This window comes from Acinonyx jubatus, chromosome B2 (genome assembly GCF_027475565.1).
Source record: "Acinonyx jubatus isolate Ajub_Pintada_27869175 chromosome B2, VMU_Ajub_asm_v1.0, whole genome shotgun sequence".
Lineage (NCBI taxonomy): Eukaryota > Metazoa > Chordata > Mammalia > Carnivora > Felidae > Acinonyx > Acinonyx jubatus.
This window is the reverse complement of record NC_069385.1, coordinates 120,860,454-121,004,632: the sequence shown is the minus strand read 5'-3', so window position 1 is coordinate 121,004,632 and position 144,179 is coordinate 120,860,454. Positions and strand designations below refer to the sequence as shown.

Genomic DNA, 144,179 nt, shown 5'->3' with positions numbered 1-144,179 from the left:
GCACTTTGAAATGCCCTGGGCTTACATTTGTCAACAGAATACTGAAAGGCAAATTTTGAGGGACCCTGTGGCCTAATATTTCCTGCAGTGACAAGGATATAGTTTGACATCCAAGTGAAAAGTAGAAAACAATGACTCTGAGACATTGTCCCTGAAAGGACAATAGGGAGAACTTTGCTGGAAAAGAGCAGCAGGACGGAGAAGGATAAAGAGAAGGCCAAATTTCTTTCTTAGAAGAGAAAGTGATAGAGCAAACCAGGAAGCGACTAACACAGTCTCCTGGCAGGATTGTTGCCATTAAAAGTAAGAACAATGTGTGGGCTAGGATCAAAGGAAACCTCCTGCACTGTTCCTTCAGAAAGACAAAGAAAGTTTCTGGCATTGGCTTTTTCCCCTCTGTGGTTTGATGCCAGTAACGTCTCATAGTTAGCAAGTTTTGGCTTGTGACTTACCTTCAGGTATTTGGAAAGTGGCTCTGGTGAACTAGTCCTTGAATGGGCTATATCCTGCACATAGCAGTTCCTGAAGAAAACTGTCAAAGGGTGAATTGTCTGATCTTCAGAATAAAGGCATCTGTAGCAGCCAGTGATTGCAGTTCTGCTGTCGAATTGAAGTTTGGGGGTGATGGTGGGGTGGCCCATAGTCGAACAAAAAAGATTTCTTGAAGACATCTTTGGTGTTAAAAAGATGATTTTACTAAATCACGGGATTAGACTCACGTGCAGGAAGAACTGCACCGGGGTCCTGATGGGTAACTCATTATTATATACATCATGTTGGGATGGGTCAGGGATAGAGTAATTCTGTCTCTCAGGAATTTTGGAAGCAAGGTTATCAGGGCTAGTTTTTGCTAGGAAATGTCATTTATTACCATTTCATAAAAGTCCTGCCACCCAATAGAGGTATAATGGTGGGGGTCATAACTTGGAGAATGATTGCTGGCATATATCTTGGAGCAGTTGAAATAGAAGTTGGCTCACATGTTCCCAGAGGTTGGGGTAATGTCAAGCTAACGTTCTCTTTTGCCTCTTGCAAAGTGTCATCATTGAGACAGCTGAGCTCCCACAGGGACGTCACTCTGTCCATTTCAGGGACTTGTCAGTGGGCTACAGGCAATTAAAGTTTAATTTTCCCTCTGGCTGGGTTTCCCACATTACCATGACAAGCATTTAAGCCTCTTTTCTTTGTTCTTGGGTAGTCAAGAGTGTCCACGGAATAACACTCAGATCCTACCCGGGATGGGGGGCATGCTAGCTTGTGCTTCAACCCTCAGCCTGCCTCATGCTCTGTCCTCATAGCCACCTTGAACAATGTCAACCCTTAAATCCTAAGGGCGATGAAGATGGAAGTTCTCATCTTCTGTAACTTCTTTCTGCTGACGGGGGGGTAGAGTTGTCCCTACCTGTGTGGGTCAATATCAGTGTGTTGAGGAACAAAGGGAGGAGTTAGAAAAGTGGGAGGCAGCTGAATCCAAGGTGGGTTTTCTTGAGTAGTAAGGCTCATCTGTGGGTTTCGAGCAACTGTCGTGACGGAGTCTTGGCACCAGGCAGAAAGGCATTGGAGAAAACAGCAAAACATATTAGAATAACAAGAGAGAAACCGCCAAGAAAAATCCGTTGGTAGTTGACAAAATTGCTCTAGTCCAGGAGTTTAGCCAATCACTAAAGGAGAGAGAGCAATTGTCTAATGAGCCAATTTAAGTATTCATGTCAGAATTCCAGAAATATTTTTGTGGTCGTCTGGAATGGATACACAGCATTTTGTAGAGCAAATTATAACCACAGTGTTTCCCAGTGCTGTCTGTGAGGTTTTTTGATGTCAGGCTTGAAGCATCCTCAGGAGTGGGAGCAAGCAGCAGGAATCAGATTGGTCTTTCCAGTTTGTAACTCAAATGTCTGTGTTGATCCTCTGAATGGCCCATTGTAAGAAGGAAGTGTTAGTATAAAATGGGAAAGGAAAGTGAAAAGGAAAAGTATAACCATGCTAAGAGAAGTTTGGGGTCTTGCACAGGTTCCGGGGAATAAAAAGGCACAATAATTTGCTCATTGACTTCCTGTAAAGGAAGGGTACAATTTTACTTGGATACAGAAGCCCATGAAGAATGCCCCTCTAACATTCAGCAGTCGGAGTACATAATATGACCTTGTAGGGGCCCTCTCGTTTTGGAGTTAAATATGTTGCATGAGAGTTTCCATCCATTGAATAAACCAGGTATTTGGGGTTTATATGGGGTGGGTTTCCAGTAACTGACAGGTCAGGTTTAGTGAGGACATTGTTCGCTTACTCAGAGATTTAGGAATTAACCAAAACTCAAGGGTATAATAGAGCACTATCGTCTTTATTGATAAGTCTACAGTGAGAAAAGTCCTTGCTTACAGTTTGGGGGTATCCATCCCATTTTCCAGTTGTTTAAATAATTTTGGGTCCTTTTGCTATCCCCACAGGATAACCTCTGCTATTGTGCATGAATGTCTCAAGTTTACCTAGGTTTTCTAGTTTAGGCAAACACCTAAAGACAACTTGGGTTTCTTATCCATACATCTGCATTACTTTGCTCTCTAAATACCTTCATATCCAGAGATAAGCAAATCAAGAGCAATTCATTCGTAAAACAAGTCCAGTCTTACCATTATTGGCCTGAATATTTACATAACCCCAGCAAGAATAGTCATTGATCATAAGGGTCTTTTAAAGTTTGCTTTGCTGGAACCCTTGATAGGAATCTCCAGATTGAACTTTTGTAGCCTCTCCAGGCCAGAAGCCAAGTACTTCCCGTTAGACGGGCCTACAATACTTGTGGAATTGGGCCAATTCCTATTCATGAGGTACCCAAGATATCCTGAGGTTCCTGCACCTGCCAGGAAGTGACATTCTTTACTCACCTGGTGAGGCTGATGGGAGTTCTGTAAACAAGTATCCGGCCATTTCCAAAGGGCTTTATTGGGTCGATGTTTCCATAAAGTCAACCTCAGTTCCTTAAAGCTGTACAGTCATTTTTTAGTCTATGCATGTCTCTCAAATAGGAGATTCCAGTCAAAGCCTTAGGAATATAACCAGTGTTACCAATGGTGTCCTGTTACAAGGATAAGACTCTTACTGCACTTATGCAAATAAGTGTAATGACCAGGAAAGAAAGGATACTCACTGAGAGTTTTTGCATTTCAGAGGGTTTAGGTAAAGAGAAAAGTGCAAAGCTTCAGTTTACAAGTGAATACTTGACATCCCTGCATATCATAGTGAAGAGAACGTTTCCTTCATCTGGAAGAGCAAACATTAGAGAAAGAAATATTTCCAAGAGTCACAAAACTATCATTTTCCTCAATTCATTTAGTCCCATGTTCTTAAGTTTGAATGCAGATTTTTGGTTGTCAAAATTTTAGCCATTTCATGATGAATCTGAAAGATTACAAACACCTGTATTTGTCCTAAAAGTCTTTTTTTGTGTGTAAATCTCCAAGAAGGTGAAATATGTTTTGTAAGAGAAGAACTATGATAAAACCTCACAAATGGACAGTGTTAAAGACCAGATGAAAGTTCATAGTGATGCAATTGACAAGGGAATGCAGTGATTTCTGTGGCACACAATTTGATACAAAGAATATCAAGGCAGGACCTCTTAGCAGAAGAAATAAAACTTGAGGAATTGCATACAGCTTTGAACAGTACATGTAACCAAGCAATAGAACCTAAGGTTTACCATTGTTTGAAAATGCTTCTCCAAGTAACTTAGCAAACCACATCAAAAGGCCTCATTGGTCAAAAAGACCTCGTTTACAATCAAACTCTTGGAAAATTTTGTTCAGACCTTAGAAAGTGATAGAGCACATTCTAAAAAGGATTATAGATCCTTACAAATCTTAAACTTTACACTAACCAAGATGGCAATAGACTCAGGCAAATGTGTAGCATGAGTTAGTTTTTAACACAACCAACTCCTGTACCCTTGAGAAATTTTAACTTTGAGTAAAGACTTGATCAAGACAAAACCTAAAACTGGTTTTCCTGGCAGCCAAAAGAGAAACAACATAAAAGAAATGAAAACTTTGTTTCCATTTTCTTATCAAGAACAGGTCAACAATCCAAGAAACCTTTCTCTTTCCAAAAGAGAGAAAAGCAGAATTTGATCTTATACCAGTGTGGTTTTAAAATCCATCCAAAGCAACCTTAGTCCATCCTTACCACACATAAAATTCCTTCCCAAACATTTCTCCTTACGAACATTCTACAACTTTTCCTTACCTTCAGGTTTTGTCCCAAGCCATTTCTGTCCAAACAACCCATCTGATTTAGCACAAAATTTCTTTTACCCTCAATGAAAAACATATTCCCATGGTTTATATCGTTTTTACAGTCCTCCTAGTTTCCTGCATACAGCGTTGCTTTCCTTATTTGCATCAGTCTCAAGTACAATTAGCAGAATTTTAACTGCTAGAAACCTTAGTCTCCGATGAAAAACTTAGCAAACAGTTGAGAAGTGTTTACGCTTTCTATAGAGGACACAGTGATGAATCAGTTAAGCACAAGGCATGTTCTACAACAGACCCAAATAGACTTAGTTTCTTTGCAATAACAAGTTAAAAACAAAGCCTATGTTCAGTAATCATAGCTTTGCACTGCATTCCATTTGGAAAAGACCTAGACGTCCCATGATTGTCATCTCATTTGTCACCCAAATTTAAAAAAAAAATCGTTAAAATTTCAGGTTACCAAAGACTTTGAGAGCTATCTTAACAATTGCCCATGAACGCTTTGAGACAGTTGACATTAACTGTTATTTCAAGATATCGTTTTGCTAACAAATTGCAACCGAGATAAAGTGAGCTTATTTGACCTTTAGTAAACCTTTGTAGAATAAAACTTTCATATTTAATGCTGATAACTCTAAAGACAGGCTTGTCTTAATTAAAACACCAAACATAAATTAGTTTAAACACAAAATTGTTTCACTTACGTCCACTTAAAGGACAATCCATTTGTTCCTTATTATCCTTTTTCACCTGGGACGCCAGTGGGTCCCAGGAATCTGAAGTGGCTGGTCCAAGAGGGTGCTTTTTGCTCCTTGAAATTTAGGGTGGGAAGAGCCATTGGTACCTGAGGCACTGAGGATGGTATAGTAACCAGTTATGTAGGCCGCACCCAAGGCGGTCCGGAAACAGGAAGAGGGTCAAGGGAAGACAGAAAGGGGGAGCTTCCAGCAGAAGCAAAGAAGGAATATTTCCCGGTTCTAACTTTGTCACCGGGGACAGAGCAGACACCATGTCTTTCGTTCTACCTCAGAGGAATTAGGCAGTTCATGTCAGGCCAGAGAAACCAGGGAATTTCCAGGAAATTACTGGACGTTCAGCCGCTGCTTGGGAATATTTCTTAAAGTCCCCGTCCTGAGGTACAATAAGCACAGTTGACTCCAATTATAGCCCTTAACCCGGGAAAGGAATGAGGGAGAGGCATCTAATAGGCAGACATCTAATAGGCAAAGACATCAAATAGGCAGAGGAACAGAGAGTCAGCGTCTCTTTTTCAGGGATGGCCTTGGTTTCCTTCAGTGACTGAGTTGTATCAAGAGGCCTGTTTAGACATTTATCATCCACTATATCAGGAAGGAGCTTACTGGCCTGGTAACTGATCAAACACATTCTTGCAAGAGGCCCCTAGGTCTGGGTAGCCGTGAAAGCCTGGATCTAGGGTAACCTCCATTTTCCCTGTTTGTTAAGGCCATGCAGCGTTACAGGATAAGTCCTTTCTACATTTTTGCAATCCAAATTGTTATCAATGTGTTAAAAGGACATCCCAACGGAGAATCCTTGGGGACCGAGAGGAGTTCCCATGTTCCACCTAGAGAGGAATGGAGAGAGAGAGAAAGAGAAGCTCCATTACCCCTAGAATCCATCCTGACACCCCAGCAGTGTCCCATGCACAGGCTATGTCAGAGGTTCCTGAAGTGTCAAAGCGACCTGAGGTGTCCCTCAAACAAAATCGCTTCCCTGTTGCCTTCTAGACTACAGAAGGTTGCCTGGTGTATGGACCTGAGGCTGCCTTGCCAAGAAGGCAGAGAATAAACTCATTTTTTATTCATGGAAAACACTAGAAAAGTTTGAGAAGGGGATATTACCTTATTTTAAGTAGTAGTTAGTAGAAGACATTGACAGAAAACAATAAAGACAGAAATCTATCATGATCTAAGAGACATTCCAACCCACATGGTCTTATAGCCAACTTCCCTAGGAAACAGTTCCCATTTGGCTTTTCATTCAATTGGGTCCTGGTTTCTGCCAGTTCTCAGTGGAGTTCTCGAGGCCAGAAGCAGCTAGACCAGAGATGTGGAGGGGATCACATTAGACCAATGAGGTGGAAAACTCACACAGCAGCCTTAAGATTGGCAGCTGTGCTAGTCATTTAGGTGGTTGTCGCCTGCCCGAGAGAGACAACTTTATATAAGGAAAAGCATAAAGAGAGGTTATCAAGTTTCTGCATCTTACTACCATTCTGGCCAAAGTCCTAACCTCCAACCAAAATTCAGGCTTTCTCCTGGTAGAGTAGCCACAGACCAGAGGATTGCAGCCTGAACATTCCACGGGAGAGTGTTCCAATATGACTATACTTTTCTAAAAACCCCTGAAATGAGAGTAAAGGAGGAAAGAGAAAGCATACTCGCCAAATTGCACCGAAACTGTCTAGGTGGCAAGCTTTGAAGCCCCACATTCGGACTCCAAAATGACAGTTTTGGAGTGATGGTGAGGAGGTCCAGAGCCAACGACCAAGAAAGAATTCTTGAAGACATCTTTGGTGCAAAAAGGTGATTTTATTAAAGCATGCAAGAGCTGCACCAGGTTCCTGATGGGTACATCATCATTATATACCCTCAGGTTGGCAGGAGGTCAGGGATAGAGTAAGTCTCTAAGGAATTTTAGAAACAAGGTTTTCAGCACCTTGAAGGGCTAGCTTTTGCTAGGGAAACACGATTTTAACACCTTTTAATAAAAGTTCAGTCTTGAGACCCTTTGGGTGTATATCAGTGGCCATAAGCTTGGAAAATGACTGCCAGCATATATCTTGGGGGCAGTTGAAAGAAAGGAAGTTGAATTTCAGGGTCCTCAAGGTTGGGGTAATGTTAAGCTGAAGTTCTCTTTTGCGCCCAGCAAAATGCCATCTTCCAGGCAACTGAGCTCTTAGAAAGAAGTCACTGAGGTTTTCAAGGACTTGTCACTGGGCTACAGGCAGTAAGGGAAATTCATTTTTCATTTGCTTTAGCTTACCACATTACCACAGCAAAGACAAGCCCCTTTCCTTTGTTCTTGGGTAGCCAGGAGTGTCCAAGGGATATCAGGTCCCCCTTGGGTGGCAGGGGGTGGTAGCTTGCGCTTTACCCCTCAACCTGCTCCCTCATCATAACTATTACCATGCCAACTCCAGCCTTTGAATGACCAAATCGTCACTGACAGATCAATGGATCCCTTTGTAGATCAGAAACTGATTGCTTTCAGGTAGCCTGGGAACAGAGTGGGAGCTCTCTGCCAATCCCTGCTTTTCCACTGAGTTATTGACGGGCCCAATGTGCTCGGTGGGAACCAAGATAGAATTAGAACAGGAGGAGATAGGGCTCCTGGGTTATTCAGTGGGTTAAGCGGCTGACTCTTGATTTTGGCACAGGTCATGATATCAGGGTCATCAATTGAAGCCCTGCATCTGGCTTTGCACTCACAGAGTGAAGCCTGCTTTGGATCCTCTGTCTCCCTCTTTCTGCCCCTACCCCACTCAATATCTTAGTAAATTATGAGAAAAAGGCAACATTCTCAACAGCCCAATCTCCAGAAATCTATCTACTCAGTGTTTTGGCACCCCAACATCACCATCCTGTCCACAGTAATGTGGGAACAAAGGCAAGAAGGAAATGGCGGATCAAATAGAATTTCCTGGGGTGCCTGGGGGGCTCACTCAGTTAAGATTCCGACTTTGTTCCAGGTCATGACCTCACCATTCCTGAGTTTCATCCCCATGTCAGGTTCTGTGCTGACAGCTCAGAGCCTGGGGCCTGCTACAGATTCTGTCTCCCTCTTTCTCTTTCTTTCTCTCTCTCTCTCCCCCCCACTCATTCTCTCCTCTGTCTCTCTCTCTGTGTCTCCAAAAATAAACACTTAAAAAATTATATTTGCATTTCCTTGTAACCTGCAGAAAATTGACAATTATTTGAGGCTGGCGGAGGCAAAAGTTTCTGCAGAAACTCCCTACTGTCTTAATGTTAATGCTTTGCTGGAGGGGAAATCAACCTTAATTTGACAATAGCTATGCTTCCAGTGATCTGGGAGTCTACATATGAGAGTCTCTTTGGAAAACTTCCTTTGGACCTTACCTTCCCCAAGCCCATATTATATAACCAGTCACTCTTCACAAGCTCAGTGCAGGCAGCTTTTCCTGTCCACAGGTCCTGTCCCACTGCTTTATAATGAAATCACCTTTTTTGTACCAAGAAGTCATCAAGATTCTTTCCTGCCATCAGCTCTGAACCCCACAAACCCCACCATCATCCCCCAAAGCTTTATGATGCTAAACCCGAGAGCCCTGTTTGTACATCCTTACCTTGGATAGGTCAAAGAGTCTTTTGGCCCTCACCTTTTTTCCCCACTTTCCTTCAATGGATAGACAGTGGTATTTAGGTGATGGTGGTTTTGGCTCTCAGCTAACACGTAAATGTGTGGAACGGGGCTCTGGTCTTATACACTTTGATCTTTTTCTTGGCTGACCAGCCAAAGGGATTGCAATGTGCATTGGTAAAACATCAGCTGCTAGGAATGTAGGCATTTCAGGCGGCAAGGGGAAGGTCTCAGCAGGGTGACCATTGTCATGTCAACCAGAGACTGACAAGCACCATCTTCTCAGGAAGAAGTTAATGTTTCCTCATTGATATCAGAAACTGATTTGTCCAGGCTGGCCCTTAAAGGAATTGGGGGCTCGCTGTCAATTGCTGGGAGACTGCTGTCTAGGTGACAGACAGCTGCATTGCCCCTGACTCCTTCCTGCTGATATATTTACTTGGCCCAGGAAGTAAGGCAGGCTGCTTTCAACACTGCTCTTTGTCCATAGGCAAACCTCTTGTGCTGAACGCTTTCTAGTGCCCTCAGGCTCCTGTTTCCAGGTGCTAATGTAAGTTTGGCAGGGAAGCCCATGAGCCACCCTTTGTCCAAGCTATCTACACAATCAAGGAACTTGCTATAAAAAACTTGAGAATTAAAATCGGAGTTTCCAGACTCCTGCACCCAAAGCCCCACAGGGAACAATAAACCCAAAGAAACACACTGAGAGCCAAAGCTGTTCACCTCAGATAAAAATGGGATGAAGCTGAGACTTGTGACAGCACCATTTTCTTGGCAAACTTGGTGCCCTGAGAGTAAAAAGGGAACACCTGTGGCGATGGGATGAAACGAAACACCAGCTGCAAGGACACAGCATCCTGACACTGATAGGGCAGGAAGTCTTCTAGCTCTCACCTTCTACTTCCAACCAATGGGCAGAGGCACTCGTGATATATAGGAATTTTGGCTTCTGCGTGCTGCCTGACAGCCATGTCTATGGAATAGATATCTTGTACCAAAGTCCTTGAAAGGATCCTCTGCAAAGACCATCTAGGGAGGAGTAATGCTCATGCTCAAATTTTGATCTCAGAATGCAGGAACTTCACAGGGGCAATTGGGATCAAAGTAACCAAAAAATCAGGCCAACAGAAGCCTGCCAAGCTCGAAAGTTTCAATGTGTCCTGAGGAATCACCATGTGTTAGCTGGTTGTGAATGCTGGGCACTCTCGAGTAACAGCCAAATGGTTCCTGACTCTGACCTCTGATCTCCATCTCCCCTTGTACAGATGGGAGGATGGCCTTTCCCATGCTTTTTGCCTTCTGTTGCCAAGTCTCACAGGCAATCCCATGGAGAACCCATTGCCCATATTCTCCTGGATTTAGGGGAATTTAGCAGGACTCCATAATTAAAGAAATACTTTCAGGCTGGGACTCTCAATCCCTCTCAGGAAAACCCGGTTAGAAAGAGATCAAGGGAGTCAGAAGGGATGCACTTGGGTCCCAATTCTTTGCCTCAGATAAAAATAATTGAGTAAAGCTGTGAATGAAGTGACTGGCAAGATGCCCCCAGAGAAGCCATGTATCCTTTGACTTCAGAAAACCGGTGCTTGGAGAGAAATGGAGACTATTTTAGCTACACACGGGAGCCTTCATGTAGCAGAGGAAACCTTAGATTTGATCTGAAACAATGTAGACGGTCTTTGGGTTCTTGCCAGCCTTGTAGCTTTTCCTGCCAGCAGGTAAAACCAGTTGAGATTTGGAGGTCAGAGCCTCAATACGGACTGATGCCCAAATCTGTGGGACTGGGTTCTGATTTGGTTTAGTTTTTTTGAGTCGTTTCTTTCTACCTTCACTTGGCAAAACGACTAAGGATGCAGGATCCCTTAAAGCATCAGAATGCAGGATGTTCAGGACTATGCCCCCTCAGTCTATTGCAGGGGCAGAGAGCACAAACAAGACTTGAATGCCCCAACTTTTTAGTAGGGCAACATGGTTTCCTTGGTTATCAACAATTAGTTGAAAACCTTCATGTATGCTCACTGGGAGTTAATCTGCCCTATCTGCAATGAGAAAGAATGAAATCGTGCCATTTGCAGCAACGTGGATGGAACTGGAAAGTATTCTGATGATTGACATAAGGCACTCATAGAAGGACAGATATGTTTTCACTCATATGTGATTCTTGAGAGGCTTAACAGAAGACCATGGGGGAAGGGAAGAGTAAAGACAAGTTACAGAGATGGAGGAGGGAAAACCATAAATGACACTTAAATGCAGAGAACAAACTGAGGGGAGATGGGGAGATGGGAGAGAGGGAAAATGGGTGATGTGCATTGAGGAAGGCACTTGGAATGAGCTCTGGGTGTTGTATGTAAACCAAGTTGACAATAAATTATATTTTAAAATAATAATTAGCCTTGTCTGTGTGACTTTTTTAAATTTTATTTCTGACTGTGTTCCTGAAGGCCACATCTCCATCAGCTTTTGCCACAGAGGTGAGGCCAAAAATCTCCCAATATCACTTACCCCTACACACAAGCACTCCTTTTGTGTTTAAACCATTCAAGTCCCCAGTGTCTCCTCTTCCCAAGGAGGATCTGGCAGACAACCCAAGGGCACAACTGTTCCTCAAGCTATTCCAAATTTATGGGAACTTGGCAAGATTCCACCAATAAATTTGAAAATAAAGACTGCCAGACTCTGGCATGGAGTGTCTCCCCATGAACACGAGTAGGATAAGTGTAAGGGAATGGAAAAAGACCCACTGAGGTCTAAAGTTCTTCATCTCAGATGACAACAGAATGAAGAGATGTTAGATAATGTTACTAGCACAATTCCCTGGGTAAGTTTGGTGTCCAAGGAGTAAAAAAGACCTATGGCCTGAAGAGAAATGGAACAGCCACTAGCTAAGCTATTCCAAGGAGTCCTATGGGCAAGGGCGTGGATCCCAATGTCAATAAGGTCAAGAATGTGTCAAGCTATCACAAGGTGTCAAGCCCTTCCCATCTGTGGACAGAGGCAGTTGTGCCTCACAAAGTAGGCTCTTGTTCCTCACATGTCTGCAGATTCGGGACATGCTATTTTAGTCTTTGAGTAATTTTGTGCCCTCACCATGGACTCATATTGTCAAGGCTATCCCAGATTACTGGCAATTGATCACAACTCCATGATTAACACCAGAAAATGCTCCCAGACGATTGCTGTGAATGACCCCTAATAAAATCCTTACTAATGAAAGATCAAGGGAATCTGAAGGGATGCACTGAAGCTCAAATATCTTCATCTTACAAGAAAATGGTTACAGCTTCAAATGAAGTCATTAGCACTTTTTCCCGGGCAAAGTTGGTGTCATCACCAACATCAGCGGGCCAGGTCTAAGGGGAACATCCATTAGCTACACTTAGGAGCCTTGTGTGCTAAAGTGCTATCAGTATTTTCCATTCCTTTCCTTCAGGAGAGAGCAGTGATGATTTAGGGGACTTCTCTGGCTCCTGGCTGACACCCATGTCCGTGGAAATGGGCTCTGGTCTTTTGTTTATGGAGTTTATTTTTTCTATCCTCAACTTTTCAAGGTACGGACTTTGGACAAACTGTTAGTATCTCGGAATGTAGGAAGCGCGGGCATTCCATGAAGGTGGTAGAGACCAGGAATCGACTATCGGTGCTAATACAGTCCTGCCAAGCACTGAATTCTCAGTAACAGAAAGACAAACTTTCTTCCCTAACATCAAAAACAAATTGCTATGTGGCAGCACATCACCGGAGTAGGAGCTCCCCTAGAGCTTCTTGTCACTGAGGATAGACCTTTCACTCCTGACTCTGCTGATATTCTTTTCTTGCCCCTGAAGAGAGGTGAGCTCTTTCCAGCACCATCTGCATTGAAGTGCATTTGGGTTTTGTAATCTCAACTCTAACATTTCACCTGGTTGCTTTGCAGCATACCTGTCTTAGGATTGCATTAAACACACAGAAACTCATCACTCTGGTTTTTTTTTTAATGTTTTTTTCAACGTTTTTTATTTTTGGGACACAGAGAGACAGAGTATGAACGGGGGAGGGGCAGAGAGAGAGGGAGACACAGAATCGGAAACAAGCTCCAGGCCCTGAGCCATGAGCCCAGAGCCTGATGCGGGGCTCGAACTCACGGACCGCAAGATCGTGACCTGGCTGAAGTCGGATGCTTAACCGACTGCGCCACCCAGGCGCCCCTCATCACTATGTTTTTATGGCTTCAGCTGCATAGGCATTATAATAACATGTGACTAAAGTGGGAAGCCTTCCAGAGGCTGATTCGTAATTCTGTATGATCTCCAAACAAGAAAGTGACATCTGACATAATTACAAAAAGATTTAAATTCACTTGAAAGACAGTCTATTTTTGATTCTTGCATTTTGTCAATTGTATTCTCACCTAGAAATGAGGAGTTTGAATATTTTGAAACACTCTGATTAGAAAATTTCAGAAAGAAATAATGAAACTTCAGGATAACAATTTCTGCTTCCATGTTTTTTTCATTTATTCTAAATATCTCAGAGACAACCATTTGATTTAATTCGATTACTGCTGAACTAAAAGCATAAAGACAAAATAAAAGGAAGCATTCTTGGAATAAGCGAGTTGGTCACAATAAATCAGGCTTTTTTTTTCATTTTCTTCTTTTTCTTGTTTTTCTTTTAAGTGCTCTTTGGAATATGTTCCAAATGATGTCTCCAGCTGTAATTTAATTTTTTCAAGATTGTTTTGGTTATTTGGGGCCTTTTGTCATTCCAAAGAAATTTTATGATCATTTATTTGTTCCGTGTAAGATGCCGGTAGTAATTTATAGGGATTGCATTAAATGTGCAGTTTGCTATGTGTAGTATAAAGATTTCAACAATTTTTGTACTTCCAGACTAAGAGCATGGAATATTTTCCCATTTCTTGGTGTCCTCTTCCATTTCCTTAAGTTTTCAGAGTACAAATCGTATACATCTTTGGTTAGGTTGATTTCTAAGTATCTTACAAAGTATCATTGGTGCAATTGTCAATGGGATAGATTCATTGATTTCTTTTTCTGTCTGGGTGGGGGATGAGCTATGGGGGAATGGGCATGAAGTAGGGCATTTCTTATGACGAGCACTGGGTATTGTCTGTAAGTGAGGAATCACTGAATTCTAATCTTAAACCAACATTTCACTGTATGTTAACTAATGAGAATTTAAATAAAACTTTGGGAAAAAATTAGGAAAAACATGAGCAGATGATTTGCTCTTGCTCCTTTTACACCTCCATTTTGGGGCTTCCGTCCTTATTCAGACATTTTATCTTGGAGAAATTTGCTTACACAAATGAAAAATTTTGTTTTAGTGCTTCATAAACTTCAAAGTCAGAAATATACCAAAATAGGATGTTTGTGGATAAAATGTTTTTCAGGGAAAAATAAAACATTTCAGCTACTTGATGAATTTAAAACACTATAACTCAATGTACAGATTCTATTGTATCTGAAGTTATTCTATAATTAAATGAAAGTTTTAGGACCAATTAATTTTTACGTAAATCTTGACACTCTATCCGCAGCATAATGCGTGAAGCATAGATTCTGCTTTTTAAAATTTTTAGAATGGAAAGCATTTACTGAGTTCTTAGAGCAGGGATATCAAGATATATGATCTCCCATAGTGGGCAATCCACAGTTATACAGTAACCACGTCCAGGTTTCATGTATATGAAAAAGAAATACATCTGTATCCTGTTTCTTAAACATCTACTACAGGAGCCCAAATCTAACAGCAAACAAAGCAAGAACTTTACCCTTGTATCACTGTGTGGTTTTGGAAAGGATTTATGTCCTTCTGAAGGACAGGACTCTGTATGCCTAGCAGCAGAAGCAGGTGTGGATATAGAGTTTCTGCCTGGTTGATATCTATGCCCTCTCTACTGGGAACAGTAGGTGGTGGGTGGGGTGGTTGTTTAAGACCTACTTCTTGAGCAGAGTCTTTGCTGCATTACAGTGCCTAAGGCAAAGGAGCACACCCATGTACTGCTGGGTTAGTGATGTCCTGCGTACCTAGTGGTGGACACAGACCTGATTTATCTTCACTGGCTCCACACATTTGCCTGTGTTATGCAGGCATTTATGCTTTTCTAAAGTAAACCAGAATACTTTGTATACAGGTGTGGCTGAGCACTCCCCACCTGACACCCCATCCAGCGTTGATGGAGCCTGAATCACATCCTCTGGAGAACTGGCCTTCACAGTTCTGCATCTAAGCTCTCACTGTACAATGGAATGACTAATCTTATTAAGAGACTGGGACTGGCCCAAATCACAGGAGGTGGGAAGAGTCCAGAGTGGAAGGCTGGGCTCTGCCATTTTATGCAATGGCTCAAACCCCTCCCATCATGTTTGCTTTCAAAATGGGAAATTCTAATATTCTAGGACGAATCATGCCAGCACTTGCTGTCCATTTGGGGTCATAGTGTTATCCAAATCCTCACATGTGTACTGGCACACAAATTCTGAAAGAATAATTCAGGAATAAGTGCACACTGGGGAAGTGACAAGACTGAAAGAAGAAAGCGGTTAGAGAGAGCTCTGCCATGGGGCAGCAAGCATCCATTTTCATAGCTGTATGAAAAACCCCAAAGATGGGCAAGCATTTCTTGTAATTTCTAGGTTTCTGCTGGGCCCAGGGCCATTCTTGGCCCAGTTTCCAGCGAAAAAACTATGGTCCTGCAGCCCAACTCTGTGGGCACTAGGAATTATGATGAGGCAACTCCCTTTAGTTTAGACAATAGCTACAGAAAAAAAGTCTTCAGTGTTCTCCCTTATAGTGTTGTATTCCCAGTGGGTTTCTCCAGAGTTCCAAAGAATCGTAAAAAGTCAATTTGTCTTGTTTCTCCATCAATGACTCACTTTGTTGTGAGATACTGGAGAAGTTCTTGATAGTAGCTGGAGACTTTTGGAGCCTAGAGCAGCTTGGGGATTTGGGGTGGTGAGGACTTGCGATAGGGAAAGACATGGCAGAACACTGGACACTGAGTCTAGAGTGCAAATCCAGTACAAGTCCTTGTTGGGCCCTCGGGCTCTTCATTTGGAAACAGGGGGTCATTTTCCTGGATGACAGGAGGATACCTCTTGAGTCAAGAGTATACATTGGCGATGGACAAAGGGGAATGGCAGAAGCTGGAGATCCCTTGCACAGCCCTGGAGCCTGTAGGTCCTGAGTTTTAACCAGGGACCTTAAAGGGCCACTGCCTTCATGTCAGCCACACAAAGTGCTGATATTGTTTGGTGGTGTTCATGCCTGTGGCTCCAGTGCTAGCGCTGGGCACCAGGGAACAGGCAGGCTCTTGGGTCAGTGGTGCCCACTGAGATTTGCTGGAGGAATGGAACAAGGTAAAGGTGATGCAGAGGTCACTCTGGATTTCCCCTGCCTCAGATACAACAGGAATCTCCCATTACCAGCAGTTATCTTCACAGAGAAAGCCAATCAAAATCTAGATGGAAGAATCCACAGTCCTTCTATTTCTTCATTCAGTAACTGCTCCAAGCACTCACCTTATGCTAGGGGATCTGCTGGGCCTAAGTGCAAGGCTTCCAATGACAGAGTGGTCCCTGTCTGCCAGGTCTTCACAGTCTGCTGGGGATATGAACAAAGGTATTATAGACTAGACTTGTGAAAACAAAACAGGGAACAAGAACTGTAATAAAAGAACAAAGGTACTGTAAGCTCAGGCTGTGGAGTCACTGGAGGCTTGAAGTCTGAAGTGAACAAGCTTGGAGAATGTGCCTAGTCCTGAAGGATGCATATAGAGCTCAAAGATATTAACAGGAACCCAGGCTGAGAAGCACTAAGTACTAATAAAGAGGAGATATTTAATTGGGTGTTATCATTACTTATGCAGGACATAAACCAGGCCTAGGAGATAGAGATACTATAATTATTTTCTAGTGGTTTGATCTGTAAAGTGGAGGTAGCAAAAAGTACATAGGGGAAGGGACTCCAGTAGTGGTCTTTGCAATTTGGTCATTGTGCAGGGAGGCCCAAGTGATGTTAATATGTCAATTTGCATACATTTCACTGTGGCTAATTCTTAGAGTGAAGAAGAAAAAGCCTAGCTTCCAAAGATTAACAAGTCTTTCCCATTTCCTTTTATGTCAGAAATTGGAGGGCCAGACAAGCTTCCATCTTTCCAGAAAATATTCTCCTTACTAGACTAGTCAAAGGATATGGTCTTATCTGAATATTTTGTTTCATGATGTCCTCTAGGACCCCTGTCCATAATAGTCCAATTACCCCAAGTGAAGATTATGCCCAGTCTCTCCATAACAGGTTGTCCAAGAAATATTATTCCAGGGATGGTCTGAAAAATAGTTGAGACTAGAGCAAGCTATAACATTAAGATGGTGAGATATGCTTGTTTTTTTGAGGTATATCAAAGATTGTGCCTGACACAAAGTTAACATTGGCCTTCTAGAGGTTTTGGTCTGTACTTGCAAACACCCGTTGATTTTTAGTTGGAGACAAGCAGCTAAGTTGCTAATTTTAGTAACACACATAGGAGGTGTTGGAGGAAGCCACCGTTGAGGTCTTGGCGTATAAAGCTAATGCTCTTCCATTTAGAAGGGAGGGTTAAGATTGGCTCCTTCCATGAACTCTGTGTATTGCGAATAGAACTATCCCGAGCTACAGTGTTAGGATATCAAATAGAGGTGGGTTAAGAAGATGAGCCCAATATGAGTGTTGAGTTTGACCTGGACAAATGAGGGCAAGAAGAATCAGGGCTATACATATTGAATTTTTGCTCCTGACAGAAATCATGACCATCAGATGTGAATTACAGGTATCTGCAATATCATTTTGTTGAAAGAGGATGCCGACCTGGTTAGACAGGCATTTAAGGCTTCCCCATATTATATTATGGGCAAGGACTTGCATTTGTGGAGTAGCTTCAGGATGAGTCCATGAAGTGGTTCCTTTCATCGTGAAAAGGTGGGGCAATGGCCACTCCCTCAGAGTCATTCTCTGGAAGTCTTGCTTCTTGGAAAATATCCTGGGGGTCTCCACCATGCCATGCTAAGTCTTCACCGAGAGGGAATTCACAGATATCCAGAATCTGAAAGAACACAAGCATATCCTCGACCCCAGGTGAGGTTTAGTGGGCCCAGTCTGTGTGGGTCCCCCTTCAGGGATTTTGCATAGCACCTGAGGGTGAGAGGGTTTATCTTATTTTGAACAATGTCACTGAGCCACAGTTAGCTATTGAGAATTAAGATTTGAAATGTTAAGAGTAATCCTAGCACAATCAAGAAGAAGCTGAAGTTCTGAAAAGGGCATGTTGTCTTGTTTTACCCTTTTGTTAAAATTATATGTGGGGAATCTTACGAATCCCCTGGACTTACACCAATGGGTTAACAAGGTATAAAGAAATACAAAGCCATACAGTGCTCACCTGAGTTTGGGTAAACTAGACTGGCACGCTAAGAATAAGGGGAGGCAAAGGCACCCCAACAACAGGGAGGTGCAAGGGCTCCCCAGGATAGAGAGGGAACGCAAAGGTACCCCAAAATAGAAAGGGAGTGTAGTACTTTCAGAATAGAGAGGGAGGGGCAAAGTCTCAAAATAGGAACGGGTGCAAAGGCCCCCAATACATAGGTATATGTTGGAAAAAAGATTAAGCATGCAAGGCAAAAATGCCCTCCAATTTGGTACTATAGCAGACCACTGTACTATATGGACCACTGCACTGCAGGCAAAGAAGCCCAGAGAGGAGATGGTTAACAAACGAAAAGGTGATTTTTTTAACCCAGAGGTTATTTCCCCTGTGTCATCCCCTAGGCTAGCTAAGATAACAGAGGTGCTGCTTCAATGTCTGCTGTAAACAACTTTTTTCCCGACTGGCACCCGGATTTTGTTATGCAATAACCCAAACCTTTAACCCCAAATATCTTCAAGACCCCTTAACTCACCTCCACAAGTTAATGTTCAGATTCATTGTGCACATCCATCGCCATGTTTGTAAGCTTTCGGATCCTAATAAAAATGGGGCAGAGACCCTTATTTGGTGCTCTTGTCTTTTCCCAGACATTAACCATCTCTCTCTTTAATCCTGTTCTTGTTCTTTTTTTGGCCAAAAGAAAACTTTAGATTTAGAGTCTATAACAATTATATTTATTTATATATAATAAATTTTTTATTATAAAAAATAAAGCCAATAAATGAATATATAAATATGTTTATTCGTAAACAAAATATAAGCTTATTTAGGTATTCATTTATTGACTTTACTTATTTATTACCTTTAACAAAAATGTATTTTATTTTTATATCTTTTTTACATATCTCTTACTTTTTAATATACAAAGCTACTTATTTCCATTAACCTTAATTATATTTAGCAGAATTTTAACTCTTAGAAACCTAGTCTCCAGTGAAAACTAGTAACCAATTGTGGCTTGTCTGTTATATCAGTATATTTATTAGGTGGTAGACTTATGAATCAATTAAGTATAGAGCAAGTTTTTTAATGGATTGAAATAGTTTTAGTGTTTCTTTGGGTGATATTTGGCATAAGTAGTCAGAAGCATCAACCCATGTTTAGTAAGCAATGCTTCAGGATTCCATTTGATTTGTAAGTGGCCTAAATATCCAATAAACTTAATTCATCATTTAAGCAAAATATTCTATTTTACCAAAGACACTTAAAGCTATTTTAACAATTACCTATGAAAGCTATGAGATAAAGTTAACCATTACTTCAATTCATCCTCTGCCAATAAATTGGAACAGAGATGACATGAGCTTATTTAACTTTAGTAAACCATAATAGAATAAAGTTTTATAATTTAAAAGACATGCTTATCTTAATAATATTTTATCTGTGTCCCTTCGAAAGTTTACCATTGTCAATTTCTTCCCATGGAACCAGTGAGGAAATCTGAAGTATAAGTATTTTTTGTTTTTTGACAATGTGGGGAGGAGGAGCTAACAGTACTGGAGGCATTGATTGAAGAGCCAGATGGGCCACACCCCAGGTGGTGAAGAAACAGGAGGAAGAGGAAGGGAAGGCAGAAAAGGTGAAGCGGGGTCAAGAGGTCTGAAGTCAGACAGAGGCAGAGAGGGCAGAGAAATGAGTTCACATGGTCCTAAAGCCTGTCAACTCAGATAGATGAGCAGATACCGCTTTTTTGTTTTGTTTTGTATTATTTTGTTTGGTTTGGTTTGGTTTTCCACTAGTGGAATTTGGCAGTCCATGTCAAGCCAGAGAAGACAGGGAAGTTCCCCAAAACAGGGTTTTGGCAGCTGCTTGGGAATATTCCTTAAAATCTCCATCACAATGTAGACTAGCCAGACATAATTGGCTCTAATAATCATAGTTCTTAATTCAGGAAATGAATGAGGGAGAAGCCCCACATAGAGTAACCGGAGTATATAGGGAGAAACAGTGAGAACGAGTTAGAGTCCCCTATATTAGGAATGCCTTCTGTAAAATACACCACACTATTTCAGTGCATTGTTTTACTGACAATGATTGGAAGTTGGGCTTGCTGTGTTGGTTGGGAATACTGCCTTGTAGTGGACAGTTGCTCCAAAGACACCAGAATAGCATCGTCAAAGTTCTGCATAGCACCAGGGACACAAGCAGCATGAAACTCTTGGGCACAGACAGCATACTGGGTTGGGGTCAAAATGATGTTTATAACAGAGCCCTAGTCCCAGGTATACATGGAATAAGTACCACAAATATTACTTTTAATGTCCATTGTAAAAGGCCTGTGAAATGATTTTTGCAATTATTTTACTATTGGAAAGAGCAGGTCTTCATGGATGTATTATGCATTCTGCCTGACAATTGGAAACAGCTGGAATTTACCTGCCTTATGGGCTTTCTTAATGTACTTTTGCATTGCACTGACTTTCATCAGAACCTGTCAGTGATGCTTTTAGAGACTCCATATCTTCCCATCCTTTTGAGAGATGGAGAGTATTTTCTGGCTGTAAAGGTACCAAAGGCACAGGCTGACTAAAAAGTCCCAGGTTTTTCCTCTATTTTGGGTAATTTTACTTCTTTATATACATTGAACTCAAGGGAAAGGGCAGTATGAACAATGGACCAAGTGAGTCGCCCCTCAGGGGGAAGGTTAGCCCCCTCAGAATATCCAGCTTTAAATGTTTTCCCTACTTGTTCCCAAATCAAGACTACAAGTTCCTTGTTTTGGGAACCAAGGGCAGTGTTGCTGGGTAATCATTAATAATCTAAGGAGTTCTTTCTGATTGAGGCAACCATTGGCCACCTTTTACAACGACTGTAAAGTATGAATATATTGTTCCTCTTTTGGGGATAGGGAGTCTCCCATAATGGATGTCTTAAGAGTACCACAGTAGAGAATCCTAAGAGAGTTTTGTTTTATCCCTTATATTTTCCCTTTGCTTGTTTGTTTCTTCAATTCCACATATGAGTGAAATAATTGGATGGTATTTATCTTTTTCTGACTGACTTATTTCACTTAGCATCCATACTATCTAGTTCCAACCATGTTCTTGCAAAAGGAAAAGTTTCATTTATTCTTTTGGCTGATACACACATAAACACACACCTATACATATATACACACCCATATATATCCATATATATTCATATATGTATATATCCTTATATATGAATATATTTCCATATATCTATAAATTTATATCCATATATTTATATATCCATATATACCCATATATCTGTTCATATATAAGCTCATATATTTACATATTCATATCTATCCATATATCCATCCATATATGTATCCATATATCTATCTACCTATATATGATATATATCTATATATACATATCCATATATATCTATATACATATTGATATATGTATATCCATATGTGAATATATCCATATACATATATCCATATATATGTATTCATATATATTCATCTATATGTATGTATTCATTTATTTTTGTATATATCAATCTAAATATTTATATCCACATATATATCCATAAATATCAATATATCATTACCCATATGTATATATACATCTATAGGACACGGATGAAGAGAGTTTGATGTTAAGTGAAATAGGTCAATCAGAAGAAGAAAATACCATCCAAAAATTTTACTCATATGTGGAATTGAAGTCACAGGCAAGTGGAAAAAATAATAGAGAGGGAAAAGACAATGAAGAAACAGACTCTTGGAAGAGCCAAGATGGCAGAATAGCATGAAAGTTTTTTGTGTCTCGTGTCCATGAAATACAGCCAGACCAACACAAAACTATCCTGCACACCTAGAAAATTGATCTGAGGATTAACACAACAATCTGCACAACCTGAACCACAGAATTCAGCAGGTACTCAGGGTGGAGAAGTGAACTAGGGGAGAGAGAAGTCGCAGAGGGCAGAGAGCTGCTTTTGTGTGTGGAGAGAGTATGGAGACGGGGGTGGGGGAAGAATACGGGAAAAGTATCCCGCACCCCAAAAAAAAGCAGCTGGAGAGAAAGTGGAAAAACTAGAAAGAGCAACAGGGAATTAACTAAAAAGGGAGAAAGGAGAAAGGGGAAGCTTTAAATTCCATTAAGACTATAAACAGGGGAGTGCAGAGTCTGAAACTGCATCTCGATGCCTGGTAGTGCTCTGGTGGGAAGGACAAATCCCCAGGGGCAGAGTGGAGTCCGGGGTCTTCAGAGAGAGGTGGCTCCACTGCTGGGAAGACACCTGGTACAGGCTGTGTGGGTCCCCCAAAGGCAAGGCCCGAGTGACCCGGGAGAACAACCACGTTTGCTGGTGCTGGAACAAGGTGACTGGGAATGAAGCCTGGTGCCAGATGTGTGTTATGACTTTCCATAATCCCTGAAACGCTGCTGCAACATGATCTCATGAACTTTTTCTGGGACGAGTTGGCACCCAGCTGCAGTCTCTGGGCATCAGCGGCAGAACGGTCCCAGAAACATTCCCGGGTATGGCCAACACCCAGCCATTGTTCAGTGAGACCCTCCTGCAGAGAGACAGTACAGATCAAAGCCACAGTCCCTCAGAAGTAAGGGTTCGGGAAAAATAGCCATGTCTGAGATAAAACTCAGAGGGAGGTGCAGCTGGGCTGGGTAATGGACTGTGTAATGTGGGGAGTGGATGGAAGCTGAAGACAAAGGATGGGTGTGCAATTGCTGATCAGGGAGAAGAGAGTTACGATACTAGAGAATGGGTAGGTGGGTGAAACAATTTCACCGTGCATGCACATACACACCTACAAGCGCCACAACAATCCACCCCAGGAAGCTAAGCAGTGCCACCTGGTGGAGAACGGGGCTGTTATACTGAGCCCCACCCAACTAGGCCAACCTAGCTCTTCAGGAATACAAGTCTCACCACCTGCTTAGTTAATGGACTGTAAACCACTTTATAGTTTGACTTCTAGGGGAAAATGAAGTAATTTCAGTCATATTTCAGTCTGTTCACCAGTCCAATTCAATTTTTTTCTTTTTTCTCTTTTTTGTTTTCATTTTCTTGAATGTAGGAAGAGAAAAATTCATTTTTATTTTCAATTTTTATTAAAAATATTTTTCTTTATTTCTACTAGATTTTTTACTTTTCTCTAAATTTTTTCAAATTCTATTTTACTTCCATCATTTCATTTTAGTCTACTTCAGTGTATTCATTTTTTCAAATTTTCAAATGATTTCCTTTTTTCTCCTTTTCCCTTTTTCTTTAATCTATTAAGCCCCTTTCAACACCCAGACAAAAACACACCTAGAATCTAGCATCATTTATTCCATTTTAGTGTGTGTGTGTGTTTTAATGTTTAACGTTTAATATTTTTTAATTTTTTTAACTTTAATTTTTTTAACTCAATAATTCTTTTTCTCCCTTCAAAATGACGAAATGAAGGAATTGACCCCAAAAGAAAGAGCATGAAGAAAGAAAAGCCAAGGACTTAACACAGATACAAACAAGATGTCTGAACCAGAATTTAGAATCATGATAATATGATTATGAGCTGGAATTGAAAATAGATTTGAATCCTTTTCTGCAGAGATAAAAGAAGTAAACGCTAGTCAGGATGAAATAAAAAATGTTATAATTGTGTTGCAATTTCGAATGATTGCCATGGCAGCAAGGATGGATGAAGCAGAACAGAGAATCAGGAATATAGAGGACAAACTTATAGAGAACAATAGAACACAAAAAAAGAGGGAAACTAAGGCAAGAGAGCATGATTGAAGAATTAGAGAAATCAGTGACTCATTAAAAAGGAACAATATCAGAATCATAGGGATCCCAGAAGAGGAAGAGAGAGAAATAGGGGTAGAAGGGTTATGTGAGCAAACCATAGTGGAACACTTTCCTAACCTGGGGAAAGACACGGGCATCAAAATCCAGGAAGCATACAGGACTCCGATCAGATTCAACAAAAACAAGGCATATCAACAAGGCATATCATAGTCAAATTCACAAAATACTCAGGCAAGGAAAGAATCATGAAAGCAGCAAGGGAAAAAATCTTTAACCTACAAAGGAAGACAGATCAGGTTTGCAGCAGACCTATCCACAGAAACTTGGCAGGCCAGAAAGGAATGGCAGGATATATTCAGTGTGCTGAATCAGAAAAACATGCAGCCAAGAATTCTTTATCCAGCAAGGCTATCATTTGAAAAAAGATTAAGTTTCCCAGACAAACAAAAATTAAAGGAGTTTCTGACCACTAATACAGCCCTGCAAGAAATTTTAAGTGGGACTCTCTGAGGGGAGAAAAGATGAATGTATATATACCAAAAGCAATGAAAGATTAGAAAGGACCAGAGAACATCACCAGAAACTCCAACTCTACAAGCATCAAAATGGCAATAAATTCCTATCTTTCAGTACTCACTCTAAACGTCAGTGGACTCAATGCTCCAGTCAAAAGGCATAGGGTAACACAATGGAGACCAAGAAGACCTAAAAATTGTAAACATTTGTGCACCAAATGTGGGCGCACCCACATATATAAATCATTTAATCACAAACATAAATTCATGGATAGTAATACATAAGAGTAGGAGATTTCAATACCCCAATGAACAGATCATCTATTCAAAAATCAACACCCCACTCAATGGACAGATCATCTGTTCAAAAATCAACAAGGAAACAATGGCTTTGAATGATACACAAGACCAGATGGGCTTAACAGATATATTAAGAACATTTCATCCTAAAGCAGCAGAATACACATTCTGTGCACATAGAAAGTTCTCCACAGTAGATCACATACTGGGACACAATCAGCCCTAAGTACAAAAAGATTGAGATCACACTGCATATTTTCAGACCACAACACTATGAAACTTGAAATCAACCACAAGAAAAAATTTGGAAAGGTAACAAATACTTGGAGACTGAAGAACATCCTACTAAGGAATGAATGAGCTAACCAAGCAAAGAGGAAATTAAAAAGTATATGGAAGTCAAGGAAAATGATAACATAACAGCCCAAAACCTCTGGGACACAGCAAATGCGGTCCTAAGAGAAAAGTTTACAGCAATCCAGGCCTTCCTAAAGAAGGAATATCTCAGATACACAACTAAACTTACGCCTTAAGGAGCAGGAAAAAGAACAGCAAATACAACTCAAAACCAGCAGACGACAGGAAATAAAGATTAGAGCAAAAATTAATCCTATCAAAACTAAAAAAAAAAGAACAGATCAATGAAACCAGATGGTGATTCTTTGAAAGAATTAACAAAATTGATTAACCACTAGCCAGTTTGATCAAGAAGAAAAAGGAAAGGACCCGAATAAATAAAATCAAGAATGAAAGACGAGAGATCACAACCAACACTGCAGAAGTACAAACAATAAGAGAATACTATCAGAAAATATATGCCAATAAAATGCGTAATCTGGAAGAAATGGACAAATTCCTAGAAACCTATTCACTACCAAAACTGAAACAGGAAGAAATAAAAAATTTGAAAAGGCCCATAACCAGTAAAGAAATTGAATTAGTAATCAAAAATCTCCCAAAAAACGAATCCAGGGCCCGATGGTTTTCCAGGGAATTCTACCAAACATTTAAGGAAGAGTTAACACCTACTCTCTTGAAGCACTTCCAAAAAATCGAAATGGAAGGAAAACTTCCAAACTATTTCTAAGAAGCCAGCATTACTTTGATTCCAAAAACAGAAACTCCACTAAAAAGAACGATAGACCAATTTCCCTGACGAACATAGATGCAAAAAATCCTCAACAAGATATTAACCAACTGGATCCAACAATACATAAAAAAAAAATTATTCATCACGACCATGTGGGATTTATAGCTGGGATGCAGTGCTGGGTCAATAACTGCAAAAAAAATGTGACTCAAAACATCAATAAAAAGAAAGGACAAGGATGAAATGATCCTCTCAATAGATGCAGAGAAAGCATTTGACAAAATACAGCATCCTTTCTTGATAAAAACGCTAAAGAAAGTAGGGATAGAAGGATCATACCTCAAGATCATAAAAGCCACATAAGACCCAACACTATCATCCTCAGTGGGGAAAAACAGAGCTTTTCCCCTAGGATCAGGAACAAGACTTAGATGTCCACTCTCACCACTGTTATTCAACACAGTATTGGAAGTCTTAGCCACAGCATTAAGACAACACAAAGAAATAAAAGGCATCCAATTCAGCCAGGAGGTCAAACTTTCACTCTGCAAATGACATGGTACTCCATATGGAAAACCCAAAAGATTCCACCAAAAAACTGCCAGAAGTGATTCACGAATTCAACAAAGTTGCACGATACAAAATAAATGCACAGAAATCGGTTGCATTCTTATTCACCAACAATGAAACAACAGAAAGAGAAATCAAGGAATCGATCCCATTTAAAATTGCACCAAAAAACATAAAATACCTAGGAATAAGTCTAACCAAAGAGGTAAAAATCTATACATAAAAAACTATAAAAAGCTTAAGAAAGAAACAGAAGCCACAAAACAGGAAAAGATTCTATGCTCCTGTATAGGAAAAGTAAATATTGTTAAATCTCAATACTATCCAAAGCAAACTACATATTCAATGCAATCCCTATCAAAATAACACCTCTGTGAGGAATATTCCTCACAGAGCTAGAACAAATAATCCTAAAATTTTTATGGAACCAGAAAAGACCCCGAATAGCCAAAGCAATCTTGAAAAAGAAAACCAAAGCAGGAGGCATCACAATCCCGCACTTCAAGCTATACTGCAAAGCTGTAATCATCAAGACAGTATGGTACTGGCACAAGAACAGACAGATCAATGGAACAGGATAGAGAACTCAGAAATGGACGCACAAATGTATGGTAAACTGATCTTTGACAAAGCAGGAGAGAATATCCAATGGAATAAAGATAATCTCTTCAGCAAGTGCTGCTGGGAAAACTGGATAGCAACATGCAGAAGATGAACCTATACCACTTTCTTACACCATACACAAAAAAAAGCTCAAAATGGGTGAAAGACCTCAATGTAAGACAGTAAGCCATCAAATTCCTCAAGGAGACAGCAAAAAGTTCTTTGATCTTGGCTTCAGCAACTTCTTAGTCAAAACCTCTCTGGAGGTAAGTGATACAAAAGCAAAAGTGAACTACTCAGACCTCATCAAAATAAAACTTTTCTGCACAGGAAGGAATAATCACTAAAATTAAAAGGCCAGGGACAGAATAGGAGCAGACATTTGCAAACAACATATCAGATAAAGGTTAGTATCCAAAATCTATATAGAACTTATCAAACTCAACACCCAAAAAACAATCCAGTGAAGAAATGGGCAAAAGACACGAATAGACACTTCTCCAAAAAAGACTTCCAGATGGCCAACCGACACATGAAAAATGTTCAACATCATCAGGGAAATGCAAATCAAAACCATAACACAATACCACCTTACACCTGTCAGAATGGCTAAGATTAACAACTCAGATGTAGATGTTGGCGAAGATGTGGAGAAAGAGGATCTCTTTTTCATTGTTGGTGGGAATGCAAGCTGGTGCAGCCACTCTGCAAAACAGTATGGAGGTTCCTCAGAAAATTAAAAATAGAACCACCCTACGACCCAGCAATTACACTATGAGGTATTTATCCAAGGAATAGAGGTATGCTGTTTCGAAGGGATACAGGCACCCCAAGGTTTATAGCAGCACTAGCAACAGTAGCCAAAGTATGGAAAGTGCCCAAATATCCATCGATGGATGAATGGATAAAGAAGATGTGGTATATATAATGGAGTATTGCTTGGCAATCAAAAAGAATGAAATTTTGCCATTTGCAACTACATGGATGGAACTAGAGGTATCATGCTAAGTGAAATTAGTCGCAGGACAAATATCATATGACTTCACTCATATGAGGACTTTAAGACACAGAACAATGAACACAAGGGAAGGGAAGCAAAAAATAATATGAAAATAGGGAGGGGGACAAAGAGGAGACTTTTAAATAGACTTTTAAGAACAGAGGGTTAGTGGAAGGTTTAGGAGAGGGGATGAGCTAAATGGGTAAGCGCCATTAAAGAATCTACTCCTGATATCATTTTCGCACTATATGCTAATTAATTTGGATGTAAATTTAAAAAAGAAAAAAAGAAAAAGAAACAGACTCTTAAGATTAGAGACAATTGGATAGTACCAGAGAGGTAGTTTATGGTGGGGGGGAGGCTTTGTGATGTCGATGATGGGATTTAAGAAGTTTATTAGTCATAATGAGCACAGGGTATCTCTTTCTACTCTCCTCCCTCATTTGCTGTATGTCTCTTCTCTACTGATGGAAATGGGGTATCAAACACTTAAGTTAGTGGCTACCAAATGAGACCAATGTCTCATTTGTACCAAATGAGATACAAGTTTCCAGGTCAAAAGTTTGAAATAGCTTCTAAATTCAAACTGAATTCTGACATTGCCCATATGAGAGTGAGCTTGGGAGGAAAATATCACCCTGTTGAGTGTCCTCTGAGACCACAGCCCCAGCTTCATAGAGACCTTGAGACAGTGTCACACAGCTATACTGTGCCTGTATTGCTCTCCCACAAAACTTGTGACTTAGTAAAAATATTTGTAGTTTTAAGAGTCAAAGTATTTGAATAATGCTGTCAGAGAGAATTGAATAAGTAACAGTTTCCTAGGTCCCAGCATCTGGTCTATGCTATGGGTCCTCCCTGTCTCTCCTCTCCCAGGAACCCACAGCCCCATGTTCCATCTTTGTAATATTTCTAATGGGCAAACTCAATTCTGTTTCCTAGTCTCTGAATCAAAAGTATCTTCTCCCCTGGTCGTGCTGGCCCCAGCAAATGTCACCTGAGTTAGGCCTCTCATACACTTCAGAGACTCCCCAACCTGTCCTCACAGCACACTCATTCTTTTCACTATTACAGTTCTTGCCTTTTCTTCATATGTCTTGTCTTTCATAACATTTTCCATCTCCCCTCCAGACTAAGACGTCCCAAGCTGGGACCACTTTGTCATTGTAAAACTTACACCTAGGCCCACGAGATCCCCTAGCACAATGTGAGTGCTTGGAGCAGTTACTGAATGAAGAAATAGAAGGATTTTGGAGCCCTTTGTCTAGATTTTGATTGTCTTACTCTGTGGAGTTAACTTCTAGTAATGGGAAATTTCTGTTGTATCTGAGGTAGGGGAAATCCAGAATGACCTTTGAATGACCTTTCCCTTGTTCCATTCCTCCAGCAAATCTCAGTGGGCACCACAGATACAGGAGGCTGCCTGTTCCCTGGTGTCCACTGCTAGCATTGGAGCCACAGGCATGAAGACCCCCAAACAAAATTAGTACCTTTGTGTGGCTGACATGAAGGTAGCGGCCCTTTAAGGTCCCAGGGTAAACCTCCATGGTTGGAGGCTCCATGGTTGTGCAAGGGATCTCAGGCCTCTGCCATGCCACAATGTCCATCCTTCGTGTATATTCTTGACTCATGAGGCATCCTCATGTCAGCCAGGACAATGAGCCCCCTTTTTCCAAATGAAGACCCTGGGGTCTGTACTGGACTGATATTGTACTGCAATTCAAATCTCAGTGTACAGTACTCTGACATGTCCTTCCCTATCCCAAGTCCTCACCAACCCAAGTCTCCAAGCCTCCCTTGACTCTCAAAGACTTCCAGCAAGTAAAAAGCATTTCTCTAGTAAATCAGGACACAGTGAGTTATTGATAGAGATCCAAGGCCTTTGACCCTTTATGATTATAAGAAATGCTGGAGAAACAAAACACCCTACAGGAGAACACTGAAGACTTTTCTTCTGTGCTTTCTCAATTAAGGGGAATTAGCTCATCATAATTCCAGGTGCCCACAGAGTTGGACTGCAGTACCCTAGTCCTTTCCTCTTGAAGCTAGGCCAAGAATGGCCCTGAGTAGAGCAAAACCTATGAAAATTAGGAAATCCTTGCTCATCTTTGGTTCTTTGAGCATGCAGCTACGAAAATGGATGCTGTTGCCCCATGGCAGAGCACTCTTTAACTTCTTCTGGTTCTCTTGTCACGTCCCCAGCGAACACACCATCAGTATGTGTGTGTGCCAGAGCACATGTGTGGATTTGGATAGTAAAATGACTCCAAATGGAGTGAAAGTGATCACGATTCCTTCCAGAAGAGTAGAGTCTCTCATTTCTAAAGCACACATGATTGGAAGACTTTTAGCTATGGCTTAAAAAGGCAGAGCCCATTCTTGTCCTCTGGACTCTTTCCACCTTATATGATCTGGACCAGTCCTAGTCTCTTGATCATTTCAGTCACCCCACTGTACCATGAGAGCTTGGGTATCTAACCAAAACAGCCAGTTTTCCAGAAGATGTGATGTCAGGCTCCATTAACATTGATAGGGTGTCAGGTCAGTAGTGTTCAGCCACACGTGTATAGTAAGTATACTGGTTTACTTTAGACAGGCCTAAAATTCTGCATAAAACAGGCCAGTGTTTGGAGCCAATGAGGAAAAATCAGACCTTTGTCCACCATCAGGTATGCAGACATCACTGTCTCAGTGCATGAGTGTGCTCCCTGCCTTATGAGGCATGGTAACGCAGGGGGCCTCTGCTCAAGAAGTAGGTGTTCAGCAACCACCCCTCCCCCGCTACCACCTACTATTCCCAGTAGAGAAGGCATGGATATCAATGGGGCAGGAGCACTATATCTCAGAATCAGTCTACTTCCACACCTGCCTCTGCTGCTACACATACAGAGATCTGTCCTTCAGAAACACAAAGATCCTTTCCAAAGACACACAGTGTTCCAATGGTAAAGTTCTGCTTTGGTTAAGGGTAAGATTTCGGCACCTGTAGTAGATGTCAAAGTAACAGTGGCAAAAACAATATACATGTGTTTTTTCTTCATATAAATGAACCCCAGATGTGGTGAGTCTAGACCTGATTATAGATTGCTCACCATGGGAGATCACATATTATTGATCTCCCTGCTCTAACATTTCAGTATAGTATTTCCTTTCCTTAAATTTAAAAAAAGCAGACTCTATGCTTAATGTATTATGGTATGGCTAGAACATCAAGTAATTTACATAAAAATTATTTGGACCTGAAAAAGTTTCATTAATTATAAAATAAGTTCAAATAAACTAGAACTGGAACACTGAGCCCTACTCAAACTGATCAAGTAATCAAAATGTTTTATTTTCCCTGAGAAACACTTTATCCACAAGAATCCAATGTTCGTATATTTATGATTTCAATGTTTCTTAAGCACAACACAAAAACAAAATTGCTTGTGTGTGTGAGCTAAGTTCTCCAAAATAAAATTTCTGAGTCAAGATAGGGTCAAAATGGAGGTGTAAAAATAGCAGGACCAAATTGCCCATTATTTTCCTAGTTTTTTCCCCCAAATATTTAATTTTCATTAGTTAACATACAGTGCAATACTGGTTTCCGGATTTGAATTCAGTGATTCCTCACCAACACCCAAGGTTCCTCATAATAAGTGCCTTCCTCAATACTTGTCACACATCTAGCCCGTCCCCCACCCACCCAGAAAAAGAAATCTGTGAATTGATCTCACTGACAATTGCTCCAAAGAGGCTTTGTAAGATACTTAGAAATCAACCTAACCAAAATGTATCAGATGTGTATTCTGAAAACTTATGAAGGAAATGGAGGGGACACAAAGAAATGGGAAAACATTGCATGCTTTTGCTTTGGAAGTACAGACATGGTTAAATTGTCTATACTGTCCCAAGAAATTACACATTTAAGGCAATCCCTATCATAATACCACCAGCATCTTTCACACAGGTAGAACAATCCTAAAATTTCTATGGAATCACAAAAGACCCTGAAGCGCCAAAGTAATCCTGAAAAAGAAAAAGAAATATAGATGTATCATTGTTGAACCTATTCCAAAGAACACTTAAGAAAAGAAAAAGAAAAAGAACTTTCTAATGGTTTATTGTGACCATCTCACTTATTCCAAGAATAAGCTTTCAAGCTTTTTATTTTGTCTTGATGCTTATACTTCAGCAGTAATATCATAAAATCAGATGATTGACACTTGAATATGTAGAAGAAATGAAGAAAAATGAGAGCAGAATGTGTTATCATGAAGTTTCAATGTTTCTTTATGACATGTCCTAGTCAGAAATGTTTCAAAATATTCAAACTCCTTATTGCTACAAGAACGTTAGAATTTGATAAAGTCCAGAAGCCACAATGACAGACTGCCTTTCAAGTGGATTTATCTATTTCTATATTTGTGTCAGGTATCAGTTCCCTGTTTGTAGATCACACAGAATTACTCAAAGCTCAACCTCTGGAAAGCTTCCCACTTTAGTCAAATATGTTATAATGTGTTTATGTAGTCAAAGACATAAAAACAGAGTGAAGTGTCCCTTTGTGTTTAATGCAATCCAAAGACAGGTATCATGCTGAAAAGAAACTAGGTTTTATGTTGAATGGATTAGAGAATATAAAAGCCAAATTCACTTCAATACAGGTGGTGTTGGAAAGAGCCCGCCTCACTTCAGGAGCAAGAAGAGACTGATACCAGGGGTCCGAGTCAAGAACAATTGTTCCATCCTCGGACGGTGACAAGAAACGCTGGGCAAGCTCCCACTCTGGTGGTGTGCTACCACACAGCAACTCGTTTTTGATGTTGGGGAAGAAAGGTGGTTCTGTTACTGAGAACTCAGTGCGTGGCAGGATTGTGTTGGCCCAGATGTTTACTCCCTGCTCTCTACCAACCTCCTGGAATGCCTGAACATCATTCTGAGATACGGTTTGTGCATGCAATTCACGTACATTGAAGATGTAAGGATAGAGAAAATAAAGTCAATAACTAAAAGACCAGAGCTCATTTCCACAGACTTGGGTGGAGCCAGGAGCCAGACAAGAACCACCAAATCACCATTGTTCTATGCCTGAAGGAAAGGAATGGAAAATCGTGACAACTCTTTTGCACACAGGGCTCCAAAATGTAACTAACGGATGGTCTCCTTAGATCTGGCCCATTCCTGTTGGTGATGACACCAATGTTGCCTAGATAAAAGTGTTTAGTGACTTCATGTGAAGCTTTATACCATTTTCATGTGAAATGAATATATTTGGCCCTCAGTGCATTCCTTCAGATTCCCTTCCTCTTTCATTAATAAGGCTTTCATTAGGGGAATCACAAAAATCTGGAAACATTTTCTGAATTTCATCATGTAGTTGTGACTAGTCATGTGGGATAGCCTGGGCAATAGGAACCCATGGAACTCTTCTGCAAGATCTACCTTTGCAAAAAGAGGCAAAGAGCACTTAAAACTGTTCAGAAGAAGAGGTTTGCATGTGCACAAGGGTAGATGATGTCGGGAAGGATCTGATCTCCTTTCTGGAGCAAAGTTCTATGGTCAAATTCAGGAGCTACAAGGCTGTCACTCAGAGAGCACCCAGTAATTCCTGGTAAGCCTGCACTCACACTGTGTGTCATCATATAGTAATTTCTGGTTAAAGTAAAGGTTGACCCCCTTCCAGTAAAAACTCTGGCAGGATTCTGTTGGCATGGGACAATTGCCCTGCTCTCTGTCCACAACTTTCAGGAAAGCCTAAGCTCCCTACCTCCTGAGACACTCAGGGTTCATGCATGTAAAGTCCTTTCACCAAGCAGGTTAGGGCACAGAAATACTCATGGACTAAAATATTCGACTTGCAGTAGGAAGATCCTACCTTGTGAGTCACAGCTATGTCAGTCCACAGATAAGAAGGGCTTGAAACCTGGTGAGAGCTTGACACATTCCTGACTTTACTGAAGTTGGGGTGCATGATTTTGCCCACAGAAGTCTCTGGTATAGCTGGTGGATGTTCCACTTCTCTTCAGGCCACAGTCTTTATTACTCTTTAGACTGCAAACTTGCCTAGGAAATTGTGCTAACATTATAGCTTCATTCTGTTCTCTTCAGAGATGAAAACCTTAGCACTCAGTGTATCCTTTTCAATTGCCTTACACTTAACCGTTTGTCACTGTGAGACATTCAGTGCCAGAATCTGGCAGCCTTTTGCTCAATTGTACAATTTGCACAATTGTAATTGTGGAGTCAGGCCAAGTTCCCATATGTCTGGAATCACTTGAGGAACAGTTACCCCTGGGGTGTCTGCCAGATCTACCTTGGGAACAGGAGGTGTTGGGGACTTGAATGTGTCAAGCACAAGAGGATTTCTTGTGGGTAGGGGCAGGTGATATTCGAATTCAGTCAGCCTCACTTCTATGGCCAAAGCTGATGAAGATGTGGCCTTTAGGACCACAGTCAGAAGTAAAAAAAAAAAAAAAAAACAAAAAAAACCACACTGATAGGGCTGATTAACTGTGAGTGAGCATACATCAAGGTTGTTTTCTGCACCCACAAAAACTGCCTGTTATCAAAAGAACAATGTTGCCTTCCAAAACAATTGGGGCATTGAAATCTTATGTTTGTGCAGTGACTATTACTGTGCTCTGTGCCCCTGCCATATTCTGCCTGAAGACCCTTACTTCTGAGCCTCTACATGTTTCCCCATGCTCAGTCCGTTTCCATAGCAGTTCAATGTGAAACAAACTATTCAAAACCTGAAAAATCAGAAGCCAGTCCCACAGACTTGAGCACCAGCCATTATGGAGACTCTACCCTCTGAATCATACAGGTTTTACCCGCTGGTAGTGTAAGGTTAAATTGTAGTGTAGGGCTAACGCTTAGCTTGAAAAATAACAGCTTTGTGTTGACACTAAATGTTAAGAGATAACAGCCTTGCTGTCATCTTGTAAATTAGGCCTCATTCTCTTTTAAATTAGGCTTCACCAATTAAGGAAACAAAATTTCAAAGAAAAGAGCATCAGAGGCAGGGTCAAGGAGATCCACTGGTTGCAACTTAGAGGCAGAAAATCTAAAATAAACATCTCATTAGGCAACTGTTTCTAACTCATCTGGCAACTGTTTCTAACTCCATCTGTGAACTGTTCTGTTCCGAGGTGATGATAAAACGATGTGATCGGCTATAAAAACTCTGTACCCCGGCTGTTCGAGGCCGCACTCTTATCAAGAGTGTTGGTCCCGATCTTTCGGCCTTACCTCTCATTGCAATAAACTTTTTTGTGACGGTCACTGGTGCCCATAGCATTCTGTTTCAGGAGTCGTGTGGATGCAACAGTAGGAAAATCTGCAAAGCTGGCAAGTGCCCCAAGCCCTCCTACACCGTTTGAGGCAATTGTATGGTTTTTATACTCCTTTAGGATTCCCAGCTGTAGCTGAAATATGTTCCATTTCTCTATAGCCCACAGTTTTTCCAATGTCATAGGACACCAAGCTTTCCTGGGGATTTGTGTGAGTCATTTATTCACAGCTTTATTCCATTATCATCTGAGACAAAGAGTTTGGACCCAAGTGCATCCCTTCTGCCTCCCTTGATCTTCTAAACAGGTTTTCCTGTCAGGTGTTGAGATTCTGAGCCTGGAACTATTTCTCTCCAATTTTAATTGTGGAGTCCTGCTAAGTTCCCCTAAACCCAGGAGAAAGTGGGCAATGGGTTCTCCATGGGCTACCTGTGAGACCTATCTTGACAACAGAAGGTAAAAAGCTTGGGAAAGGGGCAAATGTTATTGGGAGGGAGCCATCCTCCCTTCTGTAAAAGGGGAGATGGAGATCAGAGGTCAGAGTCAGGGACCATGTGGCTGTTACTCAGAGAGTGCCCAGCATTCACAAACAGCTAACACATTGCGAACACTAAGCACATATTGCCCTCCTTTACGGAGACCTCTGTGCTTGGCAGGCTTCTGTTGGCCTGAGCCCCCTCTCTGGGGGCTACTCTGATCCCACTTACCCCTGTGAAGTTTCTGCATTCTGAGAAGGTAAAATTGAGCATGAGCATTGTTCTTCCCCAGATGGTCAGGGCAGAGAGTCCCTTAAAGGACTCTGGGACCAGAACCCAAATACACAGACATAGCTGCCAGCCAGCACAGAGAAGCCAACATTCACATAGATCACGAATGCCTCTGCCCACTGAATAGAAAAATCAGGCAAGAGCCAAAAGCCTTCCTGCCCCTAAGTTCAGGCAGGATGCAGTGTTCTTGTGGCTGGTGTTTCCTTTTATCCCAGGACCAAACAGATGTTTCCTTATTCTCAGGACACCAGTTGCTTAGGAAATGGTGTTCATGTAACAGACCCCAGCTTTATTCCATTTTCATCTGAGGTGAAAAACTTTGGTCCTAGTGTGTTTCTTTGGATTTCTATTATTATTAATATTGTTTTGTTATTAATAATGTGAAGAATGACTGGTTATATGCTACGGGCTTGGAGAAGGTAAAGTCAAATGGCAAGTGGCAAGCACTTTCATATGCTGAAGACTCACAGATTAGTGGAGGCCTAGCTACTGTCAAGTGAAGGTTGTTTTTCTTTCTAGCAAAACATTATCATTAAGACAGTAAGCATTTCTGGAGAAGGATTTTACTCTGAGAGCCTCAAATATTTGTCAATAGGCTGCAAGTGACAAGGATATCATATTTTAATTTTTTTAATGTTTATTTTTTGAGAGAGAAGGGGAGACATACAGAGAGAGAGTGAGAGATTATGCACCGGGAGAGGGGCAGAGAGAGAGGGAGACACAGATTCTGAGACAGATTCCAGGATCTGAGCTGTCAGCACAGAGCCCCACATGGGGCTGGAACTCAGGAACTGTGAGATTATGAACTGAGCCAAACTCGAAGGCTTAAGGGACTCAGGAATTTCAGTTTTATCTGCCATTTCCTTCTTGGCTTTGTTCCTCACATCACTGTAGAGGACAGGGTGATGTTGGGGCTCCAGGAAACAGAATCGATAGGTTTCTGGAGATAAGACCCTGCCTTTTTCTTGTAATTTACTAAGATACTTGTAAACTGATGGAGGCTCTGTTTACCAATTTATTTTCTGTCCTTTCTTTTGTCCTTGGGCATCCAGGAGAGCCTGGGGGCACATATCCCTCCTGGGGGTGGAAGAAGGTAATGCTAGCTTGTATTTGGCCCTCAGCTTGCCTTCTGCTTCCTCGTCAAGCAGACAGATGTTTTCCATTTACCCAGCCCACGTGTGTTTGTTCCTGCAGAAAGCAGCTTGCCAGGAGACTGCTATTCTCTTTATTCCCAGAATTATCCCATTCTCATCTGATGAAGATCTTTGCCTTTCTATGTATCTATTCCCATTCCCTTGCTCTTTTTTTTTTAATAAGTCGCCACTGTGGGGAACTCAAGGCCAGACCTAAGAGCAATGTCCCCTCATTTTAATTGGGGAGCTTGGCTTGACTCTGTCTTGGGCAAAAATCCCTTTGGGACTTGCCTTTTAGAAGTATTTTGACAAGAAAAAGATAAAGGTCACTTGAAGGTTGCCAGTCAAAATGGTGCTAGGCAAAGCCAGAGAATTGGGAGGAAACATCCTTACTTGTGGGGAGAAGAGCAACAGAGCTAGTCACTTTCTTCTCAATTTTATCCCATCTTCTGCTTAAATGAAGACCTTTGACCCATCATGAATCCATTCTGATCCCCTACCTGTTTTTCTAAGGAGGTCTTGAGTCACATTGAGATAGGATAGGGCTTACACTCACACAGCAAATGGCCAGGAATTGGTAGCCAGCTCTCTCTCCATTCCTATGCTTGCCTAGAGCAGTTTCTGATATCCCCAAAGAAAGATTAACTACCTGTTACTGTGATTGTGGGGCTTGGCAATGATGGGAGTAGGCAGTGATGGTTACCCAGTTTGCCTCCCTCCCATGGCTGCTTGAGATGACTTTACATGGAAAGGCAAATGGTTCCTGAATGGGCATTTAGTTTCCAGAACTAGCCCATGTATTGTCTATTCAAGGAATACTTCCACAGAGCCTGATTCAAAACACATAAGTGTCAAAAAGATTACACCAGAACCACAGGTGACCATTTCCACTGTAGGTCAGGGTAAGAAATCCACTCAGTGTCCGAAGCTTCTCATCCCTTCCTGAAGTCCCAAATGAAGAATTTTTGCAAAACTGGTTGCCAGCATAGCCATTGGAGGTTTCCTTTGCTGCAGCCAAGATGTGATTCTGATACCCAAGACTGCCAGCTTGCCAAAAGATTGTGCTGGTGACTTCATTCTCAGATTTATCCCATTCTCATTTTATTAGAACTTTGGCACTCCTTTTATCTAATTCCATCATTTTGCCCTTTTTCAAACTAGGTATTCCCTGTGAAACATTCCTAGCCAATGTCCAAGAGAGATCACCTCAGCTTTTAACTGGACAGCCTTGTTAAGCACATCTTAGTTATAGGTTGAACGAGGCCCCCGAGACTTGCTTTTCATAACTATGTTGACAATGAGAGGCCTAAGGCAATTTAAGGTGCCCAGAACAGAATTTCTGCCCATTGGCCAAGTCCAGAGGAGCTGGAGCTGGATGGGAACTGGTCTCCCTTGTGACCCTGCGATGTTTGGCCACAGGGCCCTGACAAGTTGGTGTCAAAACCATGCAGGTATTCAGAGGCTTAGGGCATTGGAACGGCCCAGGTTAGAACGTTTGCACTTAGGCTGGGCCACAGGACTGGGAAGGGAGCTGGTCTCCTTTCTTGGCTGACGGGACATGAAGTTACAGGGCCCCTTTTCATATAGATCCCATTCCCATTGGAAATATTGAACTTTGGCTTTCCTCATGGACACTGCCTTCCCATGGCTCTATGTCTATGTCCCCATTTAGACTTAGAAGCCATGGAGATGTCACTCAAACCATGCCCAGAGATGGATTTTCACCCAAGCCTGTTTATTTTGGAGGTGGGCCCCTAGAAGACAGTCCAGCCACTGCTAATGGCAGCACTTGCAGTTAGATACAGATTTACCTTCAATCTGGGGCACAGAGGGACCAGCGGGACAAGCATCGGGGGTGGAGGTTTGTCACCACTAGAAGGTGGTTTCTGGGTCAGGTGCCAAGGCATGAACAGCCCTATGCATCAGGCAGTGCCATAGCAGGCTCAATGGCCCAGCAAAGCCACTCTGTGGTCAAGGTGTGGCAACCATGGCACTGGCCTGTGCAGTGCTGTCTTCCTTCAGCATACTCAACAGTATCAACAGTGACAGTTCTCCCTGGCAGAACTAAGTCAACAGCCCCAAGAACATGGCAGAAGGAAAGGACTGGCAGATAGGGTAGAACCCATTAGAGCAGTACCTCATGTTTGCCTCCCTACCAGTTCACTTCTCCCAGCCCACGTTTGGAGAATGAAAATGCTCTTATATATGTACCCTCACATGAAATGGGTATGCATGATGTGATGTTTTGAAGAAAGCCAGGAATAACCTATAATGAGGATGTAGTGAGTCAAGATGCTAATCAGTGTGCAATATGCCTGGAAGTAATGCAGTGGGAGGTACTAAGCAGAGTTGCCTTGTCTAGTCATATATCATTAAGGTTGCACTGGTTTAAATAAATAGATCTTGCCCTGAGTGTTATTCAGAGACTATAACAACTTCCATTTTGCACTTATTCCTGACTTTTCAAGATGGTTGAAAACACAAAAGGGAATCTGGTGGGGAAGAGCCAAGATGGTGGAAGATCATGGAAGTGTTTTTTGGTATCTTGCATCCATGAAATACAGCTAGATCAATAAATACTAAAGCATCCTGCACACATAGAAAATTTATTTGAGGGTTAACATAAAAATCTGCACAACCTAAACCACATAACTCACAGAAAGAGAAAACATTTAATTTTATTTTCAATTTTTATTAAAAATGTTCTTTAATTTTTAATTTTTTACTCTATTTTTTACTTTTTTGTAAATTTTTCAAATTCTATTTTACTTCCATCATTTCATTTTATTCTATTTCATTGTATTCATATTCTTCAAATTTTCAAGTTTTCCTTTCTTTTCCTCCCTTCTTTCTCTAATCTAACTCCTTTCAACAACCATATCAAAACACACCTAGGATCTAACATCATTCCTTTGATTTTGTGTGTGTGTGTGTGTTGGTTTTAATTTTTTAATTTTAATATGTTACCTTATTAATTCCTTTCCTTCAAAATGAAAAAACAAAGGAATTAAGCCCAAAAGAAAGAACAGGAAGAAATTACAGCCAGGGACTTAACACAGATACAAGCAAGATGTCTAAACCAGAATTTAGAACCACAATAACATGAATTCTAGCTGGGGTAGAAAATAGATTAGAATCCCTTTCTGGGTAGATAAAAAAAAGTAAAAGCTATTCAGGATAACATAAAAAATGCTATAACTGAGCTGCAATCTTGTATGGATGCCATGGTGGCAAGGATGGATGAAGAACAATCAGTGATATAAAGGACAAACTTATGGAGAACAATGAAGCACCAAAAAAAGGGAAACTAAGGCAAAAGAGCATGAATTAAGAATTAGAGAATTCAGTGACTCATTAAAAAGGAACACCAGAATCATAGGGGTCCTAGAAGAGGAAGAGAGAGAAAAAGGGGTAGAAGGGTTATGTGAGCAAATCATAGTGGAAAACTTTCCTAACCTGGGGAAAGACACAGACATCAAAACCCAGGAAGCAGAGGATTCCCATAAGATTCAACAAAAACCGACCATCAGCAAGGCATATCATAGTCAAATTCACAAAATACTCAGACAAGGAGAGAATCATGAAAGCAGCAAGGGAAAAAAAGTCCTTAACCTACAAAGGAAGACAGATCAGGTTTGCAGCAGACCTATCCACAGAAACCTGGCAGGCCAGAAAGGAGTGGCAGGATATATTCAGTGTGCTGAATCAGAAAAATATGCAGCCAAGAATTCAAAATAGAAGGAGAGATTAAAAGTTTCTCAGACAAAAATTAAAGAAGTTCATGACCACTAAACCAGCCCTACAAGAAACTTTAAGGGGGACTCTCTGCGGGGAGAAAAGATTTTTTAAAAAGACCAAAAGTAACAAAGATTGGACCAGAGAACACCACCAGAAACTCCAACTCTACAAGCAACATAATGGCAATAAACTCATATCTTTCAGTACTCTCTCTAAACATCAATGGACTAAATTCTCCAATCAAAAGATATAGGGTAACAGAATGGCTAAGAAAATAAGTTCCACCAATATGCTATTTACAAGAGACCCACTTTAGACCTAAAGACACCTTCAGATTGGAAGTAAGGAGATGGAGAACCATCTATCATGCTAATGGTTGACAAAAGAAAGCTGTAGTAGCCATTCTTATATCAGACATTCTAGACTTTAACATAAAGATTGTAACAAAGATGTAGAAGGGCATTATATCATAATTAAGGGGTCTACCCACCAAGAAGACCTAAGGTTTGTAAACATTTATGCTCCAAATGTGGAGGAACCCTAATACATAAATCACAAACATAAAGAAACTCATTAATATCATAATAGTCGGGGACTTCCAACACCCCACTTACAACAATGGACAGATCATATAAAGAGAAAATCAACAAGAAAACAATGGCTTTGAATGACACACTGGACCAGATGGACTTAACATATATTAAGAACATTTCATTCTAAAGCAGCAGAATACACATTCTTTTCCAGTGCACATGTAATGTTCTCCAGAATACATCACATACTGGGACACAAATCATCTCTCAACAAGTACAAAAAGATTGAGATCATACTGTGCATATTTTCAGACCACAACGCTATGAAACTCAAAATCAGCCACAAGAAAAAATTTGGAAAAGTAACAAATACTTGGAGACCAGAGAACAACCCACTAAAGAATGAATAGGCTAACCAAGCAGTTAAAGAGGAAATTAAAAAGTATATGGAAGTCGATGAAAATGATAACACCACAACCCAAAACCTCTGGGATGCAGGAAAGGTGGTCATAAGAGGAAAGTATATAGAAAACCAGGCCTTCCCAAAGAAGGAAGAAAGATCTCAGATACACAACCTAACCTTAAAGCTGGAAAAAGATCAGCAAATAAAACCCAAAAACAGCAGGAGACAGGAAATAATAAAGATTAGAGCAGAAATCAATGCTATTGAAACCCAAAAAACACAAAAAAACAACAAACAGCAACAACAAAAAACAATAGAAAAGTTCAATGAAACCAGAAGCTGGTTCTTTGAAAGAATTAACAAAATTGATAAACCACTAGCCACTTTGATGAAAAATGAAAAGGAAAGGACCCAAATAAATAAAATCAAGAATGAAAGAGGAGAGATCAAAACCAACACAGCAGAAATAAAAACAATAATAGATTATGAGCAATTCTATGCCAATAAAATGGGCAATCTGGAGGAAATGGACAAATTCCTAGAAACATATACACTATCAAAATCGAAACAGGGAGAAATAGAAAATTTGAACAGACATAACAAGTAAAGGAATCGAATTAATAAAAATCTCCCAAAAAACTAGAGTCCAGGGCCAGAATGGATATGGGGCCCATAAATTGTTCAGGATTATTCAGCATAGAACTTGGAATATCACCATGTCATTTCCAAAGAAGGGTTGGAGCTGCACAAGGGGGAAAATGAGGCCAAACCTAAGCTTGTCCCACACCCTAAGCCGGCCCTTGAACCCAAAGACTAAGCTTGACCCGCACCCTCCCATGCACTCAGCCCTCTAGGGAAACCATAGCACTGCTGGGAGTTCAATGCCTGGAGGCTCGTGGAACCTAACTGTAACCCCAGTCAGGGCTTTGGCCCTAAGGGGGCCCACCATGGACATCTGGGGGGAAAAAAAGGAAGATTTGGGCCAATGACCAATGGAGAATATCTCAGCCTGGAAGCCAGAATTTGCCATGACCTTTCCATGGCCAGGATGGAGCTGTAGGAGGGGATTCTGAGACCTTCCTTAAACCTGACCCACACAATCTTTTGGTTCCTGTTTTTAAACCCTAAACCTGACCCGCAACCAACTGTGGGCCCTCCATTCAGCCATCCAGGGAATCTCACCACTGTTGGTTGTGCCCAAGGTACTTCATGGGAGCCAACCCTAACCCTAGCTATGACTCTGCTTCTAAGAGGGATCACCTCCTAGGTCTGAAAAAAAGAACAGACTTGTGACTCATGATGGGTGCTGAAATATTAAGCAAGGTACACTGAATTTGACCACGGGATTTTTGGGGCCTGAATGGGGCCTCAAAGGGGATCCAGTGCCCAAACCTAAGTCTGGAACACAAAATTGGCTGTCCAGTGCACCCAATCCCTATGACTTTCCTGCACTCTAACAGGTGCACTCAACTGATTCTCAGTGGACTGTTGTTGGTTCTGACTCTGAAATTTCCTGAGCCCTAACCCTGACCCTAGCCAAGGCTTTTTCCCGATGGGGGACCAATTCACAGGTCTGAGAAAAGAAAACAGACTTAGTGCCCATAACCAGGGCAAGATTATTCAGCATGGAACTTGTAAAATCACCATGCCATTTCCAAAACAGGGATGGAGCTTCCCAAGGGGGATCCTGAGGTCAAAGCTAAACTTGGCACACACTCTAGGCCAGCCCTTGAACCCAAAGGCAAGCCTGACTCACACCCTACCATGCAACCTCAACTCAGCCTCCCCCTTCCAGAGAGAACCCTGCCTTGCTGGGGTTTCAGCCCCTGGAGCTTCCTGGGACCTAACAAGAACCCTAGCCAGGGCTCTGGCCCTAAGGGGGCCCACCACAGACGTCTGCAAAAAGAACAGATTTGGGTTCAATGACCAATGGGAAATATCTCAGCATGGAAGCCAGACATTTTGCCATGGCATTTCTGGGACCAGGCTGCAGGAGGGGACCCTGAGACCTTGCTTAACTCTAGCCCATACAATCTTCTGTTGCCTGATTCAAACACTAAACCTGACCCACACCTGACCAAGTGCCCTAAACTCAGATGTCCAGGCAGATCACAGCACTGTTGGTGGTTGTGTTCCTGGTACTTCCTGGGAACCAGCCCTAACTCCTGCCAAGGCTTTGCTTCCTAGGGGTCCCACCTCCTAGGCCTGAGAAAAGAACAGATTGGGGATGATGAAGGGCACTGAAATATTCAGCAAGGAACCCTGCAGTTGACCACAGGATTTCGAGGGCCTGAATGGCACTTCAAAGGAGATCCAGGGCCAAAACATCCCTGGAACTCTCAATTGGACATCCACTGCATCCTAATTCTATGCTTGTCCCACACCCTAACAGGAACCCTCAACTCAGCACCCCAAAGTAAATCACTGGATGGTGTCAGTTCCACCCCTTACACCTCCCAGTACCTAATGTTAACCCTAGCCATGGCCTTTTCCTATGGGGACCCAATTCCTAGATCTGAGAACAGAACGGATTTGGGATCCATACCAGTGTAGGATTATTCATCATGGAACTTGAATATTTAATGCCATTTCCAAAGCAGGGATGGAGCTGCCCAAGGGGGACATTGTAGCTAAACCTAAGCTTGGCCCACACACTTTGCCAGTCCTTGAACACAAAGACTAAGCCTGACCCTCACAGTACAATGCACCCTAAACTCAGCCTTCCGGGGAGACCACTACACTGCTTGGGGTTCAACCTGTCACCTCATGGGACCTGACCCTAATCCTAGTCAGGGCTTTGGCCCTAAGGGGACCCACCATGGAAGTCTGAGAAAAGAACGGATTTGGGCCCAATGACCAACATGGGAATATCTTAGCATGGAAACCAGTATTTCACCATGACATTTCCACACCAGGAATGGAGATGAAGGAGGGGATCCTGAGACCTTGCCTAACCCTGGCCCACAGAATTGTCTGCCTCCTGAATCCAAACCCTAAGCCTGAACACCACCAGACTGTGTGCCCTCAACTGAGCTGTCCAGGCAGATCATGGCACTTTTGGTAATTCTGCCCCTAGCAATTCCAGGCAGCCAACCTTAACCTTAGCCATGGCTCTGCTTCTGAGGGGGCCCACCTCCTAGGTCTGACAAAAGAACAGTCTTGGGGCACAGGATGGGTGCTGAAATATTTGGCAAGGAACCCTGCAGTTGACCAGATTTCCTGCCTGAATGGAGCTTCAGAGGGGGATATGTGGCCTAAACCTAAGCCTGTAACCCACAATTGGCCATCCACTGCATGTAAACCCTATGCCTTCCTCACACCTTAATGGCTCTTAACTCAGCCCTCCAGGGAGGTCACTGGACTGGTGTCAGTTCTGCCCTTGAAACATGTCTGGACCTAACCGTAACCCTAGCCAAGTCTTTCTCCCTTTGGGGACTCAATTCTTAGGTCTGAGATCAGAACAGATTTGGGGCCCTATACAAACACAGGATGTGTGAAGGTGCCCAGGGAGAATGCTCATGGGTAGGCTGAGCCAGAGGTTGGGGGTGGATTCTGCCTCCTGTATGGGACAAGGGGAAGGGAAGATCAATGTCTCCTTCCTTGATATCCCCCTTGTCCATTTGAATGAACAGTTTTGACTCACCTTGTAGTCATCCTCTCCACTTGCTACTTTCCTAACTTGGTCTTAGTTCACACACAGAGACCCTGTGTTTGTCTCCTATACCAACCAAGGTCCCTGCTGTGGAGGCGAGTTCCCAAGCCTTTCTTGAGCCAATGCAAAGCACTCAGAGTCTGATATCCCAGAAGACAGCTAGCCCCACAGGGCCTGAGCTGGACAGACTATGGTGTCATGAGAATGGGGAGACACATGGGAGACACATGGACCCTGACCACTAACGGATGGAGCTACCCTCATTTGGAAGAATAGTCTGTGCATGTCCAGCATGCTCCATAACCTAATCAGCTCACAAAAAGTCTTTTGAATAAATAGTGCACCTAGGCCTCATTCCTACTCCTTGATCACCACATGGAAGCCCATTCTTCATATTTCAGACCCACCGATGCCACTCATGATGGATATGATGGGCAGAAGCACACCAGAAGCCAAAGGTCGTCTATTTCTTAAGGGGGAATGTGGGCCTCTTGCTCACAGGGTTCCAAAGGTCATCTTTGGAGCACTCTTGTAGCCAAAGTCCCCAAAAGGCTCTTGTGATTTCTGAGCAAGCAGGCTTTACAAATACAGTGTGCTTGTCAGATTCTTCTAAACATGATCTAGTTCTCATCCTTCATGAAGAACTCTGGCCATCAATGTATCCAATTTCATGGCATTGCTTTATTATTCATCAAGGTTTGTCTCAGGCTCCAACAAATTCATTCTTTCCAAGTACTATCTTCAACCTGCAGATGTCCAATGTGACTAGCCCTTGTGACTTTGGGACAGATGGAGCCAAAGGGGCCCTGGGCCTTTTGGTTTCAGGACTACATGGAAATCCAGAGCCTTAATGCATCAGAAATGGTCCAGTAAAGAACTTTTTTTGTGGACCCTGCGGGGATCTTAGCAGGGAGCCGGCCTCCTTTTGGGCCTAGGGGAAATGAAGATAAACATTTTCATTCCACATGGATTGCATTCCCATTGGATGGAAATATTGAACACACTTTGGTCCTGGCTGCAGCCATTCCCTCTCCTTTACTGTGTTTCTGCCTCTTTATTCACCGTTAGGAGCCATGGAGCTGGCATTCACTCAGCAGGCATCCAGGGATGGGTGTTGGGTTCCCACTCAAGCCCATGCTCAGTAACAACCATGAGCATTGGCTATCCCAAAGGAGCATAGCCTTCCTATCCCTGAGCTTGTGGCTTGACTGTTTGTAGCAAGGGGTTGGGAAGGGAGTCAGCTCATATCCTTCCTCTGCCTGATTGAGCCACCTTCCTTCTGAAAAGCAGACAGTTCATACAGGAACACTGCTCTAGAAGCTGGTCAGCATAGAAAGAGTCTTTTACAGGTGGAATTCACCAATGTCCCTCTCCACACTTTGGAGCCACATCTGGGGGCACATCCTAGCTACAACACTGTCACTGCTCACTCCATTCAATCATGAGAAAATCAAGAAAAGTAGACAAAGTTCCTGGGCTCTCTAGGTCCTTCTGAAGGAAGAAGGCAGGCCTGTTTCTCACAGGGTTCCCAGATGGAGGATCTAGAGGGCGATTTTGCCTAAGCTCTCTGGTGTTTCTTCTTCTTCACACAGGCAGCCAGTTACCAGAAGCTGGTGCTGGGCACTCTCTTCTCCATAGAATTCCTCTTCCAAGCTCTGAAGAGCTCTGGCCCTCCTTGTACACCTTGACACATCTTTGCTCTCCTGTACAAATAAGTTTTTTCCCACAACCCATTCAGAGTCAGTGTCTCAAGGGTCCTATCCTGTGCCTGACACCTGAGAGTCTCGACTAGTCCTTGTGACTGGGGGAAGATTTTGCCACAGGGCTCCTTCTTCATTAATTCACTGGGTTTCAGAAGTATACAGCCATTCAGGGATCCAGGACATTTGAAGGGCCCAGAAGAGGATGTTTGGTGTGTAGGCTGGGCCAGAGATTTGGGCAGGGAGCTGGCCTCCTTCTGGGCCCAGGGCAAATGAAGCAAGACATTTTCTTTCAAAGTGGATCTTTATTCCCAGTGAAGTGTTGAGCTTTGGCCTTTCCGGCACCAATTTCCTTCCCCTTGCTGTGTTTCTATTTATTTTTTCCCCTTAGGAGCTAAGGAGCCATCACTCACTCAACTGGCACCCCCGTGTAGGCTGAAAACTCCCCCTTTGCTCCTGTACTCAGTGATAGCTATCAGGTTCTGCCCTACCAAAGGAAAGAAGGCCTTTAGCCCCTGGATACTTGGTGCTTGGCCTGCTGTGCTGTGGACGGTGAAGGGGAGACAGCTTGCCTCACTGACCTGGATGATTGAGTTGCCTTCATTCTGAAAGCAGACAGTTTGCATATGATCTGTACAAACAAGGAGGGGGTCAGCACTGGAAGAGCCCTTGCTAGGAATTAGAGAACCACGTCCTTATTGCAGATTCCTGAGCAAGAGCCATCAGATCCCAGTAGCTCCAGCTCTAACATTGCTGCCTCCCTCAACTGATGGGAAAAGTGGCAGATAGACCAAGACAGAAATCACTGGCTTCCAAAGGAAGAATGCAGGCTTCTTGCCAACAGGGCTCCCAGTTGTAGTCCTTCAGAGAGTTCCGTTGGCCTAAGCCCACAGGCCTTTCTTATTCCAGATACAACCTGGGAGATAGGAGACTGTGCTGGGTACTTCATTCTCAACTCCCTCCAAATCTCATATGTGATGAAGAACTCTGGCAGTGTTTGTCTCCACTGCCACCCGTTACCCCTTTTGATGAAGAGGGTTTTCCTGGAAACTATTCAGAGACAGGGTCTCAGAGTAATCTCCTCCTGTTTCAGCTTGGGTGTTTGGTGGTGTTCCAGTGATGGTGATAGAGGTGTTGCATTGAGCCCTTCTCAATTTGGTTTCAGAATGATATGGCCCTTCACAAACCAGGGTGTGTGAGGGTGCCCAGGGAGAGGTACTGTTCTAATGGGTTCCACCCTATCTGCCACTTTCCTTAGGGCTGTTGCTGACCTAGTTCTGCCAGCCAGAATTGTTACTGTTGCTACTGTTGAGTGTACTGAAGGAGGACAGCACTGCACAGGCCAATGCCAAGGTTGCCACACCATGAGGCAAAGTGGCTTTGCTGGGCTACTGAGGCCGTTATGGCACTTCATAATGCACAGGGCTTTTCATGCCTTGGCAATGACCCAGAACCTCCTTGTGTTGGTGACCCCCAGTGCCTGTGGTCCCGCTGGTCCCTCTGTGCCCAAGATGGAAGATAAATCCATGTCTAACTGTAATTGCTGCCATTAGCAGTGGCTAGGCTGACTTGCTTGGGACCCACCTCCAACATGCACAGGCTTGGGTGAAAATCTATCCCTGGGCATGGGTTGAGTGAGTGACAGTGCCATGGCTTCTAAGACTAAATAGACATAAAGTCATGGGAAGGGAGTGTCCATAAGGAAGGCCAAAGTTCAATATTTCCAGTCGGAATGGGATCAATCTGGAAAGGGCACCTGTATCTTCATGTCCTCTCAGCCAAGAAAGGAGGCCAGCTCCCTTCCCAGTCCTCTGCCCCAGGCTAAATGCAAAGTTCTAACCTGGGCCATTCCAATGCCCTGGACCTCTGAATGCCTGCATGGTTTTGACACCAACTTGCCAGGGGCCCTGTGGCCAAACCTGTCCCACAGTCATAAGGCTGTGATTAGGATCCCCAGCTGAATGCCAAGGATATTCTTCTAAGAGACTATATGAGATGGGCCCCAGAGAGGACCTAGTGTGAAAATAGAGCAAAGGGGTGAAAATAGATTCAAGGAGGGCCAGACTTCTACACTAAGAATGAGAATGGGATGATGTGGAAAATAAAGTGACTAGTGTCATCTCCTAGCAAGCTGGCTGTCTCAGAAATAAGCAAGACATGTGGGCTTTGGTGAAGGGAGCCTCTTACAGGCTACACCCGGTTGCCCTGTCAGTAAGGGGTCTGAATTCTTCCTTCAAAAAAAGAGGGAAAGCCCTGGATTTAGGTCTGTTTCTTGCTTCTTCCCATTAGTAGACAGGGGAAGGCCTGCGGCTCCCAGGTGATGGTCTAGTGGTTAGAACCCAACCTGGGTGCAGTATTTCTTCAAAGTCCCTTTGTGCACTGACCAGGGCCTGGAACAGAGTCCACCTGCATGAAACATCCATTTTGCATGATGGAGGCACCTCTGTCAGCCAGGGGAGGGAGGCCAGTGGACTACTCATCCCTGCAAAGACTCTAGCTAAGTGCCAAGCCCCCAGGGACAGAGGGGCCTACCTTCCTCTGTAATACCAGACACTGAGGGCAGTCAGTTGGCTCAGGAACTGACTGGGATCTCCACACCAATGTTTGGACTCAAGCTGTGTACCTGACACAGCCCCATGGATCCTGGAATGTTCTAGTTTAAACTTTAAACAGAGTGTATTCTTCTGAGGCTCTTGCTCTAAATGGCTCCCGGGTAGTACCTAGTTTGAAAAAAAGAACAATAAAATGCAAATAGGTACCCAGAGGACCAAAGTTCTTCATTACAGAAGAGAATGGGCTTAAAGTTAGAATTAAGTGCCTACCCCTATCTCCTGGCTATCTGGCTGCCTGGAGTATGAAACACCTGAGGGCTGGTGGAAAAGGAAACCTCCACTGGCTACACCTGAGAGTAAAATTCTGCAGGAGATCTGTGTCCTTCAGAAACAGAGGGAAAACAGGATTTGGTGGGTTTTCCTGTCCTTACCATTAGGAAATAGATGCAGCATTGACTCAGAGCCAAGGGGTTCCTGCTCCCAGCTGATCAAGTGTGTGGAACCTGGACCTGATGCAGTAGTTCTTGAAAGAACCCTTTCTGTGTAGACCAGGTCCTGAAGCATAGTGTGCCTATGGCTGACACAGAATTAAAGCATGTTTACCCTTCACTGCCCTTACCAGAGCTGCCCTAGCACCAAGCACTTGGACAAGAAAGCCCTCCCTCCTTCGAGATGAAGTCACTGTTTCCTCTCACAGAGCACAGGACCAGAGTGGGAGTTTAGCAACAATCTTTGGGCTTTGCTTGTGTGAAGTGAGTGAAAGCCCAATCATCACTGAATGTGACCCAAGACTTGGAAAATAGCAAATTGGTGGGAATGGTTATAAGGGAGGCTAAGGATCTACATTATGGATGGGAATGAGATAATGCTGGGCACACATATCTACCTCATTTCTCCTTGCTGATATGTAATGCCAGTCCCTCCCCAACCGTCTGGGACTTCCTCCAGATATCCATACATAACCTGCTTTGCAACTTCATATGCCCTAGGCCTCTCATTGTGCACAGAGTTCTGATAGGAAGTTATAAGGGTTCCTGTTGCCAATCTATGACAGAGTCCCCAGGACTCAGCCAGAGCCCCCAGTTTGAAGAGGAGGATATTGCTCTGAGACACTCACTCTGAAGGGACTCCAGTGAGATCGTCATTTGAAAAAAAAAAAAAAAAAGAGCAAAAGAATGGAAATAGAGGGCCAAAGTGCTTCATTACAAAGGAGAGCAGGATGAAGCTAAGAAGGACAGCCTAGTCCAATCTCCTGAGAATTTAACTGCTTGCCATAGTAAGAAACACCTGTGGGCAGGGGCAAAGGGAAATATCCATTGCCTACACCTGGGTGCTCAGTTAGCATAAGACCTGCTCTCATCTGTAAGAAAGAGAAGGAAGACTCCTGACCTGGGCTTCTTTGTATGCCCTACCCCTCAGGGCATAGAAAGGGCAGTGATTCAGTGATAGCTGGTTAGTGGTCCCATTGGTGCTTTAGGTAATGTAACCAAGTCATGGTGCAGTATTCCTTGTAAGGGATTTTTTGGGCTGAATTGTCCTGCAGAATACTATGCATGCCTAATCCATCTGCCTTAGAAGAATAAAACATTTCAATTAGCCAGGGGAGGGAGGCAAGCTGGCTACCCATTACAGAGATTACCAGGGAAGTCAAACAATAGGCGCTCATGGACAGGAGGGTCATTCTTTGGGTTGAAGTAACCAATTGCTCTCACATATAGCACAGGACCAGTATGGTAGTTCATCACAAATGCTGGATGTTGGCTGCATGACTGATAGACCATTTCCTCCTGGTTGTGACCCATGACCTAGTTATGAAAACGGAAAATGATTGGCAAGGGCTAGAAGGAAGGCCAAAGTTCTATATTACAGAGGAAATTAGGATGAATCTGGGAATGAAATGTCTAACATAGTTTCTCCTTCAACCAGAAGGAAGGCCAGCTCCCTCCCAAACCCTGGTATTGCTAACACACAGACACTCTGCTGGGCACCTTCAAGGGCCCTATGCCTCCCATTGGCAACATACTTCTGAAAGGCAAATAATGAGGGGTCCCTTATCCCAACCTATGTCAGAGACATAAGAACTTGACCAGATTCCCGACTTAAAGGAAAGGATATTCCTCTGAGACACTGGCTCTGAATGTCACCCAGGGTGAAACTACTTTGCAAAAAGAAAACAGGTGTTCATTGAACTAGAAATGAGGAAAGCCAAAGTGCTTCATTATAGATGAGAATGGGACAAAGATTAGAATGAAGTTTCTAGGATGACAATTTCCTGGTAAGGTCCTATCTAAGGAGTGAGAAAACCCTGTGGCCAGAGACAAACAAAACCTCTAAAGGAAACCTCCTGAAATCCAAGTCTGCAAGAGGTCTGCATATTTCCTTCTAAAAGAGAGGGGAAACTTCTGGCCTGGGCTCTTTTTCCTGCCCTTCCCCTCAGGGGATAGAGGCAGCAGGGATTTAGGGGTAGTGGGTCCATGCTCCAGGCTGCTGCTCAAGTGTTTGGAACTTGGTTCCTGTGGCCCATTAGGTCTTGAATGGCCACTTTCTGCCCAGTCTAGGTCCTGGAACATACCTTGCATGTGTGGATTATGTGCTCTTCAGACCGTTAGGCCAAGCAATAAGTGCTCTCTGACAGCAGGGCAATCTTTTCTGTGGGTTGTCAGAAACTAACTACTCTTGGTTAGCACAGAAGCCAAGTGAGAACACACCACCAATCCCTGGGAGCTCACTGTGTGATTGACAGCATCACTGCCCCACCCAGCCTGCAAACCAAGTCCTAGTTGGCAAATGGCAATGGGATGGGAATGGCTCTATGGAAAGCCCACATTTCATTTTATTTTGTTTTATTTTTTTAAAATTTTTAAATGTTTATTTTTGAGAGAAAGAGTGAGACAAAATGTGAGTTGGGGAGGCCAGAGAGAGGGAGACACAGAATTGGAAACAGGCTCCAGGCTCTGAGCTGTCAGCACAGAGCCCAACGTGAGGCTCAAACCCACAGACAGCGAGATCGTGACCTGAGCTGAAGTCGGATGCCGAAAACTGAGGCACCCAGATTCCCCTAGACATTTTATTTTCTTTTATATTTTTAATTTTATTTTTTATTAAAAAAATTTTTTTAACGTTTATTTATTTTTGAGACAGAGAGAGACAGAGCATGAACAGGGGAGGGGCAGAGAGAGAGGGAGACACAGAATCCGAAGCAGGCTCCAGGCTCGGAGCTGTCAGCACAGAGCCCAACACGGGGCTCTAACTCACGGACCACAAGATCATGACCTGAGCCGAAGTTGGACGTTTAACCAACTGAGCCACCAAGGCACCATTTTTTATTTTTTAAAATTCACATCCAAAATAGTGAAACAATGATTTCAGGAGTAGACTCTTTAATGCCCTTTACCCATTTAGCCCATCCCCCCTCCCACGACCCTTCCAGCAACCTTCAGTGTTTTCCCCATATTTATGAGTGTCTTCTGTTTTGTCGCCCTCCCTGTTTTTATATTATTTTTGTTTCCCTTCCCTTACGTTCATCTGTTTTGTCTCTTAAAATACTCATATGAGTAAAGTCATGTGATTTTTGTCTTTCTCTGACTAATTTCACTTAGCATAAAGCCTCCAGTTCCATCCATGTAGTTGCAAATGGCAAGATTTCATTCTTTTTGATTGCTGAGTAATACTCCATTGTATATATATACCACATCTTTATCCATTCATCCATCGATGGACATTTGGGCTCTTTCCATACTTTGGCTACTGTTGATAGTGCTGCTATAAACATGGGGTGCATGTTTCCCTTCGAAACAGCACACCTGTATCCCATGGAAAAATGCCTATCACTGAAATTGATGGGTTGTAGGGTAGTTCTATTTTTAGTTTTTTGAGGAACCTCCATACTGTTTTCCAGAGTGGCCACACTAGCTTGCATTCCCACCAACAATGCAAAAGAGATCCTCTTTCTCTACACCCTCGCCAACATCTGTTGTCTGAGTTGTTAATCTTAGCCATTCTGACAGGTGTAAGGTGGTATTGCGTTATGGTTTTGATTTGCATTTCCCTGATGATGAGTGATGTTGAGCATTTTTTCATGTGTCGGTTGGCCATCTGGAAGTCTTTTTTGGAGAAGTGTCTATTCATGTCTTTCACCCATTTCTTCACTGGATTGTTTTTTGGGTGTTGAGTTTGACATGTTCTTTATAGATTTTGGATATTAACCCTTTATCTGATATATCATTTGCAAATATCTTCTCTCATTATGTCAGTTGCCTTTTAGTTTTGCTGATTGTTTCCTTTGCTGTGCAGAAGCTTTTTATTTTGATGAGGTCCCAGTAGTTCATTTTTGCTTTTGTTTCCCTTGCCTCTGGAGATGTGTTTTGAGTAAGAAGTTGCTGTGGCCAAGATCAGAGAGGTTTTTGCCTGCTTTCTCCTTAAGGATTTTGATGGCTTCCTGTCTTACATTGAGGTCTTTCATCCATTTTGAGTTTATTTTTGTGTGTGGTGTAAGAAAATGGTCCAGAATCATTCTTCTGCATGTCGCTGTCCAGTTTTCCCAGCACCACTTGAAGAGACTGTCTTTATTCCATTGGATATTCTTTCCTGCTTTGTCAAAGATTAGTTGGCCATACATTTGTGGGTCCATTTCTGGGTTCTCTATTCTGTCCCATTGATCTGAGTGTCTGTTCTTGTGCTAGTACCATATTGTCTTGATGATTACAGCTTTGTAGTATAGCTTGAAGTCTGGGATTGTGATGCCTCCTGCTTTGGTTTTCTTTTTCAAGATTGCTTTGGCTTATTCGGGGTCTTTTCTGGTTCCATACAAATTTTAGGATTATTTGTTCTAGCTCTGTGAAGAATGCTGGTGTTACTTTGATAGGGATTGCATTGAATATGTAGATTGCTTTGAGTAGTATCGACATTTTAACAATATTTGTTCTTCCTATCCAGGAGCATGGAATCTTTTTCCATTTTTTGTGTCTTCTTCAATTTCTTTCATAAGCTTTCTATAGTTTTCAGTGTATAGATTTTTTTTTTACCTCTTTGGTTAGATTTATTCCTAAGTATTTTATGGTTTGTGGTGCAACTGTAAATGGGATAGATTCCTTGATTTCTCTTTCTGTTGCTTCATTGTTGGTGAATAGGAATGCAACCGATTTATGCTTTGATTTTATATCCTGCAACTTTGTTGAATTCATGAATCAGTTCTAGCAGTTTTTTGGTGGAATCTTTTGGGTTTTCCATATAGAGTATCGTGTCATCTGCAAAGAGTGAAAGTTTGAACTCCTTCTGGCCTATTTGCATGCCTTTTATTTCTTTGTGTTGTCTGCAGAGGCAAAGACTTCCAATACTATGTTGAATAACAGTGGTGAGAGTGGACATCCTTGTCTTGTTCCTGACCTTAGGGGGAAAGCTGTCAGTTTTTCCCCATTGAGGATGGAGCATTGGGTTGTTCATATATGGCTTTTATGATCTCGAGGTATGATCTTTCTATCCCTACTTTCTTGAGGGTTTTTATCAAGAAAGCATGCTATATTTTGTCAAATGCTTTCTCTGCATCTATTGAGAGGATCTTATTGTTCTTGTCCTTTATTGATGTGATGAATCACGTTAATTGCTTTGTGGATATGGAACTAGCCCTGCATTCCAGGTATAAATCCCACTTGGTGGTGGTGAATAATTTTTTAATGTATTGTTGGATCTGATTGGATCTGTTGAGGATTTTTGTATCCATGTTCATCAGGGAAATTGGTCTATAGTTCTCCTTTATAATGGGGTCTCTGGTTTTGGAATCAAGGTAATGCTGGCTTCATAGAGTTTGGAAGTTTTCCTTCCATTTCTATTTTTTGGAACAGTTTCAAGAGAATGTGTTAACTCTTCCTTAAATGTTTGGTAGAATTCCCCTGGAAAGGCATCTGGCCCTGGACTCTTGTTTTTTGGCAGATTTTTTACTAATTCAGTTTCCTTACTAGTTATGGGTCCTTTCAAATTTTCTTCCAGATTACCCATGTTATTGGCATATAATTGCTCATAATAGTCTCTTATTATTGTTTTTATTTCTGTTGTATTGGTTGTGATCTCTCCTCTTTCATTCTTGATTTTATTTATTTGGGTCCTTTCCTTTTTCTTCTTGATCAAACTGGCTAGTGGTTTATCAATTTTGTTAATTCTTTCAAAGAACCAGCATCTGGTTTCATTGATCTGTTCTACTGTATTTTTTTTTAGTTTTGATAGCATTAATTTCTGCTCTAGTCTTTATTATTTCCTGTCTTCTGCTGGTTTTGGGTTGTATTTGCTGTTCTTTTTCCCACTCCTTAAGGCGTAAGGTTAGGTTGTGTATCTGAGATCTTTCTTCCTTCTTTAGGAAGGCCTGGATTGCTATATACTTTCCTCTTATGACCGCATTTGCTGCATCCCAGAGGTTTGGGGTTGCAGTGTTATTTTCATTGACTTCCATATACTTTTTAATTTCCTCTTTAACTGCTTGGTTAGCCCATTCATTCTTTAGTAGGATGTTCTTCAGTCTCCAAGTATCTGTTACCTTTCCAAATTTTTTCTTGTGGTTGATTTCAAGTTTCATAGTGTTGTGGTCTGAAAATATGTACAGTATGATCTCGATCTTTTTGTACTTAAGGCTGATTTGTGTCCCAGTATATGGTCTCTTCTGGAGAACGTTCCATGTGCACTGGAGAAGAATGTATATTCTGCTGCTTTAGGATGAAATGTTCTTAATATATCTGTTAAGTCCATCTGGTCCAATGTATCATTCAAAACCATTGTTTCCTTATTGATTTTTTGATTAGGTGATCTGTCCATTGCTGTGAGTGGGGTGTTGAAATCTCCTACTATTATGCTATTACTATCAATGTGTTTCTTTACTTTTGTGATTAATTGATTTATATATGTGGGTGCTTCCACATTTGACACATAAATGTTTACAATTGTTAGCTCTTCTTGGTGGATAGACCCCTTGATGATGACATAATGCCCTTCTGCTTCTCTTGATACAGCCTTTGTTTTAAAGTCTAAATTGTCTGATATAAATATGGCTACTCCAACTTTCTTTTGTTGACCATTAGCATGATAGATGGTTCTCTATCCCCTTATTTTCAATCTGAAGGTGTCTTTAGATCTAAAGTGGGTCTCTTGTAAACAACCTATAGATGGATCTTGTTTTTCTATCCATTCTGTTACCCTATGTCTTTTGATTGGAGCATTGAGTCCATTGACGTTTAGAGTGAGTACTGAAAGATATGAATTTATTGCCATTATGATACTTGTAGGGTTGGAGTTTCTGGTGGTGTTCTCTGGTCCTTTCTAATCTTTTGTTGCTTTTGGTATTTATTTATTTATTTATTTACATATTTTTTTCATCTTTTCTCCTCTCAGAAAGTTCCCCTTAAAATTTCTTGCAGGGCTGGTTTAGTGGTCACTAACTCCTTTAATTTTTGTTTGTCTGGGAAACTTTTTATCTCTCCCTCTGTTTTGAATGACAGCCTTGCTGGATAAAAAATTCTTGGCTGCATATTTTTCTGATGCAGCACATTGAATATATCCTGCCACTCCTTTCTGGCCTGCCAAGTTTCTGTGGATAGATCCGCTACAAACCTGATCTGTCTTCCCTTGTAGGCTCGGGACTATTTTCCCTTGCTGCTTTCATGATTTTTCCTTGCCTGAGTATTTTGTGAATGTGACTATGATATGCCTTGTTGATGGTCGGTTTTTGTTGAATCTAATAGGGTTCCTCTGTGTTTCCTGGATTTTGATGTCTGTGTCTTTCCCCAGGTTAGGGAAGTTTTCTGCTATGACTTGCTCACATAACCTTTCTACCCCTATTTCTCTCTCTTCCTCTTCTGGGACCCCTATGATTCTGATGTTCCTTTTTAATGAGTCACTGATTTCTCTAATTCTTAAATCATGCTCTTTTGCCTTAGTTTCCCTCTTTTTTTCTGCTTCATTATTCTCTCTACGTTTGTCCTCTATATCACTGATTCTCTGTTGTGCCTCGTCCATCCTTGCCACTGCTCCATCCATCCGTGATTGCAGCTCAGTTATAGCATTTTTAATTTCATTCTGGCTATTTTTTTACTTCTTTTATCTCTGCAGAAAAGGATTCTAATCTATTTTTGACTCCAGCTAGTATTCTTGTCATGAGTCTAAATTCTGGTTCAGACATCTTGCTTGTATCTGTGTTGGTTAAATCCCTGGCTGTTGTTTCTTCATGCTCTTTGTTTTGGGGAGAATTTCTTTCATGGCTTCTTGCTTCTCAAGTTCAGCTCTCCACACCATGTACCTGCTGAATTCTGTGGCTCAGATTGTGCAGATTGTTGTGTTAATCCTCCAATCAGTTTTCTAGGTGTGTAGGATGGTTTAGTGTTGTTCTGGCTGTATTTCACAGACATGAGACACACAAAAAGCTTCCATGCTTTTCCAGCCAACATTTCATTTTAGATGAGAATGGAAAGAGAGTAAGAGTGAAATGTCTCAGTCCATTTGTCCTTTCCCAGAAGTGAGGCCAGCTGTCTCCCAACACCTTTGGCCCTACCAACACACAAATATTCTGTGCTGGGTACTTTCACTGGCCTATATCTAATGTTGTCAATATGGATCTGGAAGGCAAGTTGCAGGGCTCCTGTGGCCCAACCTATTCTGTTGTCACAAGAACTCATCCAGAATCCCCAATTAAAAATGAGAAGGAATTGCTCTGAACCATGAGCCCTGATTGGCCCATGGCAGATTCTAGTGTTAAAAAGAGTAAAAGGGGGCTTCTTGGTGGATTGAGTGTCTGACTCTTAGTTTGGGTTCAGGTCATGATCTTTCAGTTCATGAGTTCGAGTCCAATGTTGGGCTTTGTGCTGATAGCTCAGAGCCTGGAGCCTGCTTCGGATTTTGTGTCTCCCTCTCTCTCATCCCTTCCCCTGCTCACACCCTGTCTCTCTTCCTCTCTCAAAATTAAATAAATATTTTTTAAAATAAATAAATAAAATAAAGAAGAGTTAACACTGATTCTTTTGTAGCTGTTCCAAAAAATAGAAATGGAAGGAAAACTTCCAAACTCATTCTACAAGGCCAGCGTTACCTTGATTCCAAAACCAAAAACGTCACTGAAAAGAACTACAGACCGATTTTCCTGATGAACATGGATACAAAAGCTCTCAACAAGATACTAGGAAACCATATCCAACAATACATTAAAAGAATTATTTATCACAACCAAGTGGAATTTATACCTGGGATGCAGGGCTTGTTCAATATCCACAAATAAATTAATGTGATACATCACATTAATAAAAGAAAGGATTAGAACCACATGATCCTCACAATAGATACAGAAAAAACATTTGACAAAATAAAGCATCCTTTCTTGATAAAAACCCTCAAGAAAGTAGGGATAGAACGAGCATACTTCAAGATCATAAAAGCCATATATGAAAGACCCACCACTAATATCATCCTCAGTGTGGAAAAACTGAGAGCTTTCCCCCTAAGGTCAGAAACATGAAAATGATATCCACTCTCACCACTGTTATTCAACATAGTGTTGGAAGTCCTAGCTTCAGCAATCAGACAGCACAAAGGAATAAAAGGCATCCAAATCGGCAAGGAGAAAGTTAAACTTTCACTCTTTGCAAATGACATGATACCCTGTATGGAAAACCCAAAAGACTCTACCAAAAAGTGCTAGAACTGATACATGAATTCAGCAACATCACAAGATATAAAATCAATGTACAGAAATTGGTTGCATTTCTATACACCAATAGCGAAGCAGCAGAAAGAGAAATCAAGGAATCAATTCCATTTACAATTGTGCCACAAGCCATAAAATACCTAGGAATACACCTAACCAAAGAAGTGAAAAATACGCTGAAAACTATAGAAAGTTTGTAAAAGAAATTGAAGAAGACACAAAGAAATGGAAAAACATTTCATGCTCATGGATTGGAAAAACAAATACTGTTAAAATGTCAACACTATGCAAAGCAATCTACATATTCAATGCAGTCACTATCAAAATAATATAAGAATTCTTCACAGAGCTAGAACAAACAATCCTAAATTTGTATGGAACTACAAATGACCCCGAATAGCCAAAGTAAGGTTGAAAAAGAAAACCAAAGCTGGAGGCATCACAATCCCGATCTTTAACCTGTATCACAAAGTTGTAGTTATCAAGTCAGTATGGTTCTGGGCACAAAAACAGACATATTGATCAATGAAACAGAATAGCGAACCCAGAAGTGGACCCACAAACATATGGCCAACTAAATTTGACTAATCAGGAAAGAATATCCAATGCATAAAAGACAGTCTTCAGGAAATGTTGTTGGGAAAACTGGACAGCAAGGTGCAGAAAAATGAAACTGGGCCACTGTCTTACACTATACACAAAAATAAACTCAGAATGGATTATAGATCTAAATGTGAGACAGGAACCCATCAAAATCCTGGAGGAGAAAACAGGAAAAAACCTCTTTGACCTCGGCCACAGCAACTTCTTACTTGAAATGTCTCCAGAGGCATAGGAAATAAAAGCAAAAATGAACTATTGGGACCTCATCGAGAGAAAAAGCTTCTGCACGGTGAAGGAAACAATCAGCAAAACTAAAAGGCCACCAAAAGAATGGGAGAAGATATTTGCAAATGACATATCAGATAAAGGGTTAGTATCCAAAATCTATAAAGAACTTATCAAACTCAACACATACACACACACACACACACACACACACACACACACACACACAAATAATCAGTGAAGAAATGGGCAAAAGACATGAGTAGATACTTCTCCAAAGAAGACATCCAGATGGTTCACAGACACATGAAAAAAACGCTCAATATCACTCATCAGGGAAATGCAAATCAAAACCCCAATGACACACACCTGTCAGAATGGCTAACATTAACAAATCAAGCAGCAACAGATGTTGGCAAGGATGCAGAGAAAGAGGATCTCTTTTGCACTGCTGGTGGGAATGCAAACTGGTGCAGACACTCTGGAAAACAGTATGGAGATTCCTCAAACAATTAAAAATAGAACTACCCGCGGGGCACCTGGGTGGCTCAGTCGGTTGAGAGCCCGACTTTGGCTCAGGTCACGATCTCATGGTTCGTGGGTTCAAGCCCCACATTGGGCTCTGTGCTGACAGCTCAGAGCCTGGAGCCTGCTTCCAATTCTGTGTCTCCCTCTCTCTCTGCCGCTCCCCTGCTCATGCTCTGTCTCTCTCTCTATCTCAAAAATAAATAAACATTAAAAAAACAGAACTACCCTGCGACCCAACAATTTCACTATTTGGGATTTATCCAAAGGATACAAGTGTGCTGATTCAAAGGGGCACATGCACCCCAATTTTTATAGCAACACTATCAACAATAGCCAAAGTATAGAAAGAGCCCAAATTTCCATCGACTGATGAATGGATAAAGATGTGGCATATATATACAATCGAATATTATTCAGCCATCAAAAAGAATGAAATCTTGCCATTTGCAACAACGTGGATAGAACTAGAATGTATTATGCTAAGTGAAATAAGCCAGTCAGAGAAAGACAAATGTGTGATTTCACTCATATGTGGAATTTAAGATACAAAACAGATGAACATAAGGAAAGGAAACAAAAATAAGATAATAACAGATAGGGAGGAAAGCCTAAAATTATCAAGAGAACCTGAAGACATTATCATAAGAAACTCTTAAATACAGAGAACAAACTGAGGGCTTGTTCTGGCAGAATGTTGGGTGGAGGGATGAGCTAAATGGGCAAGGGACATTAAGGAGGACCTTGTTGAGATGAGCACTGGGTGTTATATGTAAGTGATGAATCATTAAATTCTATACCTGAAATCATTATTACACTATATGTTAACTAACTTGGATTTAAATTAAATAAATAAATAAATAAATTATGTATGTTTATCAAACTCAACACCCAAAAACAAATAATCAAGTTAAGAAATGGGCAGAAAACATGAATAGACATTTACCAAAGAAGATGAAAAGATTCTCATCATCACTAATCATCAGTGAAATACAAATCAAAACTACAGGTATGGAAATTAAGGAGTGCATTTATTATGAGCACCACGTGTTGTATGGAAGTACTGAATCATTATATTGTACACCTGAAACTAATATTACACTGTACGTTAATTAACTCGAATTTAAATTTAAAAATTTTAGAAAGAAAAGAATTGAACTGCTTAACACACTAGTCACATTTCAAGAACTCAATAGCCACATACAGCTTGTGGCAACCATATTGGACAGCACAGATTAAAAAATTCCTTCATTATACAATGTTTTATTCTATAGTACTCTTCTTCAAGATTTGTGTGCCTCAAGTCGGGTACATAAGACCCATGTGAAATGAAAAGTCCACTGTTTTTACTCTTATTGACTACATCAGATTTCTTTCTGGGATATGAATACATATTAATGTCATGTAAAAAAAACCAAAGTTAGGTTATGTATGAGTTTGACACCTTCAGGCACAAATTGTTCCCAGTCACAAAGGAGAACCACCAGTCCCTCTATATCCCTTCCCAGACTGGGAACACTGATATCACATTTCCAGGGGTGGGGGGGGGTGAGTTCTCCTTTAGATAAGCCCAGGGGCTAAGCTTTAAGCTCAGTTTTGGTATGCATGGAGTCTAGCTCAAGTAAATGGATTCTGTTAAGTGAAGAGGAGGCAAAGACAGGGACCAGCTGGGAGACTCTCCTTAGATGGTTCAGAACAGCAGTTCTCAAAAGTGTGGTCCGTGGAACCTTTGAAGTCAGTGACACCCTTTCATGGCATCCATTATGTTAAAACTATTCTCATAACATTACTTATATTATTTGCTTTTTCACTATGTTGACATTTTCACTGAGCCAAAATTTAGCAAGAAAGGAGGTTATAAGTCCAAATTGCAATAGTGCTTATTCTTTGCCCCCACTTCCTTATATTTGGAAAATAATTTTTTAAACTACACTCACTTTGAAGCATTATAGCTAGGGCACCTGGCTTAGTCATTTGAGCATCTGACTCTTGATTTCAGCTCAGGTCATAAACCCAGGTGGTGGTATTGAGCTCGGTGACAGGCTCCACGCTGGGCATGGAGACTGCTTAAGACTCTCTCTCTCTCTCTCTCTCTCTCTCTCTCACCCCCCTCCCTCTGTCCCTCACTCCAACTTGCACTCTCTCTCTAAAATAAATAAGCATTCTAGCTGAAGCATTAAAAATTATCTTTACTAAATTATCTTCAAATCCACATTTTAAAAATATATTAAAACATGGGATATACCCATAAATCATTTCTGTTACATTCCTAAATACCGTTTCTCAAGGAATGTCATGTGTATGAACCAAAATAGCCTCTTTTTGTATGGAATGCCATTTTTACTTGAAGTAATGAATGCCACAGAAACTTGGATTATTTAGACTTGTGTAGGTGGAAGTTTCTTAAAAATGAACATGAGCCTGTCCCTTCAAAAAAATTAACTGACAGATGACAACTGACAGTTACTTGTTGCCTTGATAAAATGTCAGCTCTCTAGACAAAACCAGAATTTTGGAAAACTGTGTACCACCAATAAGGTGAACAGTTTCCCAGTACTGACAAACTTTTCTGTTGGGACCTATGGCAATATTAAGACCAATGTGATTTTTTTTATAATTTGACTCCAGTGTAATCAATACTGGAAGATCTATATAATTTAGTGAAACAAAGCCTTTCTTTTTTAATTTTTTTTAATGTTTATTTATTTTTGAGACAGAGAGAGACAGAGCATGAATGGGGGAGGGTCAGAGAGAGAGGGAGACACAGAATCGGAAGCAGGCTCCAGGTTCTGAGCCATCAGCCCAGAGAGCCTGACGCGGGGCTCGAACTCACGAACCGCGAGATCATGACCTGAGCTGAAGTCGGACGCTCAACCGACTGAGCCACCCAGGCGCCCCACAAAGCCTTTCTTTAAAAATCATGAATTAGGAGAGCCTGGGTGGTTCAGTCAGTTAAGCCTCTGGCTCAGGTCATGATCTCGAGAGTTGGAACCCCACATTGGGCACATCTGCCATCAGCACAAAGACCACTTCGGGTCCTGTCTCCCTCTCTCTGCTCCTCTGCTTCTCTCTCTCTCTCTCTCTCAAAAACAAACATTTAAAAAATAAGTAAATAAAATAAAAACATTTACATTGAAATAATAAAATAAATAAAAATCATGAATTACTACAAGATCCAGACAATGTGCAAGATAAGCCTATAGATTTGAATGTAACAGAATAAGAAATACTCACGGATACTGTTTCAGATTCCACTCTGCAAATAACCTTTGAGAAAGTATGACTTGTGTACTTTTATTATCAAAGATGGATAACCACAGTTATCGGAAAAGGTATTAAAATACTACTCCTACATATTTGTGCAAGGCTGTATATTTCTTCGTATACTTCAACAAAAATAACAGATTAAATGCAGAAGCAAATACGAACATCCCGCAGTCTTCTAATGTGATAGACAAAAAAAAAAAAAAAAAAAAAAAAACAAAAAACTTGCAAAAATACAAAGATCCAATCTTTTCACTACCCTGTTTATTTTGAGATGTAGCTTTTTTTCATAAAAATAATTATTTACTTAACATGCAATGGCTTATTAATATCATTCAAAATGAGTTCATAAAAGTTTTTTAAAACCTGTTTTATTCCTACTATGGTAAACACTGATAGATATAACCCACATACACAAAATTATACTTACTAATTTGTAAGACAATTTGTAAGACTGTATAGATATCCTGAAAATAAAATGTCTGAGAATCACTGCCTCAGCAAGGAGACAATGTGACCAGAGCACTCCCATACTGGGGAAAAGGTGTCAGGACAAAGTCCCAAATCCCTAGGCCTGTCTCTCAGGGTCTCAGGCCCCAGGGCGGTGTCGGGGGCGGGGAAGCCCAGTGTTGGGGAGTCCCTATCCCCCCTGGTTTCACTTCTCCCTGTCACAACCTGTGTCAGGTCCTTCTGCCGGGATACTCATGATTCGGCCCCAGTTCGCTCTCCCGTTGTGTGTAGGGTTTCTAGGGAAGCCAATCAGCGACACCATGGTTCTGGGTTATAGTGTAATTACTGGAAGGGCGGCGACTTAGCTTCTCAGCAAAACATGAGATGTCAGTCTTGCGTCCCGGACCCCTCCTCCTGCTGCTGTCGGGGACCCTGGCCCTGAGACCAGGACGGATGAGTGCGGGGTCGGGAGAGAAAACGCCTCAGCGTGGGCGGAGGCAAGGGACCGCTAGACGGAAGGGCTGCTCCACCGCCTCGGACCCAGAGCTCTCACCTCCGCCTCACCCACCCCTTGGTCCCGACTCTTCTCCAACCTGCCGCCCCTCTTCCGTCCCACAAGCCCTCTCGTCCGTGCCCTCCCGGCCGCCTCCCCGTAGGACCCGGGCCCCACGCCGAGAGGAGGGTCGGGAGGGGTCTTACCCCTCCGCGCCCACAGGCTCCCACTCCCTGAGGTATTTCCACACCGCGGTGTCCCGGCCGGGCCGCGGGGAGCCTGGGTACTTGGAAGTCGGCTACATGGACGACACGCAGTTCGTGCGGTTCGACAGCGACACCCCGAGTTCGGTGATGGAGCCGCGGTTGCCGTGGGTGGACCAGGAGGGGCCGGAGTAGTGGGAGCAGCAGACGCAGAACTTCAGGACCCGCACACAAACTCTTCAAGTGAGGCTGAATGAATTGCGTGTCCACTACAGCCAGAGCAAGGCCGGTGAGCGACCTGGGCCCGGGTCCAGGTCACGACCCCCGTCCCTACGGACGCGCCAAGGTCGCCCCGAGTGTCTGGGTCCTAGTGCCACGCTGAGTCTGCGCCCCACCCCCGTCCTGCGAATAGGTAAGAGCCCCCGGGGACTGTACTCGGTTTGGTTTTCAGTTTAGGCTTTAATGATTGCAGGTCAGGGCGGGGCCAGTGTCTCACACCTTCCAAAGGATGATAGGCTGCGACGTGGGGCCTGATGGGCACTGCCTCCGCCGTTACCTTCGTGAGGCCCACGACCGCGCGGATTACATCACCCTGAACCAGGACCTGCGCTCCTGGACCATGGCACATCACCCGCTGCAAGTGGGAGGCAGCCGGTGAGGCGGAGCGCTACAGGTACTACCTGGAGGGCACGTGCATGGAGTGGTTCCTCAAGTATCTGGAGATGGGGAAGAAGACACTGCTGGAAGCAGATACAGGGACCACGAGGACTCCCTGATCTCCCATCCACTGCGGCTGGCTTTCCAGAGGAAGGGAAAATGGACTCGGTGTCAGAACAGCGCCCCTCCCACTGGTGGGAAGAGGGAGATCCGCCTCAGTGTATTCATATTCCTACTAGGGAGTGACTCCCTTAGAGGGCGATGAGGAACCCAGTCTCCTGGGTTGCAGATTGAGATCATCCCTGAAATTACCCACCAGCAGTTCCTTTGACCTGGGCAGCCCCCTTGTGAACCATGATTTTTCTCTCAAGGCCTTGTTCTCCATCTGAGAACATCTTCGGGAGTCTGACTCTGTGTTTTCTGAGTTACTGACCCTCCACTGCAGTCACAAGACCATTAGAGTGTTCCCCATTTTAGACCTGCACACTCCTACCCTGGGCGCTCTCCCTGATTCTACATAATTCCACATCCTGAAGTCTAGGCTGGTCTCTGGCTCCTGTGCCTTTTCCTTCCAAACCAATTATCCTTTCCATTGTCGGGATGGTCATATGAAAGCAACCCAAAGTGTGATTTTCTGATTCTTCTTCCTCATAACCCCCAAAAGACATATGACCCACCATCCCATGAGGTCTCCCTGAGGTGCTGGGCCCCAGGCTTCTATCCTGCGGGGATGACCCTGACTTGGCAGCATGATGGGGAGGCCCACACCCAGGACACAGAGCTTGTGGAGACCAGACCTACAGAAGATGGGACCTTCAGAAGTGGGCAGTTGTGGTGGTACCTTCTAGAGAAGAGCAGAGGTACACATGCCATGTGCAGCACAAGGGGCTGCCCAAGCCCACCACCTTGAGATGGAATAAGGAGGGTTTGGGGCAGAGCCTCTTCTCACAGAAAGTAGCTCTTCTGTAGAACATCAGCGAGGTCATGACCCAAGCCTGAAGTCTGGGCCCTTCACCTTCCTTTCCCTTCCCATGAACCGCCTCCTCAGCCCACCATCCCCATCATGGGCATTGTTGCTGGCCAGGTTCTCCTTGTGGTCACTGTAGCTGTGGCAGTTGGAGCTGTGATGTGGAGAAAGAAGCATTCAGGTAGAGAAAGGAGTTGGGAGGAATCGGAGTTTTCTTATCCCACTGGGAGGTTTCAAACCCCAGACTAAAGTTTGTCCTGCTTTGTTAATGAGATGTGTTTCCTCACTGTGTAGCCAATTACTCTTTAGACTTGTGCAAATGAAGACGTTTTTCACCTTTATATTCTGACGTTGGGGACCTGATCCCCAGCAGTTGAAGGTCAAGGGAAATTCCTTGATGTAGACAGACCTCCAGGAAGACAGTTGGTCCAGTGCTCCTATATATCCTTTTTTCATGCTTACCAATACAGCTGTGACTCTTCAGTAAGAATTTTGGAAACTTTGATTTGGTACAGGACTAGGGTATTCCTCTGGATACCATGGTCCAGTCTTCTCCCTGGTCTCTGACATGTTTTCTTCCCACAGGTGGAAAAGGAGGGTGCTAGTCACAGGCAAAGAGTATGGAGGGAGTGATCCTTGAGACCTTGGGTAGTGTAGATGGGACCCCATGGGATAGCTAATCCACCTCATAGCTCCTCCTTTAATCTCCTATGGGTTCTGACCACATCGTGTTTGTTTTATGCCAAATAGTAACAGTGCCCAGAGTTCTGGTGTGTCTCTCAGAACTCCTAAAGGTGAGACCCCGGAGGGCCTGAAATGGGGAGGGGCTGGGGCAGAGAGGACATGAGTGGGTTACGAGGATTCTTTGAGTGGGACATTATAAGCAAGTGATGGGCTGTTGAGATATAAACACTTACATGATTGACCTGAATTTGTTCATTATTTTCTTTCACAGTGTGAGCCAGCTGCCTTGTAGGGGACTGAGTGATGCAAGATTTGCTCACACTTCCACCTTTTTGACATCAAGAGCCCTGGACATTTCTATCTGCTAAAAATGTCTGAATGTGTCTGTGTTCCTATTAGCATAATGTGAAGAGGTGGGAAAATTGTCCCACTGCTATCCATCAGTGGGGGACCTCTTCCCAAACTGATCTGCTTTTCTGTTCCAGCAGAGATGGGACTGGGCATCTCTACCCCTGTCTTTAATTTTTCCCCCCTATTCTTGTCATATGGGACCGATTTCCTATTCTTGCCCACCCTGGTGCACCCTGTATAAAACTCTCTGCTAATCTGCAGAACAGACCACCATGGCCACCCACTCCTGGAAGTCCTCCTCCCTCATAGTGGTGAGCTGCCCTTATTAGCATGAGCCAGGGTACTTAAGACCATGTCCATGGTCCATGAACAGGGCAAGCAGAAAAAGGATGTTTCTCTCCTTTAAGGGCAACACGTACTTACCTCATTCTGCTTCACCATAATGCCAGAAAATAGTCACACAGACAAAAGTCACCTCATGGGAGGAAAGTGAATGAAATCTATTTTTAATCTGAGTGACCCTGTACTCCTCTGAAATTCTATCCCTATGGAATAAGGATCATTTCTGCTTTACTTAAAAATTTTTTTAAATCACAAATGACAGAATTGTCATTATCAGTATCTTAATATCAATAGCAAATCTTCAACCAGATTTGTATGCTAACAGTGGGGCAGTCTCAGAATATATTGGTAATTGAGAAATGATGCAGATGGTATATTTGGTAAAATACCACGTGCTAAAATGGAATCTCTCTCTATGTAACTGTGGAAACTGGTAACAACCGTTATGTCTAGGGAGAGAATTAGAATTATGGATGGCATGGAGGAGGAAATTTACTGCTCACTCTATATACTCTTTTATGTTACATAAAGTTTTCAAACGTTGTGCATGTATCAGTCAAATGAAATAAATTTTGAATTACCAAAGATAGTCCCACTTTTTTCAGAAATGTATTAGGCATATTAGGCAGTAGCTGTCTAGCAGTCTGGTAGGCCTCAGTGAGAGAAACATGAAGGAATTCACACTGGGGTGAATAACCTAGTAAATGCAACTAGTATAACAAGTTCTGGGGAAACAGAATCCAGACAGAAGCTTATTGCGTGCCTACTGTGGCCCAGGTGTTGTGCCACATGCTAGGGACATAAAGAAGATGTAGGTACATACCTTTGTGACCTAAATGTCTCTTGCTGATGAGCTTCTGTGGCAATACCTGACTTTCTAGGAACCCTCCTACCATGGCTTATCCCTGTGTAGGACAGAGCTGACATTTGGAAAGAGAATCTTTGCCCATTTGACCCAAAAATTAGTGGAAAGGTTTAGTTAGAGAATACTAATTTCCTAATGTAACTGACTCACCAATACAAGAGAAAATCACGAAGAAATAACCTGGATGAAGGGAAAGAAATGAACAAAATAGAATCACAAGAAGTGACTTTGTGGGATCCCATATGAGGTAGGGTAGAAGAAATAGTGGGAGACGAGGATTTCTCTGGCAGCATAACACAGGAAAGGAAAAAAAAATGGTTCAGTTTAGTGATGGTGCTTTCCTAGAGTTTAGAAGGTCTGAAAAGTGAAGGGGGAAATGATTAGAGAGGACGACCTGCCAGGTGCAACAAAGTTGAGACAGGCCTTTCCAAATCACAGTGTGAATCTTGTATCTAGGACCTTGCTTTGATAACACAGCTCAGCTCTACAGATCATCTTGTCCAACATGGAACCTGGAGTTATAATCTTGGTCAAAGATTGTGCAGTCTGGGCGCCTGGGTGGCTGAGTCAGTTGAGTGTCCGACTTCGGCTCAGGTCATGATCTCGCAGTCTGTGAGTTCGAGCCCCGCATCAGGCTCTGTGCTGACAGCTGAGAGCCTGAAGCCTGCTTCGGATTCTGTGTCTCCCTCTCTCTCTGCCCTTTCCCCGCTCATGCTCTGTCTCTCTCTGTCAAAAATAAATAAACATTAAAAAAAAAAAAAAAGGTTGTGCAACCCGTGTATGAACACATCCAGTTCAGAGACTGTGCTACCCTCCATTTCTGTCATCTGTCACCTGGAACATCCCCATACAGATGATAATAAGGCCCAATGGTCTCCACCTCCTGGTCCACATGGCCTTGTGGAATCTCCTCCCAATTTGTGTGGGCAAGACCTGGAATCATCTTCTAACCAATAAGATGTGGCAGTGGTGATGCTGGATCTAAAAATTGGATCATGACTTCCAGCTTGCCAGCTGACTCTCTACTGTCTTCTCAACTTGCAAACTTTGCTGAGGCAAGCAGCTATGTTGGAAAGACAGAAACTGAGGTCAGCATCCCGCCTACATCCAGCAAGACACTGAGGCCCCCAGCCCACCAGCCCACAAGGAATAACTCCGTTCTCCCCCTAAGGTAGCTCTTCCCTTTCTTGAAGACAGACATCCTTTCTCTTTACAACATAAACGTCAAGTTCTTTCCTCTCACTCCATTGAGGAGGCCCCAGGAGGGAGCAGTAGGCAGGGTGGGAGGAAGTGCCATGAGCAGGGGTGAGGCTAGACTTTGCCTCACCTCTCACCTTGGAGAGCAGGTATTACCAGAGAGTCACTTAGAAACAGAGAAGTTAAGGGCAGCAGGGATTGGAAGGACATGAGTGATCATGCCAGTGTCTCTCAGAGGGCTGTACTTTCAAACAGGGCTGTACTTTCGATCTGTGAATAAAACAGTGATGGAGAAACTCTGCCCTCCCATGGCTGGTCTTCCCCCCTCAGCATTGTGGACAGCACACCTCACAGCTCAGATGCAGACACCACTGATTGCCTACAGCCTAGATGTAACCCTCCATTCCTGCCACCTCCAGCAAACACACTCCATCAGCTAATGTAGAACCAACTCTCCTGTCACTTCAAACCCCATGGACTTATCAGTAGGTACAGTGAAAAACACATACTCCCGATAAGACTCAGTGCTAGAGAAGAAGCTAGCAGAACCACAGAATAAGGCTGTTAAGGTGACCCTTAATGAGCCGGATGAACAGTGTGCAGAAGCCAAAAAACAAAAAAAACAAAAACAGCACTTGGGCTCAGCAGCCTGACCATTTTGTAGAATCATGGCTCAGCCAACTGAGTCACTCAACCTCTGAGTGCCCTCGCTTTCCTTGCCTATAAAATGGGGTTGATAACTTTCCCCATCTTGTAGGGCTATTAGGAGGTTTTAAATTATTCAATTCATGACATCCCTTAAAACAGTGTGTGACACTTTTATTAAGTACAACCCAGGAAGTAAGAGTCCCACCAATTTAGCTCCTGTTTTCTTCTTCCTACTATGACAAGTACCAGTTCTCCCCATCACTCATCACCCTGAGCCCCTCTCATGTGCTGCAGATGGAAAGCTGTTCTGCCACTTCTAACCCATAGGGTGGGGATAAGGCAACCATGAAATGGCCAGGGTGGACACAAGAGTGTGAAGAATTCTCAGAGTGTGGGGGATAAACTTAGGACTCCCCTGGGCCTACACCAATGGGTTAACAAAGCACAAAGAAACACAAAGTCATAAAATGCTCACACCCAAGTTTGGGTAACCAGATTGGCACTCCAAGAATAGGGAGGCACAAAGGTGCCAAGAATAGGGAGGTGCAAATGCACCCCAAAATAGGGAGGGGGTGCTGAACCCCCCAAAATAGAGGCAAGGCCTGAAATAGAATCAGCACAAAGGTGCCCAATACATAGGAATAACAAGATTAGATATTCAGGGTGAAAGCACCCCAAGTTTAGTACTACAGCAGAAAGCTGCTTTCATAGGAAAATAGGGCCAGGGCAGGTAATTGGTGAACTGGACTTTGGACCACAGAGCTGCAGGCAAAGCAGCCCAGAGCAGAGATGGTTAACAAAAGAATAGGAGTCTTGTCAACCCTGAGGTTATTCCCCCTGTCTGTCTCATCCCCTAGGCTGGCAAAGATAAATAGGAATGGCACCTCCTGTCTGCTCTTAACAACCATCTACCCATCTGCCCGGCGCCTGGAATTTGTTTTATATTGACCCAAACCCCAAACACTGTATATCTTCAAAATCCCCTTTCCCTCCCTCACATCCACAAGTTAATGTTCCTAGTTTATTTTGTCTCTTTGTGCATGCCCATCACGTTTGCAAGCCTTCTGATCTGAATAAATACGGGGCAAGGACCCTTATTCGGGGCTCTTGTCTTTTTCCTGGACATTAGCCATCTCTCTTTTTAATTCTGTGTCTGCTCTTAAAGAGAACTTTAGACTTAGAGTCTACGACATCAGAGCAATGCTCAAACACACACAGGTACACATATACATACAAACACACGTACATGCTTGTATATGCTCACACACATCTATACAAACCTCCACACAAATACCCATACACATTTCAATGGGATTGTGAACCCACCCAAACAGACACACACACACACACACACACACACACACACACACACACACACACACACACATAACACCCTCCCTTCACATTTGCCAATTCAATTAGGGCCAGGTTCACTCCCACTTCATCTTTTTAAAATATTTAGGATCTTGAGTGAGAAGGACATGGGAATTTTCATCCCACCAGAAAGAGACCTACTTCCCAGGAACTCAGGTACTTTCTGGATCTCATCCATGTCTGCTCTGGAACCCTCCTAAATGAAGGAGCAGGAGATATGAAGTTAGATCGAAATCCTGGAATGCAGAGGCAACCACATGCATTACCCACCTGGTTTTGGGGCTTTGGGGGTCCAGCAGTCTCCAGCCTCCCACCTTCTTCTAGCTGCCCTCCCACCAGCCATGAGCCCCCCCCCACCTCCCCCCCCACACACACCAGGTTTTGCTGCACAGAAGGATGTCTCCATATTTCCTTCAGAATTAATAGGAACAGGAGTTTCCAATGTATCCTGGGGTTAGAGAGTTCTAGATCGGAATGAAGAAACCTAGACCTCTTCCCCAAAGAGTTCTTGTTGTTCTAGAGCACGCCTCTAGCAACTATACTTCCAACAATCTAAACTGCTGTTCAAACAATCCCAACGACGAGAGCACCAAGGAGAACCCAGTCAGCAGATGCTGCTTAATGAGCATGGTGGGCTGGGAAGATGGATCTGAGGAGGAAAGGAAAAGCGAGGGGTGTCTCTGTGCCCTGCCTCTGCTGAAAGCCTCTAGAAGGGCTCCTGTTACCCTGATATGTGGCTCCACTCCTAATCTCCTTCCTTACCCTATCTCATGGTGATGGGCTCAGGCAGCCCCTCATGCTGCACATGGCATGTGTATCTCTGCTCATCTCAAGAAAGCAACACAATGGCCACCACTTCTGGATGGTTCCATCCCCTTCGGCCTGGTCTCCACAAGCTCTCTGTCTTGGGTCTGGTGCTCCCGGGCACACTTCCAGGTCAGAGTGATATTTGCAGGGCAGAAGCCCAGGGCACAGAGCACCTCAGGGTGATGTTGCAGTTTGGGGGAGAGGGTGGATCACATGTATTCTGGGAGGGTAGAGAAGACAAAACAGGGAGGGCTAAGGCAAGGGCTTCTTAAAAAGCATGTACTCCAAAGACCAAGATGCCATAACTCCTCATGGTTTGGCTTCCTACCAGGGTCAGACAGGGAGTGTTCCCTATCTGGGGGTAGAAGGAGCCAACACTGGTGAGACCAGGGCCCACAACAAGGGGGTGGGAACCCATTCTGACATTTTCCCCCAAAGTAAGAGCCTTTTTCAAAGACTCTCTATCCTCTAATGAAGCCTATAACTAAATATTTCTAGATAAATATTCATAGGTACTAATCCACAAACCCAGAGCCCTGTGGTCTCCTGAGAGTACTTTCACCCAGGGTGGGCCTAAGAAGAGTGTGTGACACGGCACTGCCCAGGGGACTCAGGGTGGGGTGGCTGTCCTCGGCGCATGGGCCCCATTCTTCCCAGACTGTATATCTTATGTCCCTGTATTTGATTACTTCTCAGGCAACCCCCCCTCCCCCGCACTGGTCTGGAGACATTCTAAAATGTTTGTTCATTCTGCGTCAACGATATTAGATGCAAATCATGTTCAAAAGCTGTATGAAAGTTTAAAGTGCTAAGCACATTCTGTCAGTGCTCAAAATTCAACGAAAATCATTAGCAATACTAAAAAAAGGTTTGGGGGCACCTGGGTGGCTCAGTCGGTTAAGCATCCGACTTTGGCTCAGGTTATGATCTCATGGTTTGTGGGTTCAAATCCCACGTCAGCCTCTGTGCTGACAGCTCAGAGCCTGGAGCCTGCTTCAGATTCTGTGTCTCCTTCTGCCTCTGTCCTTCCCCCACTCACACTCTGTGTCTCTCTCCCTCTCAAAAAATAAACATTATAAATAAACAAACAAACAAGTAAATAAATAATGTTTGAAGAATGCTATAAATTAGCTTCACACAGTAAAGCCTTTGAAATAGTAAAATTCCTATAATAATATTTACAGTGTTGATAAAAGGAACAAACATTCAAAAAGAACAATCAGATGTTAGTATTATCTGGGTGCCTGGGTGACTCAATCAGGCGTCCAGCTCTTGATTTTGGTATAGGTCACGATCTCGCAGTCCTGAAATCAACCAAGTCCCACATCAGGCTCTGCGTTGGGCATGGAGCCTACTGAAGATTCTCCCTCTCCGGGGAGCCTGAGTGGCTCACTTGGTTGAGCATCCAACTCTTGATTTCAGCTCAGGTTATGATCTCACAGTTCATGGGATAGAGCTGCACATCAGGCTCCATGCGATCAGCATGGAGCCTGCTTGGGATCCTCTCTCTCCCTCTCATTTGGTCCCTAACCCCACTCAAAAAGGAATAAACTTAAAAAAATTCTTTCTCCCTCATCTTCTGCCCCTCCCCAAACTGCGTGCACACGCATGCATTCTCTCTCAAGAAAAAAAGATAGTTATTACCTACTGTGCAATTAAGCAAAGCATTTTACATGGAAACAAAGGCTTTAACACGATTGTAAGTAGTGTATATCACTGCAGTCTCTATTAATGGTTCTGACAGTTGCAAACCATATATCTACCATAGTAAGAGAAATATTTGGAAAACTTAGATATCTAAGCAATAAATCATTATCAATGAGAGGAGTTAAGATGGCAGAGTAGGGAGACCATAAGTTTGCCTCATCTCTCAAACACAGCTAGATAAATACCAAATGATTCTGAACACCCAAGAAGTTGATAAGGATTAAGATAGCAAAAATGCACAATTAGAGGTGAAAAAACTGCCACATCATGGAAGATAGGAGCTACAGAAATTTTATTTAGGGGAGAGAAAAGCTGCAAGTACTGGGATAAAGGGAGCCCTGATCATGAAGACAGGAGAGAGAGAGAGACAGAGAGAGAGAAAGTGCGAGCATGTAATTGCATAAGAAAAACTCTTCCCCAAAACCACTAAATGGGGAAATGAGACGGGCGGACAGCCACAAGTTTTTATAAACAGCTGAATGCCGTCTGAAGTTTTGGAGATCCATGCCATCACCAAGATCATGCCTGGCAGGCTTGGTGGTGCTCCCATACTCCCATGGGGAAGGAGAGGGGAGACCTGGGAGCAGACAGCGTGTTCTGAAGGTCCCCTGGGTTGCACGGGGAAGCAGTTCCCCTGTGTGGAGTGCATTTGGGAGAGGCATTTCCAGAGGCAAAAGACCTAACAGGCACCAATGAGCTGCCCCATTCATTAACATAGGAACAGGAATGCTGGCTGAGAGCAACAAGCCTTGGTGCTGACTTTCTGCTGTGCTTTACCATAAATTCTGAGCTGCTGCATGGTAACATAACCGATTTCTGGGAGAAGCCAGTGCCAGCCATAGCTCAGCAAGGCACTCCCCCACAGAATTAGTGTGGGTCCATGCTGCACAGATTTCTAAAATATGGAGTGAAACCCTGCTGTGAATCTGAGCTAAAAGACAGGAGTGGGGTGAAACACAGAAGTGGTGTGCAGTCTTGCAGGCAGACAGCTCTGACCAATGCAGGGTGAAGGCAGGGATTTGGCAGAAGCTGGGGAAATAAGAGAGGTGATTGTTTGCTCTTCTGTGAGGGCTTTCTGAAGAGTGGTGGGCACCAGCTTTCTGCTTCTGGGTCATGAGAACAGGGCAAGGACATTTTCACCCAGCCCAACAGCACTGACCTACTTCAATGAGCAAAAGACCACCACCAAGTGGACACTGAGGCCACCTGCACCCTACAGGGGCCATCTCCACTAGAGCAAGACTGCCTGAGAATCAGCATAGCAGGCCCACAACCAGACGACCAGCACAAACCATTCCCACACACCAAACAGATCATAGAGTGCTGCAAAGCTTCAGCTCTAGGGGAAATAGATCTAGCTTCTCTTCTTTTTTTGTTTTGTTTGTTTTGTCCCTTGGGAATCAGAAAAGGCAATTTTTAAATATTTTAAAATTGTGGTTTTTTTTAGACTTGCCTTTTTTTAACAAGCAGACTAAAACACACCTAGAATCTAGGTTCTTTTTTTTTTTTTTTTACCTTGACAATATGACAAGATGGAGGAATTCACCCCAATGTCAACGAAGTGGGTACAGAGGGAACATACCTCAATATAATAAATGCCATATGTGACAAACCCACATCTAACATACTGAATGGTGAAAAACTGAGAGCTTTTCACCTAAGATCAGGAACAAGGCACCTTTATTCAACAACTACTGGAAGACCTAGCCACAGCATTTAGACAAGAAAAAGAAATAAGAGGTATACAAATTGGTAAGAAAGAAGTAAAACTGTCACTATTTGCAGATGACATGATACCATATATAGAAAAACCTAACTATCAGAGTACATGAGTTCAGTAAAGTTGTAGGATATAAAATCAACATACAGAAAATGTTACATTTCCACACAATAATAATGAAGTAGCACAGGGCAGAGTAGAATGGGGACCCTGAGCTTGTCTCATCTCTGAAACACAGCTACATCAACATCAAACCATTTTGAACATCTAGGAAATTGACCTGAGGACTAATGCAACAATCTGCATAATTTGAGCAAGAGAACTTGGCAGGCACATGGTATGGAGAGGTGAACTGGGGAAAAAAGCTGTGGTGCTCCAGAGGGTAGGGAGCTGTTTTCAGAGAGAGGACAGAGAAAGAGAAAAGAGTACAGAGTGCAGTACATCAGGATCGCACAATAAAAATACTGCCCCTGAAAGTAGCTGGAGAGAAAGAGAGTGAAAACACTAACAGGGGACTGGACAAGAAACCTGTTCCTCAAAATCATTGATGGGGAGAAAGGAGAGAGTTTCAACACCTCCAGTTTCTATAAACAGTGGAGCACAGAGTCTGAAGTTTCAGAGCTCAGTGCCTGGCGGTATTCCAGCAAGGAAGCAGAGTGAAATCCCTGGGAGCAAGCAGTGAGGTCTGAGAATTCCCTGTGCCATACAGGGAGAAGAGGTTCCCCTGGTTGAGTGCATTTGGTAAAAGCAATACGGCCTCCCAGCAGGCAAAAGTCCAAACAGACCTCGGAGGGCTGCCACATTACCGGATATTGGGACAAAGATGCCAGCTAAGTGCAGCAAAACCTGTTGTGTGCCATCTGTGGGTTGTGATTTACTATGAACTGTCAGCCTCTGTTGCTGCAGGATCATGAGAACATTTTCTGGGACGAGTTGGTACCTGGCCATTGCTCAGTCAGACCTTCCCCCAGAGAATCAGTGTAGGTCCCAGCCAAATGTGGTGGTGGGGGGGGGTTCATCTCTGAAGTGTGTAGTTTTGAAACACAGGCCCATTCAAGATAAAACTCAGGAGGGAGGCACCGCCTGGCAGGCAGACAGCTTAGGCAATTACAGGGTAAAGACAAGGAGCAGATGGAAACCTGAGACAAAGAAGGGGTGCTTGATTGTGCATCTGTGAAAGCTCGAAATTCCTGAACTGGTGACTAGAGAGCAGGGCAAAGACATTTTCACCTCTAGCACACCCATACTAATTGACCCCAGGGAGCTAAGCAGCACCAAGTGGAAAACAGAACTGTTAAACCAAACCCCACCCATCTGTGCCATCCAGGCACATTCCTTAGGAGACCAACACAAATACAGACTTTTGTGTACTACAAAATTTCAGTTCTAGGGAAACTGGAGCTAGCTTCATTTGGGTTTCATTTTGTTTGCTTGTTCATTGGTTAGATTTCATTGCTTCTGTTTTTATGTTAATTTTTTTCTTTCTCTTCTTTTTCGTTCTTGGTTACAGGGAAGCAAATTTTTATATTTATTTTATTTTGTCCTATTTTATTATTTAAAAATTTTTTAATTTTTAAATTTTTTAAAACTTTTTTCTTTTCTTCTTTTCCTCTTTTCTATCAAGCTTCTCTCAACAAGCAGACTGAAACACATCTAGAATCTAGATTCTTTTACCTGATTTGGCTTTGTTTTAATATTTTAATTTCAACTCTTTACTTTATTAATTTTTTTCTTCCTCCAAAATGAATAGGAGGAATTCACCCTACAAGAAGAACATGGAGAAATGACAGCCAGGGATTTAATCAATACAAATAGAAGTATGATGTCTAAACTAAAATTTAGAACCATGATTAAATAATACTAGCTGGGAGGCACCTGAGTGACTCGGTGGTTAAGCATCTGACTTCAACTCAGGTCATGATCTCATCACAGTAGGTGGGTTCATAACCCGCATCAGGCTCTGTGCTGACAGTGCAAAGATGAGTCTGCTTCAAGTTCTGTGTCTCCCTCTCACAACCCGTCCCCCACTCAGGCTCTGTCTCTCTCTCTCAGAAATTAAAAAAAAAAAAAAAAATTAAAAGGCAGGGGGTGGGGTGAAGATGGCAGAACAGCATGTAAGGTTTTTTTTGCATCTCTCAATCCTGAAATGCAGCCATATCAACACTAAACCATCTTGCACCCCTAGAAAACTGTTTTGAGGATTAGCACAACAATCTGCACAACCTAAACCACAGAACTTGGCAGAAACATGGTGTGGAGAGGTGAACTGGGGGGAGAGAGAAGCCGGGGACGGCAAGGAGCTTTTTTGCTTGTGGAGAGAGAACAGAGACAGGGGGAATACGGGAAAGCATCCCCCTGCCTCCCCCTGCAAAGCAGCTGGAGAGAAAAGAAAAAGCACACAAGGGACTGGACAAAAAAGGGAGAAAGGAGAAAGGAGAGGGTTTAAATTCCATTAAGACTCTATAAACAGGGGCAGTGCAGAGTCTGAAAGTCTGCAGCTCAATACCTAGCAGTGCTCTGGTGGAAAGGGCAAATCCCCAGGAGCAGACAGCAAGGTCCAAGGGGTCCTCAGGCCACACGGGGAGAGGCAGTTCCCCTGCTGGGAGGATATTTGGTAGAGGCTGTGGAGGTCCCAGCCAAAGGTCCCAGCAGACCCTGGAGAACAACCATATTCATTGGTGCTGGAACAAGGACATTAAGGGAGAAGCCTGGTGCCAGATGTGTGTGGGATTCCTGAAATGCTGCTGCTACACGATCATGTGAACTTTTTCTGGGGCGGGGCACCCAACTGTGGTCTCTGAGCATCAGCAGCAGCATGGTCCTGTGAACGTTCCTGGGGGCAGGTGGGCACCTGGCCATTACTCAGTGAGACCCTCCCCCTTTGATCCATTCTGAGCCACAAAGTGAGGGGTTGGGAAACACAGCTGCATCTAGGATAAAACTCAGGAGGGAGGTGCTACCTGGCAGCGGGATGGCTTGGTCACAGATAGTGTAAAAGTGGGGAGTGGACAGAAACCAGAGACAAAGAGGGGTGCTAGACTGTCAGTCGGAAAAGCACAGATTTCTGATAGGAGAGACTGGGTAGCTGGGTGACACCATTTTCACCCCTCCTGCACATGCGCATACATGCCTACACCCTCTACAACAATCCACCCCAGTAAGCTAAGCAGCACCATCTAGAGGAGAATGGAGCCATTACACTCAACCCTGCCCAACTGGGCCAACCTCACTCTTCAGAAACACCGCAAGTCTCTCCACCTGCTTAGTTTAAGGACTATAAAGTACTTCATAGTTTGACTTCTAGGGGAAACTGATGTAATTTCAATCATATTTCAGTCTGTTTGCTGGTCCATCTATTCAATTTTTTCTTTTTCTTATTCTTGAATACAGAAGGAAAAAAATTTACTTTCATTTTCCATTTTTATTAAAAAGATTTTTAATTTTTTACTATTTTATTATTTTGTGAATTTCTTAAATACGATTTTACTTCCATAATTTCATTTTATTCTATGTGGGTGTATTCATTTTTTCAAATTTTCAAATGTTTTCTTTCTTTTTTTTCTTATTTTCCCTTTTTTCTCTAGCCTATCAAGCTACTTTCAACAACCAGACCAAAAGACACCTAAGATCTAGCAGCCTTTGATTTTTTGTGTTGTTTTAAAATTTTTAATTTTTTAAAAAAATTTTTTTTTAACATTTATTTTTTGAGACAGAGAGAGACAGAGTGTGAACAGGGGAAGGTCAGAGAAAGAGGGAGACAGAGAATCTGAAACAGGCTCCAGGCTCTGAGCTGTCAGCACAGAGCCCAACACGGGGGCTCGAACCCACGGACCGGGAGATCATGACCTGAGCCGAAGTCAGACGCTTAACCGGCTGAGCCACCCAGGCGCCCCTAAATTTTTTAATTTTAACATTTTACCTTATTAATTCCTTTTCTTCCTTCAAAATGACAAAACAAAGGAATTAAGCCCAAAAGAAAGAACAGGAAGAAATGACAGCCAGGGACTTAACACAGATACAAGCAAGATGTGTAAACCAGAATTCAGAACCACAATAATATGAATAGTAGCTGGGGTAAAAAATAGATTAGAATCCCTTTCTGTGGAGACAAAAAAAAAAAAGTAAAAGCTATTCAGGATAAAATAAAAAATGCTATAACTGAGCTGTAATCTCGAACAGATGGCATGGTGGCAAGGATGGATGAAGCAGAACAGAGAATCAGTGATATAGAGGACAAACTTATGGAGAACATTGAAGCACAAAAAAAAAGGGAAACTAAGGCAAAAGAGCATGATTTAAGAATTAGAAAATCAGTGACTCATTAAAAAGGAACAACATCAGAATCATAGGGGTCCCAGAAGAGGAAGAGAGAAAAAAAGGGGTAGAAGGTTTATGTGAGCAAATCACAGTGGAAAACTTTCCTAATCTGGGGAAAGACACAGACATCAAAACCCAGGAAGCACAGAGGACTCCCCTAAGATTCAACAAAAACTGACCACCAACAAGGCACATCATAGTCAAATTCACAAAATACTCAGGCAAGGAAAGAATCATGAAAGCAGCAAGGGGGAAAAAAAAGTCCTTAACCTACAAGGGAAGACACATCAGGCTTGCAGCAGACCTATCCACAACAAACTTGGCAGGCCAGAAAGGAGTGGCAGGATACATTCAATGTGCTGAATCAGAAAAATATGCATTAAGAATTCTTTATCCAGCAAGGCTGTCATTCAAAACAGAAGGAGAGATTAAAAGTTTCTCAGACAAACAAAAATTAAAGAAGTTCATGACCACTAAACCAGCCCTACAAGAAATTTTAAGGGGGACTCTCTGAAGGGAGAAAAGACGAAAAAAAAACCCACAAAAAACAAAAGACCAAAAGCAACAAAGACTAGAAAAGACCAGAGAACACCACCAGAAACTCCAATTCTACAGGCAACATAATGTCAATAAATTCATATATTTCAGTACTCACTCTAAACGTCAATGGACTAAGTGCTCCAATCAAAAGAGATAAGGTAACAGAATGGATAAGAAAACAAATTCCATCTATATATTGTTTACAAGAGACCCACTTTAGACCTAAAGGCACCTTCAGATTGAAAGTAAGGGGATGGAGAACCATCTATCATGCTAACGGTCGCCAAAAGAAAGCTGGAATAGCCATACATATCAACAATCTAGGTTTTAAAATAAAGACTGTAATAAGAGATGAAGGGCATTATATCATAATTAAGAGGTCTAGCACCAAGAACATATACCAAGGGTAAACATTTACGCTCCAAACGTGGAAGAACCCAAATATATGTATGGTTTTATATGGTTACTTCAACGAACAAATCAAAGCACACCTGGTTGAAGGTCCAAACAATCCACCACTACAGGCAGTGGGATAGAGCAGCCAAATATGCAACAACCATGCATGCAACATGCTCCAAAAATACTTCCTGAAGTGGCCCCTTATTAACATAGTAGCACTCGCAGGTGTAGGACACATAGCAAGCTAGAAAAACACACAAAGGAAAGAAACCTAGCCAAAAAGATGAAACGGAAGAATTCCCCCCCAAAAGAATATTCAGGAAGAAACCACAGCCAGAGATTTGCACAAAACAGATATAAACAAATTATCTGAACAAGAATTTAGAATTATAGTCATAGACTAAAAGCTGGGCTCAAAAAGAGTGTAGAAGACAGCAGAGAATCTACTGCTGTAGAGATCAGAGACCTAAGAAATAGTCACAATGAATTATGGAATGCTATAAATGAGATGCAAAATAAACTGGATACAGTGACAATGAGGATGGAAGAGGCAGAGGACAGAATAGGTGAAATCGAAGATAAAATTATGGAAAATGATGAAGCTGAAAAAAGAGGGAAAGGAAATTACTAGACCATGAGGGGACAATTAGAGAGCTAAGTGATTCAGTGAAACAAAACAATATCCTATCACAGGAGTTCCAGAAGAAGAGAGAAAGAAAGGGGCAGAAGGTTTATTTGAACAAATTATAGATGAGAACTTCCTAATCTCGGGGGTGGGGGAGGCAGGAAACAGGCATACAAGCCCAAGAGGCACAGAGAACGAACTCCCTTCAAAATCAACAAAAACAGGTCAACACCATGACATATAGTAAAACTGGCAAAATACAAAGATAAAGGGAGAATTCTGAAAGCAGCTACGAACAAACGGGCCTTAACCTACAAGGGTAGACACATAAGGGGAGTAGCAGACCTGTCCACTGAAAATTGGCAGGCCAGAAGGGAGTGGCAGGAAATCTTCAGTGTGCTGAATAGGAAAAATATGCAGCCAAGAATCCTCTATCCAGCAAGGCTGACGTTCAGAATAGGAGAGATAAAGGCTTTTCCAGATAAACAAAAACTAAAGGAGTTTATGACCACTAAACCAGCCCTGCAGAAGATCCTAAGGGGACTCTAAATGGAAAGCCACAAAGACTACAAAGGACAAGAGACATCACCATGAACACAAAACCTACAGATAACACAATGACACTGAATCCATATCTTTCAATAAACACTGAATGTACACAGACTAAATGCTGCAATCAAAAGACACAGGATATAAGAATGGATAAAAAAACAAGATCCATCTATATGCTGCCTACAAGAGACTCATTTTAGACCTGAGGAAACCTGCAGATTGAGTGAGGGGATGGAGAACCATCATCATGCTACTGGATGTCAAAAGAAAGCCAGAGTAGCCATACTTGTATCAGATAAACTGGATTTTAAAACAGACACTAACAAGAGATAAAGGGCATTATGTCATAATTAAGGGGTCTATCCATCAAGAACAGCTAACAGTTGTAAATGTTTATGCCCCCAACATGAGAGCAGCTAAATATGCAAGTCAATTATTCACAAACATAAGCAAACTTATTGATAATAATACTGCAATTGTAGGTGACTTTAATGTTCCGCTTACAACAATAAACAGATCATATAGGCAAAAAATCAATAAGGAAACAACAGCTCTGACTGACGCATTGGACCAGGTGGACTTAACAGATATATTCAGAACTTTTAATCTTAAAGCAGCAGCATACACATTCTTCTCAAGTGCACATGGAACATTCTCCAAAATAGACCACATACTGGGTCACAAAACAGCCCTCAACAAATATAAAAGGACTGAGATTATACCATGCATATTTTCAGATCACAACACTATAAAGCTTGAAATCAACCACAAGAAAAAAACTGGAAAGCCCCCAAATACATGGAGGTGAAAGAACATCCTACTAAAGAATGAATGGGCCAACCAGGAAATTAAAGAAGAAATTTTAAAATATATGGAAACAAATGAACATGAAAACATGACAGCCCAAACCCTCTGGGATGCAGCAAAGGCAGTTCTAAGAGGAAAATACACTGCACTTCAGGCCTAACTCAAGAAGCAAGAAAGGCCCCAAATACACAACCTGACCTTAGATCTAAAAGAGCTAGAAAAGGAGCAGCAAATAAAGCCCAAAGCCAGCAGAAGAAAGGAAATAATAAAGATTAGAGCAGAAATAAACAATATAGAATCCAAAAAACCAGAACAGATCAATGAGTCTAAGAGCTGGTGTTTAAAAAAATAAACAAAATTAATAAAACCCTAGTCAAACTTCTCAAAAGGAAAAGAGAGAGGACCCAAATAGATAAAATCACAAATGACAGAGGAAAGAGTACAACCAACAGAAACACAAACAATTATTAGAGATTACTATGAAAAATTATATGCCAACAAACTGGACAATCTGGAAGAAATGAGCAAATTCCTAGACACCCCCACACCACCAAAACTCAAACAGAAAGAAATAGAAAATCTGAACAGACCCAAACCAGTGAAGAAATTGAATTGGTTATCAAAAATCTCCCAACAAATAAGAGTCCTGGGTCAGATGGCTTCCCAGGGGAATTCTGGAGATATTTAAAGCAGAGTTAATTCCTACTCTGCTCAAACTGTTCCAAAAAATAGAAATGGACTCATTCTATGAAGCCAGCATTACTTTGATTCCCAAACCAGACCAAGACCCCACTAAAAAGGAGAATTACAGGCCAATATCCCTGACGAACCCGGAAGCAAAAATTCTTAACAAGATACTAGCAGATTGAATTCAACAGTACATTAAAAGAATTATTCACCATGATCATGTGAGATTCATTCCTGGGCTGCAGAGCTGGTTCAATATTGGCAAATCAATCAACATCATACATCACATTAATAGAAAAAAGGATAAGAACCATATGATCCTGTCAATAGATGCAGAAAAAGCATTTGACAAAATACAGCATCCTTTATTAATAAAAAGCCTCAAGAAAATTGGGATAGAAGAAACATAACTTAACATCATAAAAGCCATACATAAAAGTTTCACAGCTAATATCATCCTTAATGGGGTAAAACTGAGAGCTTTCCCCCTGAGATCAGGAACACAACAGGGATGTTCACTCTCACCATTGTTTTTTATCATAGTGTTGGAAGTCCTAGCCGCAGCAGTCAGATATCAAAAAGAAATAAAAGGCATCCGCATTGGCAAAGAAGAAGTCAAACTTTCACTCTTCGCAGATGACGCAATACTCTACGTGGAAAACCCAAAAGACTCCACCAAAACACTGCTAGAGCTGATACACGAATTCAGCAAAGTCGCACGATATAAAATCAATGTATAGAAATCAACTGCATTTCTATACACCAATAATGAAACAATAGAAAGAGATATCAGGGAATTGATCCCATTTACTATTGCACCAAAATCGTAAAATACCAAGATCTGTTCGCTGAAAACTATAGAAAGCTTAGTAAAGAAACAAAGACACGAAGAAATGAAAAAATATTCCATGATCATGGATCAGAAGAACAAATATTGTCAAAATGTCTCTACTACCCAAAGCAAACTACACATTCGATACAATCTCAATCAAAATAGCACCACATTCTTCACAGAGCTAGGACAAACAATCCTAAAATTTGTATGGAACCAAAAAAGACCCTGAATAGCCAAAGTAATGTTGAACAAGAAAACCAAAGCTGGAGGCATCACAATCTTGGACTTCAAGCTGTTATTACAAAGCTGTAATCATCAAGACAGTATGGTACTGGCACAAAAAACAGACACACAGATGAATGGAATAGAATGGAGAACCCAGAAATGGACGCACAAATGTATGGCCAACTAATCTTTGACAAAGCAGTAAAGAATATCCAATGGAAAAAAGACAGTCTCCTTAGTAAATGGTGCTGGGAGAACTGGACAGCGACGTGCAGAAGAATGAAACTGGACCACTTTCTTACACCATACACAAAAACAAATTCAAAATGGATTAAAGAATGTGAACTAGGAAACCATCAAAATCCTATGGGAGAAAATATGCAGCAACCTCTTAGACCTCGACCACAGCAAATTCTTACTTGAAATGTCTCCAAGGGAAGGGAAATAAAAGCAAAAATGAACTATTGGGACCTCATCAAGATAAAAAGCTTCCACACAGCAAAGAAAACAATCAATGAAACTAAACAGCCACTGACAGAATGGGAGGAGATATTTGCAAATGACATATTGGATAAAGGGTTAGTATCCAAAATCTATAAAGAACCCCATATTAGACAATTTGTAATTGTGCCCTTACAAATCAGCACTCCTGTATCCTTGGGATAAATTCTCAGTAGTGCTACTGCAGCCTTGTAGGGTAATTCTTTTAACTTTCTGAGGAACCTCCACACTGTTTTCCAGAGTGGCTGCACCAGTTTGCATTCCCACCAACAGTGCAAGAGGGTTCCAGTTTCTCCACATCCTCTCCAGCATCTATAGTCTCCTGATTTGTTCATTTTAGCCACTTTGACTGGTGTGAGGTGATATCTCAGTGTGGTTTTGATTTGTATTTCCCTGATGAGGAGTGATGTTGAGCATCTTTTCATGTGCCTGTTGGCCATCTGGATGTCTTCTTTAGAGAAGTGTCTATTCATGTTTTCTGCCCATTTCTTCACTGGATAATTTGTTTTTCGGGTGTGGAGTTTGGTGAGTTCTTTATAGATTTTGGATACTAGCCCTTGGAACTGGAGAGTGTTTGCTAAGTGAAATAAGTCACACAGAGAAAGACAGATACCATATGTTTTCACTCTTATGTGGATCCTGAGAAACTTAACAGAAGACCATGGGAGAGGGGAAGGAAAAAAAAAAGTTAGAGAGGGAGCAAGCCAAACCATAAGAGACTCTTAAAAACTGAGAATAAACTGAGGGTTGATGTGGGGGTGGGAGGGAGGGGAAAGTGGGTGATGGACATTGAGGAGGGCATCTGTTGGAATGAGCACTGGGTGTTGTATGGAAATCAATTTGACAATAAATTTCATATTAAAAAAAATGAAAACATACATCCAAATAAATAAATAAATAAATAATAAAATAAACTACTTGTTGAGGCTCTCATTCTAGACTTCTTTGGTTCTGCCTTTGCATTCAAACCTGTTTTCCAGAAATAATGCAGACACAGACAAATTGCAATTTCATCATCATGCATTTGGATGCTGCAGTTAACTCTAAATGAAATAAAGTATATGTAAATACATGAGGTGACAAGTATCTTAGAAATTAATACCAAACTACAAATAAAACTTTCATATCATAAATCTAACTTTAAACAATTCCTTTGAAGAAAATCGTCTTTATGACACTCTCATGTTATATACTATTTACAGATCAAAAATACTAAGGCTCAAACACCAAAGAAATACAATTATTAAGAGAATATTATGAAAAACTATATACCAACAAACTGGATAACCTGGAAGAAACAGATAACCTTCTAAGAACATATGAACTACCAAAACTGAAACAGGAAGAAGTAGAAAACTTGAACAGAACGACTGCCAGCAAAGAAACTGAATTAGTAATAAAAAAATCTCCCAACAAACAAAAGTCCAGGGCCAGATGGCTTCACAGATGGATTCTACCAAATGTTTAAAGAACAGTTAATACCTCAACTATTCCAAACTATTCCAAAAATTAGGGGAAAAAAGGGAAAACTTCCAAATTCGTTCTATAAGGCCAGCATTACCCTAACACCAAAAACAAAGACTCCACTAAAAAAGAACTACAGGTCATGATCCCTGATAAACATGGATTCAAAAATTCTCAATTAAATACTAGCAAACCAAATCCAGCAATACATTAAAAGAATCATTCACCATGATCAAGTGGGATTATTCCTAGGCTGCAAGGGTTCAATATTCTGAAATCAATCAACATGATGCACCATATCAATAAAAGAAAGGATAAGAACTACATGATCATTTCAACAGATGCAGGAAAAGCATGAGACAAAGTACAACATCCATTCATGATAAAAACCCTCAACAAAGTAGGGTTATAGGAAATATACCTCAACAGAATAGGAACTGCAGAAATGAACCCACAACTATAGGGTCAATTAATCTTCAACAAAGCTGGAAAGTCCATTGGGATAAAGTCTCTTTAACAAATGGTGCTGGGAAAACTGGACAGCAACATGCAAAAAATGAAACTGGACCGCTCTCTTTCACCATACACAAAAATAAATTCAAAATGGATTAAAGACCTAAATGTGAGACATGAAACCATTAAAATCCTAGAGGAGAACACAGGCAGTAACTTCCTTAACCTTGGCTGTAGCAACTTCTTACTAGACACATCTCCCGAGGCAAGAGAAGCAAAAGCAAAAATGAACCATTAGGACCTCATCAAGATAAAAAAACTTCTATACAGCAAAGGAAACAGTCAACAAAACTAAAAGGCAACCCACGGAATAGAAGACATTGCAAACAACATACCTGAAGGGTTAGTATCCAAAATATATGAAGACTTATAAAACTCAACTCAACCCCCCCCCAAAATGAATAATCCAATTAAAAAATGGGCAGAAGACATGAATAGACATTTTTCCAAGGGAGACATCCAGATGGCTAGGAGATACATGAGAAGATGCTCAACATCACTCATCATCAGGGAAACACAAATCATAACTACAAAATGGTTAAAATCAACAACACAAGAAACAACAGGTATTGGCAAGGATGTGGAGAAATGGGAACTCTCTTGCACTGTTGGTGAGAATGCAAACTGGTGCAGTCACTCTGGAAAACAATGTGGAGTTTCCTCAAAAAGTTAAAAATATAACTATTCTACGATCCAGCAACTGCACTAGTATGTATTTACCCAAAGAACACAAAAATACTAATCGAAGTTGGGGCACCTGGGTGGCTCAGTTGGTTAAGCATCCAACTGAGCTCAGGTCATGATCTCACGGTTCATGAGTTCGAGCCCCACATTGGACTCTCTGCGGTCAGCACAGAGCCTGCTTCAGATCCTCTGTCCCCTTCTTTCTCTGCCTCTCCCCTGCTCATTCTCAATCTCTCAAAACAAATAAAAACCTAAAAAAAAAAAAAAACCTCTACAACCCAGCAATTGCACTACTAGGTATTTATCCAAGGGTACAGGTATGCTGTTTTGAAGGGGCACATGCACCCCAATGTTTATAGCAGCAGCATCAACAATAGCCAAAGTATGGAAAGAGCCCAAATGTCCAGTGATGGATGAATGGATAAAGAAGATGTGATATATATATACAATGGAGTATTACTCAGCAATCAAAAAGAATGAAATCTTGCCATTTGCAACTACGTGGATGGAACTAGAGGGTATTATGCTAAGCAAAATTAGTCAGTCAGAGAAAGACAAATATCATATGACTTCACTCATATGAGGACTTTAAGACACAGAACAGATGAGCACAAGGGAAGGGAAGCAAAAATAATATAACAGGGAGGGGGACAAAACATAAGACTCTTAAATATGGAGAACAAACAGAGGGTTACTGGAGGGGTTATGGGAGGGGGGATGGGCTAAATGAGTAAGGGGCATTAAGGAATCTACTCCAGAAATCATTGTTGCACTATATGCTAACTTGGATGTAAATTAAAAAAAAAATAAATTAAAAAAAAAACATTTAAAAATAACCACTTAAAATTACTAAGCAAAGGGACATATGTACCCCAATGTTTATAGCAGCATTATCTACAATAGCCAAATTATGGAAAGAACCCAAATGTCCACCAACTGATGAATGGATAAAGATGTGTACACACACACACACTGGAATATTACTCAGCCATAAAAAAAGAATGAAATCCTGCCATCTGCAAGAACATGGATAGAGCCAGAGAGTATTATGCTAAGTGAAGTAAGTCAGTCAGAGAAAGACAGATACTGTATGATTTCACTCCTATGTGGACCTTAAGAAACAAAACAAACGAACATAGGGCAGGGGAGAGTGGGGGGAGAGACAGAGAGACAAATCAAGAAACAGACCTTAACTATAGAGAACAAACTGATGGTTACCAGTGGGGAGGCAGTTGGGGGGAAATGGGTTAAATAGGTCATAGGGATTAAGGAGTGCACTTGTAATAAGCACTGGATGATGTATGGAAGTGTCAAATCACTATGTCATACACCTGAACCTAATATTATACTGTATGTTAACTGGTATTTCAATAAAAACTTTTTTTAAAATCTAGGAAAGTAAATAAGAATTTGGAGGTCAGGATGGATATTGTAATAAAGACAACATGTCATGCGTATATTTTATATATATGTAGCAATTGAATAAAAAAGACAAAGAATCATACAGGAAAAATGGGCAAAGATTGGAAATACAAAGAAAAACCCCACTGACAAACAAATAATAACAAAAAGATACCCAAAATTACTAAGGAAGAGGATATGCAATTCAAGTAACTAAGACATTTCTTTACTGACTAGAAAAACATACAAACACAGATCATACTTATGTCTACTGGGGATGTGGAAAGGAGGCCACCACATACATTGCTGCCAGGGAAATGTAAGGAATAACACCCTTGTGAAAAAACAATACCCCAATATCCATTAAAATTAAAACCCCAGGGGCACTTGGGTGGCTCAGTTGGTTAAGTGTCTGCCTTCTGCTCAGGTCTTGATCTCTGATCTCGAGCCCCACGTCAGGCTCTGTGCTGACAGCTCAGAGCGTGGAGCCTACTTCAGATTCTGTGTCTCCCTCTCTCTCTGCCCTCCCCCGCTCATGCTCTCTCTCTCAAAAATAAACATTAAAAAAAATTTTTTTAATTAAAACAACCCCAGAAACTTTTCTCAGTAATAAATCTATTAGCACATATAAATCTATAAGGACATATCTTCAGAGAATATTTACCATAACACTGTTAGTGTAACAGCAAAAAAAAAAAAAAAAAAAAAAAAAAAAGGAAACTAAGGCAAAAAAAGGAAACTAAATAAATTCCCATCTGCCAATAAAAAGTTGAAAAATGTATGGCACCTGCAGAATAAAATCTGTTATACAATCATTCAAATCTTAAATGAAAAACATTAGCAAATTTTTTTAAATATGAAACTTTCAGCACTGGCTCCATTGTAGAGAAACAGACTATTTCATAATATGCTGGTGTGGGTATACACAGGTGCAACTTTATGGGAAGGAAACTAGAGGACTCTATTAAAATTTTATATTCCCATGCATTTGGACCTAGCAGCCCAACTTCCAGAAATGTGTCCTACTAAAACCTGGCATGATGTATGTGCAAATATATCAAATCATTATACATTGTACACCTTAAACTAATACAATGTTATATGTCTATTTATACATCTAAATAAAACAGAGGAAAACAAGATAAGATTTTCACTACAGCCTTTATTTAATAAGACTTGGAAAGAAAGTAAATGTCTACTCTTTTTTTGTTTGTTTTTAATATGAAATTTATTGTCAAATTGGTTTCCATACAACACCCAGTGCTCATCCCAAAAGGTACCCTCCTCAATACCCATCACCCACCCTCCCCCTCCCTCCCACCCCCCCATCAACCCTCAGTTTGTTCTCAGTTTTTAAGAGTCTCTTATGCTTTGGCTCTCTCCCACTCTAACCTCTTTTTTTTTTTTCTTCCCCTCCCCCATGGGTTTCTGGTAAGTTTCTCAGGATCCACATAAGAGTGAAAACATATGGTATCTGTCTTTCTCTGTATGACTTATTTCACTTAGCATAACACTCTCCAGTTCCATCCACGTTGCTACAAAAGGCTATATTTCATTCTTTCTTTTTTTAAAAAATTTTTTTAATGTTTATTTTTGAGAGAAAGACAGAGTGCAAGCAGGAGAGGAGCAGCGAGAGAGGGAGACACAGAATCCAAAGTAGGCTCCAGGCTCTGACCTGTCAGCACAGAGCCCGACACAGGGCTCAAACCCACAAAACTGTGACATCATGGCCTGAGCTGAAGTCAGACACAACTGACTGAGCCACTCAGGAACCCCCTAAATCTTTACTCTTAATAAAATGGTTGAATAAATGATACATATGATACATATACACAATGATACATATACACAATTAAGTAACAAAACAAACTTGAAAAAAATGAGATAGCTCTCTGTATCACTGAACTGGAAAGAAAAAACAGCCACTATGAAGTATAAAATGTAAACAAAACACTCTCTATTTGTTTGTGATTTTTCCATAATTTGAGAAATTGAAAAAAAAAGTGGTTGGGGAAAATCAGATGCTTTGCCTTTTCTAAGAATCTCAAATGTCTGAACAGGTGAACCCTCTCCCTCCCCAACCTACCATATCTGACCTCAACCAGTTTTCTACATGCGCTACTACTATACTCATTTCCTCTATAAAACTCAGTGGCTTCAAGATATCTTTTCTCCTTTCCAGATATAAAAACGGTATTAAAATGTATATATTTTTAATTTTAATTACCTTTTATCTCATTACTATAATTAATTTTTTCATACTCCTGTGGTAGAAATCCCTTGGTATAAATCAACATTACAAAGCAGTGTTATTCCACATCTCCTGAACTACAATCCCTTTCAATTCTGAACAAGGAATAGACACTTCTTTGACTAAAGAATGTGTTTGTATCCTACTACATTCATAAATCTCAGCCTACCAAGTTTCACAATTCATAATAACAAATGTGGGGGAAGATTGAGGCTTCCTTCATTATTATTTTGTGGATTATTACATAGACCGATGGAAATAAAATCATAGCATTGTGTTCACCCTCTTTCCCAAATCTCCCTTGAAAAATACTGGGTACACTTCATTATTGTTCTATGTCAGGGGTCAATAAACTATGGTCTGCTACCTGTCTATATGGCCTGAAAGCTAAGAATGGTTTTCACATTTTTAAATGACTGCGGGTAAAATCAAAAGAAAAGTAGGGGCACCTGGGTGGATCAGTCAGTTAAGAGTCTGATTCTTGATTTTAGCTCAGGTCATGACCTCCCAGTCATGATATCGAGCCCCATGTCAGGCTGCACGATGGGCATGAAGCCTGCTTAAGATTCTCTCTCTCCCTCTCTCTCTCTCTCTCTCTCTCTCTCTCTCTCTCTCTCTCTCTCCCTCCCTCTCTCCCTCCCTCTCCCTCCCTCTCTCCCTCTTCCCTTTCCTCACATGTGCTCCCCCGCTCCCATCAAAAAATACATACAAAAAGTGTCCATACAAAAAGTTTTACTGGAACACAGCAATGGTCATTTGTTTGGTATTGTTTAATGCTGTTTTCACACTACAAAGACAGAGGAAAGTATGAGCCTCAAGGCCAAAAGTACAGCTTATCTGGTTCTTTACAGGAAAGATTTGCCAACCCCTATGTTCTGTGTCACATTGCATGCCCTACATAATTTTATACTTTTACCTAAACATTCTCCAGCCTTTCCTTCCATATTCAGCATAAAGTCTTGTTAATTATCTATTACTCTCCAGGCAAACACATTCTTCATAGACCTTTGAAATGCACTTCCTCCTGGGAATGTCCTTAGTCTAACCACATCCCTGATCACCTACAAACAGAAAACCAGAATGGAGTGCTAGCAACACCTTAAAAGTTACAAATGAACAAATCAAAACCAAAACCAAACTTCACCACCACCAGCCACCCTCCAAGGTGAAGCTAAAGAGGCTAACTCCCCAGTTAGTGGCTTTCAAACTACCCTATCTTAGAATTGAGGCGTTGTGTAAACTAAATTTTACCACCACTAAAATTCCTAATGGTCAAACAGCAAGGAGAAAAAAAAGTAAATGTTAATTTCTCAAGTTTAATCCTCTTCAAATCATTGGCTACCAGAAAAAAAAAGGGGGGGGTGGGGGAAGTAGACCAATTATATGTAGTATGCATGACCCTAAATCCCTACCTTTGATATTTTCTGCAAGTAAATCGTCTCTGGCCCCCTGGAGTAAAAAGTTAAATCTTGCACTGTGTTTGTAGACAATATCACAACTTACATAGGAACAAGATAGGCCGTTGGGCCATTTCCTCCTATAGGGTACACCAAAATTTGCCCATCTCTTTCAGTCAGCATTCCGCATACCAAGTGTTGGGGGAGAAGAGGCGGGACAAGCTGCCTTTTCTATGAACAATGTCAGACACTCCTAGCACTAACTCCTCCCCAGCCTCATCACACCTCTACCCTGCACTAGGTCCTCCCCAGCTCCATCACCTCTATTCAGGACCTCCTCCCCAGTCTCATCATACCTCTATCAGCAGAGTCTTCCTCCAAAGTCACAGGCGTGCAAAGCTTCCAGTAACAGAAGAGGAAAGCAGGAAGGCTATAATGCAAAAGTCTGGAGTTCCCACACAAGCATCATCTGCTCTTTGGGAAGATCTCAAGTCATAGCCCGAAAAGTGAAAAGAAATGGGACTTGGCTCGCACCCACTTAACAGGTGTTTACCGCACGCTTGCTAGAGGCCGGGCAGCGAGCGAAGAGCTTAGGATAGAAAGGTGAGCAGCAGAATGGCAGCTCTCCCGGGGCTCCCACTCCACTGGGGGAGGTAAACAATGTCTTTAAAGCCCGCCTAGGAATGCGAGGAGCATTTGAAGCCCACGGCAGGGACAATTTACCTAATCCTGTAATGTTAAAAGGCTAAAACTCAACCAGTCGGAAGTGACGTGACAGCTGAAACTTGCAGGTCCGCCACGTAACTGGCCGCCGCCTCAGCTAGCCACCTTCTCCCTGGACTGGCCTGAAGAGAGGATAAGTGTAGCTCAAAGTCCGCAACCTCCCTTGCCCTGCCCCCAGCGGCTCCCAGTCCCACCCGGGACCAGCAAGCGTGGCCAGAGCCGGGGCCCGCAGCCCGAGTGGGACTGCAGCGGTCTCTGGCACCCATCGGCGCCCTGCGGGCAATGGGGCTTCAGCGCTCAACCAGGCGCATGCGCGGCCCTCTTTCTCCTGAGGATTCCTCGGGTCACCTGAACGACCGCATTTCGGCCACCTGCCCCTCCGGGTCCCTTCTCGCTCTTGATTCCTCCAGCTGTTTCTCACCTCTGACCCCCTCCTTCTCCTTCTCCGCAGGCACTGCTAGGCCTTGCGGCGGCCGCCAGCCGACACCAAGGCTTCCACTGACACGAGCCTCTCGGCGCGGCTTCCGCTTCCGGCGAGTATTGTGTGTCGCGCTGCGGGGCGGGGGCGGGGGGAGGAGGAAGGAGGGAGGCAGCGCTCCGGCGGCTCCGCGCCCCGCACTCCCGGACCTGAAGCCGGGAAGGTAGGTGCTGTCCCGCTGCCGCGCCCGGGCCCTGGGGCCTGCCCCCGCCGGCCGGCTCGGCACGCCGCGTCCCAGCGCCCCGCGACTGCGTCACCGGCCCCCCGCACGTAACCACAGCTGCCTCCGCCCGCCTCGGGCCCGGGCGGACGTTTTGCCGCCCCGGCGACGTCAGCGCGTCCGGCGTTGCTTGGCTACCCCGCCGTTCCCCCGTCCCGCTGCCGCTCGCCTCCCCGGGTGAAACTCTGACGCCGTCACCGCGGGCCTCGGCTGCGTCATAGCGGCGGGCATCCCACCTTCACGTCACACCTTCTCCTCACCTGGACACGCATTCCTCCCTCCCTGTCAACCACGACGTTTCCTCTCCCCTTCTCCAATCCCCCTACGCCAGATCTGGCGAGAGAAGATGGAGACGAGGGTGGGCATGAGTTGTGGACGACGCTCAGGAGAGGGTCGCAAGGTGGGACCCCGGACAGTGGTAGAAACAAAATGAGGACGTCCCTCAAGTTTGCCCTTCTACTGAGACACAAGGAATAGAGGGAAAGAAATTACCAACCTGGAGGCACCCGAGGCCTCACTATGGCTGTAACTCCAAGTCCTCTCTATGCATCCCTAACCTTTTCCCCATTTCTCTTTCACACCACTTCTTTGCCAGTCTAGATCCATCCTGGTCCCTAACTCTGCATACAGTTCAACTTACCTCAGGTGAGGAGACCACCTAATTTCTAGAAAAAAGGGACAGGTTCACTAGTTGGATTCTCTTCGGTAAAGAAAAATCATCTAACTCAACTTCTCTCCTAGTTGAGGAAAGAATTCAGGTCCAAATAAGGTATCAGCTCCAACTCCAAATTAAACACTTTTCATGTGTGCCAACAACAATATATACAGTAATCATTGTTAACCCTATTCACCACATGGCCACTTCTTTCTTAGCACTTAGACCTACTAAATTTCCTTTCTTCTGTTGGAAGGGAGGGTGGATAGAGAAATCCATGGTTTCATCGATAAAAGTGGTGATTTTCAAGGAAGGAGTGGGGGACCAGCTTTATAAATCTCTTTGATGCATTTCCAACATTTTGAGCCTTAACTTGAGGGAGACTTTAATTGCCTCTTTCTCTAATTCCCAGCCACTCCAGAACCTACTAGTTGGAGGCACAGTACATCCAAGGTATTAGTTATCAGTAGCTATTTCAAAACTCCAGTCACTGCTGAATATTTAGGATAGACTTGTCAGCCTTCTTTTCAAGAAGTATATACTTTCAAGAAGTATATACTCTTTAGTGTAGTTGCCACGTATTAATCACTTTTCAGCAGTCCTAAATGTCTAAGTGCACTCAAATAAATGAGATGTTGGGTGAATAATGTCATTCCAAGAAGAAGACACACTTCCCCTAGACTACTCTAATAAAGGGAAGAATAATTTCAAGTTTTCCTGAAAAGAAGAGGTTGTTACCCTTGCCTAATATTCCTTTTATTACCCTTGAAACAGAGGACAATGGCAGAGAAGCCTATGCTCCAGGGGGCTATTGTAATAAAACTCTTCTGTAACATTAAACTTTAAAATATACTTAAGAAATCTTAATACTTGGACTTTTATGGCATGTTTCGCTTTCCCAAGATCCTTTCTCACTATTGGAAAACTATATCTAGTAGGGATACAATGGTCTGCTTTTAAGATACATGTGTACTGAGCCTGGATCAGAAGAAGTGTGCTGGGCTAGAGTTGAAAGAAGCCTCTAATAAGAGAAAGCAGAGGTAAAAGACAAAAGAGATTGGTGGTTGGGTGTCAGTTTGCTGAACAGGAAAAAAAATTAGATTGATGGTTGGGAGTCACAAGGTTTGGAAATAGAGAAACAAAAGAGAAGTTGTATCTAGTGGAAGAGAAAATGTAAAATACCAAGATGGGGCTAACTGGAGTTAGGATTTATCATGGGAGTAAATGCCAGTCCAGGGACACAAAAAAATTAAACCTCCAACTAATATTTTTCTTTCTCTGCCCCCTTTTCATCCCTAAGTTAAATAATGGCAGAAACAAGTCTGTTAGAGGCTGGAGCCTCTGCAGCCTCCACAGCTGCAGCTCTGGAGAACTTACAGGTGGAGGCGAGTTGCTCTGTCTGCCTGGAGTATCTGAAGGAGCCTGTCATCATTGAGTGTGGGCACAACTTCTGCAAAGCTTGCATCACCCGCTGGTGGGAGGACCTAGAGAGGGACTTCCCTTGTCCTGTCTGTCGAAAAACATCTCGCTACCGCAGTCTCCGGCCTAATCGACAGCTAGGCAGCATGGTGGAAATTGCCAAGCAGCTCCAGGCTGTCAAGCGGAAGATCCGAGATGAGAGCCTCTGCCCCCAGCACCATGAGGCCCTCAGCCTTTTCTGCTATGAGGACCAGGAGGCTGTATGCTTGATATGTGCAATTTCCCACACCCACCGGGCCCACACCGTCGTGCCACTGGATGATGCCACACAGGAGTACAAGGTGGGGAACCACACACATGATGCCAACATGGGGCATCAGGGAGGAGCACAGAAGATGGGAGACTCCCTAGGTAAAGGATCCTAAGCTCCTAACAGCAAGACCATAACTGGTCTTTACTCTCTAGTCCCCTCAGAGCTACAAACACAGAGGGCACAGAGTACATCTAATCAGTTATCCCCAAGCATGGGGATATGTGTGGTGTTGTAATGTATTATATAAATGAATGAAACCACTTGGAGATTATCAAACTTAGGAAAAACTGAAAAGTAGTCTGGTTTCATTTTTTTTTTTTTTACATTTATTTATTTTCGAGAGACAGAGTGAGACAAAGTGAGAGTTGGGGAGAGGCAGAGAGAGAGGGAGACACAGGATGGGAAGCAGGCTCCAGGCTCTGAGCTGTCAGCACAGAGCCTGATGCGGGGCTCAAACCCACAGACCGTGAGAGCATGACCTGAGCCGAAGTTGGACACTCAACCAGCTGAGCCACCCAGGTGCCCCTAGTCTGGTTTCATTCTATCCCCCTGCTCAAAATGTTCCTTATTTTCCCATTGGTATTGGGAATAGATAACATCAGTTTACACTGATCCCCACCAGACTAAGATGTTTGCATCTTCCCAGATAATGGATAATGTGGCATCTGATTTAAGTACTGCTGGGACACAGGGTAAATGTTCAAGTAGTAGGAACTAAAGATTTTAATATGTTAGCACTGTATCAAGTATTTTGCTTAATTATGTTAATAAAATCTTGGAAGCAAGATTTAAAGTAGTCTACAGTGTAAGTAATACGGATTTATTTGCAGGTGGTTAGAGTTGGATGAGAGGACAAGTTTAAAGAAGACTATCAAAATACAGAAAGTCACTTTGACCATAATAGGCAGTCACTTGAGTAACAAAATGACAGGATTGGGGAAGGACACGGAGTTGGTGACAGCTAGACAACTGTGAGATTCAGTGAGAGGAAAGTTCTTGGTGAGCAAGGAAGATGATGGGGACAGACTGGTTGCAGGAGGAGGGACCAAAAGTTGACACCCCAAATGACAGACAAAGAAAGAAGTGGGATCAAGAGGTGGTGAGATAGACAGGAAGCAAACAAATGGTTTCAAACTAATGGGTTAACCTCTGAATGTAGGATATGCCAGCCACCCCAAAATCCCACCTCTCCCACTTCCCACCCTCAGGAAAAACTGCAGAAGTGCCTGGAGCCCCTGGAGCAGAAATTGCAGGAGATCACCCGCTGCAAGTCCTCTGAGGAGAAGAAGCCTGGAGAGCTCAAGGTAAAGGCAGGTGATTCCATTTGGGCTGCTTTGCAGGCAATTAACCATACATTATTTAATCCACTAGTTCTGATTCATTGGAAAACTGCTTTTCTCTTAAAAACAATGGTATTTTGTTAGGCTTCTTTGTCATTAAACATTGCATTAAAGTATTTGTCATGAATTAAGTATTGTAGAGAAGGATGTAAGAGGTGAAGGAAGGATGGACAGAATATTTTACATCTGACAAGTTGAGGGAGTTCATGCGCATTGGTCTTTTTTCTTGTAAAACAGGAATGAGAGGCAGGGAGAGAGCAGGGATAGGAGTTTCTTAGAGGGATTGAGGAGAGGAGAATTTGGAAGGCTCACTGGGGTGGAAGAAAGAAGCAACTGACCAAGAGCTCACAAAAATGCCCAGTGACTTTTAGGACTACATTCTCTTAAGTAAGCTCAGGTATGCTAGATGATGTTGGTTCATTCCTAGACTGTTCCCCTGTCTACCCTACATCTGTAGGATCCTATCTGTCCTTCAGGCAGGATAAAAGCCACTTCCTATGTAGCCTTTCTTGACCCTTCAGAAATTGATTTTCTTAATTTTCATATAATTTTACTTCTCTTTCATGTATTACCATAGTTGTAGCATGATATTTTGGTAACTGTCTTATTTTATTGGACAGTGAACAATTCCTAATAGTGGCAGTAATAACTGTTTATTGAGTCCTGTGTGTTAATTCATTGGGTGTCCATGACATTCCAAATGTACAGGGTTGTGTTAAGTTTTAGTGGGACCTAGATGAGCTGTCAGACAAAGGGAAGGAAGTCCTGAAGGTCATCTTTAGCAAGGGTGAACTTAGATCTCTTGTAAAGTGAGTATTATTACCCCTAGTTATCACAGGAGGAAACAACTTGGATAAGTTCTAGTCCAAGATCACATAGCCAGTATGGGACAAAATCAGGGATATTAGCTCTGCATGAATCTATAAATATGTATTAAGTTTCCAGTATAGACCAAATTCTGTGTTTGACACTGGGGAACAATGATGAGCAAACACACAGTCCCTGTCCTGCTTAAGCTTACAGTCAAGTAGAGAAAACAGATAATGACATGGCACAAAAAGCACAGTTGCAAATTCATAAGAAGACAACATAGAAATTTGACCTCATTAAAAGCTTCCAGAAGAAATAATTCGCTTTTGGAGTTGAGATTTAGGGATCACCAGAGATTAAACACAACTTTGAAAATAGTAGGAACACTAATTTTTTAACAATGACAACATTTTGACAGAAAGCAAGTATTATTAAGTATTACTAAGTATTACCTTAGTCCTTTATATATTTGAATAAAACAAGATTTTGAACTTTTAAAATATTAATTAATTTTGATTGCAAAGGTGAACTTTAAAAAAAAGTTCTTTGTTCTTTTGGAGGGCTCCTGAGAAACTTAAAATATGTGAAAACGAAGCTTATTCCCAGTCATTAACTTTCCTGTTCCTGTTGATCACCTTCTTAAAGGTAAAGAATAAAGAGGGGAATAAAAATTTTTAAAAACCTTTTAAATGCTTGAACAGAACTGTGGTATTTTTAAAAATTCAGTGGTCTCTGAAACTACCACCAACATTCCTTTTGTAACCATTTGAATTCTCCGAAACCTCTCCCTCATCCCTATTTCCAGAATCAGACCCAATGCCCCTTTTAAAAATAAATAATTTGTAATTAACCATGCTGAAGTGGAAATTATAGATAAAATAACTTATCTGCATAATTTTAAAAAGAGATTATTATGCCCAAACACACACACACACACACACACACACACACACACACACACAACATAGAGGAAAGTGATTTATAATAAAATCTGGTATGTAAATATTTGGGCATTACTATCCTGAAAGACACCACAATATAGTTTTATCCTTGCATCTCTCTGTGACACCATCAACAATGCAACAAATACAAATTCAGACTCAGGTAATTGCGTAGTAATGTTGACAAGCACCACAAGCAGCTTAGCTCTTAGTGACATAATTTTTCAAAATGATAAGTAACTTTTGATAAAGTTCTAAGAAAAACAAAATACAGTCTTAGTTTTATTCAGCTGTTTCTGAAAAAATCAGGTATATTAAAATTGGGTAAGAATTACTCTGTTTATGTATAAAATGGCATTTAAGTCTAGGCCTATGTTTTTGAATATCCAGCGGAACATAGAAAATGATGCAGGGTCATCTCACACACTGGAGTGCTAGCAGCCCACCAGAGTACCCCCTATTATGGCAAACAAAAAGATGCCCCTTGTTTCTAAAATATCCCTAGTGGGAAGTAACACCTTCATTAAGAACCACTGCCATACAACTATAGAGTGGGAAAAAAAAAGAGATGAATGATGGGATTATATAAGAGAGACCCCTTTGGGTTCCTGTTAAACATAGTTATTAATCCTAAATTCTACCCATACATCACCTCTCAACATAGACACACATGTAGACACACAGACACACACACACACACACACACAGGAAAAAAGGTTGTATTTCAAGGGTTGGTAACCTTAGAAAATTCAGTTATTTTATCAGCATAATTGAGTTTATTCAGGAATAGCAGAGAACTGCAATTCAGGACAAGCAAGTTAAGGCAAAACCATAGGCAAGTCCAGAGAACAAAGGAGAGGACCACTCTTTTATATAGGAAAGGCGGGGATTGGGAAGAAAATCCTTGGAGTAAACTCGGAGTTCAGAGTATAGTGACTTTTTATTGGCTAGGTTGTGACAGTCTATCATTGGCTGGGCTTGTTGACTGCAAAAAGAAAACCTTTCTTCCTCCTGCTGGTGTAGTAAGGTAGTATGGACCTATAAGGTACATCTCTACCTGTTGGGATAACAATTGACCAGTGGTGGAGCATGAGTGCTCCCCCTGCTGGCAACCTGACCATTTTAGCCAGGTTTCCTTTTATTAATTTTCACAGAGTAAATGTGTTAAGAATATATTTTGTTCCAGTGTGTACCTGTGAAGGCAGCAGTAGAATGGGAAGCAACAACTCTAGAACTGGAGCTAGCCAGCCTCTGCTGAGAATTAGCTTGAAATCCAGAAACACCAAGCTTGTAAGGCTTTGCAGCCCCTCTGTATTCACCCTCAGCCGTACCTTTCAGTTTCTATCTGCATTTTACTTCCAGAGTCCCAATCTCTGCTTCTCTCTTGCTTCCCTGTTGGGTTTATTTCTCCCCATCAGTCATATGACACTTGGAGAATACGTCTGAGCAGATCACTTGTTGCAGTGGAGGTAGAGAAGGAAGGATGTGCTTGCTAATAACCCTCAGAAAGTATTATGGCTGGTGTTTTAGTCCCATATTATCAAATTTCAGGAATGTTAAAGGTTTAAGTCTGTGTGGTAGCTGAGAGAAAAACGTCAAATTTCAATATATAATTCACTAACAAATTTCTGGAACCTATTCCTGGGATGGGAACTGTCAGTTGTCTGAAGTGACTTGAAACTATTAACATGTTATTCCCTGAAATCTATATACAGTTGACCCTTGAACAACAAAGTTAGGGGTACCAACCCCAGTCCAGTCAAAAATCAGCATATAACTTTCAACTCCCCAAAAACTTAATTCTTAATAGCCTACTGTTGACCAGAAGCATTAGTGATGACATAAAAAGTGATTAATACCTATTTTATATGTTTGTATTGTATACTATATTCTCACAATAAAGTGAGCTAGAGAAAGGAAACTTACTGAGAAAATCATAAGGAAAAGAAAATACCTTTATGGTACTATACCATATTGAACCAAAAAATTCTGTGTATAAGTGGACTCTCACAGTTCAAACTCATGTTGTTCAACAGTCAACTGTATATATTTGGTAACAACTCATAACTAAAATCTTACTGATTCTGATACTTTTCCAGTTGGTCTCTGGTTTTCAGTGGGTAGATGTCTAGCAATATACAAATGATGATCATCTGGTCTCCAACTTCCCAGTATTTATTATTTTCCTTTTCTTGATAAATTTTATTAGCTATAACTTTAGCATTGGAACTAGCAAAAATATCTTGTATCCATAATAATAGATGTCTCTATATTATTGAGTTCTTATATTTTGCATTTTTTTCACCAAACCAGAAGTATAGCTTTTTTAGAAGTTAATTTAATAAAGAAAATTAAATATTTTTTCAAATAATTTTTTTAAAGTTTATTTTTATTTGAGAGAAAGACAGAGAGCAAGCAGGGGAGGGACAGAGAGCAGGGGACAGAATCCCAAGCAGGCTCTGTGTTGCTGCCACAGAGCCCTATGTGGGGCTTGAACTCATGAACCATGAGATCATGACCTGAGCTGAAGTCAAGAGTTGGACGCTTAACTGACTGAGCCACTCAGGCACCCCTAAAATTAAAATTTTTTTAAACACTGATTTTTTTTTTAATCTCCCCAGTAGTCTTCACTCCCAAGTCACCAGTAGGGGTGATAATGGGGATGGAGCCATTACTTAGAGGAGATTTCAATGGAGAGAAACATGAGTGTCCTGTTAGAGTATTTGCAATGACACTGGAAATCTGTTAATTCATACACATGGTGGGTAGGGAAAGGCTCCCTTATGCCCCACTGGCCCTGTTAAGTATAATGCTTTCCCTATTTTCTTAGAGACTAGTGGAGTGTCGCCGACAACAGATCTTAAAGGAATTTGAAGAGCTTCATAGGCGGCTGGATGAAGAACAGCAGATGTTGCTTTCACGCCTGGAGGAGGAGGAACAGGACATTCTACAGCGCCTCCGAGAAAATGCTGCTCACCTTGGAGACAGGCGCCGGGACCTGGCCCACTTGGCTGCTGAGGTGGAGGGCAAGTGCTTACAGTCGGGCTTCGAGATGCTTAAGGTTCGACCTTTGCCCCTGTATAGCCTCTCAGGTCAAGTGCAGTATAGCTTTGCACAGGCCATTCTGTCAACCTGGGATGCTCACCCTCCTGCTCTGCTTCTCTAATCCAGTTCTTTCTTCCAGGCATACTCAAAGGATCTTTTTCTACAGAAAGTCTTCTTCTGATTTCTCCCATCCCCTTCTAATCATTTCTGTGTTCTTATGTCTTGTGAACAATATGTGCTTAATTTGTACCAAAGAAAAAATTCACTCCTTTGAAAGGAGGGAAATCTAGTCTGAATCAGTGAAAAAATTATACATTAAAAATTATGTGAATGCAGTTGCCATTACTTTTAGGTCCTGGAACTTGATTTACCTAGTGCTAAAAACAAACAAACAAACAAAAAAATAGAAACCTAGTTTGAAGGACACTTGAAATTATGTATAAATAATATATTAACTTTTGCTATGTAAATAATGACTCTAAAATGTTTGAAATAATTTGTTCTTTTAAGCAGATGAATGGTGTTAGCAAGGTTGTAGGAAACATATCTCTTTTTAGAGATCAGATTACCAGCATTTGAATCAGTGAGGCTTCATTGTACATTTATCTGCATGTTATGTATTGCTTGGTACTTATTCTTGTGTCCTTTCATGTATGTGTGTTCTGCCTTCCACATTAAACTGGGAAATCCTTGGGGGGCAAAGATTTGTCTTCTTTGTCTTCTGGACCCCAAGTATTCAAAAATCAGGATTGGCACACAATTATCAATGTTTATTAACCAGTACCAGATGGGGATAACAACAACAACAACAGGAAAGTGATTCATTCCAATGCCACCAGTCTGTACTGATCCTCAAGGAGACAGGTGTGTGGTTGGTACTTGGGGGACAGAGTATAGAGCAGACATAATCCCTGTCCCTTGCATTGAGCTCCCAGTGTCCTTGAGGAGCAAGACAAACACACAAGAAACCATTTGGAAGTGATATAAATTACCAAGCTTGATGCTATTCAAAAGTTGAAAACAGAGATCAGATTGGGAAAGATGTACTCTGATCCCTCTGGAGCTCTTCCCTTTGCATTTTGACCCTCAGATTGCCCTATTCCTATTTTATAGATCTAGAATTTTGGGGAGGAGGGGGAACCTTTTGCCTTTAGGACCCTTGACTACCAGGACCAATATTGCTTTCTTTTCTCCTTCCCTCTAGGATGTCAAAAGTACCCTGGAAAAGTAAGTGATTCTTGCATCTCTTTGAGTGAGTTAGGTCTTGGCTTAGAAACCAAGGGTACAGTAAGGAGTAGGGGAGAATGATGGGAAAGTCACACAGTGTCTGGATAGGATGTGGGAGAAGGTTCATTGCGTCCATGAAGGCTGTTAGAGAGCAAATCATTGGGAGTAAGAGTACATTACCATTTCCCCATTGAGCATCAGGACTAACTTGGTAAGGAAGAAACCAAGGTAATGTAGAACCAGATGCTACCTTTGTCCATGGGTGGAAATGTGTCCAAACAAGACAGACAAAGGAAGGGGTTGGGAGAGTGGGGAGGGTGATTACCCATTTGCATGAAATATAGCAATACCCCCAGAAAGTTCTGAGACTCATTCTTAAAATAAGACTCTGTCCAGGGGACCCTATGGCTCTCCATAGATTGGCAAAAGAAAGCAGTAAGTACTTGTCTTCAGGGAGGAGGGAGAAAATGGGAGGATGGAGAATTTTAGTTTCTCCCTAAATATGACAATATCTGCATACTCACTCAGCTGGAGCTTCCCCTGACCCTGCCCTTTCTTCCCCTATCTCCCTATCCCTCCTAGATGTGAGAAGGTGAAGACCATGGAGGTGACTTCAGTGTCCATAGAGCTGGAAAAGAACTTCAGCAATTTCCCCCGACAGTACTTTGCCCTAAGGAAAATCCTTAAACAGCTAATTGGTGAGTTGTTCCCAAAAATAAACTAGCAGAGGAAATCAGCAGAGAAGAAAGTCTTTAAGTCCCACTTTATCTGGGCTTCAGTTGTACCATCTGTCATTTTGTGCCCATGGCCACACCCACCCCTTTACCTGGCTTTCAATCTCACTGTGAGTGACAGAGCTTAGGTGTCATCTACTCTTAGGCCCACACTTTTCTAAATAGGGACCCATAGAAGTTAAATAATATGCCTAAACTTGTCCTTTTTTGAGAACGAGAGGGAGTGCCATTAATATTTACTCAGAGAAAATAGTCACAAACCAGGACTGTTCCAGGAAACCAGATACATGGTCACCCTATCCCTGGACCATACTGCTGTCTTGCTGTGTATCTTTCTTAACATTTTCTGTCCTTTCTGGCCCTTGGACTGTGACTTGTGCTTCATCACTCAGTGAGATGATGTCACAGGGGGATGAAAAAGGGATAAGGCAGGAGCCTAAACCATCAGCCCTTGCAGAATTGAGATTATTATCTGTTTACTTTAGGGCCAGGGTAAGAAGGGAAGCTGTTGTTCCCTCCTCTCCCTTAGGTGACAGCATGGATTGAGAAAGTTAAACCATGGTGTTCTGGGGACCTTTAAGGAAACAAGTTTGTAAAGGCAGGCTGGGAGAGTGAGGCAGGGGCATTTAGCTATTCCCATCCTCATCTAGCTCCCCACTCTGGCTTCTCCCGCCAGCGGATGTGACCCTGGACCCAGAGACTGCTCACCCTAACCTAGTCCTGTCCGAAGATCGTAAGAGCGTCAAGTTTGTGGAGACAAGACTCCGGGATCTCCCTGACACACCACGGCGATTCACCTTCTATCCTTGTGTCCTGGCTACTGAGGGCTTCACCTCAGGCCGACACTACTGGGAGGTGGAGGTGGGTGATAAGACCCACTGGGCAGTGGGCGTGTGCCGGGACTCCGTAAGCCGAAAGGGCGAGCTGACTCCACTCCCTGAGACTGGCTACTGGCGGGTGCGGCTGTGGAACGGGGACAAATATGCAGCCACCACCACGCCTTTTACCCCTTTGCACATCAAGGTGAAACCCAAACGGGTAGGCATATTCCTAGACTATGAGGCCGGCACACTGTCTTTTTACAATGTCACAGACCGCTCTCATATCTACACCTTTACTGATACTTTTACTGAGAAACTTTGGCCCCTCTTCTATCCAGGCATCCGTGCTGGTCGGAAGAATGCTGCACCACTTACAATCAGGCCCCCAACAGATTGGGAGTGACAGGTAGGGATGTGGGAATAATTGGGGTGAGTCAGGGTCAAGAGCTATGGGCCTTCCTTCCTGTGACCTGCTGGAACGTCTTTGTGTCTGCCTGGTTCCAGTCCTGCACTGTTTAGGAGAAGCACCTTGGTTTCTAGAATGGTTTATATGGAGGAGTATGTAGGACTGGTCTGGGATGAGCACACAGCTGTCTCTCTCCTAACCGTCAGGGTGGGGAATTAGTTCCCAGGGGTTATCTCCCCTGAAGTCCATCAGGTTTTCTATTGCACATGGATAGGTTAGGAAGGAAGGAGAGGCTTTTCCAGAAACAAAAAGTCTGTGAGAGGGTCTGACTTGCTCAAAACCAGAAGAGGAAACAGAAACCCCTGTACGTTCTTTTAAGGGGTTCTTATTTGTTGAGAAAGATCAGAGGGGTCTGTGTACCTCTAGACTAAAATAAAGATGAATGATAGTTGCTCTTGTGGGTCTAGAAGTTAAGGAGTTTTTTTGTTTGTTTGTTTTTTGTTTTTGAGAGCAGAGATTGGGCATCAAGAAGATTAGAAAGGAAGTTGGGAAAGGGGCTAAAGGAACAGATTCCTAACAGGGTTTCTTTGGTCTTCTACTCCCAGAGTAAGTTGCCATTATGAGTAGGATTGGCCAGAGGTAGGAATGTGGGGAGGAGAGGGTGAGAAGAAATGAGAGGAGAACCCAAGTCCCTGCCTCAGCCTTCAGCGAAGCTGGCTTATTGCCTGCCTCCTTAGAGTTGGTTGTCTCCAAGAATCGGTCAGTCACCTTTCTCCTGCAGAGGTGAGGTGCCAGAGACCCCTCAAGACATGTCTACCCTTTCACTGCTTTCCCAAGGGGACCTGGAAAGGACAGTCAAGTATTAGAGGAAAGAGAAAGGTATTTCTATCCAAAGCCCTGGCCTTAAAGAATGTTACTAAGTATCTGCTCCCAAGTTGTCAGCCTTGTTACTTGGTTAAGGTGTCCAAGCCAAAAAGGGAGAAGGAAAATGGAGTCTTCCTCACCCTGAGGACAGGGTAGAAGACAGGGTATGTAGAGCAAAGTGTCACATAGGCAACCTCCTTTAGCCTATGTTCATATGGCCTGGAACTAGTGTTCACAAGAGCCAGTCTCTTGCATATTTGTTGCCATCCTTCACCTTTTGCCATTTCCCCTATCAGAGAATGTAAATCATTTTAACATTAGGCCAAAATAAACAACTTGTAGGGTACATATGTTGTCAAAAAAGGTTAAAGCGATGCATGCCAAACCAAACTAAAATGATTTGGAATATCTGCTACTTGGGTGATCAGGGATTCACAGAAGATTGGGACAAGAAACTGCAGTTTATTGAGAGTGTTTCACTTCCTCCTACCACCTCAACAGGACTTTGTCCAGACTCTCCTCTTACCTTTGTGCCTTGACTGTGGTTCTTTGTGGCAAGATGCTTTGGTTGGTAAAACATAACATGGAACAAAGGATCCACTGAAGTGATCTCTGTGTTGTGTGGTAATTTGACAATGGCCTTGTGTTATGTAAGAATTACTGATGTTAAAAATGCATGTTCTTGGGGCTATCCTCAGTGATTGATCAAAGTCTGGGGTAGGGCTGGGCCTCTACATTTTAAACACACTCCTCATTTGAATTTAGGGAACTTTGGGAAATTAGTCCCAGAGGAAGTTTGGGCCATTTCTTCTGAGCTGAAGGGCTGGTTCCCTGCCTGGCCTGATGGGGTTTGAGAAGGGAGAGAGGCCTCATTCTCTCCTTACTTAATTCTGCCCTCTCCCTGTCTCAGGGTTCATTCATGTTATGCCCTTCCACCCCACATTCCTCTACTCTTGACTTCAGGAAATGCTGGTCATTATCTATGAGACAAAGGTAAACACAGGATGTCAAACAGAACAAACAGGAGACTGAGGTCAGAGTAAGGGATGTTAAATATATGCCTTGGGTAGGGGTCTGGGGGAGAGGAGAGTTTCAGAGACAGGAGATGCTGTCAAAATTTCTGTGCTCCAGTACCTAAGACTAGGAGTTAGCTAGGATCACCTACTATGTGTCTAGCACTGCATAACACGAAGTGTTTTTTGGGTAAGTGGAAAGGAATGGGAATAAGCTGTACTTCCCTCCCTCCACCACCCTCATGATCCTTTCCAATTTCACTCCCACCAGTACCAGTGCTTTTTTTGAATGTATAACTTCTGTTTCTTCAGTCTGTAGATCTTCCAGGCATCTATCTACCTTTGGCTTGTGGAGAGTAGGGAAGAAGTTCTAGCAGGTATAAATTGCATATAACCATCTCCCCAGCCTATCTACATAAAGAGACCAGTATTCTGTCCTGAAAATATTTCCTAGTTTAAGATAATCTCCTGTTCCACTAGCCTTTCCTACCTAGTACAGTTGATCATGGGCTTGAGGAAGACTAGAAGAAGGCCAAAACTCAGAAAGGCGCCCTGGGCTTGGATTGCATGGATGAGTATGGGTTTACAAACAGCTGGGTCTTGTGAGGCCACAGGGTGGCGCCAGAGTAAGGATCTCCCTGAGAGAGGCCCAGGAACTACACTTCCCAGGAAGCCTTGTGCAGGCGCCCGAGACGGAGCTATCGGAGGGGCAGGACCTGCGGACGCTCGCTTGTGAGGCGCTAGTGCAGCGTCGATGGCTGGCCCAGTAAAGGACCGAGAGGCCTTCCAGAGGCTAAACTTCCTGTACCAGGCAAGTCCGTCGGGGCGTTTGGGGAGGCGACTGGGTTTGGCCGGCCACCGAGTGACGGTTTCCCTCCCCTAGGCCGCCCACTGTGTCCTTGCGCAGGACCCCAAGAACCAGGCGCTGGCGAGGTTTTACTGCCACACGGAGAGGACCATCGCAAAGCGGCTGGTCTTGCGGCGGTGAGACGCTCCGGGAGCCTGGTGGCGGGCGGGACGTGGGAAGAATGGGGAGAATGAGCGCAGGCGCTCGGATCACCATCCCCCTCCGCCCACAGGGACCCCTCAGTGAAGAGGACCCTCTGTCGTGGCTGCTCTTCCCTTCTTATCCCTGGCCTCACCTGCACCCAGCGTCAGAGACGTGAGTGCTCCTACTAACGTGGGGTGATTGAGGTGCAGTAGTGGGTTGGGGATGGGATCCCCTTCCTTGCTTTAGATGGGCGTCTAGCGTGGGATTTGCAGCAGCCGACATTTTCCAGCTTTGGGTTAAATTGGTAACTCCTCTGGGACAAACGAAGATCTGGACAATAGGGAAATGATGTTGCTATAAGAGGTAACCCACCCATACATAATAATAGGTGTTATTTTGCATTGTGGAGGACAGGATTCACATCACTGTTTTCATTCATTCATTCAACAAATATTGATTTTTCTTTCTAAGGTGTATCAAGTATTGTATGAGATACATTATTCTCATTGAAATTATAGTCTGATAGAATAGACTAAGAAACAATTAAAATAGTGTAGAAAAATGCTTTAATTGGGGAGGTAACATTACTTATACCAGTAGTGATGAGGTTCATGATAAGCAAAAGGAGTGAAGAGATGGAAATTCTAGGCATGTGTGAGGACTCTGAGACAAGAGAGCTTGTGGTGCTGTCAAGGAGACCAGAGTTTAGGAGCCTGGAGTTTGAGGTGGACAAGGTTAAAGCATGAGGCTGGAGAAGGAAACAGGGCAGATCTTAAAGAGACTTCTAAGGACTTTGGACTTTATCTTAAAGGATACAAAAAAATTGATGGACTTTAAGCAGGGGTAAGACATCTCAAATTTGTATTCAAAGTTGGGGAGGGTTGGAATTCGTACCGAAAAACAGTGGAGGCAAAATTGGATGAAGGAGAGCTTTTCTTCTCCTAAATCTGGGCACTCTTTCCCCACCCCACCCCTGCTTAAACCTCAGGATGCAGGGGACAGCGCTGGACAGTACAGACCTGCCTAACATGCCAGCGCAGCCAACGTTTCCTCAATGATCCTGATCATCTGCTCTGGGGAGACCGGCCTGAGGCCCAGCTGGGGAGCCATGCAGGTGAGAGGTTTGTAGAGGAAAACTGAGGATACTCCAGGAAGATTGGAGTGATGGGGGGCATAGATCTGATGAGGTTACACAGGTGGATTCTACGTTGCTGGGAGAGGTGCCACAGTCTTATAAAACCCAAATTCTCATCTACACAGATCCCAAATCTCCACAACCCCTGCCAAACACAGCCCACCCCATTCTAGCCCACCTCTGTGAGGAGAAAGTGCAGCATGAGAGCTCCAGCCACCAGTGATGGATTCATCTTATCTTCGAAATAAATAAAGTATATTGGTGTCTCACTTTGTGTGATTCTGTGAGTATTTCAGCTCTTCATTCTATTTTCCTCTGTTTCGGTTTGTATTTCTCTGTCACTGGCTAACCTCTCTGTCTTTACCATGTTCATATTCCTACAATTTGGGGAGATCCTGATTTCTATAAACCACTTGCCCACTGAGCAGCTTCCATTTCCAGGATACTGACCCCAGTGCTCCTTCATCCCTGCTTCCTTAGTGCAATGCCACATTTGGAATTCAGGATCCAGGGTTGTTGGCAAGAGCTTGAGCCTTCATAGAATATTTTTTATTTAGGTAGCCCTCACTGTTGACTAAAGGGCTAAACAGACTGCTGATGCCACTGATGTCGTTTTTAGACAAGGAAAAAAAGTTTAGGGGGTCAGAATGGCTTCAGATCCTCCAGGCTCACTCCAAGCTGATCTTTCCCAATCTCTTGGTTTTCTTCTATAAAATTCTAATATGAGAAGTGGTACAAACCTGAACAAGGTCAAAGGTGATAACGAAAGGACATTGGTGGACAGTACACAACTGTGCCCCATAGATAAACCCTCAGGATTTTCTTGAGAATGAGTAAACAACAAAAATTGTTTTATTTGATGTCCCTAGGGAACTTACTCAAAGACAGAATTTCAGACTGACCTCTTGCTGGGTGCCAGCAAATCAATTTCCCTCAAACATATACAAACAAAATTCACGATTCCCAGAATACAATTTTCTTTCTTCTCTTGCTCTTATAAATCCTGTGTTGTACTTATTTATTGCTGCATAAAAATCACTGCATGATGTGGCTTCAAACAATGATTTTGTGGACTATGCTTTCTGAGAGCTTAACTGGCTAGTTTCTTCTGTTCCATATGGCATCAGCTGGAGTGACTCAGCTGCATTTAGCTGCTGTCTGTGGTACCTGGTCTAGAAGACCCCAGAAGATTCATATGCATGTCTGCCACCTCCTTGCTTTTCTGTGTGGCCTATTACATAGCTGGTTTTGATGTTCTCACAGCATAGGTCTTTCAAGGAGGTTGGACCTCTTACATGCCCTCTGGCTTCCACCGAAAGCAGTTAAGAGGTCAAGCTCCAAGGTGCAAGTACTTATCAAGCCTCTGTTCTCATCACACTTGCTGATTGATGTCCCCTTGACAAAGCAAGTAACCAAGCCCAGATTCAACAGGGAAGGAGCATGCATACCAGAAGTTTCATTTGTTCCCTGGGACCACCAGTGTAGCAATCTACCACATCTTTATTTTGCCTTCATCCTTGACTCAGTTTTCCCATTGACTCTGTATGTCAATAGGTTACTTGCATGAAAAATAGTAAATAGTGTGCAAGTAACTTTCTCAGTTACTTTGTAACAGTTTATTTCTGGAGATAGTGTCTACCTGGGTCAACTGTAACAACCAACATAAACACGTAGCCTGAAAATGCACCTCCTGTAGACCTGGACGCTTTTCATCTTCAGTTCTTGTTCCTTGGCTGCATCCGTGAGTCTCATTTCTGATCTTATTCATTCTTCTACACTGGGTCTGATTTTTGGCTAAGTTTGTTTGGAGTGTTTTGTTGATAGCACATGACTGAACATGCCCATAGTGGGATAATGAGGGAACTTTGAGTTTTGATTTTATGGCTGAGTTCATTAAGTGATATCCCTCGTGTGGGGAGACTGTGGAAATCATGTTCCAGTTGGGAAATAGATGAAACCATGTGGAATATGGTTCACTTAGGTGTTTGTGGTTCGTTCATCTGTTTTGTGTTTTCATCAGAATAGATTCCTCTAACTAGAGGTCATGGTCCTATTCCTCCTTCCAAAACTGTGTCCTTTTTCATGTTTACTAATTTTTTTTAATTTAAATTCTAGTTGCTTAACACATAGTGTAATATTGGTTTCAGGAGTAGAATTCAATGATTCATTACTTACATACAACACCCAGGGTTCATCATAACAAGTGCCCTCTTTAATACCCATCACACATTTACCCATCCCCAACCCAACTCCCTCCATCAGCCATCAGTTCTCTATCATTAAAAGTCTCTATGGGTGGCTTGGGTGGCTCAATCAATTAAGTGTCCAACTTCAACCCAGGTCATGATCTCACAGTTTGTGAGTTCAAGCCCTGCATCAGGCTGTGTGCTGACAGTTCAGAGCTTGGAGCCTGCTTCAGATTCTGTGTCTCCCTCTCTCTCTGTCCTTCCCCCACTTGTGCTCAGTCTCTCAAAAATAAACGTTAAAAAAAATTTTTTTACAGAGTTTCTAATGGTTTGTGTCCCTCTCTTTTTTATTCCCTTCCCATATGTTTGTCTGTTTTGTTTCTTAAATTCCACATGAATGAAATCAAATGATATCTTTCTCTGACCGACTTATTTCACTTATCATAATACACTGTAGCTCCATCCACATCATTGCAAATGTCAAGATTTCATTTCTTTTGACAGCTCTGTGTGTGTGTGTGTGTGTGTGTGTGTGTGTGTGTGTGTGTGTATCTCACATCTTTATCCATTCATCAAATGGACATTTGGGCTCTTTTTTGGCTATTGTTGATAATGCTGCTATAAACATCAGGGTACATTTACTCCTTCAAATCAGGATTTTTGTATCCTTTTGGTAAATACTGAGTAGTGCAATTGCTGGATTGTAGGGTAGTTCTATTTTTAACTTTTTGGGAAACCTACATACTGTTCTCCAGAGTGGCTGCACCAGTTTGCATTCCCACCAAGAGGGATTCCAAGTGCAAGAGGGTTCCCCTTTCTCTACATCATCACCAACACCTGTTGTTTCTTGTGTTGTTACTTTTAGCCATTCTGACAGGTGTGATGTGGTATCTCATCGTGGTTTTGATTTGTATTTCTCTAGTGATGAGTGATGTTGAGCATCTTTTCATGTGTCTACTGGCCATATGGATGTCTACTTTGGAAAAATGTCTATTCATGTCTTCTGCCCATTTCTTAACTGGATTGTTTGTTTTTTGGGTGTTTAGTAAGTTCTTTATAGATTTTGGATGCTAACCCTTTATGAGATAGGTCTTTTGCAAAGATCTTCCATTCTGTAAGTTGCCTTTAAGTTTTGTTGATTGTTTCCTTTGCTGTGCAGCTTTTTATCTTGATGAAGTCCCAATCGTTCATGTTTGCTTTTGTGTCCCTTGTCTCTGGCAACGTGTCAAGTAAGAAGTTGCAATGGCCAAGTTTGAAGAAGTTGCTGCCTGTGTTCTCCTCTAGGATTTTGATGGTTTCCATCTCATGATTAGGTCTTTCATCCATTTTGAATTTATTTTTGTGTATGGTGTAAGAAAGTGGTTCAGTTTCATCTGCATTTTGCAATCCAGTTTTTCCACCACCATTTTGAAGAGACAGTCTTTATGCCATTGGATATTCTTTTCTGCTTAGTTGAATATGAGTCGACCATATAGTTGTGGGTCTATTTCTGGGTTTTCTATTCTGTTCCATTGATCCATGTGTCTGTTTTTGACCCATACTGCCTTGATGACTACAGCTTTGTAATATAGCTTGAAGTCTGGAATTATGATGCTTTCAGCATTGCTTTTCTTTTTCAGGATTGCTTTGGCTATTTGGGGCCTTTTGTGTTTCCATGCAAATTTTAGGATTGTTTGTTCTAGCTCTGTGAAGAATGCTGGTGTCATTTTGATAGTGATTGCATTAAATGTGTAGATTGTGGGGCACCTGGGTGGCTCAGTCGGTTGAGCATTGACTTCAGCTCAGGTCATGGTCTCGCGGTTCGTGAGTTCGAGCCCTGCGTCAGGCTCTGTGCTGACAGCTCAGAGCTTGGAGCCTGCTTTGGATCCTGTGTCTCCCTCTCTCTCTACCCCTCCCTCGCTTGCTCTCTCTCTCTCTCTCTCTCTCTTTCAAAAATAAATAGAATTCCAAAAAATTATTTTAAAAAAATGTGTAGATTGCTTTGGGTAGTAGAGACTTTTTTTTTTTTTTTTTTTTTTTACAGACAGGGTTGGGGGAAAGAGACAGAGAGAGAGACAGAGAGAGAGAGAGAGAGAGAGAGAGAGAGAGAGAGAGAGAGAAAATCCCAAGCAGGCTCCATGCTGAGCTCATGGGATCCTACGATCCTAGGATCATGACCCAAGCCAAAATCAAGAGTCAGACGCTCAACCAACTGAGCCACCCAGGCGCCCCTGGGTATTACAGACATTTTAATAATGTTTGTTCTTCCAATCCATGAGCATGGAATGTTTTCCATTTCTTTGTGTCCTCTTCAATTTTCTTCATATGTTTTCTGTACTTTTTAGGGTCCCGATCTTTTACCTCTTTGATTAGGTTTATTCCTAGGTATCTTCTGGTTTTTGGTGCAGTTGTAAATGGGATCAATTCCTTGATTTCTCTTCTGCTGCTTCGTTATTGGTGTATAGAAATGCAACCGATTTGTGTACATTGATTTTTTATCCTGCAACTTTGCTGAATTCATGTATTAGTTCTAGCAATTTTTTGGCAGAATCTTTCAGGTTTTCTACGTAGAGTATCATGTTGTCTGCAAATAGTGAAAGTGTGACTTCTTTCTTGACGATTTGGACCTTTTATTTTTGGTTTTGGTTTGCTCACAGTTACAGCATTTTATTTCAGCTTTAGTTATTTTATCCCTGCAGTAAGGGATTCTTTTGTGACTTCTATGCTTTTTTCAAACCCAGCTAGTATCCTTATAATTGTTGTTTTATTTTTTTTTTCAGTTTATTTATTTATTTTTGAGAGAGAGCATGCATAAACACAAGTGGAGTAGGGGCAGAGAGGGAAGGAGAGCAGGAGAATCCCAAGCAGGCTTCACACTGACAGTGTAAAGCCCAACACTGGGCTTGAACCCATAAACCTTAAGATTATGACCTGAGCCAAAATTGAATTGGACACTTAACTGACTGAGCCACCCAGGCCCCCTATAATTGTTTTAAATTCTAGTTCAGACATCTTACTTATATCTGTATTGATTAAACCTCTGACCATTCCTTCTTCCTGTTTTTTCTTTTGGGGTGAATTTCTCCATCTTCTCATGTGTAAATTCAAAAAAGGGTTGGGGGGGAGGCTGTGTTTTGTGGTCTTGTCTGTTTGTCAAAAGAAGCTAGATCCAAAAATAAATAACTAAACTTCTTTTAAAATAAATAAAAATATAAATTGCTTGTTCTGTATCCTGGGGGTGGTGGGGTTGGGTGGGGGAAGCTAGATCCTATTCACCGTAGAGCTGAAGCTTTGTAGCACTCTTTGTTGTAGTTAAAGGTATTGTGCTGGTTTGCTGGGAGGTGGGCGGGCTGCACTGATTCTCAGGTGGACTTGCCCTAGTGGAGATGCACCTGCAGGGTGTGGGGGGGGGGGGTGCGGAGGTGGACCCAGAGGCAGGGGTTGGTGTGTCTCTGGCCCCTACTTGGGGGTGCTGTTTTGCTCACTGAAGTCAGTTTTTTTTTTCAATATATGAAATTTATTGTCAAATTGGTTTCCATACAACACCCAGTGCTCATCCCAAAAGGTGCCCTCCTCAATACCCATCACCCCCCCTCCCCTCCCTCCCACCCGCCATCAACCCTCAGTTTGTTCTCAGTTTTTAAGAGTCTCTTATGCTTTGGCTCTCTCCCACTCTAACCTCTTTTTTTTTTCTCCCCCTCCCCCATGGGTTTCTGTTAAGTTTCTCAGGATCCACATAAGAGTGAAAACATATGGTATCTGTCTTTCTCTGTATGACTTATTTCACTTAGCATAACACTCTCCAGTTCCATCCACGTTGCTACAAAGGGCCATATTTCATTCTTTCTCATTGCCACGTAGTACTCCATTGTGTATATAAACCACAATTTCTTTATCCATTCATCAGTTGATGGAAATTTAGGCTCTTTCCATAATTTGGCTATTGTTGAGAGTGCTGCTATAAACATTGGGGTACAAGTGCCCCTATGCATCAGTACTCCTGTATCCCTTGGGTAAATTCCTAGCAGTGCTACTGCTGGGTCATAGGGTAGGTCTATTTTTAATTTTTTGAGGAACCTCCACACTGTTTTCCAGAGTGGCTGCACCAATTTGCATTCCCACCAACAGTGCAAGAGGGTTCCCATTTCTCCACATCCTCGCCAGCATCTATAGTCTCCTGATTTGTTCATTTTCACCACTCTGACTGGCATGAGGTGTTATCTGAGTGTGGGTTTGATTTGTATTTCCCTGATGAGGAACGATGTTGAGCATCTTTTCATGTGCCTGTTGGTCATCCGGATGTCTTTAGAGAAGTGTCTATTCATGCTTTCTGCCCATTTCTTCACTGGGTTATTTGATTTTCGGTTGTGGAGTTTGGTGAGCTCTTTATAGATTTTGGATACTAGCCATTTATCCGATATGTCATTTGCAAATATCTTTTCCCATTCCGTTGGTTGCCTTTTAGTTTTGTTGGTTGTTTCCTTTGCTGTGCAGAAGCTTTTTATCTTCATAAGGTCCCAGTAGTTCATTTTTGCTTTTAATTCCCTTGCCTTTGGGGATGTGTCAAGTAAGAAATTGCTGCGGCTGAGGTCAGAGAGGTCTTTTCCTGCTTTCTCCTCTAGGGTTTTGATGGTTTCCTGTCTCACATTCAGGTCCTTTTTCCATTTTGAGTTTATTTTTGTGAATGGTGTGACAAAGTGGTCTAGTTTCAATCTTCTGCATGTTGCTGTCCAGTTCTCCCAGCACCATTTGTTAAAGAGACTGTCTTTTTTCCATTGGATGTTCTTTCCTGCTTTGTCAAAGATGAGTTGGCCATACGTTTGTGGGTCTAGTTCTGGGGTTTCTATTCTATTCCATTGGTCTATGTGTCTGTTTTTGTGCCGATACCATGCTGTCTTGATGATTACAGCTTTGTAGTAGAGGCTAAAGTCTGGGATTGTGATGCCTCCTGCTTTGGTCTTCTTCTTCAAAATTACTTTGGCTATTCAGGGCCTTTTGTGGTTCCATATGAATTTTAGGATTGCTTGTTCCAGTTTCGAGAAGAATGCTGGTGCAGTTCTGATTGGGATTGCATTGAATGTGTAGATAGCTTTGGGTAGTATTGACATTTTGACAATATTTATTCTTCCAATCCATGAGCATGGAATGTTTTTCCATTTCTTTATATCTTCTTCAATTTCCTTCATAAGCTTTCCATAGTTTTCAGCATACAGATCTTTTACATCTTTGGTTAGATTTATCCCCAGGTATTTTATGCTTCTTGGTGCAATTTTGAATGGGATCAGTTTCTTTATTTGTCTTTCTGTTGCTTCATTGTTAGTGTATAAGAATGCAACTGATTTCTGTACATTGATTTTGTATCCTGAAACTTTGCTGAATTAATGTATCAGTTCTAGCAGACTTTTGGTGGAGTGTATCGGATTTTCCATGTATAATATCATGTCATCTGCAAAAAGTGAAAGCTTGACTTCATCTTTGCCAATTTTGATGCCTTTGATTTCCTTTTGTTGTCTGATTGCTGATGCTAGCACTTCCAACACTATGGTAAACAACAGCGGTGAGAGCGGACATCCCTGTCGTGTTCCTGATCTCAGGGAAAAAGCTCTCAATTTTTCCTCATTGAGGATGATGTTAGCTGTGGGCTTTTCATAAATGGCTTTTATGATCTTTAAGTATGTTCCTTCTATCCCGACTTTCTCAAGGGTTTTTATTAAGAAAGGGTGCTGAATTTTGTCAAATGCCTTTTCTGCATCGATTGATAGGATCATATGGTTCTTATCTTTTCTTTTATTAATGTGATGTATCACGTTGATTGATTTGCGAATGTTGAACCAGCCCTGCATCCCAGGAATGAACCCCACTTGATCCTGGTGAATAATTCTTTGTATATGCTGTTGAATTCGATTTGCTAGTATCTTCTTGAGAATTTTTGCATCCATATTCATCAGGGATATTGGCCTGTAGTTCTCTTTTTTTACTGGGTCTCTGTCTGGTTTAGGAATCAAAGTAATACTGGCTTCATAGAATGAGTCTGGAAGTTTTCCTTCCCTTTCTATTTCTTGGAATAGCTTGAGAAGGATAGGTATTATTTCTGCTTTAAACATCTGGTAGAACTGCCCTGGGAAGCCATCTGGTCCTGGACTCTTATTTGTTGGGAGATTTTTGATAACCGATTCAATTTCTTCGCTGGTTATGGTCTGTTCAAGCTTTCTATTTCCTCCTGATTGAGTTTTGGAAGGGTGTGGGTATTTAGGAATTTGTCCATTTCTTCCAGGTTGTCCAATTTGTTGGCATATAATTTTTCATAGTATTCGCTGATAATTGTTTGTATCTCTGAGGGATTAGTTGTAATAATTCCATTTTCATTCATGATTTTATCTATTTGGGTCATCTCCCTTTTCTTTTTGAGACGCCTGGCTAGAGGTTTATCAATTTTGTTTATTTTTTCAAAAAACCAACTCTTGGTTTTTTTGATCTGCTCTACAGTTTTTTTAGATTCTATATTGTTTATTTCTGCTCTGATCTCTATTATTTCTCTTCTTCTGCTGGGTTTAGGCTGTCTTTGCTGTTCTGCTTCTATTTCCTTTAGGTGTGCTGTTAGATTTTGTATTTGGGATTTTTCTTGTTTCTTGAGATGGGCCTGGATTGCAATGTATTTTCCTCTCAGGACTGCCTTTGCTGCATCCCAAAGCGTTTGGATTGTTGTATTTTCATTTTCGTTTGTTTCCATATATTTTTTAATTTCTTCTCTAATTGCCTGGTTGACCCACTCATTCTTTAGTAGGGTGTTCTTTAACCTCCATTCCTTTAGAGGTTTTCCTGACTTTTTCCTGTGGTTGATTTCAAGCTTCATAGCATTGTGGTCTGAAAGCATGCATGGTATGATCTCAATTCTTGTATACTTATGAAGGGCTGTTTTGTGACCCAGTACGTGATCTATCTTGGAGAATGTTCCATGTGCACTTGAGAAGAAAGTCTATTCTGTTGCTTTGGGATGCAGAGTTCTAAATATATCTGTCAAGTCCATCTGATCCAATGTATCATTCAGGGCCCTTGTTTCTTTATTGACCGTGTGTCTAGATGATCTATCCATTTCTGTAAGTGGAGTGTTAAAGTCCCCTGCGATTACCACATTCTTATCAATAAGGTTGCTTATGTTTGTGAGTAATTGTTTTATATATTTGGGGGCTCCCATATTCAGCACATAGACATTTACAATTGTTAGCTCTTCCTGATGGATAGACCCTGTAATTATTATATAATGCCCTTCTTCATCTCTTGTTACAACCTTTAATTTAAAGTCTAGTTTGTCTGATATAAGTATTGCTACTCCAGCTTTCTTTTGACTTCCAGTAGCATAATAAATAGTTCTCTATCCCCTCACTCTCCATCTGAAGGTGTCCTCAAGTCTAAAATGAGTCTCTTGTAGACAGCAAATAGATGGGTCTTGTTTTTTATCCATTCTGATACCCTATGTCTTTTGGTTGGCACATTTAGTCCATTTACTTTCAGTGTTATAGAAAGATATGGGTTTAGGGGCACCTGGGTGGCTCAGTCGGTTGAGCGTCCGACTGCGGCTCTGGTCATGATCTCACGGTCCATGAGTTCGAGCCCCACGTCGGGCTCTGTGCTGACATCTCAGAGCTTAGAGCCTGCTTTAGATTCTGTGTCTCCCTCTCTCTCTGCTCTCTGCCCCTCCCCTGCTCATGCTGTGTCTCTCTCTGTCTCTCAAAAATAAATAAACGTTTAAAAATTTATAAAAAAAAAAAAAGAAAGATATGGGTTTAGAGTCATTGTGATGTCTTTATGTTTTATGCTTGTAGCGATGTGTCTGGTACTTTGTCTCACAGGATCCCCCTCAGGATCTCTTGCAGGGCTGGTTTGTGGTGACGAATTCCTTCAGTTTTTCTTTGTTTGGGAGGACCTTTATCTCTCCTTCTATTCTAAATGACAGACTTGCTGGATAAAGGATTCTTGGCTGCATATTTTCCTGTTCATCACATTGAAGATCTCCCGCCATTCCTTTCTGGCCTGCCAAGCTTCAGAAGAGAGATCGGTCACAAGTCTTATAGGTCTCCCTTTATAAGTTAGAGCACGTTTATCCCTCACTGCTTTCAGAATTTTCTCTTTATCCTTGCATTTTGCCAGTTTCACTATGATATGTCGTGCAGAAGATCGATTCAAGTTACATCTGAAGGGAGTTCTCTGTGCCTCTTGGATTTCAATGCCTTTTTCCTTCCCCAGATCAGGGAAGTTCTCAGCTATTATTTCTTCAAGTACACCTTCAGCACCTTTCCCTCTCTCTTCCTCCTCTGGAATACCAATTATGTGTAGATTATTTCTCTTTAGTGCATCACTTAGTTCTCTAATTTTCCCCTCATACTCCTGGATTTTTTAATCTCTCTTTTTCTCAGCTTCTTTTTCCATAATTTTATCTTCTAGTTCACCTATTCTCTCCTCTGCCTCTTCAATCTGAGCCGTGGTCGTTTCCATTTTATTTTGCATCTCGTTTAAAGAGTTTTTCAGCTCCTCCTGACTGTTCCTTAGTCCCTTGATCTCTGTAGCAATAGATTCTCTGCTGTCCTCTATACTGTTTTCAAGCCCAGCGATTAATTTTATGACTATTATTCTAAATTCACTTTCTGTTATATTGTTTAAATCCTTTTTGATCAGTTCATTAGCTGTTGTTATTTCCTGGAGATTCTTTTGAGGGGAATTCTTCCGTTTGGTCATTTTGGATAGTTCCTGGAGTGGTGTGGAACTGCAGGGCACTTCCCCTGTGCTGTCTTGAATAACTTGCATTGGTGGGTGGGGCCGCAGTCGGACCTGATGTCTGCCCCCAGCCCACCACTGGGGCCATAGTTAGACTGGTGTGTGCCTTCTCTTTCCCTCTCCTAGGGGTGGGATTCACTGTGGGGTGGCATAGCCCATCTGGGCTACTTGCACACTGCCAGGCTTGTGGTGCTGGGGATCTGGCGTATTAGCTGGGGTGGGTAGGCAAGGTGCACGGGGGCGGGAGGGGCAGGCTCAGCTCGCTTCTCCTGCTTCTCCTTTGGTGAACCGCTTCAGGAGGGACCCTGCAGCAGCGGGAGGGAGTCAGACCTGCCACCGGAGGGGTGGCTCCGCAGAAGCACAGTGTTGGGTGTTTGCGCGGTGCAAGTAAGTTCCCTGGCAGGAAGTGGTTCCCTTTGGGATTTTGGCGGGGGATGGGCAAGGGAGATGGCGCTGGCGAGCCCCTTTGTTCCCTGCCTAACTGAGCTCTGTCATCCCGGGGCTTAGCAACTCTCCCTCCTGTTGTCCTCCAGCCTTCCCGCTCTCCGAGCAGAGCTGCTAACTTATAACCTTCCAGATGTTAAGTCCCGCTGGCTGTCCAAACACACTCTGTCCAGCCCCTCTGCTTTTGCAAGCCAGACTCGGGGGCTCTGCTTGGCCGGCGGGCCGCCCCTTCACCCCGGCTCCCTCCCGCCAGTCCCTGTAGTGCGCACCGCCTCTCCACCTTTCCTACCCTCTTCCGTGGGCCTCTCGTCTGCGCTTGGCTCCAGAGAATCTGTTCTGCTAGTCTTCTGGCGGTTTTCTGGGTTATTTAGGCAGGTGTAGGTGGAATCTAAGTGATCAGCAGGACACAGTGAACCCAGCGTCCTCCTACGCTGCCATCTTCTGAAGTCAATTTTATATCAATTTCTAAGGAACAGGAATCTGGGCATAGCTCAGCTGGATCTTCTGGCTCAGAGTCCCTTAGAAGTCTGTAATCAAGATATCAGCTGGGGCTACAGCCATCTAAGGGCTTCACTAGGGGAGGATATGGTTTCAAGATCATCCACATGGCTGTTAGGAAGCCTCAGGTCCCTCCTGGATATTGACAGGTCACATTAGTTCCTTGGCATGTGGGCCTCCCCATATGACAATTTACAACATGGCAATTGGCTTTCATTAGAGATAGAGGGAGGGTCAACAGAGGATGCTCACCGTGGGTTCACAGTCTTGTGCAATATGCCGTCACTTTTGTCGTATTCTGTTCACCAGAATTGCATGATTAAGTCTGGCCCATACTCTAGAGGAAAGGATTACAAAAGGGCATGAATCTCAGGAGGCAGGGACCATAGGAGGCATCTCACTACCACAGTATTTGTTATGCAAATCCAAATTCAACCATAAATAAATAGCTGTGTATCTCTAATTTAAAACATAGCTATTAAAGATGGCAGCAGAGTAGGAGGACCTTAGGCTCATCTCATCCCATGAATACAACTAGATAACTAACAAATCATCCTAAATACCCCAGAAATTGACCTCAAGACTAGCAGCACAAACTCTATAACTAAAGGTAGAGAAGAGGCTACATTGAAGAAGGTAGGAAGTGCAGAGATGCAGTTTTGGAGAGAAATGCCTGTGGAGGAAATAGAAGGCTTGAACAGACCCATAACCAGCAAACCATGAGAAAAAGAAAAATGATCAGACAAAATCTTCAGAAACAAATACAAAGCAAATAATAAAATGACAAGAAATACATATCTATCAATAATTACTTTGAACATAAATGTACTAAACTCTCCAATCAAAAGACATAGAGTGACAGCATGGATAAAAAAAAAAAAAAAAAGACCTACCCATATGCTGCTTACAAAGAGATTCATTTTAGACCCAAAGACAACTGCAGAGAAATAAGTCAATCAGAGAAAAACAAATATATGATTTCACTCATATGTGGAACAGATGAACAAATGGGAAATAAGGAGGAAGAGAAGAAAGGAAAACAAACCACAAGAGACTCTTAATAACAGAGAACAAACTAAGGGTTGATGGAGGGAGGTGGGTGGGAGATGGGGTAGATGGGTGATGGGTATTGAGGGCACCTGTTGTGATGAGCACTGGGTATTGCATGTAAGTGATGAATCATTGAATGCTACTTCAGAAACCAATATTGCACTGTATGTTGACTAAAATATAAAAATAGGGGTGCCTGGGTGGCGCAGTCGGTTGAGCGTCCTACTTCAGCCAGGTCACGATCTCGCGGTCTGGGAGTTCGAGCCCCGCGTCAGGCTCTGGGCTGATGGCTCAGAGCCTGGAGCCTGTTTCCGATTCTGTGTCTCCCTCTCTCTCTGCCCCTCCCCCGTTCATGCTCTGTCTCTCTCTGTCCCAAAAATAAATAAACGTTGAAAAAAAATTTTTAATATAAAAATAAATAAAATACAAAAAAAAGAAAGACACCTGCAGATTGAAAGTGAGGGGATGGAGAAACATCAGTCATGTAAATGTATGTCAAAAGAAAGCTAGAATAGCAATACTTCTTTTGGACAAATTAGACTTTAAACAAAGACAGTAACAAGAGACAAAGAAGGACATTATATCATAATAAAGGGGACGATACAACAAGAAGTTATAACAATTGTAAATATTTGTACACACAGCATAGAAGCACCCAAGTACATTAAACAGTTAAAACAAATATAAAGGAACTCATTGATAATTATACAATAATAGTAAGGGACTTGAACACCTCACTTACATCAATGAACAGATCATCTAAACAAAATCAACAAAGAAACAGTAGCTTTGAATGACATACTGAAACAGATGGATTTACTGATATACTTAAACCATTCCATCCTAAAACTGCACAATACACATTCTTTTCAAGTGCACATGGGACATTTTCCAGAATAAATCACATATTAGGCCACAAACAAGCCTCAACAAACCCAAGAAGATTGAAGTTATGCCATGCATTCTTTCAAACCACAACGCTATCAACCATAAGATAAAGCCTAGAAAGACTACAAATACATAGAGGGTAAATAACATGCTACTAAACAATGAGTGGGTCAACCAGGAAGTAAAAGAAGTAGAAAAGAACATGAAAACAAATGAAAATGAAAACACAATCGTTTGAACCCTTGGGATGCAGCTAAAGCTGTCCTAAGAGGCAAGTATATAGCAATTTAGGTCCACCTCAAGAAGCAAGAAAACACTCAAATGAAAAACCTAACCTTACACCTAAAGGACCTAGAAAAAGAACAGCAAACAAAACCTAAAAACAGCAGGAGGGAAATAATAAAGATTAGAAAAGAGGGGCACCTGGGTGGCTCAGACAGTTGAGCATCTGACTCTTGATTTCAATTCTAGTCACGATCTCATAATTCATGGGACCAGCATCGGGGCTGACAGTGCACAGCTTGCTTGGGATTCTCTCCTTCTCTCTCTGTCCCTCCCCACCTCGTGCTCTCTCTCACTTGCTCAAAATAAATAAATAAAAAATTTTTAAGATTAGAGGAGAAATAAGTCACATAGAAACTTAAAAAACAAAAACAGGACAGATCAATGAAACCAGGATCTGGTTCTTTAAAAATAATAATAATAAAATTGATAAACCTCTAGCCACACTAATCAAGAAAAAAAGAAAAGCAACTCAAATAAAGTTACAAATGAAAGAGGAGAAATAAAAACTAATCCTACAGAAATACAAACAATTATAAGAGAATACTATGAAAAACTATATGCCAATAAATTGGACAGCCTAGAAGAAATGGGTAACTTCCTAGAAACATATAAACTACCCAAATTGAAACAGGATGAAATAGAAAATTTGAACAAGCCAATAACCAGCAAAGAAATTGAATCAGTAATCAAAAGACTCCCAACTAATAAAAGTCCAGGGCCAGATGGCTTCACAGGCAAATTCTACCAAATATTTAAAGAAGAGTTAATACCTATTCTTCTCAAACTATTCGAAAAAAATACAAAAGGAAGGAAAACTTCCAAATTCATTCTATGAGGCCAGCATTACCCTGATACCAAAACCAGATAAAGACACGACTGAAAAAGAGAACTACAGGCTGATATCCTAGATGAATATAGATGCAAAAATCCTCAACAAAATACTAGTAAAATGAATTCAACAATACATTAAAAAAATCATTCACCATGATCAAACAAGATTTATTCCTGGGTTGCAAGTGTAGTTTGATATTCAAAAATCAATCAATGTGATACATCACATTAATAAGAGAAAGGATAAGAAGCATATGATCATTTCCATAGACACAGAAAAGGCATTTGACAAAATACAATATCCATCCATGATAAAATCACTCAACAAAATACGTTTAGGGGCGGCTGGGTGGCTCAGTCAGTTGAGCGTCTGACTTCGGCTCAGGTCATGATCTCACAACTTGTGAGTTCAAGCCCCGTGTCGGGCTCTGTGCTGACAGCTCAGAGCCTGGAGCCTGCTTTGGATCCTGTGTCTCCCTCTCTCTCTGCCCCTAACCCACTGTCATTCGGTCTCTGTCTCTCTCAAAAATAAATAAACATTTAAAAAAAATTTTAGAAAAGGAGGCTTAAAAAAGTCTGAGGACTTAGTTGTGGCCTTACATACTATGTCAGACCAGACTTCCTGAGGTCCTGGCACCAAGTGCCATTTATATGGTCGTTCAGAGCACTAAAATGAGAACATCTTCAGACGGGACAACCAAAATGAAAACCCCATAAGCCATACCCCTTATGTGGAGACAATCACTGGAGATCTCAATGCCCTCAGGATCTCTATCTGTGAGGGCTCAGATAACCAATGTCCTGGAAGGGACTAGGGCTCAGGGCTCTTCACGGTGGCTCCCCAAACCAACTATCTATCAGAAACCCAGACCCGCGGGTAGTTCTAAATATATAAGGAAAACTGGTTGATTTCTTTCTTAACACCAGAGTGAACTTTTCTGTCCTCCTTTCCACTCCAGGCCAACTATCCAAACACAGCATGGTGACTAGAGACATCTCCGGAAAACTTCTAACTAAATTTTCCTCTCAACCCCTGGGATGTATACGGGAAAACCTAATTTTTTCTCATTCTTTCCTGATAATGCCAGAGAGCCTTACTCCCTTGCTAGAAAGGGACATTATAACTAAATTAGAGACTCTGTTGCTACTAACTCCAGGACAGATAAACAATTATGAGTTGTGGAAATTACTAGATATTGTAGGCTGTAGATACCAGAGTTCAGGAAAACAGTTTGCCTGCTATATCAATTATTAAAGGAGATTCAATCCCACCTACTCTCCCCCCACCCCAAAAAAATAAATAAATAAACTGGGGCCTAACTCATAGACACTGTCTCCAGCCCTTGGAATGGTTACAAACAGAGCAGGGCAATTGTTATTACTAAGCTCATAGAACTAAAAGATCATTAAAAGCATCAGGCCTTTCATTTAGGGAGGGACAAAACTTATGAAATGGCCCAAAGGATGCTTGCTGGAAAAAAAATTTGTCAAGGACAGTTCTGCAAGTAGTATTAGCCTGTGAAGTATGTCTTAAAAAACAGTCCTTTCAACCACAAACTTGCTCTCCCAGGCAATCAAGGAACTGGAGGCTATCCAGGAAAGACTAACAATTAGGTTTCACTCATATGCCAAGGTCACAGGAATCCCAACATCTGTTGGTATGGATTAATACTTTTACTAATTGAGTAAAGGCCTTCTCCTGAAAGACAAAAAAGGCACAAAAAGTAATAAAAGTTCTGCTTTATAAAATAATACCCAGGTTTGGCTTACCTAAAATTTTGCAAATTAATAATGGTAAATGGCTGCTTTGACTCTTTCTCTAGTAAAACTCCAGGCTCTGGAAAAAGTTTAACACCTCAAAATAAAGCAGACTGTCTGCTTATACTCAGAAAAACTCTAACACCTCACAAGCATTAGATGCTTTTAATTTTTTTAATTAAATTAGGGCCAAACTCTTGGAAATAGAGCCACCATTGATTACTTACTGCTCCTGCTCCTCCATCAGTGTGTTTTTCTCTTTGTGTCTGCTAATGTTTATCCTGCCTCATCCCTGCTAGCCTTCATGTAAAACCATACTGTGGGCCACTCAACCAACCCTTGGTAGACTCTAACTGCTATACCCCTACACTGTCCCCTGCTATACCCCTACACCTGGCTTGAAGAAGCCAGAACAGTCATCATCCCTGCACCCTAACAGCAGTTACAGGCCCTATTCCAGGGAAGATATAAATAGGGAAAGGGTTAACATTAGGCAGGGAGAGATAAGGGACCTTCATGGAGGCAAACTGCAGCTGCATGTGGGAGGCTAAAGAGGCAGGTGGGGTTCTCCCTTTATAAAATCTTTTATGTGTGCCCTCCCCACCCCATTATCAAGGGCATAAGGGGGAAATTAAATGAGATAGGCAATTTAACCCTAAGACAGCAGATGCAGGCCCTTGACTTTACCCTAACCACCTTACACCACTGGGTCAGGGAACCTGTGAATCTGACCACATACACTCACCCCTTTAAACCAGGAGATGCAATATGGATAAAGGAGTGGAATGTCCAACCCCTAAAACCTCTCTGGAGGGACCTATTCACTGTCATTTTGTCCACCCCTACTGCAGTAAATGTAGCTGAAGTGGGTCCCTAGATTCACTAGAGCAGAGTGAAGCTGGCATCTCAAAACTGGGAGTGCATTCCTGATCCACCAACGCCGTGCAAGTTGACCATATGGAAGAAGTAATCTGCATCTCCAGAGGCTCTGGGAGACTGCAGCCCTGCTTTAGTCACTCCAGAAGCTGACTAATCTATGCACAGCAGAAGCTTGAGGAATCGAAGGTCCAATGAAACAAAAGACTGTCCTTATTTTCTGTATGTTTCCTTACAGTGATGTACTGTCACTTGTTTCTCACTATTATTGTGATTCTTGCTCTACTCTTTGCCATAGAATTGGCAGAGGCCACCCCAGCCAGCTGGGAATGTGGTGAGAGGTTTCTGTTACAACTCACCTTCCTTTTGTGGATAGGATACTTCATTGGTACCAACATGGGGAAACAATGGCCATAAGAGACTAAAAAATTAGATCCCCACAAACCTTATAGTAAAAAAAAAAAAAAAAAAAAAAAAAAAAAAAAAAAAAAATACACCCGTCCTACTACCAGGGTTTGGCTTCTCAAAGGCTCAATTATTGGGAGAAACTGTCTTGCCTATTGGGGAAAAAGTTCATCGTCATCTCTGTTAAAAACTTAACATGCCTAGGCCAAAGATTTTATAACTCAACTGCTCAGAAAACCCAACGGTGGGGGACCCCAGATCACCTGAGCCAGATCCCCACCCCTTGTCTAATTTCTCTCATCTCTGAGAGGCAAGCCTGAGACAATGTTAACGCAGCCATCAAGTGGCAGGCCCCATGTGGACTAGACTAGATGTATGGAAGGACAGCCTATATAGTACTTCCCTCAATCTGGTCAGGGTCATATGTGTTAAAAACTATTCGTCCATCTTTCTTCCTGCTCCCATTTGCCAGAGGGAAACATTTGGGAGTCCAAGTGTGTGGGGACACGGAGACTCAAAGGAAGCAGTGTACCTTACAAATTGGCAATTAAAAGGATGATAATAATTCAGGAAGCCATCAAAATCCTCGAGGAAAAAGCAGGCAAAAACCTCTTTGATCTTGCCCACAGCAATTTCTTACTCAACATGTCTCTGGAGGCAAGGGAAACAAAAGCAAAAATGAACTACTGGGACCTCATCAAAATAAAAAGCTTCTGCACAGTGAAGGAAACGATCAGCAAAACTAAAAGGCAACCAACAGAAAGGGAGAAGATATTTGCAAATGACATATCAGATAAAGGGTTAGTATCCAAAATCTACAAAGAACTTATCAAACTCAACACCCAAAAAACAAATAATCCAGTGAAGAAATGGGCAAAAAACATGAATAGACACTTCTCCAAAGAAGACATCCAGATGGCCAACTGACACATGAAAAAATGCTCAACATCACTCATTATCAGGGAAATACAAATCAAAACCACCATGAGATACCACCTTACACCTGTCAGAATGGCTAACATTAACAACTCAGGCAACAACAGATGTTGGCGAGGATGAGGAGAAAGAGGATCTCTTTTGAATTGTTGGTGGCAGTGCAAGCTGGTGCAGCCACTCTGGAAAACAGTATGGAGGTTCCTCAAAAAACTAAAAATAGAACTACCCTACAACCCAGCAATTGCACTACTAGGCATTTATCCATGGGATACAAGTGTGCTGTTTCGAAGGGACACATGCACCCCATGTTTATAGCAGCACTATCAACAGTAGCCAAAGTATGGAAAAAGCCCAAATGTCCATCAATGGATGAGTGGATAAAGAAAATGTGGTATATATATATATATATATATATATATATATATATATACACATACACACACACATACATACAATGGAGTATTACTCAGCAATCAAAAAGAATGAAATCTTGCCATTTGCAACAACGTGGATGGAACTGGAATGTATTATGCTAAGTGAAATTAGTCAGAGAAAGACAAAAATCATATGACTTCACTCATATGAGGATTTTAAGAGACAAAACAGAAGAACATAAGGGAAGGGAAACAAAAATAATATAAAAACAAGGAGGGGGACAAAACAGAAGAGACTCATAAATATGGAGAACAAACTGAGGGTTGCTGGAGGGGTTATGGGAGCGGGGATGGGCTAAATGGGTAAGGAGCATTAAGGAATTCTACTGAAATCATTGCTTTACTATATACTAACTAATTTGGATGTAAATTTTTAAAAATAAAAAATAAAGTTAAATTAAAAAATATGATAAATGGCCTTCCAAAAGTATAATCCAATATTATGGCCCTGCCACCTGGGCAGAGGATGGGTCCTGAGGTTACCACACTCCACTTACATGCTAAACCACATAATCAGACTACAAGCAGTTATACAAATTATAACCCATAAAACTGCCAGAGCTCTTAACTTACTAGTCAAGCAACAAACCAAAATGTGCAATGCTATCTATCAAAATTGTTTGGCCTTAGATTACCTACATGCTTCTGAGAGAAAAGTTTGTAAAAAGTTTAACCTAAGCAACTGCTGTCTACAGAAAGATAATGAGAAAAAAGGTCATAGAAGAGATCACAAATCAAATGAAAAGGATTGTTAGTGTCCCCGTCCAGACCTGGAATGGTTAAAACCCTGGGCAGTTATTTGGAGGATGGTTTTCAACCTTCAGGGGACTTTTTATCCTCCTAATTCTGATAGGTTGCTTAATTCTACCTTGCTTAGCTCCCCTGGTTGTAGGGTCTGCCTCCACTCTCATTGAGGCCATAATTTAAAATAAATAAATAAATAAAAAGATGGCCACTCATGTAATGATGTTATAAAAATATAAACCTTTAAACCAAGATGATGCTCTTTGACCCAAAATAAAGGTGTCTGAGCATCAAAGGGGGGAATGTGGAAGGGACCCCTCCCTAAGGAAAGAAAAAACCTCAAGACAACCTGACTATACAAGTACGTGACAACATCCCTCACAACCTTGTAACATGAGACCACTTAATAAGACTACATGTTTGTCTGTTACCACATATGGGAGACAAAGAAGTAAAAAAATATATTTAAAAAACTACACCACGTGGCATTCGGGGCTCAGTTCTTTGGGTACAAACTCAACTGAGTGATGCCAGCAGAAATAAAGTTGCTTCCTGGAAAAAAAGCCTCGGTGTCATGACTGTGCAAGAATCCTGCTACAAAATACCACCAGCATTTTTCACAGAAACACTCCGAATAGCAAAAGCAATCCTGAAAAATAAAAGCAACACTGATGGCATCACGATTCCAGGCTTCAAGCTATACTACAAAGCTGTAGTCATCAAGACAGTATAGTACTGGCACAAAAAAACAGGTACATACCAATGGAAAAGAATAGAAAACCCAGAAACAGACCCACAACTATATGGTCAACTAATCTTCAACAAAGCAGAAAAGTTTATCCATGGAAAAAAAAAGTCAGTCTCCTCAACACATGATGTTGGGAAAATTGGACAGCAGCATGTAAAAAAAATGAAACTGGAACACTTTCTTACACTATACACAAAAATAAATTTACAATGGATGAAAGACCTAAATGTGAGACATAAAGCCATCAAAATCCTAGAGGAGAAAACAGGCAGACCTCAGCCAGAGCGAGTTCTTACTAGACGCATCTCTGGAGTCAAGGGAAACAAAAGCAAAAACGAACTATTGGGACTTCATCAAGATAAAACCTGCTGCACAGTGAAAGAAACAATCAGCAAAACTAAAAGGCAGCCTATGGAAATGGAGAAGACATTTACAAATGACATATCTGATAAAGGGTTGGTAGCCAAAATCTATAAAGATCCAGCAAAGAAACACTTTTCCAAAGAAGAGATCCAGATGGCTCACAGACACATGAAAAGATGCTCAACATCACTCATCATCAGGGAAATACAAATCAAAACCATGATGAGATAGCATGTCACACCTGTCAGAATGGCTAAAATTAACAACACAAGAAACAATAGGTGTTGGCAAGGATGCAGAGAAAGAGGAACACTCTTGCACTGTTGGTGGGAATGCAAACTGGCACAGCCATTCTGGAGAAGAGTATAGAGGTTCCTCAAGAAGTTAAAAATATAACTACCCTATGATCCAACAATTTCACTACTGTGTATTTACCCATAGGATATAAAAATAGAGATTCGAAGAGGTACATGCACCCCAATGTTTATAGCAGCATTATCAACAATACCCAAACTATGGAAACAGCCCAAATGTCCATTGACTGATGAATGAATAAGAAAATCATGGTACATATATTCAACGGAATATTACTCAGCCATCAAAAAGAATGAAATCTTGCCATTTGAAATGACGTGGATGGAGTTAGAGTGTATGCTAAGCGAAATTAGTCAGAGAAAGACATATACCATATGATTTCACTATATGTGGAATTTAAGAAACAAAACAGGTGAACTTATGGGTAGGGGGAGAAAGAGAGGGAAACAAACCTTAAGAGACTCTGTATGATAGAGAACAAACTGAGGGTTGATGGCAGGAGATGGTTAGGGGATGGACTAAATGGATGATGGGTACTAAAGAGGCCACTTGTTATATTGAGCACTGGGTGTTATACGTAAGTGATGAATCACTAAATTGTACTCCTGAAAACAATAATATATGTTAACTAACTGGATTTTTTTTTAATTTTTGAAAAAAGAAAAAAAGAAAAAAAAGTTTTTGGAGATGGATGGTGGTGATGGATGGATGCAACAATGGGAATGTGCTTACAACCACAGAACTGTACACTTAAAAATAGTTAAAATGGTAAATTTTATGTCGTATATATTTTGCCACAATACAAAAGACATATTTCCAAAAAGCTTTAATAATTTGACTATTCCAAAATCTTCATTAGTAACATTATTTCCGTCTTAAGTGCCATAAACATATGACCACCCACCATGCTCTCCACTTCTACTTCATCATAATAAACTACAGGCAAAAGAATAACTAATTACACTGCTTTTTCATGACAAGAGTTATTCCATTTAACACCAGCAAAGAGTTTCTTATTGCTTGCAGACAATTTAGCCATCTACTCCAAAATCCTAGCCTGAGAGTTCATTTTTGTTTTTTTTTTTTTAAGTTTATTTATTTATTTTTAGAGAGAGAGAGAGCACGCATGTGCAAGTGGGGGAGGGACAGAGACAGAGGTAGAGAGAGAATCCCAAGCAGGCTCTGTCAGCACAAAGTGGGACCCAGGGCTCGATCCCAAAAACCATGAGATCATGACCTAAGCCGGAATCAAGAGTCGGGCACTTAACCAACTGAGTTACCCAGGCAACCCAAGAATTCATTTTCTAGGACTATTTACAATGCCAGTTGTCTTAACCTGGGTCTTTTAGAGAGCAGAGACTGAGTCAAGAATTTAAGATACTAATAATTGTTTGTGAATAACAGGCCTAGGCCTGTGAAGGCTGATAGAAGAGAGAATTAAGTCAAGGGAAAATGTGGCACAATGCAAAGAAATGCAGTACTGTTCTGTCTCTGCCTCAGAACAAGCCTTGAGATGACAACTGAGCTCAGTTGACGCATTTATTCTGCATACAGGGATTGTTTGGGAGGACTGCAAGATGGAAGAGCAGCTCACTATAGTCCACAAAAGACAGAAAGAAGGAGGGATAGGTTTGTCCATATCCCTTCTAAATTCCATTTCTCCTTGTGCCATTCACCCCTTAGTGGCTACTAGGAAACTTGATTCTACCCCCAGCCTCTCAGCAACCATGTAGGAAGCCAGACATGACTTGCAATACCATATTTCCTTCAGTCCTAAAGAGGTGGATTGATCCAGTACAGGTGGGGGAGTGGGAAAGGAAGGAACTGAAAGAATTGGAGGAAGCATACTGCCAATTTATGCACCAAACATAAATCATAATGTATGTCAGATTAAGGAAATGCAATTTCCCATAATAACACCATATTCCTTCACCCAACTTAAGTATTAGGGTATTTTCAGTCATCTTGTGAATATTTTGAGAAAGTTGTAATGTGTACTTTTTTCGATAGAATTTAATGAATTCTGTAAGAGTGTACCAAAATCAAATTTTCTATTGCATTGTTAAAGAAAATGCCTAATCAGAATTTTGAACTTTGGATGAGTTATATTTGTAAAAGATGTTGGAAAAACCTAGAAATATAGTGAGTTCTTAGCTTTTGTTTAATTTTTTTATTTTCTTCATCTCTTTCCTTGTACAAATTCCACTCAGATACCCTGTTACTATGTATGTTTCTAGAAAACATAGCCCCAAATTGCATGCCAAGTCTTGAGTACAAATAAAGCAAAAGCTACCAATATGTAGTGCTTTAAAGCACTTTAATTGCAGAAAATGCATGTCAAATGTACAATAAAAAACATTGCACTGTAAATTTTAGGATGTAAATAATTTGCTTCTCTGTCATAATTTTACTTACAAATTACTCTTGATAGTTGTCTGGATATTGGCCTCTAATCATATCTTAATCCCTCAAAACTGTGACTGTGGCAAAAAGGACTTTGAAGATGTGATGAAGTTAAAGATCTTAAGAAGAGGATTTTCTAGATTTTCATAGTGGGCCCAATGTCATCACAGTGGTTCTTATCAGAGAAGGCAGAAGAGTAAGGGTCAGAAGAGAAGGTAGTGTTGGGGTACCTGGGTGGCTCAGTCACTTAAGCATAAGATTCTTGATTTCAGCTCAGATCATGATCTCCAAGCCTGATAACTGCTTATCTACTGGAGGAAGATTGAAACTGACCAAACGAAAGGCCTCTCCTCCAGACCAGCACAGCCACTGGTTCCAAGGTACCAAGAGAAAACTATCCTGTGGTTTTCCTCATAGTTTCCGATTTAATTTTTTGTCAATTCTTATTATATTTTTTCTTTATTTTTTTATCTCTTCTGGTTGTTTATTTAATCAGACATTTTTGCTCTATTCTTTTTACACCTTTTCTGTATCTCTTCTTCTTTATTTCTTTCTCTCTTTCTCGTATAAGCCCTATAGTTTCTTTGATTCTCTGCCTGGTCTTATGTTCAGCCCTTGTCATTTCTCTGTTTGGGGTAAGTTTTCTTCCCCCTCCCCCCACCTTCTTTTTTTTCCAGGGTTACTTAAATGAATAAGTCAAAGCACACCTGATGGAAGGCCCAATCCACTGCTACAAGTAATGAGATAAAGCAGCCAAAGACACAATAACAGAGTACATGCAACACACTCTAAAAACACTTCCTGAGGTGTTAGGACCTTGACAAGGTATGACATTTTTTAATATTGTAGTAGTCACAGGTGCAGGACACAGAACAAGCTATTAAGACGCATAAAGGACATAAAACTGGCCAAAATGATGAAATGGAAGACTCTCCTCAAAAGTAATTCCAGGAAGAAATGACAGCTATAGAATTGTTCAAAAAAATATATAAACAATATATCTGATCAAGAATTTAGAATAATAGTCATAAGACTAATATCTGGGTTGAAAAGCATAGAAGACAGCAAAGAATCTATTGCTGCAGAGATCATAGGACTCAGAAATAGACACAATGAATTAAGAAATGTTGTAAATGAGATACAAAATAAACTAGATGCAGTGATAGCAAGGATAGAAGAAGCAGATGAGAGAATAGGTGAAATAGAAGATAAAATTATGGAAAACGATGAAGCTGAGAAAAGGAGAGAATGGAAATTATTGGACAACAAGGGGAGATTCAGAAACCTAAATGTTTCAATGCAACGAAATATTTGTATCATAGGAGTTCCAGAAGAAGAAGAGAGAAAAAGGGGCAGAGGTTTATTTGAACAAATTACAGCTAAGAACTTCCTAATCTGGGGAAAGAAAAAGGCATCCAAGTCCAGGAAGCACAGAGAACTCCCTTCAGAATAAACAAAAACAGGTCAACACCTTGCCGTATCATAGTGAAACTGGCAAAATACAAAGATAAAGAGAGAATTCTGAAAGCAGCTAGGGACACATGAGCCTTAACCTACAAAGGTAGACATATAAGGGGAATAGAAGACCTGTCCACTGAAACTTGGCAGGCCAGAAGGGAGTGGCAGGAAATCTTCAATGTGTTGAATAGGAAAAATATGTAGTCAAGAATCCTTTATCCAGCATGACTGTCATTCAGAATAGAAGGAGAGATAAAGGCTTTCCCAGACAAAGCCTAAAGGAGTTCATGATCACTAAACCAACCCTACAGGAGATCCTAAGGGGGATTCTGTCAGTGGAAAGCAGCAAAGACTACAAGGGACCAGAGACATCACCACAAGCATGAAATCTACAGATAACATAACAACACTAAATCCATATCTTTCAATAATCACTCATTTAGTATATGGACTAAATGCCCTAATCAAAAGACACAGGTATCAGAATGGGTAAAAAAAACAAAAACAAGATCCATCTATATGCTGCCTACAAGAGATTCATTTTAGACCTGAGGACACCTGCAGATTGAAAGTGAGGGGATGGAAAATGATCTGTCATGCTACTGGATGTCAAAAGAAAGCCGGAGTAGCCATACTTATATCAGACAAACTAGATTTTAAAACAGAGACTAACAAGAGATGAAGAAGGGCATTATATAATAATTAAGAGGTCTATCCATCAAGAACAGCTAACAATTGTAAATGTTTATGTCTCCAACATGGAACACCCTAATATATGAATCAGTTAATCACAAGCATAAATAAATGTATAGATAACAATACCATGATTGTAGGAGACTTTAATACTCCACTTACAACAATGGACAGATCATCTAGGCAGAAAATCAGTAAGGAAACAATGGCTCTGAATTACACATTGGACCAGATGGACTTAACAGATATATTCAGATCTTTTCATCCAAAAGCAACAGAATACATTCTTCTTGAGTGCACATGTAACATTCTCCAAAATAGATCATATACTGGGTCACAAAATAGCCCTCAACAAATATAAAAGGATTGAGATCATACCAAGCATATTTTCAGATCACAACACTATGAAACTTGAAATCAACGATAAGAAAAACTTTGGAAAGCCTCCAAGTACATGGAGGTTTAAGAACATCCTACTAAAGAATGAATAAGTCAACCAGGAAATTAAAGAAAAACTTAAAAGATATATGGAAGCAAATGAAAATGAAAACACGACAGTCCAAACCGTTTGGGATGCAGCAAAGGCAGTCCTAACAGGAAAATACATCACAATCCAGGCCTATATCAAGAAGCAAGAAAAATCCCAAACACAGAATCTAACCTCACACCTAAAGGAAATAGAAACAGAGCAGCAAAGAAACCCCAAAGACGTCAGAAGAAGAGAAATAAAGATTAGAGCAGAAATGAACAATATAGGATCCAAAAAAGCACAAGAACAGATCAATGAGTCTAAGAGCTGGTTTTTTAAAAGAATAACCAAATTGATAAACCCCTAGCCAGACTTCTCAAAAAGAAGAGAGAGAGGACCTAAATGGATAACATCACCAATGAAAGAGGAGAGATCACAATAAACACCATAGAAATAGCAACAATTACTAGAGATTACCATGAAAAATTATATGCGAACAAACTGGACCATGTGGACAAAATAGACAAATTCCTAGACACCCACACAACTACCAAAACTCAAACAGGATGAAATAGAAAATTTTAACAGACCCATAACCAGTGAAGAAATTGAATCAGTTGTCAAAAATCTCCCAAGGAATAAATAAGAGTCCTGGGCCAAATGGGTTCCCAGGGGAATTCTAGGAGACACTTAAAGCAGAATTAATACCTAACCTTCTCAAACTGTTCCAAAACATAGAAATGGAGGGAAAGCTTCCAGACTCATTCTAAGAAGCCAGCATTACTTTGATTCCCAAACCAGATCAAGACCCCACTAAAAAGGAGAATTACAGGCCAATATCCCTGATGAACCTGGAGGCAAAAATTCTCAACAAGATACTAGCAAATTGAATTCAACAGTACATTAAAAGAATTATTCACCATGATCATGTGGAATTCATTCCTGGGCTGCAGGTCTGGTTCAATATTCGCAAATCAATCAATATGATACATAACATTAATAGAAGAAAGGATAAGAACCATATGATCCTGTCAACAGATGCAGAAAAAGCATTTGACAAAATACAGCATCATTTATTAATAAAAAGCCTCAAGAAAGTCGGGATAGAAGAAACATACCTTAACATCATAAAAGCCATATATGAAAGGCCCACAGCTAATATCCTTCTCAGTGAAGAAAAACTGAGAGCTTTCCCCCTGAGATCAGGAACACGACGGGGATGTCCACTCTCACCACTGTTATTTAATATAGTATTGGAAGCCCTAGCCTCAGCAATCAGACAACGCAAAGGAATAAAAGGCATCCAAATCAGCAAAGAGGAAGTCAAACGTTCACTCCTCACAGATGACACGATACTCCATATGGAAAACCCAAAAGATTCCACCAAAAACCGCTAGGACTGATCCATGAATTCAGCAAAGTCACAGGATATAAAATCAATGTACAGAAATCGGTTGCATTTCTATAATAATGAAGCAACAGAAAGAGAAATCAAACAATCGATCCCATTTACAATAGCACCAAAACCCATAAAATACCTAAGGAATAAACCTAACCAAAGAGGTGAAAAATCTATACACTGAAAGCTATAGAAAGCTTATGAAATAAATTGAAGAAGATACAAAAAAATGGAAAAATATTCCATGCCCCTGGATTGGAAGAACAAATATTGTTAAAATGTCAATACTACCCAAAGCAATCTATATATTCAATGCAGTCTCTATCAAAATAACACTAGCATTCTTCACAGAGATAGAACAAACAACCCTAAAATTTGCATGGAGCCACAAAAGACCCCAAATAGCCAAAGCAGTCCTGAATAAGAAAACTGAAGCTGGAGGCATCACAATCCTGGACTTCAAGATCTATTACAAAGCTGTAATCATCAAGATAGTATGGTACTGGCACAAAAACAGACACATAGACCAATGGAATAGAATAGAGAAGCCAGAAATGTACCCACAAATGTATGGCCAACTAATCTTTGATAAAGCAGGAAAGAGCATCCAATGGAAAAAAAACAATCTCTTTAGCAAATGGTTCTGGGAGAAATGGACAGCAACACACAAAAGAATGAAACTGGACCACTTTTTTACACCATACACAAAAATAAATTCAACATGGATGAAAGAACTAAATATGATACAGGAAACAATCAAAATCCTAGAGTAAAAAACAGGCAACAACCTCTTTGACCTCAGCTGCGCAACTTCTTACTTGATATGTCTCTGAAGGCAAAGGAAATAAAAGCAAAAGCAAACTATGGGACCTCATCCTTTGCACAGCAAAGGAAACAATCAACAAAACTAAAGGGCAACCAACTGTAATGGAATCAGACATTTGCAAATAACTTATCAGATAAAGGGTTAGCATCCCAAATCTATAAAGAACTTACTAAACTCAACACACAAAAAACAATCCATTAAAGAAATGGGCAGAACACATGAATAGACACTTTTCCAAAGAAGACATCCAGATGACTAACAGACACAGGAAAAGATGCTAAACATGGTTCATCATCAGGGAAATACAAATCAAAATCACATTGAGATACCACCTCACACCAGTCAGAATGGCTAAAATTAACAACTCAGGCAACAACAGATGTTGAGTAGGATGTGGAGAAAAGGAAACCCTCTTGCACTGTTGGTGGGGATGCAAACTGGTGCAGCCACTCTGGAAAACAATGTGGAGGTTCCTCAAAAAATTAAAAATAAAACTACCCTACGACCCAGCAATAGCACTACTAGGAATTTATTCAAAGGACACAGGAGTGCTGATTCACAGAGGCACATGTGCCCCAATGTTTATAGCAGCACTATCAATAATAGCCAAATTATGGAAAGAGCCCAAATGTCCATCAACTGATGAATGGAGAAAGAAGATACATGGATATATATATAATGGATATATATATAATGGAAGACTACTCAGCAATGAAAAAGAATGGAATGGATATATAATGGAAGACTACTCAGCAATGAAAAAGAATGGATTGGAATGAATATATATAATGGAATACTACTCGGTGATGAAAAAGAATGAAATCTTGCCATTTGCAACAATGTAGATGGAACTGGAGAGTACAATGCTAGGTGAAATAAGTCAGTCAGAAAAATACAGATATCATATGTTTTCACTCATATGTGGAATTTGAGAAACTTAACAAAGACCATGGGGGAAGGAAAGGAAAAAAATAGGTACACACAGAGAGGGAGGCAAACCATAAGAGACTCTTAAATACAGAGAACAAACTGAGGGTTTGATGGGGTGGGGAGGGGAGTGCGAGGAAAATGGGTGATGGGCATTTAGCAGGGCACTTGTTGGGATGAGCTCTTGTATGTAAGTTATGAATCACGGGAATCTACTCCCGAAGCCAGGAGTACACTGTAGACACTGTATGTTAGCTAACTTGACAACAAATTTTATACACACACACACACACACACACACACTCTAGAAAGTTAACAAAGTAAAAAAAAAAAAAAAGATGACTCAATCAAAAGATATCGATATCAAATCCCAGAATACATGAACTAAAATCAGGATAAGGGCATGCCCTTCATTGTTGAGGGCACAATGGCAGCTCCAGTGGGATCCATGGGGCTATGCTCTAGTGAAGACTGCCTCAAGGTTCTCTGTGGCCACAGTCCCAGTTACAGTTAAAGGATGGTTCTCCCTGATGAAATCAAAGCCTCTTTGAGCCACTATATTGTCATAGTCTATTATTGTATCTAGAGGAAATCAAATGAATGTTTGGGATTTAATTTATGGTTGATGCATTAATCAATGATTTTTGAAGAGTAAATTATGGAAACCTTTAAATATCCCCAGGCTATTTCCATTTCTCACATCAGCCACTAGCATTTGTTGCTTCTCATTTCCCTTTCTTGTCAGATGTTTCTGGGTCCTCCTGTAGGAATTCTTAAGTCTAGACTTTCAGTCAGCTGCATTTCTGTCCATATTCTCTTCTAAACACCAGGCTCAATGAAGACAGGTACACTGGATTACTTATTTTTCCCTTAAACATACTCTGTACTTGATTGTTATTTGTCCACATAGTGATTCATATAAAATAAATGAGGAAATGGAGACCCAGAGAGGCAGAGTGCTCTGCCTTGACTCACACGATATAGACCAAAAAGGGAAAAAGTGAAAGGCAGTTGATAGGTGATCCCAGAGTTGTGGAATTGAGCCTTGCATCAGCTCCATGCTGAACGTGGAGCCTGCTTGAAATTCTCTTTCATCCTTTGCTCCCTCTCTGTTCATGCACTCTGGCTCATAAATAAATAAATACATAAAAATACAGTCAAACGATGACAGTGTGGGAACAATGAAGGCGAAGTTTTGTGTGTGTTTATTTCTCTCTTTCGAACTACACCAACTCTATAGGACTGACTGGGACCCCAGTCACCCACTTCCACTGAAGACTTGGCCTATTGGCAGATGTATGAGAGTAGGCTTCAAAAGGTTTTCAAGTTTCTAATTCATAGGTTTATTGATACCTAGGTACTTTCTTCTTACCCTGTTTCTCTATTAACCTCAAGATAGCAACATTGGGGTGTTATCTATACTCATTTTCTTGATATAGTTCCATTTGCCCCTCAGATGCCCTTTTTTTCTCCTTGAGTGCAGCAGTTGCTATCAGGATCTTGAATGAGAGCACTTAGTGGACTATGTGGGATGCTGGAGCTGTCTCCTTCCCTTTCATAGCCACCTTTATGCTTCACAAAACTCAGCTCCACAATTATACTCCTTTCTCCACAGCATCTCTAAAATATTACTTAAATTAAAAGAAAAAGAAACATGTTTGGAAAAATGTTTTTTGGTTTGATTAACATGGAAAGCACTCACTTTCCAGTTTTGTACCTCTCACCAGAATTTTGTCCCTAAACATTGAACTCATTTCAAACTTTTGGCTTAACTAGGAATTGCTGTAGTTAGTCTATCCTAGACTGCATCCTGTGAACCCTTAGGAATTGGAGAACACAACTTTTCCAAGTTAAATATGTGGTCCTGTTCTGGCTAAAACAATGGTCTTCCAGAACCATTCTTGAGTTTTACTAGAACAAATTGAGCAAACCATATGTTCACTCTTTGCACAACACCCAACGCTTCATAGCTACCAAAAAAATTTTTTTGCTGAGTTTAAATGACTTCCCTAAATACACCACTGGTTTACATTAGCTTATGGCACCCTTGTTTCCTGACCAGGGGTCAGCCACCTCTCCTGCACTTGCCATTATTAACTAACGTGCAGGACTAGGACCACCTGGGTGGCTCAGTTTGTTGAGCGACTAACTTCGGCTCAGGTCATGATCTCACGGTTCATGAGTTGGAGTCTTGCGTCATCCTCTGTGCTGACAGCCTGGAGCCTGCTTTGGATTCTGTGTCTCCCTCTCTTTCTGTCCCTCCCCTGCTCACCCTCTGTCTCTCTCTCTCTCTCATAAATAAAAAAACATTAAAAAAATTTTAATGTGCAGGATTATATCTTATCTTCTAGCAACTCCTCTGTAAAAAAGAACCCAGGAAAAATATCTCCCAGAATCCCCTTCTTTGTGTATCTCTACTTCAAGTTTTCCAGTGGGAGAGACTTGCATGAGACTTGGGGTCCAGAAGAGAGGGAGAACCCTCTATCCATCACAAGTGGTTGAACCCAGATGAGTAGGTAGATGCGAGATTCTAAGCAGCTTCTCTGCTAGGCTTGAGACCCACCTGCTTTGGTTGTGCAGTCTGAGATGAGGGGTGGGAGCTTTCTCACAGGTTCTAGAGAATTATATCAATCTCCCAGAAAGCTTTTGAGAATTACCTATTAGTGCTTCAGGCTGAGACCTTCAGGATATGCTTCCCTAGCCTTCCCACTTCAGCTTCTCAGAACTTTGGTGGTGACTGGTATTATTGTCCTGCAAATTACCACTAATTTGGCATCCTGAAACAACATAAATTTATAATCTTACAGTTCTGGAGTTCTGGAGTTCTGAAATAAGTTTTACAGGGCAAAAATCAAGACGTCTGCAGGCTCTAGGATATGATCTGTTTCCTTGCCCTCTCCAGTTTCCAGAGGCCTCCTGCATTTCTTGGCTGGTGACCCCTTCCTCCATCTTTGGAGTCAATGATCAAATCAGTTTGACTTCTGACTCTGCCATCATATCTCCTTCTCTAACTGACTCCTTTGTCATCCTCTTTCACTGACAAAGAATCTCGTGTTTACATTGGACCTGCCTGGATAATCTAGGATAATATTCCTGTATCAAGAGCCTTCACTTAATCACCTCTGGAAAGTTCCTTTTACCATATTAAGTGACATTTTCACATGTTCCAGGGATTAGGTCAGGATATCATTATCCTGCCTATCACATGACTTCACTAACATTTGCTCCCCTAGACTTTCAAACAGTAGTGTAAACTCTCATTCTTATGTTAATTTTTTAATTTCTGGAATACCAGGCTTGGTTCAATTCCTCAACCAAGAAAAGATGGAAATTGTCCTCCTGTTAACCCAAAGTCTCCAAAAGATACTGATTTCTCAATATGCAATGACTATAGATTAGGCAGTGACCTTTCTGGGGTAATGGAGTGACAAGAAAAAGAATAACTAGAAAGTCGTTTTGATTCTGTCCCTTACCATGGTATCTGGTCCTCTTGGGCTATTGACTACAATTTCCCTCCCACCTTGACCCCAGCCAATTTCTGATTCCCCAAGGCATTTTTACAAGTATTTGTATTCAGTTCTTGAATTTGCCATCTTCTCTCTACCCTCTCTTGTATCCCCATATTTACATTTTTCTTCTTTTCCAACACAGTAGTTATACCCTGATTCTTGTCACTGTACTCTTTTTAGCTTGCACACATGTGAGCCAATTCTCCAGGAAGAAATTCCATACACCTCTTCATTGTTTGTTTTTATTTGGATGTGGAGTTTAACAGGGAAAGCTCTCA

At 41.7% G+C, this 144,179-nt stretch overlaps 3 protein-coding genes, 1 long non-coding RNA gene and 1 pseudogene across 6 annotated transcripts; 4 read left to right on the top strand and 1 right to left on the bottom strand.

Moving 5' to 3' along the window:
- The first annotated feature begins 64,607 nt into the window (after positions 1–64,607).
- Positions 64,608–65,248, top strand: LOC113597137 (uncharacterized). The gene has a single exon (XM_027052825.2). It carries the CDS (start codon positions 64,742–64,744, stop codon positions 65,246–65,248), a length of 507 nt encoding a protein of 168 aa, XP_026908626.1. The 5' UTR covers positions 64,608–64,741.
- A 290-nt stretch (positions 65,249–65,538) lies between these two features.
- LOC128315779 (DLA class I histocompatibility antigen, A9/A9 alpha chain-like) lies at positions 65,539–66,888 on the top strand (annotated as a pseudogene).
- A 2,337-nt stretch (positions 66,889–69,225) lies between these two features.
- LOC128315780 (uncharacterized) lies at positions 69,226–94,241 on the bottom strand. Its single transcript, XR_008298861.1, has 2 exons — positions 93,927–94,241; positions 69,226–69,645 (listed from the first exon to the last, which is right to left on the bottom strand). It is a non-coding gene; the product is annotated as an uncharacterized LOC128315780 (long non-coding RNA).
- Positions 94,242–94,783: 542 nt separating this feature from the next.
- Positions 94,784–108,175, top strand: TRIM39 (tripartite motif containing 39). Of its 2 annotated transcripts, XM_027052830.2 has the most exons (8): positions 94,784–94,934; positions 96,947–97,406; positions 98,587–98,682; positions 103,300–103,530; positions 104,719–104,741; positions 105,324–105,439; positions 106,152–106,336; positions 106,635–108,175. In XM_027052830.2, exons 2-8 carry the CDS (start codon positions 96,954–96,956, stop codon positions 106,704–106,706), a joined length of 1,176 nt encoding a protein of 391 aa, XP_026908631.1. In that variant the 5' UTR covers positions 94,784–94,934; positions 96,947–96,953; the 3' UTR covers positions 106,707–108,175. The 2 variants fall into 2 exon arrangements, with proteins under 2 accessions (XP_026908631.1, XP_026908628.1); XM_027052827.2 differs by having other exon boundaries at positions 94,785–94,934; positions 106,152–108,175.
- A 153-nt stretch (positions 108,176–108,328) lies between these two features.
- On the top strand, positions 108,329–110,974 carry RPP21 (ribonuclease P/MRP subunit p21). Of its 2 annotated transcripts, none has more exons than XM_015062712.3 (5): positions 108,329–109,390; positions 109,463–109,563; positions 109,659–109,741; positions 110,559–110,684; positions 110,831–110,974. In XM_015062712.3, exons 1-5 carry the CDS (start codon positions 109,334–109,336, stop codon positions 110,926–110,928), a joined length of 465 nt encoding a protein of 154 aa, XP_014918198.1. In that variant the 5' UTR covers positions 108,329–109,333; the 3' UTR covers positions 110,929–110,974. The 2 variants fall into 2 exon arrangements, with proteins under 2 accessions (XP_014918198.1, XP_053079367.1); XM_053223392.1 differs by having other exon boundaries at positions 110,559–110,691.
- The last annotated feature ends 33,205 nt before the right edge of the window (positions 110,975–144,179 follow it).

Excerpts from the sequence above, each read along its gene's own strand:
- LOC113597137 (XM_027052825.2), top strand. The coding sequence starts at position 64,742 with ATGTCAGTCTTGCGTCCCGGACCCCTCCTCCTGCTGCTGTCGGGGACC.
- TRIM39 (XM_027052827.2), top strand. The coding sequence starts at position 96,954 with ATGGCAGAAACAAGTCTGTTAGAGGCTGGAGCCTCTGCAGCCTCCACA. Across the intron at positions 103,531-104,718 it reads CGGGCTTCGAGATGCTTAAG|GATGTCAAAAGTACCCTGGA; the intron begins GTTCGACCTTTG and ends CCTTCCCTCTAG. Across the intron at positions 105,440-106,151 it reads AATCCTTAAACAGCTAATTG|CGGATGTGACCCTGGACCCA; the intron begins GTGAGTTGTTCC and ends TTCTCCCGCCAG.
- RPP21 (XM_015062712.3), top strand. The coding sequence starts at position 109,334 with ATGGCTGGCCCAGTAAAGGACCGAGAGGCCTTCCAGAGGCTAAACTTC. Across the intron at positions 109,742-110,558 it reads CTGCACCCAGCGTCAGAGAC|GATGCAGGGGACAGCGCTGG; the intron begins GTGAGTGCTCCT and ends CTTAAACCTCAG. Across the intron at positions 110,685-110,830 it reads CCAGCTGGGGAGCCATGCAG|ATCCCAAATCTCCACAACCC; the intron begins GTGAGAGGTTTG and ends TCATCTACACAG.